Source organism: Corvus moneduloides, chromosome 9 (assembly GCF_009650955.1).
Source record: "Corvus moneduloides isolate bCorMon1 chromosome 9, bCorMon1.pri, whole genome shotgun sequence".
Classification (NCBI taxonomy): Eukaryota; Metazoa; Chordata; class Aves; order Passeriformes; family Corvidae; genus Corvus; species Corvus moneduloides.
Genome location: NC_045484.1, coordinates 20,558,100 through 20,679,995, shown reverse-complemented (window position 1 = coordinate 20,679,995; position 121,896 = coordinate 20,558,100). Strand labels below are relative to the sequence as shown.

At 38.4% G+C, this 121,896-nt stretch overlaps 4 protein-coding genes across 33 annotated transcripts; 3 read left to right on the top strand and 1 right to left on the bottom strand.

The window, feature by feature from the left end:
* Positions 1 to 205: 205 nt before the first annotated feature.
* NEXN (nexilin F-actin binding protein) lies at positions 206 to 23,292 on the top strand. Of its 15 annotated transcripts, none has more exons than XM_032118496.1 (14): positions 206 to 296; positions 7,550 to 7,631; positions 8,707 to 8,898; positions 9,040 to 9,121; positions 9,208 to 9,356; positions 10,736 to 10,777; positions 11,886 to 12,080; positions 12,160 to 12,333; positions 14,671 to 14,856; positions 18,767 to 18,967; positions 20,278 to 20,499; positions 21,584 to 21,769; positions 22,345 to 22,702; positions 22,811 to 23,292. In XM_032118496.1, the coding sequence occupies exons 2-14, from the start codon at positions 7,605 to 7,607 to the stop codon at positions 22,822 to 22,824; spliced, it is 2,028 nt and encodes a 675-aa protein (XP_031974387.1). In that variant the 5' UTR covers positions 206 to 296; positions 7,550 to 7,604; the 3' UTR covers positions 22,825 to 23,292. The 15 variants fall into 15 exon arrangements, with proteins under 15 accessions (XP_031974387.1, XP_031974394.1, XP_031974389.1 ...); XM_032118498.1 differs by lacking the exon at positions 206 to 296 and adding an exon at positions 316 to 388; XM_032118500.1 differs by lacking the exon at positions 206 to 296 and adding an exon at positions 370 to 388 and having other exon boundaries at positions 7,554 to 7,631.
* FUBP1 (far upstream element binding protein 1) lies at positions 8,030 to 47,498 on the bottom strand. 14 transcript variants are annotated; one of them, XR_004241865.1, is made up of 23 exons: positions 47,280 to 47,479; positions 46,213 to 46,303; positions 45,163 to 45,225; positions 44,287 to 44,325; positions 43,913 to 43,952; positions 43,060 to 43,109; positions 42,894 to 42,965; positions 42,544 to 42,601; positions 41,920 to 42,082; positions 41,742 to 41,840; positions 41,557 to 41,658; positions 40,770 to 40,872; positions 40,585 to 40,685; positions 39,853 to 39,994; positions 38,900 to 39,060; positions 37,956 to 38,110; positions 37,789 to 37,868; positions 34,852 to 34,980; positions 34,181 to 34,255; positions 29,175 to 29,320; positions 26,625 to 26,672; positions 13,912 to 14,142; positions 8,030 to 8,827 (listed from the first exon to the last, which is right to left on the bottom strand). XR_004241865.1 is itself a non-coding variant. In XM_032118507.1 (22 exons), the coding sequence occupies exons 1-22, from the start codon at positions 47,391 to 47,393 to the stop codon at positions 14,125 to 14,127; spliced, it is 2,049 nt and encodes a 682-aa protein (XP_031974398.1). In that variant the 5' UTR covers positions 47,394 to 47,479; the 3' UTR covers positions 12,425 to 14,124. The 14 variants fall into 14 exon arrangements, 9 of the variants coding, with proteins under 9 accessions (XP_031974398.1, XP_031974401.1, XP_031974405.1 ...); XR_004241867.1 differs by lacking the exon at positions 8,030 to 8,827 and adding an exon at positions 25,583 to 25,722 and having other exon boundaries at positions 13,196 to 14,142; XR_004241869.1 differs by lacking the exons at positions 8,030 to 8,827; positions 13,912 to 14,142 and adding exons at positions 24,091 to 25,722; positions 27,538 to 28,805 and having other exon boundaries at positions 47,280 to 47,477.
* A 225-nt stretch (positions 47,499 to 47,723) lies between these two features.
* On the top strand, positions 47,724 to 74,694 carry DNAJB4 (DnaJ heat shock protein family (Hsp40) member B4). Its single transcript, XM_032118520.1, has 4 exons — positions 47,724 to 47,881; positions 63,643 to 63,928; positions 66,279 to 66,853; positions 68,410 to 74,694. Exons 2-4 carry the CDS (start codon positions 63,718 to 63,720, stop codon positions 68,641 to 68,643), a joined length of 1,020 nt encoding a protein of 339 aa, XP_031974411.1. The 5' UTR covers positions 47,724 to 47,881; positions 63,643 to 63,717; the 3' UTR covers positions 68,644 to 74,694.
* A 1,476-nt stretch (positions 74,695 to 76,170) lies between these two features.
* On the top strand, positions 76,171 to 104,112 carry GIPC2 (GIPC PDZ domain containing family member 2). 3 transcript variants are annotated; one of them, XR_004241849.1, is made up of 7 exons: positions 76,171 to 76,498; positions 84,943 to 85,128; positions 88,562 to 88,742; positions 92,012 to 92,121; positions 92,829 to 92,910; positions 100,645 to 103,370; positions 103,405 to 104,112. XR_004241849.1 is itself a non-coding variant. In XM_032118380.1 (6 exons), the coding sequence occupies exons 1-6, from the start codon at positions 76,259 to 76,261 to the stop codon at positions 100,797 to 100,799; spliced, it is 954 nt and encodes a 317-aa protein (XP_031974271.1). In that variant the 5' UTR covers positions 76,171 to 76,258; the 3' UTR covers positions 100,800 to 104,112. The 3 variants fall into 3 exon arrangements, 2 of the variants coding, with proteins under 2 accessions (XP_031974271.1, XP_031974272.1); XM_032118380.1 differs by having other exon boundaries at positions 100,645 to 104,112; XM_032118381.1 differs by lacking the exon at positions 76,171 to 76,498 and adding an exon at positions 76,534 to 76,664 and having other exon boundaries at positions 100,645 to 104,112.
* Positions 104,113 to 121,896: the final 17,784 nt, after the last annotated feature.

Below are 121,896 nucleotides of genomic sequence, written 5' to 3'. Positions count from 1 at the left end.
CAATACAAGAGAGATAGGAAGAAAATTCTGCACTGGAAACCTTGCAACTGAACATGTAGGAAACAAGTCATCTTTAAGCAGGAAAAGGAATATATTCAGATGTAATAAAATCACGTTTCTGTCTCTGCTTTGTGAAGTTCCCAGCGACAGGCGCTGCTTTGAGCCACCGCGCTCTGCCTCTCGCCGTCTGGCACTAGGGAGATTCCTCCCCGCTCCATCAGCGAACTGTCACATTACTATTATTAGTTGATCGCTCTCCATGTGCCATTAACCGACCCGGCACCGGACCGCCGTAGGTATAAAACCCCGCGGGCCGGCAGAGCCAGCGCAGCGGAGCGCTCCCTGCGTGCGGGGCCGGGGGGAGCGACGCGCCGGGGCTGCGGCGGCGGTGAGTGGGGCTGACCCGCGGCTGCCGGGCCGGGGCAGCCCCGCCGGTACCGGGCCGGGGAGCTCCGGGCCGTGGCCGGGAAAAGCCGCGGTGATCGGGAGCAGCGCGGGCAGGGCGATGGCGGGCGGCGGCTGCGGGCGGTGGGTCTCGGTGTCCCCCGTGCGTCCCGCGGAGCCCCCGCCCGCCGCTCGCCCGCTGCCCTGCGGCAGGGCCGGCGCGGCCAGGGACGCGCAGCAAAACGGCGGCTTCGCCGGCCCGGTTATTTATAGCTCGGTGCTGCTTCCAGCCCAAAATTAGCCTGTTGGCCGGGCTGCTGCCCGCGGGGAGGGGGGCTGGCTGGCTGGCTGCCCCCCCCACGCGGCCAACGAGGGGCCGGGCACGGCGCGCTGAGCCGCAGGGCCGGGGACGAGCCGGGCCGGGCCGGGCCAGCTGCCGCGGCGCGGGGCTCGCCTGGAATGCGGGCGCCGGGCGCGCGTCGCGACTTTTATGGAAAGTTGCAGCGGCGGAGCGGCGGCCGCAGCCAAGGGGCGCTCGGCAGCGCAGCCCGCCCGCCGCCGGAGCGCCCCGAGCCGCAGCGCGGGCAGCGCACAGGTAAGAGCAGCTCCGCCGCCGAGGGGCACAACGGGGCTCGGCCCCCCCCGCCCCGCTCCCCTCCCCGCCGCCGGCCCCGCTGCCCCGGCGTGCGGCGGGGCTGGGGATGGGGCTGGGGCCGCCTGCCCGGCCCCGCTGCCCGCGGCGCCCCTCGGCCGGACCCTCGGCGGGAGCGCCGTGTCCTCTCTCCGCCGGGAGCCGGGCGGCGGCGGGGAGGGCCCGGGAGGGGCAGCGCCCGGGGGCGGTGTAGCCGCAGGCGAGCGGGAGCGGTGCCGGCAGGGGCCGGGGCCGGGCGCTTGAGCAGCGGTTTAACCGAAGCCGCCGCCGCCCCGCTGAGGCGGCCCCGGGGACGCGGAGCCCGGGAGGGCCGTCCCGCCCTGGCGTGAGGGACCCGCGGTGGGTGATGTGCGGCTCATAAAAATTAGTTTAAAATCCCATAAATCCCCGATTTTCGTAAACCGCGTGTCGACATGCGGAGGAGTTCAGTTTTGTTGGTGTGGTCTTCAGCAGCGAGGGCACGCTGAGTGCGTCCATTGGTTCTGCTTCACCCTGAAGTGATGGCGGTAAAACAGAGTGGCTTGGAAGAAAATATTCGGCTTCTGGGACAGCTTGCAAACTATTTATTATCACGTTTGTTTTCGGTAAATAAGGGCTTCTTTTTAGCCAACAAATGTCGAAAAAAGCGTGTTTAATGAAGCATGTCAGAATTTCAAAGATTAATCAGAAAGTATGGTAGAAAACATAGTACTCAACCTTAGATCTCAGGTCTTAAGAGACATTAGATCTCCTAGAAAATTGTGCACTGAAATGAAATTATGAATTATAATTAGTCATAGGAGGGCCAACTGCATCAATTAAGGAGCATGCAGAAGTATGTGAATATGACTGGTATATGTAGAAAGCACAGTCTGGTGAACTATGAAAGCTGTGTAGATGGTTTAAGACATTAGTAAGGAATACTTGTGGTCAGACTGGCTGTGGGGAGGCAGTGGGGAAAGCTCCTGGCATTGGGAGAGCAGTGCAGGAGGCAATGGAAGTGACCCCTGCACCAAAGGCACCCATACCTGCTCAGGTGAAGGTGGTACACATGATCCAGCTTTTACAGGCATCAGCACCACCAGCACGGTGGGGTTGCTCAAGGGGAAGCAGCAGCGTATCTCTAGGAAGCCCTGGAGACCTCTCCTTTGTGGTGGAGGCAGAGCTCGGGCCATGACCACTCTGGGTGACCACCCTGGCTTCAGTCTGGGTTGGCCAAGAGCATTTCTGAGAAGAGGCAGAAAGGCTGTGTCCTGTCAGCAGGGAAGATACAAATTGCAATAGCGCCTCATGTCCAGTATTTGGATTACCTTGATCTTTGAAGTCCTGTCAGTGAAGTCAACAAAGCAAATGGTTCATCTTCAGCTGCCGTGACACAGCAGGGAATGGAGGAACTGTGGTGTGGGGCAGAATATACTGATTTTTGTCCTGGAGACCTCAGTTCACAATTTAATGCCACTTGCAATTAGGATCAGCAGGTACCATGGAACATGAAATCATGGGCCAGAAGATCCCAGCAGGACTTCCCCATTACCAGAGCAGTCTCTGAACTCCCACCACATTTGCTCTGGAGCCTGTGTACCCCATAATAGCATGTGAAGAGAGTAAGGAATCAACAGACCATTTGTACAGAGAAGGGTGATTACATTCTTTTAACAGTCGGGCTGAATGGCACTGTTGCATTAGGAGTGTTTATAGCTATATAAAACTTAGGCATCCTTCATAAGAAGTGTGTTTTTATAAATGACACCCTACCTGCAAGGACTGCTCTACAACAAAATGGGACTCTCAATAAATATTGAAGTGTGATAAATTCAAAGATTGAGGAAAATATTGTGTTCGAAATTAAATTATCTGGGTCACTTGTTGGTAAGCATTCTGGTCTTTAATTGTAAAGACTTAATGAAGGAAATACTAGTGAGTGGAAGTAGTTTTGCATTTTGTATTTATACAAACTGTGAAGTTTAGACAGCTGGTATTGATTGTCATAACTCACTGGCTTCAGTGGAGCTGATGGTTGATGCCAGCTCAGGATCTTCCCCTATGCATGATAATTTTAGTATCTCCTTCAGGATCTGTAATTTGGTACAACAACTGGTAGTGTCATTCCAGACCAGTTACAGGGAGGACATAAATGATGCCCATTTCCCCTCCTCTTTCCAGTTCTGTTTAATATTTTGTTAACTATTTCAATGCTGTGGACTGTTTGCCTCTCCTTGGTGCTTTGGCTGCAAGTAGTGAGTTTCCAACTCTCACAGTATGGTTTTCTTGTATAATGGAGTCTTCCCTGCAAGTAGATCACAAAGAGGAGACAGATGGTAAATGTAACTTAGACTGTGCCATGAAGGGCTTATTTATAACTCACAGTACCCAGTAGGAGAGCAGGGGGCCTCCTGAAAGGAGAAATCACAGAGGAACAGGACCTTTTTCTAAAGTCCTGACTTCATACTCCTATTGTAAAGAGTGGTGTTCAGTTCAGGGAAGTGCTGGTATTTTTTGTGTCTCATGTGAGGATGTTTATCATGCCCCTGAAAAACAAGAATATTTTAAAAGAAAGGGAATTTTATTATTTATGGGAAGGTTTTTTTTTAATCTGGTTAAAGCTGCACAACTTTTTTTGATCAATTGAGGACTCTGACCTGCTTTCAGAAATGGAAATTAATTAAATTTAAGGAGATGGATTTTGGGACTTGTGAGCCATCAAACTTTCTGTGTCCCCTGAATGGTTTTCTTTTTTGACTTTTTTTTGCCTGAAATAAAATTTTAGGGAGGCTGCATGAAAAGTTGAAAAAGTGCTATGATTGTAACAGGCCAAGACATATCAGAAGTGATCGCTTGTCTATTTACTGTAAATGAGTAAGATGTTTGAAAACAGTAATTTATCTTTTTACAGAATATTTCTAATCTGCTGCCTAGTGTCCTATGCATTACTGGTTTGTATTAAATTTTCACTTGAACTTAGAGATCCCTCTCTGCATTACAGCCAGTCAAGTCTAATGGCATTTTCTCTTCATTCCAATTCCAGAGGTACAACCATCGATCACTGGATGCAAGTCAAATTTTTCTTGAGGAGTGGACCTTGCAAAGGGGCCCTGTAGTCTGGTACTTTCAGTATAAACATTTTAACACCAGACCAACATTATCAATGATGTGTCATTTAATTGTAGGAAAGGTAAAATGTGGAGAGAAAAGAAATTACACTACCGTCAGGTGAATGCTGGATGTCAGATGAGACTGGGTGTGCAAAGGGTAACAAGCTGAACTCATTTTTTGGTCATGGTCATGTTCAAAATTATAGTCTGGGGTTTTTTTTGAGTGGGAAGCCTCAGTGAAGAGCTCTTACAGCTTCTGCTGAGGTATGTTGATGGTGGGAAATAAAAGATGAGACTGAATATTAAGATTGGACAGCTTTGTAATAGGAGAAATAGTTTCTGAAGTAAGAAACTAAACAGGAAGACTTGTGTTGTCTCAAAAAATAAGAATTGCTTTTATTAGTTGAACTCTGGGAAAATACAAAACAAGAATACATACATATATAAATGCACAACTTAAAAATATAACTAGTTCATCTAAAAGAGAATTAGTAGGTCAAGGTTTCTTGGGTTGGAAAATCTATTACTGCGTACTTTTGCAAAGCTATTGGCAGATGAAGAAGGCACTGTTCTTCCACGATTTGTAGGTGTCAGGACTTCTGATGTAGCCACTTGGGTTTTCTCAGCACCAATTCATTGACTGTGCTCCTCTCCTGATGGTGAGGCAGATACAAAGGAGCTTCAGTCCACAATGGTTTTTCCCGAAGCTGTGGCCACTCCCTCACAGACCCAACCCAAAACTCAAGGAGTGCTTCTTTTTTTCTTAAAGATTTTGTATCGTCTTTATCGGAAATGACTCATCTGCCCTGAGGGGTGCCTGAGGCAGGGTCCAGCTGCTGGTCCTGCTCAAGGTTTAGCGGCCATGGAGAGGGATGAAAGTGAAACATGGGTGGTATCATGTTTAGCAATGCGCTGGTGCTTTGTATCAATATCTTTTAGCATCAGAGGTGGAGGTAGGATGACCTGTAGAGGCAAAATGCCTTAGAGCCAGCTGGCTAACCTTCAAACATATTAAGAGTTAGTGATGCCAATGAACTGGAAAGCAGCCTAAAGTAATAGCAGATATGGCAATATTCCAAATGGCAGAAATATATCTGCCATCTTGAAGGCCCACAACCTGTTGGACTGGCACTATTTTGGAAGTTCAGACAGCAGGAATTTGCAAAGAAAATTTCTTCCAACATTCACACTTTTAGGGAAAATTTGAGATTTGTTATCCCACTGTTAAGAGGTTCAGGTAATTGGAGCTATCAGAAAGGTTCAAGACAAAGTCTTGACTCATGAATATAATCTTCTTACAATTAATTGCACGTAATAAACCAGACTTTGGAATAGTCAGTTTTCAAATGACTTTAGGATGTAGCCCTGTCTATGGGGGTACACTGCTGTGGTCAAGATTAGTGGTAACCTTACCTTGAGGTGTTGAGGTGAAACAGAATTTCTTGTGACAGATTATCTTTGAGTCTTCCTTCTCTGCTCCAGCCCCATGTCAAGGGTAAAAGGTCTCTATGTCCCAGGCTACTTCAGAGCAAGGATTGCACCAGCTCATGACAATCCTTTGTTTTCTGATGGGTTCCTGCAGTAAACCTTTGAGTCAGCTGCTGTTTGTAAAGTACAAGGCTAAAGGTTGCCAGCCCCAAGTAGGGAAGGAGCCATTAAAAGAACGGAGTAGCAAAAGAAGAGATCAGAGAACTGTCTCTAAGACCTGCTTATGAAAATACAGAAGTCAAAAGATTTTAAGTAGTTTTAAGGTTATACTGATCACAGTGGAGATTTTACTTATATGCATAGAAATCAGCTAAAGCTTATAAAGATGTGCAAATCCTGCACAGTGTACAAGTGTATGGTAAAGCCTATAGGGACCCTGAGGCTACAGAATGCTGATGCAATTACTTGCCTTTCTAGACTCCACACAATTCTAACATGCTATTGCTGACCTGAAACAATCTCAATAGGAACTGCCACTTAGTGATTATATGTTCATGTGTTCACAAGTGAGAAACTGAGATGCCTTGGATTCCTATCAGTCTACAAATGAGGGAGTGGTGTGGGGGTGGTGTGACTTTCCATACTAACTTGTTGAAAGGGAACACCAAAGTGCTCTCCAGAACATCCCTGTTGAAGCCAAATTTGAAGAGTTTAGAATTTGTAAATCAGGGCAAGCGTTGGCAGCTAAATGCTCTTGCTTCATATGTTGTGACTGCTTTCATTGGGAAAAACATCCCAAGATATCTTAGAATCCCATTCTATCTGCGAAGCTATAGCAGTGCTGGTGACCATTGGTGATGTTGGTGTATTTTTGAAGAGTTTACATGAAAACAACTCTTAATATTAATTATTTTTAAAACCACATAAATGTTTCTGTGTTCATAATCTGTTTGCAATTAAGAATTAGAGAATTTGAAGAGTAAGAGTTTAGCTTTCCATATCATGAAAATCCCTGACTTCAGTTCCTCTAAACGACAAGTGAGAAGTCCCTTCCAGTGGTAAGCTACTTTTGCAGCATTTTTCCTTCGAATCTTTGAGCCCTTATTTTTACCATGTTTGGCACACTGAGTTTTTAGGCTTTCCTGGGACTCAGAGGATCGATACAATACGGACAGCAGTAGCACTGGAGTCATGTCATGATTTCCTTCCTCTCACAAGCTCTGATAGATCTGAAGTTTAAAAGAAAAGAAAAAAGAAGAAAAAGTGCCTTTCTGTTAGTTTCCTAGTAAAGAGTGTACTTTAAAATTTCTAACAATTTTCCTTTAAAAAATGCTATGCAATTTCCAGATCACAAATTATATAAATACTTTATCTGTATGTGGCTTACCTATCCCATTTCATAGTTTTTAGCACTACTTTTCCCCGGAGAACAGCCCTCGGGGAAGGGAAAGCATTACTTTGTAGCCGTGCGTTGGGTGAAGGGCAGAGCCTTGCCGCGGGCCGGAGATGCGGCTGCGGCAGTGACACGCAGGTGGCTCCCCCGGCCCATCTCTCCTCCTGCAGCCGCACAAGGGCGAAGCAGCAGCGCGGGGAGGCCGGGGGCTCCTGGCCTGAGCTCTGGCAAAGCTCCGGCAGTCGCAGCCCCGGCTCACAGCTCGGCCCGGAGCTGCGGGGACATTCCTTCTGCTGCCCTGAGCACCGGGAACAGCAGTTTTGCAACAACCAGCCAGGGCAGCCAGAGTTTGGCTCCAAGTTGTTAGTTTTTTTAAATAGAAATTAAAACCCAATACCTAGGACTATACAGAGGAGTTATGAGCATGAATAGTGAATCATAAGCTTGTTCTTTTAATTACTGTGGCATACTTAGAACCTATTCATGTCTTCAAAAGCCTCAGAGGACCAAGTGAAATTGTGATACATCAATTTCAGCCTATGCAAACTTATTTACAGGAAGATGGTTAAAGCATCATTTAAAAGGAAAAGAAAGGAATATAATGACAACTGTTTCTTTCAGGTAGAAACTGAAAGCCATCTTAAACACACCAGGTGCAGAGCACAATACAGTAACCATGAATGACATTGCACAGAAAACTGAGGTATGTACCAATTTTAAAGTAATCAAGGCAATGTAATAATTTACAACTGATGCTTGCAAAAATAAGAATTAGAAATAATTGTAATAGACAATTATTCTGGAAGTCTGCTGGTATTGCCACTATTTTTAGACAATGAAAGGGGACTTGTAAGTAGCGTAAGATTGATGGAATATGTGAATTATGTTCTTATTAGAAAAACATGGAGGAGGAGGGCAAAATAAAGGCAACGAAATATGAAGAAGCTTTAAATGTTGGTGGCGAAATTCTGGGTAACATTTGCATGATTCTAAAATGTAAATATACAAGGCTACTTTCTTCTTCTATATAGACTTACTGAGTAGCAGGAACAAAAACTTCTGGTGTAGGTGGAAAAATATGAAACATGGAACGTTTTTAGCCAGTTTTCTCAGTATTACTTTATTGAGAACATTCCCGTTGTCATCACTGTAAAAAGAGAAAACTTCACAGTAGTTCTGAAAGCGGGAACCTTTGGTGTTTGGACACCCACAGAGTAATCACTGGCAAAGCAGTGTCCATTTGTTATATCAGCATCAGAGCCCTGATAGTCCAGTGATCTTTGCACTTCGTAACATAAAATCACTGGGCTTCTGGTTTTCTCTAAATAGTAAAAAAGTAAGCATATAATGTATTGGAAGTTTTAACTTAAGAAATATTACTGCTTATTTAAAAACTACAGATGGCTGGTGACGTGTTGCAGAAAAACTCCCATACATATTGTATTATACATCTATGTCTTTATATCTCTTTTAAATGTTAGGGGCAGAGAATCTCTTTGGTGTTTGCTTAAGATTGAAAGCAACAATATAAATCTGTATCTAATTTAATAGTTTAATATAATGCTGAATATTGTTTTGGATATTTTAGTATTTATGACTGTTTATGAACAAATACAATGATGCTTAACTGATGATGGCTTGTGGCACAAAGTTCAAAATATCAATTGCATTTCTGGTTTATGTTCTTACATTCTTTCTAATCCAGCTATCAGATTATTTCTATCCATCTGTTTCAACTTTCTTTTTCTTATCTTCATTTCTTCTATATCTTCACCAAGATTCTGCTTTCTTCATCTAAACCCGTCCAAAAGTCCTATGTGCCCAAGCTTCACAAGGGTGATGTAAAGGATAAATTTGAAGCTATGCAGAAAGCAAGGGAAGAAAGAAATCAAAGGAGATCTAGAGATGAAAAGCAAAGAAGAAAAGAACAATATGTTAGAGAGAGAGAATGGAACAGGAGAAAGCAGGAGGTTATTTTCTTTGCTAATATTTTATGTTATTTTAATACTTAATATTATATCCGAAAATCTATTTACATTATTTTAAGACAGTAATATTGGGGTTTCATTTAAGTTATAAAGACGGTTTTCTTTCTGTGTTTCATCAACTAGATGAAAGAACTGCTTGGATCTGATGAAGACGATGACACCAAACTATCTAAAATAGAAAAGGGTTATGTTCCAAAGCTAATAGGTAAGAGAGGCCTGACTTTCAAGGCCACAGAGTTCACTGGGTAAGTATGAGATGGAACTGCTCAGCTGTGCATTTCATGTCCACAGGAACTGTTAAAGGCAAGTTTGAAGAAATGGAGAAGCAAAGGCAAGAAGAAGAAAGAAAAAGAACGGAAGAAGAAAGAAAGCGCAGAATTGAACAAGATATGATTGAGAAAAGAAAAATTCAAAGAGAATTAGCAAAAAAGGCACAGGAGGTACGTTCATCTGATCACAACAGGCAGGATGTAATTACAAAAAACGTGAAAAATGTTTTGTATTGATCAGAAAGATTAGACCTTAAGATTTCTGATAGTAGTGATTTCCATGATTTACATGGGAGATGCTCAGTGGGGTGGAAGTGAGCTATAATGTTCAGAGAGTCTTCATTTCTTTACAGTACCAAATTTCTTTTAAGCTCTAAAATTGAGTTACAGATGAAACTGGGCAGGCATAAACCTGGTAGGAACCAGGCACAAATTTTGTTGTCATATGCATGTGAGTTTACTAAATTAATTTGAAAATGTTTCTTGGATTTTATCAACTCTTACTTTAGACAACCTTTGCTTATAAATTAGTGAATACAGTTCAGTGATACATGAACTAAGGCAAGCAAGAAGTAGTAGAAAATGCCACTGGCAGGCAAAAATGAGAAGACACTAATGCAGTACTAATGCAGTAAAAATCATAAATCATGAAGATCCAGATCATGTTTTATTCCTTTGCCATTTTGTGAATCATCATTGCATATATATATATATATATATATATATATATGAACAGACTCCCAACTTTCATTGATGCCAGTAAAGCAAATTCTGTCTTTTGTAGAATTTTGTGAATGGATATCAAACTTAATTCCTTTTGCAAGTTTTCTTCAGTGCTGCAAATACTACAGTAAGAGTAAACATTTAAATGACAGACTAAATACACAGGCAAATTTCTATTTAACCAAATTATAGTAGTACTTCATTCAGGTGTGAATTTGTTGTAAGAAATGAAAAACAGTGCTATAGGAGAAGTCAGTTCTTGGACAGTGTTTTCTACTAGAATTTCTAACATTGTTAAAACTGTACTTTAATTGGCATTGCATCTAGCATGTATTTAACCTAACCTGCAAGGCAGAAGTACATACACATAGAATTTTTAAAACCGTGTGAGTTTTAGACCATAACATAGACACACCATAGGAAGTAAGCACAGCATTAGGCTTTTTTCAGAAGTTGAGGGGAAGACAATGTCACTTGAATCAGAAATAATCAATACCTTTGCTTTAGATTTTTTTAAAACATTTCTTTTTTTTACACAATTCTGCAATATTTAAATGAAGAATGGACAACTCAAGTACTGTTCTTGGTTCAACACTGTGTTGGGAATGCTTTAGCAGACTTTGTGTGGGATGTTTTATGTCTTGTTGCCTCCTCCTCGACAAGCTGACCTATCTGAAGTATTCCAACAGAGGTTCTGTCATTACCATCTCTGTGAATTTACGTGCTACATACATATCACTGATACAAAAAGCATTTCCAGTTCTATGCTTGCAACTCTAAGGCAAAGAGCCAAATTAATGTAATCCTATGAAATTCTCATTTAATAGATTGATGACTTTAACAATACGGGAACTGAATCAGCAGCTGAGGTAATCAGATTTTTTTAAAGAAATGTTCACCTACATTTTTATTCACTTTGTTTTATTATTGTAATTTGGGTTGGGAAAACTTAGAAAACAGCACATAAATACCTAATTAAAGTTCAACCAAGGAGCTAACAAATTTTTAATGTTTATGGAACTATATCTGTACTTGAAATCAGTATCTTGAAGTCTGAAACAGAGCCTGGACTATGAATACTTTGTGGTTAGTTAAAAACATCTAAAATGTAAATATTCAAAGCCACCAGAATTATTTGATATCTGTTGAGAATGATACTTTTAAGTCCTCTGGCTTTGCAAAGAATTATCTTAAAAGCTCTTTGCCTTAAACTTGAAATTAAAGGGGGATTCTGACAATATGCAGATGTTTAAACACCTCACTCAGTAACCTTTTTAATTTTTTTACTAATTTACCATATGGGTTTTAAGTCTTGCAAATAAATGTTCAATTTCAAAAGCTGGGACCAAAGGTCCTATTATCTTTCACTAACACAAGAAAATCACACTCCTACTACAGTTTTGGAAAGAAAAAACCTAAACCCCCAATTTCATCCAGTTTTAACAGTATGAAAAAATATGGGTAAAATATATTTTGGCAAATAAGTTGTAAAAATAGATGTGAAGCAGCAACATCCTTCAAAAAACAATTACTCTACCTGACAAATTGTATATTAGAAATTAAAAATTATATATTTCTCTATTGAAGTATTGGCTTATTCCAGCCGCAGTTTATTATCATTTACATAATAAATGTAAAGACTGGAAGTAGAGTGTGGTTACAATTGCTGTCTATTCAAAGTTGTTCTTTTCCAAACCTTGAGTTCTTATAGCTAACTGTTAATGAAAATCTATAAAGAAGTCAAGGAATTTGCCAGCAGTTATGTTTAAAATATAATTCAGTCTTGATACTCTTCAGCTATTAGAAGAAAACTAGTGACTGCCACAGGCAGATAGATTTATTCTTGTGGTTAATACTCAACACAAGTAAATCTTTTGGAAGCTTTGTGCACACAGGTTAAAACATCAATTTCATTAAGAAATGAGTTTATCTAGAAGTCAAGTTTCATGAAAATATAATAAATATCTTTTTGGACAGGAAGGGGATGATTCACTGCTAGTTACAGTAGTGCCTGTAAAAAGCACCAGGACACCTGGGAAGACGAAAATAAACTCTGAGAACACAGGGAAGGAGAGAGCAGAACAAAGACAGACACAGGATGAAGAGATGAAGCTAAAATATGAGGAACAAAACCAATTCCTTAAGGAATCCAAGTGCCTTTCATTTGTCAAGGTAAACCAGTCATCCACAACCACCTATATAATAGATATTTATTGGCTTAAGATACGACCATTTCATTTTTCTTACACAGGGTGAAAATGAAAACAGTGAAACTCAAGAGCCTCTGTCTCCTGGTAAGCTGAAAGTCACATTTGAAGAACTGGAAAGACAAAGACAGGAGCATCAAAGGCGGCAAGCAGAGGAAGAAGCAAGGCAGCGTTTGGAAGAGGAAAAACGGGCCTTTGAAGAAGCCAGACAGCGAATGGTAAGTCCAAGTTATGCTCATGTTGGTACAGAATTTGCACATAGGATATGCTTTTGCTTTCTTTCCTGTATGGGATTTTTCATTTTTCTTATTCCTTAACTTTATTTCCAACTGTTAAGAGTCCAAAAATGAATTGTTGAAAGACATTTTTGACCTGTGCTCTAACTCAGTAACCACACTGGCATAATACTTTAGAGATTCTTTCAGTAAACCCAAGAAATACAGGTGTTTTGATTTTGTCAGCAACGTAGTAGGTTTTCTATCTACACTCTCTAATATCTTAAGCTATAAGCCTTCAAGGAGATGAGTAGCTGGCTGTTTTGTTCTGAAGTAGTGCTGCAGGTGGTTCAGTAACCAGTTTTTGATGCAAATGTTCCATAGTAACAGAATGCTATTTCTTATCCCCATACTTATTTGTAAATGTGATAAAGATATACATCAATTACAACTCTCCTCTTATGAAGAAAGGCTAAAAAAGATCAGCTCTCTTGTATGTACTGACATAAACAACAACATACTATAAATTACTAGATAAAGTCCCCCCAGTTGTCAGAAATGCAGCTCACAGATCCTGTTTTATATTACTTGGAAAACTGCCTCCATATGTGTTCTTTATCATAAGTCAGAGCTGTATTAGATCAGCTATAAAAAGACCTCACTATAGTTTGTTCTTTGATCATACTGAAGGAATCATACACTTTGTATTAACCTAAGATAACCAGATAGTTTAGTTCTGTATTTCCTCACTTTACCATACTCCAGTTCCAATAGCGTTTTTGAAGTATTTGAATACTTTTCCCCTGTTCAGTCATGATCACTATGACTTTGTTAATTCACATACAAAATTCACATACAAACAAGATTAACAAGAAATGAGATTTTAATCTTACATAAAAACTTGGAAAATATTATTTATAGGAATTTGCTAGCTTCAACAGAGTATAATTATGCATGAACAGTCTTGGAAAAACAGCTCTAGATGACTGTTTTGATTATATTTCAAAAACATTCAAAACATTTATATTCTACAGAAACAAACCAAACCAACACCACAGAACTTCTAGAAAGCTGAAACAAACGAATTCCCAAGTGGTCCATATTGAGAGAGTTCTAGGTTTAGGCAGATGCCCAAATTGTTTACTTCTTCATCTCCACCTCCAATAAATCACTGTTGTTTCACACCAATAACTTTGCCATTATGTCAATAATGCACTTTTTTCCTTTTTGTTTGGGGTCGGGCAAAGGATTCTAGTGAAGTAGAAGAGGGAAGAAACTGAAGGAGAGTGAACTTCATGAAGTCACTTAGGTGTTCTAACTGAACATTAGTTCACATCTCTCTTCCTTATGTTAATGCATTTATTTATCAAGTAATGTGAAATAATGTACAAATTCTCCACATCAAAAGAAATTTTCTAACATGCAGCTGTACTTGTCGACCAGTGGCTGTCAAAATTTGAAGTAAACATTTTTCTTAAGAATTCAGCAGTTAATTTTCTTCAATTCTTTAATTTTTTTCCCTTATGAATTTCAAATAAAATAAAAGATTTCTCTAATTCCCTAATGGGCTACCCCACCTACCAGTCCCAGGGCTGCTGACAGTATAGAGATCTGGATTATCAGTACTCTGACAGTTCCCAGTCTACTTCCTCCACTAACAGATAAAGTACTCTGGGATGTCCTCTGAAAGGGGTTCTTGATTGCAGTTTGCAAACCACAGGCTTCTCTTAGCAGGTGAGTGTTCACTGGACAGAAGCTATAGTGAAGAGATCAGAGTATCTCAATTCCTTTCCTTCAGTGATGATTAAATGTCTAAAAGGAAAAGAAACAAAAATCTCAGTCTGGAATAACAGCAAAATACTAATTGATTCAGTTTTGCTATAAGACTCTACAGCATTTCTTTAACTGGTGCACTGATGAAAACAATTTCTATACAAACAAAAAGACTTGATGGTATAAATGTCTATGAAAGTGATGTAAATGAAGTGAATAGAGAGTGATTTACAGTAAATGATCCAACAATGAGACCATAAAGTATGTACTTAATTGTCCAGCCTCTTCCTGATAACACATTTTTCTTTGAATTACACACTCAACAGATTTTTTAAAATTATAAAAGCTGCATGTAGGACACTGAAAATTTCTTTTTTCCCCGCCCAGCTAAAACAAAGATTAAAATGTTTCTCATAGGAACCTAACTCTTGATACATTTTTTTTCCCCCAAGGAGAAAGCAGTATTTATAAAAGATCAGAAAGGAATAGAGTATTTATTTACTGTAAAGGATATCTTTTTGTTCGGGTAAATGCTTTTTATGTTTTCCTCTCCCTATTCTCCTTAAGATAAATGAAGGTGGTGATGAAGAATCTGAAAACGCTGTTAAAGAATTCCGCCCTGGTAAACTCAGACTCAGTTTTGAGGAGATAGAAAGACAGAGGAGAGAAGAGGAAAAGAGGAAAGCAGAAGAGGATGCACGACGACGCATAGAAGAGGAGAAAAGAGCATTTGCTGAAGCAAGGAAGAACATGGTATGGTATTTTGGTTTAGCACAAACTTTAATTTTTACCTAAATCGCAAACTGGAAAGAAGCTGGGAAAAAGCTTTAAATAAAGGTTAGGAATACATGCTTCCACTCCTTCATTAATTAGTTCACCTTACTATTTATTAGAAGGTAATAGGGTAAACTACCCAAAATCATCAGAGAACAATCCCTCCTCACAGAAAGCCTAGAGAGAATTTCAGATAATTTAGTCAAAACCAGGTATTATATCCAGTGAGTATTACTATGCTAGATGAAACAAACTTGGGAAGTGAAACGTTTTCACAAGAAGGGTTTGTTGGTTCGGATTTTTCTGGGAGAGCAAATTCTTTTATATCTCCATGTTTATCTCCCTACCTTTAGACAGTGTCCACCAATCATCTCTCACTGCTAAATCACAATTAATGGCATAGTAGAAAAATGCTCACTGCAAGTACAAATCTGCAAGTACAATGCTCACTGCAAGAGCCACAAATCTGTGGCTCTTTAGGGAGGAAAAATTAAGAAGGTTGAACCCAGCTCCTTGATGTTTTTAATGCTTGTTCAGAGAAAAACAAAAAATAACTTGTGGTGTTTACCATTAGAACACTTTGCAATACTATCTTCCCTTGACAAATACAGATTTCTGTCATATGCAAGGACTTCTAAAGTGTGAGTTAGGATTGTACTGGAGACAAATTTTCAGGGGCTTAGGACTCACATACACTACCTGAAAGCAGAGAAAGATGCCCAGTTTCAGAGGGTGGCAACTATTATTTATATTTAAAAAAAAAACAGCCACAGTGCTTTAAACTGTGGTCTTCATACTTACTCCAACCCCTCCAAGATTCAGCAGGCTTTTGGGTATAAGCCAGTTACTTCTTGGTGGACATCAGCAAATACAGTATTAAATGACACAAATATAAACTAGAACTAAGTAGTGCTTGTTTCAAAAGGCAAGGCAGGATGTGCCAATCTAGAACTGTGGAATAACCCAGTCATCTGGTAGCATCTCTCTCCATTGCCCTCTGTGATTGAATTGGGAAAGACCAACTGCATGCCCAATAACATTTTCTTAATCACTCAAAGCAATACTTGTGAGCGAGATGAAAACTTTGTATGAGTACTCATATTGCTGGCAGGGCTCCCTCTGCCTGGAAATTGGGCCAAAGATAAGACCTGTTTGCTGAAAGACTACCTAGAGAAGCTACAATATAAATTTAGTTTTATACTGTACAGAAAAATAGTGTCTGTCTGTATCTCCAAAGAAAGAAAATAGAACCTAAAAACATTTAAAAATACCCCCAAAACAAAAGAATACTACTGGAGACTTCTGCCACTACAATTTTTATGAAAAGGCAGTAGAGCACTAAAGGAAGCACAGAAAGTATGTGCTGCTTCTGTTTTTTCCTGCTTTCTTGAGAAAGTCTTTTTTGGCCTCAGTGTAGCAAGAAACTAAACTCAACTGTCCAGGAAAGAAACAGGGTTCAATCCATCAGATGCAGCACAGAGACTGTGACTACTCTACCTGCAGACAGTGAAAGTGGCTTGTAATTGAAAAAATTACTGAAATACATTTTCAGCATTTATGTACTTGAAAGTTCTCTGTTAAGTAGCATCCTGAATACAAATACTACATTTTCTACTACTTGTAACAGTTTTCCTTATTTTCCATGGCTACAAAATGTAGCAGCAATGCAGATATGTCCTAAAATGTTTAAAAATGTAATAGTCCTCTCTTTTAAAGACAGTAAAAAATGTACATTAAGCTGTTATTCTAGGAACTTTTTACTGTTCCTTCATTTTAATTTAGTTTTGGAAGTATACACACAGAGAAATGGTAGTATTGTGGCTGGAAAACACAAATGCCACCTCTTTTGGATCTCCCTATTTCACACTTCCTTGTGCTATTTCCATGCTCCCCAGGACTAGTGTGATCACTTTTACACTGATGCAATCATCTTTCGTCCCCAACAGTACTTTTCTAATAGAGACTGCAAAAACAACCTGTCTTAGCACAAATAAAAAAAATTATTTCCCCGTTTGCCCTCTGAATATTTGCTGACTGTGTTGCAAACCATGGTTGTTACAGGAATAGTTCTCACAACCAACCATTTCCACTTTGCAGGAAAAAAAAGCATGGCTAAAATATTTACCGACCTAATCACAGGGGTTTTGTACATCACACAACTCAGCTGAATCTTTGGGTTTTTAGCCAGGGAGAAGGTGGCTCACTGTCTTTTCATAACTAAGTCAGAAATACAGAGACAGCTGCTAGTGCTTGCTCACAAGCACAGCTTTCAAGCACTTATGGGCAAATTCTGAATTGATGCTTTTCCTGGTCACTCAGGTTCAGTATGTTCTTGAAGTGATGAGCTCATGAACTAATGCATCACCAGCAAGAGCCTTTCATGTTTCTTTGCTAACTTAGTGACAGGTAGCTTCTAAAAACCATGCAGCATCACTAAAGTTTTCACTTCAGGAAAGAGTTTACAGCTTTCTTTTTTGACTTCACTTCTCCACAACACAATTTCAACAAATATGCTCGTATTACACAAAACAGATGAAGAATGGAAGGAATGGTGGTGCTGAAGTCTAATTGTAAGCTTACTCAGAGGGAAAATCTGAGTTACAGCTGTAGTGAATAGAATTTGAGTGCAATTGGGCTAAAAAACTACTGAAAGAACTATGGCAAATAAAGATATGGGCCAAAGTAAGTCAAGAGGGTGGTATGAACCAAGATGACACCAATAGCACTAAAAAGTGTGGGTTACAATGGCAGTAAGTAGCAATAAATAAATAGTAGTGCCAAATGTCTATTTTCTGTCCCTTTATAGTCAGAACACTTTCTCAAATGGAAATGCTGCCCCTTTAATTACTTCAGCATTCAACTGATTACTGCTGTTGGAAATGCCTACAACTTAGGGCACATTGAGCTTTTCCAGGTTTGCCACAAGGCTTTTCAAACATGATTAAATAGTGCCATAAGCCGTATCACCCTCCTGATCAGTACACTTCACCTTTACCTACAGAACATTCCTGTTGAGACAATCTCTGTTAATAAGTTTATATAGTTACATGCACAAACATACATTAATTTAAGTTTTATCACAAACTTACTTTAAAAATTCCTGCATAACTCACTGTCACTACTGGCTGCTTTTGTAGTTTTGAGCTTCGTATTTTAGTACTTCAACACATTCCATCTGATAAAATACTAGTTCTTATACTTCCTGCTTTGGAAGTAATGAAAACTGCCTTTCCTAGGCCCTACTATCTTATGAATTACTCTAAAAGATAGGCCAGCTGCTCCTAATGCCAACCAAGCCTAACCCTGCTCTGAAGCCAGACAAGGATAGCGAAAGGAGGAAACCCTTGCAGGTGGGTGTATAAACCAATAAACTGACCACAAAACTTAGCATAACAATTTGTGCACAAAGAAGAGCTTCTTCTGAACGTTCTGTTCAGTTATCCTTAATGGGAATACTAATACTGCTTTAGAACAGGAATGTAATTCAGAATGCTTAAAAAAAGATTACAGATAAATGTACTTCAGCATTAAGAGCAATGACATTTTAACACAAACATTTTGTCTAATGATAGTCTGAAGTAAACAAGAATGAATTGCTTCAGGTCCTAAAGGTCCATTTAGAGGGCATCCTCCCACGCAGAGGGAAAATACCGCTTTTTAAAAAACCACCTTCATCTTCATTATAAAAGTTTAGCATTTAGTTAAAGTCAAACACAACCCCCCCCAAATCACTCCCTCCCACAACATTAGAGGAATACCCACATTGGCACAGTGCATCTTTCTGTACTGGAGCAGATGTAACAAAGCAGTCCCTTATCTTTAAGTACCAGAAGTGTCTGAATAGTGCTGTGATTTCATCACAGATATAATTAATGCTCTGAACTTCCAGCAGGTGCTGGATGATGAATCACCAGGAATGTTTAAAACCTTTTCTCAAGAATCTCTCATACCTGGTAAACTGGAAATTAATTTTGAGGAGTTGCTGAGACAAAAAATGGAAGAAGAAAAGAGGCGCACAGAAGAAGAGCGTAGGCAAAAGTTGGAAATGGAAAGGCAAGAATTTCAACAGCTGAGACAAGAAATGGGACAGGTTTGTACATCAAACGATACGTTAAGCATGCTCTGAATAAAAATAAAATAGATCAGTTTATTACTAAAATCTCAAAGTTTGAGACTGTAAATAAAAATTCCTTTAAAAGGAATTTTAAATTAATACAGTCAACATTATGAAAAAGGAAAAGAAAAATAGAAAGCCTTACTTTTAAAACATTGTATATAAGGATATTTTTATCACTAATCTACCAGGAAAATGTGTTTATCCCTTGCCACCTTAGAAGTAACTACAGTTACAAATGTGTAACTTGGTTTTGCAGTAATTTCTGAAAATTCTGGAGTATTACTAAAATGATTAGATAGTATTTATGATATTGGGATAACAGAAATACCTAGTTCCCAAAAGACAGTACAAAAATAAAAGTAGGAAAGTGAAAAATTCTTGCTTTTCTACAGGGAAATACTGTGCTATCTAATGAGAAAAGAAGTACAATGTGCTCAACTTTTTTATGATTGGTATCAAGGGTTTGAAGACTGTCACAGATGATTTTAAAAATCACACACAAAATCTGCTTTACATCCCCAATGTTCAAAACATCACATTCATGAACTCTACACTTCAGTTTGGCTGTGGGTGGCAATTCTTTATTATTCCCTTTTGAATGTTAAGGAACTGCATTAATTTATTATGTTTGTTGCAAAGCTTGAGCAAGTAATAAAGTCTCTAGCTTGTGATGTTCTCAAGTAATCCTGGGGAAGCAGGGACAGGGACATCCAGCTAAAATGCATGTACATCTTTACAATCAGTCAGAGGTCATAAAAGGAGGGAGAAAAATATCAGTAATTTTAACTTCAGATGTGGTTTGACTGCAGGACCCACAACTGCCCTTTCTTTTCCAGCCACGACATCCTGAAATGTCATTTACTTTTTATTGAATTAAAAAAAGATTTAAAAGGCAGTATTTTTTTATTTAACAAAACAGCTGTATTTTAGAGGATTACTTCATATTGCAAGTAAATAGAAGTGAATTCTGTATTCTGGGTAAGCAAGTTTTTTGTATTGGTCAGTGTCTGGTTTTCTGAGTCTGCGAAGGGCAGTTTATTGACAGCCACCCTTGAACAAAGGGCATATTCAAGCAAGATACTTTAAACTCTATCTAGTTATGATACAAACACATTCATCATGAGATAGCAAGGAAAAAATAAATTAGAGGGGAAAGGTCTCTGTACTGATTTCAAATAACTAAGAGAACTGTAATGTATTGAATTATACCATCTGTGGGGAGAACAGGTAATAAAAATAACGAGGGCATTTTCCATCTTAAACATTCTATAATTTCTTAACAGCTGGAAGAAGAGTCTGAAACTTTTGAGCTAAGCAAAGAATATGAAGAATTAATGAAGCTAAAAAGAAGCGGTTCTATTCAGGCAAAGAACTTAAAAAGCAAGTTTGAAAAAATAGGACAATTGTCTCAAGAAGAAATACAGAAGAAGATTGAAGAAGAGCGAGCAAAGAGAAGAGCAATGGATGAAGAAATAAGAGAAAGGGAAGCTGAAAAATTTCAAGAGGTAAGTTCCATTCTGTGTATGTTAATGATACACTTAACCAGCTCATTAATGATCCAGGACAGCACACTAATGATCCAGGAGTAGGCAATGCTGCTGCTTTCATCAAATTTTGCTGTTTCCAAAATTATGTTTTCCCTTCTTTCCTCTTCCCTCCTTTGGATGCTTAAGGATATCACACCTCAGCATCCCTAAAAGAAACAGCACCAGTTTATTATCAGTCACTGGTCAAGCAGAGATCTGCTTTTCTGCTCAAAGCCCTCAATTCAGCATCTTAATCTGAAACCTGCCAGTCTGAGGGTTTAAAACATCTGTATCTGAGAATTACCTATTAATCATCACTTGAATTGCTTCTCCTTCTGAAGTCCTAATTCATTCTCTACTGCATGAATTGAATAAAAAATTCAATTACCAAACTCAAACGATATCATTTGAAGATCAAGTCTCTGTCATGTATACTCATTCCCTACACTTCAGACGAGAACCTTGAGTTTTTCAGAGGGGAAACCCCAAGAAATGGAGCTGTCAGTGTAGCCCATCGACAAATTGGCCTGTGATCCACGAGCCCAGTGTGAACTTTTGTAGACGGAGCATAAAATTTTAACGGTACCAAGCCTGATCTGAGCCCCATTCTGGCTCTTTTCCACAACAGTCAGTTCAGCATCAGCTCAAAGCCTGTCCTATTTTTGAGCTTTTAACTTAGTGATTGACACGAATTGTTTTCATGAGGTCAACCATGTTAGGTGTTGAACCTATGCTCATATCAATGGCATAAAACTCCAGTCACTGAGGATTTACAATTGCCAGGAAGTGCTCAATTTCTAGATCAATAAAACTTTAGGAATATTTTTTTTACCTATGATTTGTGAAATTCTTTTGCCAAAATCTTGTCCTATCCCTGAGATGAACTATTACGAGACTTACCCTACACTCATTAAACAAACTTCTGAAAAAACCCCACGTTTCTGTGTAGCTTTGCTCAGTTAAAAAAACCTCTGGGAACACAAAACTAGTTTTATTATCATATATATGATAAAGGTAATAAGTAACAGTTAAGTCCTGTTTCTAATTATTTTTTTCCCCCAAGGATGATGACGTAGACGTGACACCAGCCAAGAAATCTGAGGCTCCATTTACTCACAAAGTAAACATGAAGGCTCGTTTTGAGCAAATGGCAAGAGCCAGAGAAGAAGAGGAGCAGAGGAGGATTGAGGAACAGAAATTACTACGCATGCAGTTTGAACAAAAAGAAATTGACGCAGCATTACAGAAGGTATAAATTGCAAAATAATATTCTCCAGTCGTAAGTGTCATTTAACTTAGCTTACCACTGTTGGCAACACTACCAGATACAAAAAGGAATGTTTTACTCCTTCTAGCAGGTGCTAGGAATTGTTGCAATAATATAAAATTGCTTTTGGTGTTTTCACATACTCCCCATAATAAGAAGGAATGGTTTGGGTTGAAGGAACCTTAAAGATCATCTACATCCCCTGATGTAGCCAGGGACACCTCCCATTAGATCAGGTTGCTCAAAGCTCCATCCAACCTGGCCTGAACACTTGCAGAAGAGTATGAGACACTGCGAAGAAAGGTCATGTCATCCCTTGAATAACGTGAAGATGGAATTGACATTCATGCCTGTATTCTACACTAACATTCCAGCCTCATTAAAATGCATTTTACTGTCTGTGGCATATCCAGATTGGGTGCATTGTTACATAGTGAGGACAGATGTGGAATTTCCCCTTCTCAGAAACACAGTAACTTGTAATCAAGTATGTTATCACTAGCAGTCATAGTGCTATTGCCACTTTATATGCTCTAAATCAACTTATTTTAAAACAGAAAAGGGAAGAGGAAGAAGAAGAAGAGGGAAGCATTCTTAATGGTTCTACTTGTGAAGATGAGGATCAAGCTCGATCTGGAGCTCCTTGGTTCAAGAAGTCACTGAAAAACACATCAGTAGTTGATGGCGAGCCAGTGAGATTTACAGTTAAAATTACTGGAGAACCAAAACCTGAAGTTACATGGTGGTTTGAAGGGGAAATGTTGCAGGACTCTGAGGACTATCAATACATTGAAAGAGGAGAAACCTACTGCCTTTACTTGCCAGAAACCTTCCCAGAAGATGAAGGAGAATATATGTGTAAAGCAGTCAACAACAGAGGCTCAGCTGCTAGCACCTGTATTCTCACCATTGAAAGTAAGAGCTAGCATTTTAATTTGCTTAATTCCCAAATAGTCTTCTTGCATCTTTCCTGTTATGAAAATCTAACTACCTGTCTCTCTTAACCCTTTTTCTGTCTCCTAGCTGATGACTACTAATGCTCTACTTTAGCTGGAATCTTTCTTCCCCTCAACTTTCTTACTGCATTATCTCTTTCTCTGATGGGGCCAACTAAAGAAAGCAAGGATGTGCATTGATTTGTCATTCCTGCATCAGATAAGAACACCCTTCAAATTGTGAGAGTTCCCTACTCAATGCAAAAATTAGTATCAAAGGCTAAAAAGAAGAAATCAATGTATGAAAGATCAACTAAAGGAAAAAGCTGAATTACCATAGTGCTCCAGCATTTGAAGACCAACTGTTGTGTAACAGAATAAAGCTGAATACATGATCTGGAAACTTGTGTAGTAGTGTCAATCTACTGGTGTATCTTGCATGAGCACTGAATATTTAAGCTGTTTTACTTTATCCCAGAGGCGCTGAACTGGCAAAGGAAATACTTATTGATGATTTTCAAAAACCCAAGTGTACTATTTTTGAAGAATAAAAGATGACATAACTGCTCATCACTGCTTCAAGGAGCATTACTTCTTTTGTTTTAAAATGGGCTTGCATTGAAACTGTTCTGCTCTGATAGACCTATGCAGCTGATCATCTCAAATAAAAACATATCTCCCTTAGGTTTGTAGTAGTCTTCAAAGTACCAACACTTGCTTGTAAAACTTGGGGTTTTTTCATTGATTAAATGGCATGGGAACAGGTGGTGACATCTATGATTGGCTCATACTTTAAGGTGGTAAAAAACAAGCTTTAAGAAAATTATTTTCATAAAGTGCCTGTTTTCTCAATCTTAACGCAGTAAATTTACTGCCACATCTCTAAACACTGTCTTCTTAAGGCTACTATTTTTCTCTAACACCTCCTGACATCAACATTCATGTCACTCTGCTAACACCATCTGAACCATTCAGATTAAGCTTCCGGAGGAGTAACTTTACAAAAAAATAGTCACATTTTAAATTAAAGTACATGTGTATAGGCCTTGACATAAAGGCAAGCTAAGCTGCAGTAAGTTAAATGTATGCAGTCTTTTCAGAAAGAAATCTTCCTGTGGTTAAATCTGCTGATTTTCTTTGTACTGTTACCTACTCAAAGTCACTCTTCTGCCTCAATAAAAAAATGGCAACAAGCTGCATGATGCTTTGAACTAGTATTTACCCTAATAACCATATAAATATTTTACTTAATTTCTTCTGGGTGATATTCATTCACAAAGTACAGGTTGCTACAATATTTTTCCTCTGAAGCTGTTATTTCAAAATAACAAAGGCAGGGATAGGAGCAAAAAAAGACAAAACCATTGCTATTATTATTCATCAGTTTACATTTATTGAGAAAAACCATACAAAAACCATTATACAGTTAATGTGTACCCATATTACATACAATGTCAATGCAAGCTCAAAACCACATTTTTGTAAAGCATTCAATTTACCTCAAGTCCAAGCTGCATCTCCCTAAGACACTGTTCCCATCACAGTTGCCTTTTAAAGCCAATCTTCTGTTTACACACGGGTAGTTTCTGCAGAGAACACTTTTCTCAGGACGAAAAGGCATTTCACATGCACGCAAGAGAAATATTTGTGCATACACAAGAGTTTCATAAGCTATTACTAGGGAAGAGGGAATCCTGTCAATTGTATGCTTTCTGAAAAGCCCAGTCCTCCCTTCCTCCCCCCACTTCCAGAAAAAAAAGCAAAATGGAAAAGCTTTTAGCATGCAATGGAAAACTTAAGAATTACTTCCGAAGAGAACAGGGGAGAAACAGTTTCTACCATCCAATAAAACACCACTAGTAAAAAGATGAAATACTTCAAGATAGGCTGTGCAAGTGAATCGTGATCCTGTCTGCCTGGACAAGTGAAACAGATGACTTACAATTTAGCTACACTAAAAAATATCCACCTGGTATTTTATTCCATGTCCTAGTGAAGTATAGCCTGCAGAAAGCATAAGAAAATGCTTTTCCTACTTGGAACATTATGCTTCCCTTCAAAACTTCTCTTACTCTTCACATTCCCTGTGGGACACTAAGGGGTGAGGGTGGGGTAAGCAGGAAGCATTTCAAGACACCTTTTGGAAAAGTTCACTGCATTTCTATGGAAGACCTGTTACCTTCTGGCTACTGGGGTAACTCCAATAATCTACTGTTGGCCCAGGATCTACGAGTTTGGAAACAGAGTTGGAAAATAAACACTATGCTCTGCACAAATCAGCATGCCTGTAAGCCCCGCAGTGAGAAAGCTGGAAGCCAATACACCTCAAGTGCTACACACACAAGAACATCTCACCTTCCACACACTAGCAACATCCCAATACACTGCTTTTTCTTCTCTTATCTCCTCCCACAGGCTAAATTAACAATTGAAAGACTGTTCAGGATATTTTAGGAGTAACAGTTGAAGGAAAAAGTACCATGTAAAAAGGAAGTGAACAAATGACTCACCCCCACACTAAATTCATAGTATCAAAATCCAAATGGCACAAACCTACCCTTTTCTCATGTCAAAAATGAAGTTACATGTTAAGCTACAGATGAAATACTAAGTGGCTTGAGAAACTGAAGCACAACTATTAATTCAGTTCAAAAATTAGCTTGGCTGTTTAGAAGAATATAAAGTAAAATATATGGTTTATATTATTAAATCACAGTTTAAAAAACTTAACAGATTATGGAACATTTATGGTCAAACAAAGAATACTTAAAAGAATGAAGAGTGATCAAAACAAAAATTATACCCTACATCATTATGTATGGGATACATTTCAAATCTGTTATGCTTTTGCCAATTTTACCTTCTACATGGAGCCCTTCTATGGTCCATGCTCATCGGCTCACCAATGGCATACACTCAAAGGATTCCTCTTTACTGGTAGTAACTATCTCAGGACCTGATTCTATGAGCTATGATTTGGTGCTTGCAGCATCTTCAGCACTGTGTGTGAAAATGAAGGCAGTATTTTTGAATATTTTTCTTTGATGTACAGATAAGCAGGACTTTTGAAAGAGGAGCAGCACATTTCAGAAACAGAATAATGAACAAAAAAACCAAATAGATGCTGCTTTATGTTAAGCTAAAAAAAACCAACAAGAAAAGCTCAGAACAAAAACCTGTACCAGATCATCTGTAAGACATTTAACATTTTATACTATCAAAATATTCAGCAATTCAGTTAAAAGTATCAAGAAACAGGACACACTGACTGCTATAGCGATAAAATATTATTTGCTGTACTGTTAAGATTTAACTGGTGCTCATGCTTTTTCAGTTAAAACATACTCATGTCAAACTCCAAAATCTCTTCTCCTACCATGTCAAGTATGAATAAGCAAACTAAGTTATCTAAAGATTCCACTAACACACTATAACTGTAAGACAAGTTATCAAGTTCAGTGATAACAACAAGAAGTCATTCTTTACATTTAGGTCTTATGGTTTAAGTGGGAATAGTGCCCTAGTATAAAAAAACATTTGTGAAGGCTGTTGACATTTCTAACCGAAGCAATTCCTGCATATTTGAAAGCGTTTGATTCTTTAATTGCAACAATTATCTATGTGAGGTAAAATAACAAAAATTACTTATTCTGATCAAGTTCAATTACTGCAATCTAATAATCTTCTCTTAAAAAAAAAGAAAAAGGAAAAATACATATTTACCTAGAAATAGAAACAGTTGTTTAAAAACTTATGATTTTCCACTCAAATGGAACCGTGAGTAACAATGCATTTGGGGAAGCAGCAGATTGCTTTTCAATACACAACCACAAAGATCTCACAGGGACAACATTAATGTACTGAAATATATTAATTTATATACTTCCTTAGGTTGTGCTTACCTGTTGCTTTTTTGCAGCAGAACCTAAGGTGGAAGGTCTGGGAAGGCACTGTGAAGTATAAATAATTGCACTGTTTGCAATTAATAAAGATTTTATACCTTAAAATGAATCAAAATCAACAGCCTCCATTTTGTGAATGATAAAGAATCCAGTGAATTTAATTTTGCTCAGTTTAGTACATAATAAATGCACCATTCTGTAAGGTTATCTACAAAATACCATGCAAAATACCTGAACTATTAAACTTAATACCCTACACTAAAGATAGCAAATACTGTCCTAGCCTTTTGCAAGCTACCAGCATAAGTCCTAATTTTAAAAGGGATAAAAATAATTCCTTCTATTTCTACAGCACAATACATACATTGCTGATTACCTGAAAAAACTACTTCAGTTTTCAAGCCTTAACTTTTACTTCTCTGTGCAGCCACCCTAAAAAAATTTGTTCTCAAAGCAACAACACGGTGTTCCAAAAATTAAAGCAATTAACAGTCATAGAATTATTTAAAACATACCTACATCACTACATATCCGCAAACTATCTGAAGACAAAGACAACTCTGTCTAACAAGTGGTTCCAAGGACTTCAATGTTACGATATGCATACTTTAAAACACTGAATGACAGCTGTCTCAGGAGTACTAATGAAAAAAACTCTTACTCAGATAAACAGAAACATGATTTTCTTTAGCTATTGCTAAAAGTTTCAGGAATACTTACCCACAAAACTCAGATTATGTGTATGTATATATAAGCAAACCTACGTTGCTGAATTAAGAAGCAATTACGATTTCCTAAGATACCAGCACTGTATTCCAACATAATATCACACAAGTACAGCATTTGCATTATGTGGAACATTGACAAAAAGATACTGTTGCAGTTCATCAATTTGTCATTCTGATGTACTTACAGTGCAATGCTCCTTGAAGGAACAATCAAGGATGATACACAGCACAGTCCTCCTCACCCCTATAGAGCTAGTTCTATACTGGCTGGATCAAACCTGCACTTCAACAGACAATGGCAAGACAGACTGTAGTGCATGTAGTCTAATATATGCAAAGAGCCAATAAATATGCAAAGAGCAAACACAGGATTTCAAGAGAATCAGCTTTTTAGTATGAGCATTAGAGCAATAAGAAGTTTCAAGTATATATAAAAAAATAATCAGTTGATTCAAATACTTGAATATTTACAAAAAGAGAAGATATCTGCTCTGCAGGAAGTTCTCAACCAGTCCCACCACTCAAACAAAACAGCGTTTTAAGGACAGATGCAATTTTTGTAACTACTATGCATTACCACATTTACTTTTCTACACTGAATTTTGAAGTGGACTACTTTAAACTGAAGGCTTAAGCACATTACACTTTCAAGTTTTATAACTAGTCTGAAAAAATCCATAAAATAATTATGCAGGAACAGTTTTGAAGTACTCAATTAAAAACAAAAGTTATCTGTTATAGCAGCTGCACAGGTCTGAAACAGTGGTCATGTATAAAAGGAAATTTCACTGTTAATGCAATGGAAGTATGCCAAAAGATCATCTTCTTAAACACATGCAGTTTTAATCAAGTAGAAAGAAAATTACGGTATCAAGATTACTGGTGCTAGGCAGCAAAATACAATGAATGAAAGAGATCCTCCTTCTACAGCTATTCTGCAAGAGGGGAAAAACATGCTAATCACAAGATTTTAAACTCAACAAAGTTTATGGGGGGGGGGGGGGAAAAAAACCCAACTCATTTGTGTACAGGTACCTTGATTCAGCGTTGCAAATCAATCCTATAATTCTGCATATACCCACATATCCAACTTACCGACACAGGAGGTTTCATATTATTTATTGTAAAGCACAAAACAGGCATTTTAAAAGTGATAAAGTATACATTGAAAAAGTACATTTATATCACAAAGCATTGACCACATAATTGCAAATACATTTGCTGGAATGTGTACATCTACACTAATACTAAAAACAAACCATTTTTTTCATTTCTACACAGAAATATTACCTCCTATCAGTAGTGATAGATATTTTGTACATTTTCAAAAACACTATTTTTTTAACCAAAATTAAGATCTTCATCAAGGCGTCTGCATCCATACATTTAACAAAGGTTTTTTTCCCCCACACAATGAAGCAAATACTGTATTGTCCACTTCTTATTATTGGCCCTGTGCAGAAGAGATACATAAGAGATACACAAAAAGTTAAAGAAAATCCTTTAAATTGAGCTAACTCAGGAGTGAAGCCTTTAAGAAAGAAAAATTGGTTAATGTAAATGGTGGTGGCTTCTTGCATGATTTTCAAAACCCTGGGAGGAGAAAGTTTTTCTTCTTTTTAAAAAAAAAAAAACAATCACCAAACATATGGATAGATACAGAACTCAAGTTATCAGGTAAACAGTCATCTACTAATTATTCTGATAGCTATTTTGCTAGAAAAAAAGATGCATACTCCAAAGGAACAAAGCAGGAGACATGCAAAAAAATATCTACAACCACTGAGACAGAAGCCAGGCAAAAACCACTTTAAGACTGTACCTGTGGTGCTGGAGGATGCTGTGGCATTCCCTGTGGACTTGTCTGAGCGTAGTATGCTGCCTGCTGCCTGTAGTACTCAGCCCACGCTGCGCTGTAATCTGGCTGACCGCCCGGAGGAGCCCCAGCAGGGGCAGGAACAGCTTGACCTGCAAGTAATTACAATTACACAGCTTTGTTGTTGCAATAGAAATGAGAAAACGTCAAGATCTCAGCACCTGACAAACATCACCTAGCAATATACCTCCAAGGCTTTTGAATAAACTTGTGGTGGGCTTTTTCAGCCTGAACACTCATTCTATTATTTTAATGTAGTGATTCCCATGTAAATCAAAACTGAGGAACAATGAAGACAGTTTTTTCTGCCTTTTGATTCATAATAACGAATCATGTTTAAAGCCTGCTGACCTAAACAGCAGGCTTTAAACATGATTAATACAGCAGTATTTGAATACACACCAAGAGGCAAAACACTTTGTAATCCACACCTAGACTAATTTTATCTTATTTCACAGACTGCATTCATTAGCTCAGCAGATGCCAGTTCATACACTTCCCCAATTCTGGCATCCTTTGTGCAATTACAAGGTTATTGCAGGTTATATTTTTCAAAAAGGCAGTAATTTTTGTAAACCTTTACTCCACCACAGTCCTAAAACCTGCTTCCACACCTCGCAGAAGTTCCAATCCTCTACAAACAAGAGCGTGTGCAAACACACTCTCTCAGACAGCTCAGAATTACTGCTCCTTTCAACAAAATCAACTGACAGACTAAAATCCCTAACAGTGACAGACTGATACACAAGGACTCTTCAGCTTATTAAAAAACCAAGCAAAACAATCAAAGAAAATTACCACCAACCGTTCAGTCATGCTGTTCTTCCACAGGAGATTTGTCACAGACATCTTTACTTCCTTTTCCCCCCCAACTTCAGAAACATCAAGTACAGCCCTCTTAGTACCACAACCTTCTTTATAATTTCTGAGAGGTGTTTTTGCAGTTACCACTACAAAATGTACAGGACTCTAAGCAAAGTAACACACTCTAAGCACTAAACATCGCAGGCACCCAGACAGAAGGGTTTTATACTTAGTGCTTCATTTGAAGTTTCCTGAACTTCCAAACCAGAACTTTTATTACTCTGCTATGACACTTTGATTTACATTCTTAATCCATTATTTTTCAAATCAAAAGTCAGAATTAGGATACTACTAAAAACCACCACCTCTGCAAGCTTTTTCTAAGATACTAGAAAAAAAAAAAAAACCCAAACCCAACAAAAACAAACCACCACATCCCATCACCCTGCAGGAAATAAACCCAAGCAAAATGCAAGTCTGCCCCCTGTACAATTCCTTGTGCACCCAACTGTCTCTTCTGCTATGAACAAAATGGGGCAGCTTCCACTGGATGAGGGCTGGAAGTTTTCAATCCTACCTGAAACCACCTCACCTTTTACTAGAATACAAAACCACTGAGCAACCTTCTGAGAAACACGAATATCAAAAATTCTAATGAAGTGTTTTCTAGGATGTCAGACAGAAGGTTGATTTTGTCTGGTTGGGTTTTTTGAAAATACTTTAACAAAGAAAACTCACATAAAGAATCCTAACTATTTCACACTACTCCTACACATGTATAGTCTTCTAATCCTCTCAAAAACATGACTTGTAAGCAGAGAATGTGAGTATTTGGCAAAGCACTAGCCTGGAAGCCATTGAAATACAACCTTCCATTTTCCAACTGCCTTTACAACTTAGTTTTTCTACTTACACTGTAGGTAAGCTCTGGAAGTCCATCCATCTTTATTTGAGCTTATACAGTAAAGGAATTTCTACAAAAACTTAAATTTCTTCAATGCTTTAGAGCTGTAATCACATTTTACAACTTTAAAAATGTGGTGAATTACAACTTACAATTTACACTTCTGATCAGTTATTTTAATAAAAATTATCTTTAATATGGTTACAAATTATCCAAGGATACTCTCTTCCCAAGTTCACCATTACTTTGAGATAATAACTGTACGTACAAATTATTGTCAACACAACTGAACGTCAAAGAAAAGGGATTTTTTTTGCACATTATGACCCAAGAACCTTTGGACATTTAGCCAACTATGTCAAGGCAGCACTGAAATTCAAGTAATAAATCAAATATAGAAAATTTAACATCTACTCAAAGATGTCAAACTGGACTTCTGTCCTGAAATGGGTATTTTAGGTGCACCATTTCCCTAATTGCAAGTAGTTCTGAACTTACACATGGAATTCAGCAATTTAGTCAAAGCTTCCCTTCAGTGTAGAAGCTGCACCTGCTTGTTAATATCAAAATTCAAAGGGAACACTTACGGATAAGACTGGTAAATATGAGAAACACAGAACACCTGTTTAAGGAGGGCTGAGAAAGGAAACACCAGCAGATTTTACCGTTCAACATTATCAAGAGTGATTCTAGTAAGAGCAAACTGTTTTGTTTCTTCTTTCCCACTACAATGCTGAGCAATCTTTTAAAAACACTTCCACTATTTTATTATGGAATCCTTTAACTGTATGTCAAGCCCACAGTATATGGGAATGACTTTTAAACAATAAATTTTCTAATTTCAATAGTGGCATACAGATCATTTACTAAAAAATGTCTTCATGTTTAAAGGGAACTGTTATCCATAAGAGACTTTTTGGAGTATTTGCTACTCAAAGGAGTAGCCCCTGAAACAAGGGTCTGAAAAAGGAGATGGACTTTGCCACTGTATTTCTGAGTCAGAAAACAGGTTCACTTTCAAGTCACTGTTCACTAAAAAATACAGTGAAGTGTTCTCTGTGATTAGCAGAGTCATATCACACCAGAAGGAAGCCACTTTGAAAACACTGTTTGGATGGGCATATTCAGGAGTGTTTTATCATTTTCAGATCACTCATACTTGACTAAGTGTGAGAAAATTCAAAACACCAATTGCAATATCACAGGAAACTTGTTCAGCTCAGTACTGTTTACCCTCAGAGGCTTGCCACAAGGATTATCAAAAGAGTTTTCAATAGCAAAATCAGCAAAACAGCAGAACTGGTTGGGCTCAACAACTCTGAATTTCAGTTCAGTTCTCTCTAACAAAGTTTAGTGAAATTATCTGTGCTGTGAAAAATCTCAGTCATCAAAGAGGACTTGTAATTCCCATCCTTTGGCACAAGTTAATGGGGACAGAAAATTACAGTACAAATGGTACTGGAGAGCCTGGAGAGCCCATGAACTTGCTGTTGGACAACCTTCCTGCCCATCAGATCTTCCACTGCTTCTTAACATAGTTACCGAGGTGGGGAAAATCACCACCATTTAGCATTACATCCAACTGAATTCCTCTTTTCTAAGAGAAATGCTATCTACCACATCAAGATTCTGCAGCAGAAAGTTCTCATGATTTACACAGTCAAGTTATATAGGTCCAGCCACAAGAACTCTCCTTCAGGCAAAGAACTCAATCCAAACTAGAAAAAGAAATTAAGATGAGAACTGACCTTGTGTTTTTCCTCTTAGTTGATTGTCTTGGCACTTTTTACATTTTGCATTTTAAGAGCAACTATTTTTATCTCCCAATGTATTTTTTTGGCTCACATTCCTCTTTGAAATTGTTCCCATAAACTCTATCCTAGCACCTTATAACTAGCTATTAGTTAATCTGAGCAAGTGCAAGACTAGTGCAAGCCAGACTTCCCTTTCCAAGATAGCAAATTAGAAAGATGGCTGAGCCCCTGCCAACAAATTACATTATTTAAAAAACAGTAAAAACCACCCACAACTTTGCATTTTAAAATGTGAGCAAAACTAACAGACAGTGAATTGAGAAGAAATAGCTAAATGAAGCAGGAAGAAGAAAAATGGAAAGGCCTATCATCTTAAAAATCTTATGTTTGGGAGTTGTAACTGTTTTAGTCTGATACACTATTATTGAACTAAATAATCATTATATATTTTCTGTTCAATTCATCACTTATGCTGTGCCAAAATAAAGAATAAAGGTAGTTATGTCTTGGCAACTAATTACCAATACAGTGGAAGGTTAGTAAGAGGAATTAAGCATGTTATTAATCTTAAATCTGACTGCTTTTAATATTCCATGAGAAAACTGAGTGCAGTTGGAAGATGGCAAAACAGCCACCAAACCCTCCCATGCAAACAAAGACGCATCCCTAACAGGATGTTGCTGTATTTCTGGTCAGAGATATCTGGGAAAGCACTGGCATTCCTAAGCCCACTGGGGCCCAGTATCCAGAGCTCCACCACCTACGGTGGTCCACAGCCGGACACCATGGACAGAACATGACCTACACGACATCACCATGATTTAAACAGTAATGGCACCTTCTGCCAGTACATAAAATTCACACACTCTTTCCTTATAAAGAAAACAATGAAATAATCAACTTAACCAGCCTATTCATTTCATTTTTATAAAAAAAGCTACCAACAACATGTAACCTGCAGTTTAAACACAGCTCAAGTGCTGCAAAGCAAATGCTATTTAAAAAAGGGCACAGTATAAATGGAAGCTAATTATGATACTTTAGTAACCTGAAACACAGAAAACAAGTTACAAGAAAAGAAAATTATATGTAATCTGAAGAGAATTGGGAAACAACTATCAAACTCTAAAAACAACAGCTACATAAAGGAGATCAAAGCTGAACTTCAAAACTTGGGAAATATACTTTTAAACACTCAGATTGAAATATTTAAAAGATGTTGCTTCCCAACAATCAAAGACATCTCCTTAAGTTTGAAGCATTTTTGTAAAGCTGATTACTACCCTCAGTACCATGAAATCCCTAAAAACAACACAAAATTGAAGTCTGTTTCTCAGCAGTATTTGATTCAGAACACATGTGACTGTGGATTTTTATTTTTTTGGGGTAAAAACCCCATCTCATCCAGCAAAATATGCAAGTCTCCTAAAACATTCCACTGTGAATATGGAAGAGAAAAAAAACAACAAAAAAACCCCCTGCACACTTACCCATTTTTTTGTAGTACTCCTCCCAGGCCTTGGTATAGTCAACCTGCCCTGCTGGTGCTGGATTTGGCTGATCTCCTGAATTATATTAAAAACAGTCAAACTAAACTACTGGGGTTTGTTTCATGTATAATCCAAATAATCAACAGAAATTTTCAGTAATGGTCCCACATGACATCACTCAAATCTGACACTATAAACCTTTGTGGTACAAGCACAAATATACTACTAGTGAAAAAGACATGTTTTCAAGATTCAGGAAGTGCATACCACTAGCAATACGAAACACCAAAATTCAAGTGGTAAGCCTCAGCCAGGCACAAAAATTAAAATAACACAACTAAATACCACAACTGTAATTGTCCTAAACCCACTGGAAGTAATGTGACCATTTAAGCAAATGGCAATCAACAGCTTAGCTCATTACATTTTTATTTATGACTGCTCTATGTAGTCGTTAAGTCAGCCCATGTTGCAGCAAAATTCTCTTAAATACATTACTCTCATTACTGCTGAAATTAATAAAAGCAATATTGAAGGCTATAAGCAATAGTTTCCCAAGAAAACCAGCTACCTAAAATAAGTTTACCCCATATATGAAGACAACAATAAAAAATAATGGGGTATTTACACCTCCAGCAACGAGAAATATGTCCATTTCACTCAATAGCTACCTTGTCCATTAGTTTGTGTTGTAGCTGGTCCACCAGGAGGGGCTGCAGGTGGTGGCTGTGCTTGCTGCTGATAATAGTGAGCATAATAAGCTGCCCACGCTGCTGAATTGGGATCTGTTCCTGGCTTACCTATGAAAACAGAATATAAACATTTATAATAGTACTACTATGAACAGAATGCTGTCCTCAATTAATCCTGTCCTAGGCATTCTTATTTTCCTCCAAAGAAAAATCCATCTCAACAAAATATCCATGTACATCCTTTAAGTATTCTTTCTTTCTAGCATAAACTTTTGATCAGGTTTCAGACTAATGTACTGTACAAAGTGTACTTTCATAAAGCTGGTGAGATAAAATAATTTTAGAACCCTTTCTATTACAACGCCACTTATTAATCTTACGTGTGATAAACAGAAACAGATTTTTCAAGTTTATTTAAACAGTCATGTTAATAAATGGAAACAGCAATGAATCATTCTAGCACCAAACAATTTCAGGGTTTTACTTTTGTTAGAACCTCACGCTAATGACACTGGCAACGGTGGAGGAGGCGTGCCAAATACATATTTCTGAAACAGAAGAATACAAGACTTACTAGGCATTTGCAATGCTTGTCAGTTTAACTTTAAGGTAACAGTAAAATAGAGAAACACACAGCATTTTAGGAACCTGAATCCCCATACATGGCTATTAAGCATCACTGTTTACTTACAGCTTTTTAGTATAAAAAAAAATAGAAACAGTTGCATCTTCTGCATCTATCTCCATGGTTCCTTATTTTTATCTACATCTAGGCAGGCCAATGATGCTGTTTCCTAGAGTTTTATTTCTCTGTTTTTCACATATAGCCTTTAGGAATGGATTATTCTTGCTGAGTCACAGATTGATTACATTACCAGATTGGCAATCCACAATACCTGAAAATCTATTATTAGAGAACATAGTATGTTTTACACAACCAGCATATATTTGCAAACAGTATTTGCAGTCTTAAAAGAGTAAAAGTATCTGCAAAGAAATGCAGCCAACTGAGGAGAGAATTTCACAAAAGGATATGAAGACAACTGATACTTTAGAATAACTGTACATGGGAACGGAAATATAATCCTCCCTAAACAGGAAACAGGTAGGGCAGTGAATAATGGAAGATGAAGAAATCCCTTGAAAAAGACATTCAAGAAGAAACCCACAACAACAAATTAATGCTAAATGAAATCCTGTGACAAGTCAGATGTAACCACTTCAAATGCACACAGTATCAGAATACAGAAAAAAATGTTAACACACTACTTCCTGTTTTAAATTACACTGCTTCCATCAATAATAGTGGATTTAAACTAACACAGACTATATTCTAAGGTTACCTGCAAATATCAAATAAGCCATTGCTCAATTCCCCATCTCCTTCCCCTTAGCTACTTCTCTAGAGTAGAAGAACACAGAGCTGGATTCATTAAATTTCCAAAGAAATCTGACTGTAGTAACTAGCTCCACTTTCATGTGACAAGGGCAAGCACAGGTCTGGAGAAAGCACCTCTGAAAAAAATACTAAAATAACCCATTTGTTACACTGGAGTGAGTAACTAAGAGAAAACTGTAGAAAATTAATCCAAAGAAATGCCAGTCAAAAGAAACACCAACTTCAACTGCATATATGACAACTTCATTAGATTTTTAAGAGAAGTATTTATCAAAAAAGCAGTTACAGAATCATCAGGATGACATCAAGGGAGTATTTGCCATTTTTTCTTACACAGCCTTTGTGTAGATAAGTAACTTCATAAAATAATAAAGAAGGTGGTGTGAAAAAGGCTGTAACATTTTAATAGTGGTTTTGCTATGCTGAGACCAAGTCACTTTGAATTATTCTACTTCTAAATAATGTCAGCAGGCATTTTTAAATACTGAACTGAATACATGCAGAACTACCTTGCATGGAAGTTTGGGAACTAAACCCAGCAATGGTTCTTTGCAAAGATACAACCTGACACATACATATAGTCCCCTTCTCCACTAATGGATCCTATGTCAGGATGAGTGACTATCAGAAAATATTTGTCATTTATAACAAAAATGATATTGAGATCTTTTGGCTCAAGTTCTGAGAAAACTCAACCTCAAACAAATGAGGTGCAACAGACTCAAGCATCTAGCCTTACCATGCCTTCTGTGGCTGATGTTCCATTTCCCCATATCCTCTAGTCCAACCAAAGGATGTAAACTTAAAGAAAAGCAGGATACTACAACTTTGGAAGTTGTAATTAAGTAAGAACTCCCAGTCTTGACAAAGATAAACAGAAATAGAAGAAACAGATTCTACAAAGACGGGTTTCAGAAGAATATACAAAACTATTAAAAGCAAAAGCTCAAAATACACAACCCTAACTAGTTTTACTGTATTAACAGCAAATTACCAAGGTTTTAGCCCTCAAAAAGGACTCAACAAAATACATTTGTGTATATCAGACTCTTAAAAGTAATTCTAATAGAACAAAACCTAGAAACATTATAGCATTAACTGTAAAAAGACAGAGCAGTGAAGACTGTTTAAAATCAGAAGTCATCTACTACTAGAGAAAAAAAAGACATCCTCAATAAAGAACTTTAGCAAAAACATCAATTGTAAGAAAACTGAACTGCACAAAATCAGTGAACCAAGACTTGCAAAAAGTATCATAAATAGGGATGCAGTATCAATAACACTTGTAAAAAAGCATATTCCAACTGTAACAATTAACTTTCAACATCTCACAAGCCACATAGGTAAAATGCAAAACATAAGTAAAATGACAATCAGTGAAGAAAAATCCAGAAAAATAGGAGTTTTTCAGCTTTATGAGTGTAACACAAGTGAACTGTATAATGCATATACTTGTAAGGACAGAATGGATGTACTTGAAACATACCCACCCTACAGTACAGCTGTGCATTTCTTACCTGGATCTGGTGGGTTAGGTGGCTGCCAGTGCGGATAAGCATTTCCCCATCCCTGTGGAGCATATGGAGCTGGAGGACCACTGCAAAAGACCAAGTCATACACACACAGTGAAAGCCGGTCCCAGGGTCACCTTACAAAGAAGGAAGTCAGCTGAAGCAATACTTACTGAGGCGCAGGACCAGGAGGGCCTGGATTATAAGGAGCTGGATTATATGGTCCCATGGGAGCACCAGGACCTGGTGGCCCAGGAGGTCCATGCGGGCCAGGAACAACACCATGGGGACCATGGGGAACAGGTGGACCCAATGGATTCACCGGACCCTGTAACAAAGGTAGCACAGACATAAAAATACACCTTGAGGTTCTCAATTTTTCAAAAATTTAAAAACATTTATCTGAACACTCTAAGTGAATCGTCTAACAGGTTTGATTGGTTTTAAATAAAGACAGTTACCTGCAGAAAACAGGCTTTTTAGAGTTTGATTAAGCTTAGGACTAGTTACAGTTAAAGGCAGCTGTGGCAGTAATAACAACTAAAAGACTGCATTTATTTCAGTCCCGTCTTGAGGAAGTGAAGGATTTTACAAAAAACCCATGGATTTTTCCACAAGTTGCACTAAAAGCCCCACACTAACAACATTATCGGTTATAAAATAAATCAATACACCTAAATCTGACTAACTAAAACTGCTTGTAAGACCAGGAACAAAAAGCCACTAGTGAATTTGATTACATGCCCACATATGCAAACGAAAGTGCAGTGGAACCGAAGGCGTAACTTGGATTAGAACTTTACCCAAATATACTGAGACTGAAAAGCAAAACACACAATTTAGTATCACTGATATCTAATATTCTGTGAATGTATCAAATTTCTCATATGCACAAAACTGGCATTATCAAGAACACACCATAGGATGTTGAAGAGATCAACTGTTTCCATTTCAAGATTTTGTTATGTTTATAGTACTTTAAATTCAGATAGCCATTATTATCAATTTATTATCTGATTATCTGGGAAGTGAAAGGATAGAGAAGCATCCACAAAGGAGACTTGCTTTCACCTCTATTTAGCTCCAATAGTAAACAAAAAAGCAGTTATACACTCACTCCAATCTTTTCTTCTATTAGTTGTCGTGCATAATCTATTTGCTGGGGTGTTCCACGGATAGTAAACATCTTCATGTTCGGATCCGCATTAGGTGGAGGATTTCTTTGAAGTTCTATTCTAGCACCAGACTGTTGGCTTATACTTTTAATAGTTTCACCACCTACAATGCAACATAGAGTTGTTATGACTTGCATTAAAGCAAAAAATACTGATTCGAATCAGAGAAAGTCAACTGCGCGGAAGCTGAAAAGACATGAAAAGGCACCTATTCTTAAAAGCCAATCAAGAACATTCTAGCAATTAAAAAAAAAACTCTTCAGTGTAATATAGAGATTTAATGGCAATAAATTAGTAAAACAAGTTATTTTTTTATTTTAAAGACCACAAAAATGTCACTCAGAAACAACAGCAAAGAATTCCGACAACCTTGTCTGTTTTTTTCCATTCATGTCAACATTTAATATCAGACATGAGTAACAACTGACACGCATGGTTATTAGTAAATACACTTAAAACCCAACCTCCCTATAAAGGGAAGGAAGCCCAAATGACAAAAAAGCCCCACAGAGGCTGACATGCTATTTAAGTCCACAATTTCTTGCAGTGCACCAAAACCAGAAAGTTAAATTCCCTGAACTGGCTCCTCCTCCTACAGGATCCAGAAAAGTTATATGTACCATTAGTATACCCAAAGTCTTCAAAACAGAGGTAATTTAGCAATTAAAAATTTTTTAAAAATGACAGAATCACAAAATACTCTGAGTTGGAAGGGACCCACAAAGATGATGGAGTCCAACTCTTATGTGAAAGGCCCATACAGGGATTGAACATACAACATCTGCATTATTAGCATCATGCTAATCACACGCCTCTGTAGCATGGCATTTGTCCAAACAGAAAAGCTGAGTGGTTTTAAAATAACATATAAATGTACATATATAAGATATATTGCCTTTTCCAATGATTAATCCAGTTTTGCCAGTAGGGACAATAAAATTGAACTCCTGTAATCCACCAGGAGGCCCCATGTTCCAGTTGCCTTGGCCTCTACCCCTTCCTCGACCACCAGGTCCTGGTCCACCAGGGTTACCAGCCTAAAAAGAAGCAGCAACAAATGAACATGTGCTATAAAATTACTGCAAACAAATAATGCAAACAGGTTACATGACATCGTTTGTTAAGAAAAAACTGATTCTCTACTCAGACAGTTTTGGTAGTTAAAGCAGTACCTTTTACAGAAGGCCTAAATTACATTTTAGAATATGTTCTGTATAATTCTGTGTATGAAAGATGAAGGAAGGATATAGAAGAAAGCAGAAAGTTTCACATGTACAGAGATGTAATTTTTGTCTGCCTTCTGTAAATGCAGCAGTGGGGCTCATCTAACAATGAGCTTTTAAACACTGATTACAACCAAAAGTCAGAGCATATTAGCTTTCAACACAAAAGACAAGCAGCAGCTCTAAAAACCAGCCATATAGAGAAATGCCAGGACTTTGAATCAGTACTGTCACTTGCAAAACTGTAACTGTAGAAGTAAACATTCATATTCCAGACCAAACTTTGAAGTAGATTCAAATGGCGTAACTAAATTATTTTCTTTAATTATACACACTTTTTGAAAATTTTGGGTCTTTCCAAAGCATGGGCAGGAGATTTTAAAAACTGAACGACGTTACCCAACCTGAACGCTGCGAAGGAGATCTGTAATAATTTCTGCAGCATGCTGACATCTGTCTGGAGGCCCTGTGATCTGGGCTATTCTATCGGGAGTTGTTCCATCATCTGGAATAAAAATGAACTATTCCAGTATACGCAATTCAGTAAATTTACACTTAATTCACAGAGAGTTATGAACGTTTTACAAACCTGGCTTAAATTGGATCCTAACACCAGCATCATTCTGGATCTTTTTTATCATCTCTCCATTTCTTCCAATTACAATACCTACAGCAAATCGTGGTATTGGAACCTGGGGAAAAAAAACCAAACCAAGATGCTGATGACACAGATATTCCCAAAAAATCCACACAATGGAAGGGTTAGAATTAATTATAATTGTAAACTAGGGCAAGATCAATGCCACTTCAGGCTTTTTTGAAATGGTATTTTTTAATATCAAGTCACAAGCCTAGCACATACTGGACCAAAGTATCAAACAGAAAGTGATTCTATGTTTTACAAGTTCTCATAGTGGTAGCAATTCCAGTGGATACTATACTTCTCAGAATAAAAAAAAAAAAAAAGAAAAAAAGAATTTATGAAGTGTCTAAAATTCTAAGAGATGAAACTTTAAGCCTCTCCCCTGATGAACAGTTACTAGGCTGTGACTTGCATTAACAGGTGGACTTGAACATCCTTCTGTAAAGGCCAAAGTCCAATTTCAGTAACATTATAGTATTATATACTCGGCCATAAAATTTACTTGCACATTTGATAAAAAACTCCAGCTACTTGACATTGTTTGTAACTGCTGGAAATGCGAAGTGAATGCCGCACATCATTTAGTGTTGCGAATTCAGAAATGATCGAGTAATACTTACATGCCATAATCACTTCTGAAATCTGGTTAAAAGCTTTCATTGGTATTACCCCACTTAACATTTTAAAGTTAACATCTCAAAATACAGTGAACAAGTTTTTCAACCATGCTTACGTCTATCCCTTCATTTCCTCCTATTCTTGACCCATATTCGTTGCGCACCTCTCTAAAGCCACCTTGATCACGAATTAACTCCAGCACCATTTCCTTGGCTTGCTAAAAGAAGAATGAAAGGTTGTTTAGGTACTGCAACATCAGAACAGATTAGAAAATGCTCTGAATTGTGAAGCACTCCTTACCTGAACTTTATAAGGGTCTCCAGTTATCCTAAGGGGCTTGTCTGCACCAGTGTTCTGTGGACCATCTTGAATCATGACCATTTTGACACCTGCCCGCTCCTATTTGACAAAAGGGAGGTCAATACCCACTCAAATCCAGATTCAGTACTATCATATTTAAAAGAAGATACAGATATACCTGTAATTGTTTAATTGTCTCTCCACCTTTCCCAATAACTAATCCTGCTTTACTTGCTGGAATCATAATTTCTTGGACTGCATTTCCAGGTCCATCACCATGATGAAATCCAGGTGCAGGTCTTCCCTTTTCAACTATCTGGTCAAGTAATCTTTTTGCTGACCTGTGAAAGAAAATACACGTTTATAAATACTTATTCCTCCAAGTATCACTTGCCCACACCTATCCCGCTTGGAAATAAGTCTTAATTTAAAAAGTTTCTGCAAAATAATTATGATTACTATCACTAAGAAATATGAAGCAAACTCAATCAATCTGCAAAAATAACTTAAGAAACTAACTGCAAAATAATAAAACCATCCCAATATTGGAATACAAAAGGTGGTCCTTTACCAAACACATTTAACAAAGTTACCTCCTCAAGGACCCTCACTATAGTTACACACAAAGCTTAACTCAGAACAAAAGCTGCTGCTTGATTCAGCATGCAAAGTAAGGACATTCGTACTTGGAACTACCACCACAACAGCGGACAAAAGCAAGTATATATTCACTATGCGTTATGTTAGCTGCCATCAGAATAAAATCATGATTACAGTCCTGACATCAGTTAAAAATACTTACTGAACAGACTCTGGTGTTCCAGTTAGCATACATGATCTTTCAGGCAGGCCTCCACTATCTGCAATCATAAAATTAAACCAATTTATCAGTAGTGTTAAGTCAGAAAGAGTTTATGAAATTAATCATAATACACAAACTACTGCAACTTCACATTCACTGAAGTAGAATAATCTATGTACCCCATTTTGCATTTCTTTCACTCATCATAGTTGAGATAAGTACAAAAAAATTAAACTACACCTTAAATGAAGGTTGAGGCAATTAGAAGCCATGAGCAATCTTCCGGACTTCCTACCAACCGCCCACTCCATTTCCCCAAACAGACAGGTTAACCCCCCCCCAGTAGTTACCGGGTGCAATCTGTATTTTACAGCCAGACTCCTGCTGTATGCGTGAGATCTGCTCTCCGCCTCTGCCAATTACTTGGAGAAAGAAAATATAGAAAGGTTATTTGTATTATCAGCATCTGCTACCATCCCTCACGGTACTACAAGACCACACACCCATACTACTTACTGAATCCAACCATCCCATCTGGAACTTTGTACTCCTCTGTCATCACAGACCTACAATGTTAAACAAAAGACAATGACCATCCAGAGACCAAACCAGCATTACATTTATACATATTGTCCCATTAAACTAAAGCAAGCTACTGCCCCCATCATCACCCTGGCTTACTTGCCTCCCACTACCTTTGGAAGTGATTATGCAAGCACAGTTCTACATAAGGTGACAATACACAGAAACAACACAAAAGGTTTATGTGTCATACAAATCAGTCAGAAGTTTTCCTTCACCCTCTTTATTAACAGATGTGCAATACAGAAAAGGCTACTGTAGCATTTTAAGTTTCATCTTTATATCCATCAAAGGATGCTGAAAATTTTGGTATCTCAGAACTGTCCAAAGCATATTAATAGTTGGATCTGACTGTTTAGGTAAGAAACAAGTGAAGAAAACCATGAAGTTGTAACAAACACAGGTGAGAAATTCTCTACATAAAGTTTGAATTATTTGGTCTTAGGTCATCCAGGTTTGCTTTTTGTTTACAAGATGGCATCACCCCCTTTCTCTTCAGATCTGCTTCGAACTTCTAGCTATGCTGCCTATGCTGAAGTAGTAAAAACCAGCCAACACATTTTCCTTTTATTAACCTTGATCCACAGCCTAGGCTGTGGAGAAAGGAAGAGACAGCAATGTAGGTACATTTTAAGTGTCTAACTTGGGACTTGCTGAAACTAAATTTCAACAGATCACACAAAGGCAGAATAAATGCTTCATGTGTTGATACCACTTTTTCAGAAAAATTGCTTGAAACCACTTTATTCCAATAAAAATCCTACATAAGATGTAATCTAACTCTTACCTTTGCTGCTGATGCATCGGTGGTAGCTGATTTCCAAAAGCTATAAACAAACATTGTTAAAATTAAATTCAAACAAGTGGTATAATTTACAATTAAGCTTCTCCCTTGACAACAAAACTCAATTGTATCAAATTTTTGTTCACTTTTAAAAGGTGTTATCAAAAGGTTAAAAAATGATAAAGACTCATCTGTTGCTACCACCCCTGTCAGTTTTACAAAGCTGACTCCCACTGCTTCAACAAGACATAAATCCCCAGCCATTTTTTTGGATCTCATTTATTGAAGTGTCACCTACCATAACACTTTCAAACTGTTGGTCTGACAATGTTACACTTGTTTAGGTTTTTTTTGGCAACAAAATAAAAATTACTTACAGTCATTCTGGGGAGCAACTTTCTTAGCATCTGGTTGATCTGCAAAATTAAGATTTTTAAAAATTTTTTTGCCAAGAAATTCAAGAAGTGCTTAAACCTTTTAGTGTGAATTGTAAATTTCCAGTGTATTTTAGCCCCCCCTTTTTTTTTTTCCCCTTTCTTTTTTCTCCTCCAATTTCAGGGAGTTGATCATCTGAATAAAAGAAAAAATCTCACGAACACTCAGCACTTGGTTAGTATAGCTGAAAAGATGTTAGATTTTTCCATGTATCTATTCAGTTTAACAAAAGGCAGCTTTCAGAACGCACTGTATGTAGATAGCTCACAGATACCCAGTCACTGAAACCCAACTAAGACAAGGAACAAAGTTGAGCTTTGTTGGCTGCTCAAGCTAATGATGCTTCTATAGTAAAAAAGAAAAAAAAAATCAAATCCATAAAAAAATCAACAATGACTTAAAAAAAAAAATTCTGACAATGACCACAAATCTAGACCAAACATCTGAAAATACAACAGTATCACATGGCAATGCAATCTCAATCTGAATGTTGATATGAAATCCCTATCCAAATATCAAGCATTTCATAGCATAAAACTTCACAAAAAAAAAAGCAGATTCAAAGCAACTACATCACTATCGTCCAAATCCTTTCTGTACAGTAGAGAAATAAAAGGCATCATTAACCTGTATCTGAAAAGATAAGACTTCAGATGCTTCCTTCCCACCCCAAAATAAACGCTATATGAACCACCATAATTTATGTGCAGCAAAAACTCAGACACATATTCCAAGAAATATTTGTGTCAATCCAGAAAGATCCACTAGTTTATGTCATGTTTACATACTAAACACAGGTAATAAATAAAAATTCCTGCCTTTAAAAGGAGAGGGCATTCCCTCCCAGTGTGTTGTACTGCTCGGACTTGTCCAAGAGCCATCTACACATAAAATAAAAAGAATACATTACATATATCATATGAAGCATCATTAGCTCATTTTTGTATATTAAAAACCTCACCTTTCATAGAAAAAAAAACTTTACTGTAGGACACAAGAGCTCCTGACATAAAGCCTTAGTTACATTCTGTAGACTGAGTTTCAATCCTTTTAAAGGAAAAAAAAGGCATTTCTCTTTTGTGAGACCTATAAGAACATTTCAGCAAGCTCAGAGATTTCTTCCTGTAATTTAGCTAGCACTTTGTGTGTATATTAAACATATCAAACCCTGTTAAGTTCGAAGTGGCTGCTCTGTAAGAGACAGAAGACGACACACACGTTTCAGGAGAAAACTTTACTGCAGTGTAAGGCAAATCCAAAAAGCTGCAACAAGTCGTAAGATTTAAGTATGATCTTATCAGGGCTCACACACGCTGTAGGCTGAAATATTAGACAACACAGAAGTGTCTTCAGGGTAGAAAATTTACTTTCCAGTGTTTTTTTAAAGTCCTATGCTTTTACAATGAAATGCATTAATACTTTTATTTGAAACAGTGCAGTAATAAAGTTAATGAAACAATCAAGCTCCTGGAGCACTTCCTGCTCTAATTGTAATTTACAAGCGGTAATCAATCCCACGCAACTATGAAAGACTTCAATGACACCTGCACAGTCATTTTGCAGCCTGAATGTTTCTGTCCCTTTCCCCAGCATACATTTTTCTATTTGCAGCATTTAAACTACATATAAAATATTGTAAAACAGGCTTACATTCACTTCAGGTTAGAGCACAAAGGTTTAAAACAAACTTTCCCACTAAACTGACGATGAGAAAGTATGTAATGATCTATGAAGGGAACGAAGTATTTTAATGCTGTGCTATGGAAAAAAAAAAAACCACGAATCCACAAACAAAAACACCACCTGCAGTCTTTCTGGCACAGTGGCCATACTCCACAAAAATAAATGCAGCAAGAACGAGTGCGTACCTCCATCCTCAAGAGGTCTTTTCTGCCCTCCATAACCGTAGTCGTTTGAATTCATTGACGTGCCAGCATCTCCTCCAATTTTCGCTGCAATCTAAACAAAAGGCAGATGTGAGCCGAGAAAAAAAAATTAATTCGGCCCATATTTATTCCACGTCCTCTAGAAGATTTCAGGGATTTAAATAATGCACATTAAAATGACCCTAAATAATTAAAAGCCAAAAGCACTTATGCTTTAAAACAGGTTTTCTGTTTTAAAGACTTGTGCTCATCCTTCAACAGTAGAGCCTCCCAAATTTTCCTCACCCATTAAAAAAAAAAAACCAACGAGAATTTGGCCTTTGAACACCAACACTTTTTCCTAAACGAGGATTTTCTTTCTCTACGCGTTCTACGCGAAACATTGTGGTGTCTCACAGCAGCGCCTCACCGACTAAACAACCTCAAAATCCGACTACACCGGGTTATAAAATACTGCCAAAACCGCCACCGCTTATTAAGAAGCGAGGCGAACATTTCGCCCAAGAAGCGATGAAAACATTGCCCGTGGTGCAGAAGCTACAAATAAAACTGCGGGATAAAGAGCTTCCGCAAGGGCCCTCGCTCCGCAGGCCGCGGCGCTGCCCAACCGGTCCGAGCAGGCTGCGGGCGCCGCGGGCACCACAACACGGCCCGCCCGCGGAGCCGCCGCCCTCCTGTCCCTCCGCCGGGCCGGGCCCGATAACGCGCCGCTACTCGCCCGCCGAGATTTCGCCTCCCCGCCGTCGGGAGGGAGCCCGCGTTGCCGCTCCTCTCACCGCCAAATCCCCTCGGGCCGAGCCCGGCGCTGCTCGCGGGCGATGGCGGAGCGGGGCCACAAATACCTCGCGGCCCAGAGCGGGCAGGTAGCGCAAAGAGGGCGTGTAGATAGGACGAAGCTCCCCCCAATACACACACACTTGCGGAGGGACCCCCACTCTCCACAGCCGAGCACGGTGAGGGCGCAGCCCGCTCCTTGTTCCACGGCTCTGATACGGCGGCCTCTAGGCCCCGGGACCCCATTGATTCGATAGAGCCCCACACACACACACCTGCCTAGCCCTCTGCAGCGCATCTTTAAAGGCATCGTTCACTCCTCCAGCCCCGCCGCCGCCTCCCCCGGGCGCGCCCGCAGCAGGAGGGGGCACGGTGGAATAGTCCGCCATGGCCACCCCAGCGCCGCTCCAGCCGCTGCCGCCGCCTGCCAAGAAAGAGAGAAAATGGCGGCGGGCGCGCGCCTTTCACATTCCTGCGCGGCATCGTGCTCGGGGGGAGCGCGCCGAAAGCTCGCGAGATCTCGGGCGGGATTTCATTGCGGGCGCCGAAGAACGTCGGAGAAGCCTCGCGGCGTTTCGCCCGGCCCCGCCCAGCCAGGCCCACGGGGTCTCCGGGGCCGCCCTGCAGGGGGCGGTGAGATCGCGATGTTTCTCCGTGCAGCGCGAGCAATTGGAGACGCCGCTGATAGGGCCGGGAGAGTCACGTGGGGCGGGGGGGGGGGGAGCGCGCGGGCCCGGGGGGGAGGCAGCGCGTAGCTCTCGCGTCATTTGGTTTGGAGCCGCGGGTGCGCGCGTGGGAGCGGCGGCTGCGCTGCGGGGGCTGTCGGGAGCGCGGTCGGGCCGGGCCGGGTCTGAGGCGGCGGCGGCGGCGGCGCTCGGTGAGTGCGGGAGGGGCGCGGGACGGGCCCGGGGCTGCGGCAGCTCTGCCTGCCCGCGCCGGACTGCGCTTTGGTGGTGCTCTGCCTTTCCGGCTGGTGCCCGGGCGGGCTGAGGAGCGGGCACTGGCGGTGGTAGCGACGCTGCCCTGAGCCGAGGGGGGCCTCTCTTTCTTCCCGCGTGAGCGCGACGGTGCTCTGGGGAGAGGCTCCCGCGGTGCGCGGCCGCCGGGCGTTGTCACAGACAATAAGGCGAGCGCCGTTTCTGGGGGAGCCTGGCGGGGCAGCCTGGTCCGCAGCGGGAGGCGCGAGGGGCGGCTCGCCGGCCGGTGCCGAGCCCGCGGAGCGGCAGAGCCGTTGGGCCGAGGTCAGAGCCGGCAGCCGGCCCGGCCCGGCCCGGCCCGGCCCGCCGCTGCTCGCGGCCCTCTGCCCGCTGCGATCTTGCGGGCGCGGCCGCTCGTTTCGAACGGATTTTTAGGTCGTTCCACAGCCCCGTGAAACGGGATCGTCTCTCTCTTCTTATGGAACTTCGCTTGCTTCCTCCTGCAGTGTCCATGGTTGTTTATTTCCTAGCTGAAGATGTTTATTGCTAATGTACGATTTTTACAGCTGGTGGATTTTTTTTCTTGGCTACGCAAGGACAAGCTTTAATGAAAAACTGGAGTCTGTAATGCTTTAATCTGGGCCATGTTAAGGTCCTGTGGCCTGGTGGGGATGAACTGTCATGCTGAATACGGATGACGGTGTTGTACGAGGCTTCACATCAGGATAAGGTCATAAAACACCTATTTAGGAATCATAGCGGTAGCGACTGGATAATACTAGAGGGCAACTACAGTACGACTGCGTTCTGTACCATTCTGAGGAGATACCTTGCAATTTTAAAAGAATATTTATATGCATTGAACTGTTTCTTGTTAAAGAGCTCCTGGTTTACATAAATGTCATACTTTTTTTTTTTTTTTAAACGTATATGCTTTTAAATTGAAGCGTGGCAAGTCTCTTCCAGCCTTGAGTGTGTTTCTTTGTTGTCAGTGGTTTTGCTTGAGAAACTGTTGTTTTGGACTTCGCCTGGTTTGGGGCTATGTGCAGGGACTCTTGGATTCGCATAAGAAAATGCCTCTCAGTGTTTTCCTTTCCCTGTCGTTCAGGGTAGTCTTGTAGTTCCATGCTGCCTTAAGACGATGGTAATTGGGGTCAGTTTAATAGACCACAAGTTACAGTGCTGTTGAGCTCAGATTATCCTGCGTTCTCCAGTACAGGTAACTTCACCAAAGGAAGCTAAAAAAATGCTAGATTTTTAGCTCCTGGAACACTTTTGAGGTAGTATAGCTAAGAAGGGTTATGAGAGTAATATATTCCACAAAGTTAAAATTCCTGTATGCTTCTAGACAGATGACAGTGTATTGCTACAGCCAGGTGAAACTTGCTGCTGTGGTACTTTTGCTGAGAAAGGCTGTTTATAACAATTAGCTTATACTTTCCATTAATGTAGCTGGAGGGGCTGGGGAAAGAAAGTGAAATTAGGCTGGGAGAGTTTAGTTCTTATGCTTGACTCTCTGCTGCTATTGCTAAACAATATTTTTCCATTCTCTTAGTTACTAAGAGTTTGAGTGTATAGCAGACATTGGCTTGTATAATACTACTTGAGCAGTAGTGGTTGACTGTGACGCATTGAAACCATTCCTGGCCACTGGCTGTGTTTTTTATGGCTCTCCACTTACTGGATGAAGGGGAGCGTCGGTGTGCTTTGGTTTTTATTGTTACACAATGTGCTGGTGTGTCCTTGCTAAGTTCTGTGAGACAAGCCAGTAGCCATGTAATGCTGATGATTTTTAAGCAGTCGTAATGCCTTGGGCTAATAACAACACTCTTGTCTGGTACTGTGTAAGTGTTCTAGTTGAATTCCTAAACAATTGATGATAAGTGAATGTTAATTTTGAGGGGTTTCTTATCAGCTTTTTACTGCTCTTTGAGGTGATGCTTTATTTGAAAGCTGAGAATGATATTTAGCATATCTATTATTCCTCAATCTGCACAGTTCTTGAAGTGACTGTAGGCTTTACAGTCAGAACATGAGATTTAGCAAATTGAAGAGGATAAAGATCTCACAGTATATAAATATTTTGCCTTTACTTTCACTATTCCTAAGTTGATCTAATGGACTTCATTAACAGTTGCTTCTCTCTGTATTTCCCATGATGGCACTTGGAACCTATCTGCTAGAAAACCACATCTCTTAAGCACTCTATCTTCATTTCCCTTTATTAAATTATATTTCTGTTAATAAAATTATCCCTATGGGATTAATTCCTTCTATTTAATCTGTTAAAGTAGTGGGGTGAGGATCTAACCCCTGAACCGTGCTAACTACAGTATTTGTTCAAGTACTTTGCTGACATTTTACAGCAGCATACACCAGGATGTCCTCCTTTCTCACATCCAAAAAGTTACCTGCACTGCCTGTTTTCTCAATCAAGTCTGCCTTCTATGAAATTAAATGTGCTTGATGTGAGTAGTTTACACTGGGCTGCTAGAGCAGAAGAACTTCGGATTTGTTGTGTAAAATAAGGTTCACTTCATACAGTAACTCATTCTTACTAAAGAAGGGTGAATAGTAGAGAAATGTACCACTTACCTTTCAGAATCTTAATAATTAGATAGTAGGCAATATAAGAAATAGCAGAATATGGAACTTTAAAAGGTCTCTTCACAGTTTCTTTTAGAGATTGGAGGAAGATGTCTCCCTTAACTGAATTTACTAGATTATGACATCTCTTGTGGTCTTCAGGCCATAATGGCTGTTTTTTGCAGTAGAGTATTCTACTAGATGTGTTTACTGAGAAACAGCTAGTGTAAATATCTGACAAGTCAGAAAACTTTTTATTTGTCTGGGTTGTCACAGAGTTAAGTAATGGATGGTTCTGAAGAAAAAAATATTAATCAAATACTGTGTATGAAAGAATCCTTACTTTTATCAAGAGGTCCTCAGGGTATTTCTATGTTAGTTAGTTCAGGTATTGTAAAAGCATCAGTGTAAAAGTGCAGAACTGGAACAAATCCTCTGCATAGCCAAAGCTACTTCAGTGCATGCATGCATTGAGTTCTGCTGGGTCGGTTGTGTGGGGTTTGTTTTCCATTTACAATTCACTTCAAGTTTGCTCTGTGGTGACCAGACCAAAAGGTAAGGCGCTCCTGAAAGAAGTTCTCTGGTAGAACTAAGGAGATGTCTCACAAGGTCAATAAGTAAAGGATTACATTTCTTATGAAGTTGCCTCTGCAACCCTCTGAGTAGCATGTTCTGTTTAGCTTTGCCTCAGTACACTGAACACCTGTATAGGAGAAGTGCTTATGTTCTCTATGAGAGAAGAATAGCCACTGTCACAGCTGTACCTGTACTTGCCATGCTTTCTGCAAGTCATTGCTGCTGTGCTGACATCTGCAATTGCTTTCTGATGATTTCATTACTTTGGGAGATGTAGATCAATTGATTCAGATCCTGTCAGCTGCTACTCCTGCACTAGCAAAGTGTGTTTGGGATCTGCAACATTATCGGTAGAAAACTCCTTTAGATAACTACTGAGAGAAGATTGAGCATGTGCTCCATCCAAACGACTGTTGATCTGTCATGAGTTTTCATATTAATTACATGTGCACTGAAGTAGTAATTAAAATTTCCAGATCCACAATTTGGATAGTATTTGGATAACTTTTATATAGCGAGTTTGAAAAAAAAGTAATGTCTGGTGGTTTTGGCTTACATTTAGTCATGCTGCCTTTCTTAGAAAAAAGTTTCAGTGTATTAAAACTTTAAAGAGAAGCTGTATAAATATAGAATCTTTAGAGCTCTTCCCTTGCATGTTTTATTCTTGTGAATCTCATTTCATAGGTATTTGATTTAAAATTTTGACTAGCTTGTAGGCGGCTATCAAATTGTATTAAGCCACCGTTGCATTGGGTGTGTCAGATATAGAAGGATAAGTCAGCGAGCACTCACTTCTTCCTTAGATACAGCTGCAGTGTGCAAAGAGACTGGATCACTGTATAGAAAGAATGTAGTGCAAAAGGCAGCTGGATAATATTAGTCAGCATGATTGCGTCATCAGCACTCAGCCACTGACTTGTTCGAGGGGGTTGGATGTTTTTGTGGCGATGTCATGGGAGGGAAAGCTTTGAGAGCACAGAGAATTTGCTGTTAGCATCTGCAAAATTCTTGTTGGGGGAGAAGAGTGAAAGGTCTTGCTTGAAATAAGTTGGGCAATGGAGTTAGGTGTGACAGTTGCCTATGAATAGGGATTAAGAAATGTGGAGATGGGCACTGAGAGACTGAAAGGAGAACAAATGATTATTGCAGTAGTATCTGTAGAGGATGGAAGTGTCTTAATACATCCCTCTATCAGCAATGCACTGAAGAATGTGCATTCAAGTCCTGTTAATTAGTGAGTAAATACTTCTCTTATTTAAGGCAGAATTAATATTCAGAATTCTTATCTTGAAGCGGGAAAAGCTGATTGGTCTAAAGGGATTGGTTTACTTCCCTATTACGTAGGCCTGATCTCTAGCAGTATTCTTTCTGATACTGTTTAATTAAGCTAACAATTATATTTGTTAATTTGTGAGTCAGAGGATCTTATTTTTAAACAAATATTGCATGTGCCATAGTGTAAATTTTAAGAAAAACCCAAACATAGAAAGGTAAATATTTTGTGAGTCTAAGGAAAGAAAAATGAAAGAGAGGGTTTAGAAGCTTTACATGTCTAATCCCTTCAGTCCATAAAACCATGATTATAACAAGCTTATCTGACCTGAGAATCCTCTTGAACTTTATTGTAAGGGACACCTACATATTTCATGAAAAATAAATGTTTGCAGTGAAGTTTGTGAATGTATCAGGATATTTCTTCTTTAATAAATCAATAGCAATGCTCCATAGACTTAGAAAGGGATGAATGTTGCATGCTTAATCTCAAATACCACTCAAAAAATCAGTGGATTCATGATTTGACTTGATGTAAAGTGCAAGAGAACAGGAGATTTTGTAAGTTAAGCTTAATGAAACAACAACAACAAAAAAGTACCTGTAAGTCTGTTCAGTATGGATTGGTATTTTCTGCAGAGAATATAAAGGAGATCCTTTACTTCCTTCTTACAGGTTGTCATCTGTTAGCATTACTCCCTGTGAGTGAACTGATTCTGTGTAATATTTTCATTAAACTTTATTGTTTTCATGACTATGTATTTGCATTTGTACTCTGATTCATTGCTGGTTTTTGTACTGATGTTTTTTGGAAGGGGCAGGGAAAAGCTAAGAAGAAAATATGTCATTTTTTATAGTGACATTTTTCTGTAGGACTTGCTCCCGTGCGAAGTTTGAACTTCTATTATGGATGAGGGAAAACTTTCATGGAACTGTAGATTTGTGATAGTTTCTTAGTAGAATAGATACTGAGATATGCTATCACTTCAGAACACCTAGATATTTTCTGCTGAGTTGTTTATCTTTCCAGGTTGTACCTTCTTTACCTCTTAGCCAGGTATGCACTATTTAATCTAGAGGAATAAAGTAATATACTAATTGCCAAGTAGATCTATTAAACTCCTGCCTTCTATCTTTTCTCAAAACTTCTAGGCTGACTAAGAAGGGAGAAACCAACTGTGAAACATAATTTAGCTATGGGATGTGGTTGAAACATTGGAAAGACTAATAAGCAACTATTTTGACTTCTGCTACAGCAGATTGTAGTAAATACAACTAGGACTGCCAGTCTTTCTGTCTCCTTAGGTGAAGTACATTTTACTGACATCTGTTCCCCTTTCAGGTTGAACGGCATTGTGCTGACATCTCCTTTTCAAGTTCCTGCCTTTGTATCACAGTTCAGTGCGTGTGTTTTCAGCCTTGCATGTAAAACTGGCTGCATGAATCAGAGCAGCTGGGTGGGCACACTCTGGAAAAAGCATCTCGTGTGACCACCTCCTTTTGCTTATGTAAGAACAGTGGGATCACGTCCACAGCAAAAATGTGGGCAGTTCCTTATTTGGTAGTGCATTAATAACCTTGATCTTGCGTGAGTGTAGTAGCAATTTAAACAATACAGTATAGTTGAGTTGCTTTTCCAAGTGGATTTGTTGTGTTTGCAGTTCTTCTCTTCATCAAGGCTGAAAAAATAGTTTATTTTCTGCTGGAAACTAGTAACTTCTGTCATTATTACAGGGGGAAAAAAACTCCAAGAAACGACAAGCAGAGTTTGGATAGGGGTTGTGCAAGCATCTTCCACCTATCCTTCACCCTCCCCCCTTTTGTGTGTGACCTGTAATGATGATTGCTATCATGTTTATTCAGTTGTGTCTCATTGACAGCTTCTTAATTATGTCAGGAAAAAAAATCTAACACTTTTGGAAGAAGAAAAACTAACTTGCAGACATGACTTCTGTCTGTTCCTTAGTTATGGAACATGATCGAAGTAGTGATAAAATCCTAGATGAGTCTGTCAGCCTTCAGTGTAAACCTGTAGAGTATATTCATCGTATTTCTATAATATGTTATGTTCCAGTAATGAATGTTCCAGACTGGCAGTGTGTTGGTGCAGCGTTTTTTTTTTTTTAAATAGAAGAAATCCAAATGCCTAATGATAGGTTGAGAACCATTGGAAAGACAGACTGCAGGTTCAGATCAGGTCACATCTGAGTTGTGTCAGTGCCAGCATCACAGAGATTTTTTTGCAAGAGCTAACCTGTGAGATATCTTCATTCTACAGGTGCCCTGATTCTGTGTTGCTAGATCTTTGCTAAGACAGCAGGTTGTTAATTCTATTGTTTGGTGGAAAAAACCCTATAGGGTTACTTTGTTATGGATGGAATTGCTACTGTGGTTAAGGTAAACAGCAGTAAATTGTTATAGGTGGTAGATACCCTCCTTTTTCTACAGATGAAAGGCTAAAAGAGGAGCTGCACTATACTGCAGTAATTAAAACAGATATGAAATAAAACATACTGCCCGTCCTGTTTTCTGGGTGGTCAGAATTTATGTAGGGTGTTGAAATAAATGCATTTAAAATGCCTTTAAAACACCTTCTTCAATTCCAGTTTCTTGAAGGGAAAGTCAGCAAGGGTTACTGTGGAAACTAGTGCTGAGTTTTCCATTGTCCTTTTCCTGTTAATCAGTACATAGCACTAGTATTAGGTCACAGAAGTTCTCCTACACCAGGATTCATTGGTGGAAGATCTGGTAGGGAGCCAATCACAGTTCTCAGGGCCTGAGCTGCCTGGCCTTGTGTCCGGTCTCAGCCAGCCCAGAGCAAATGTTACTTTGGTTTGTGCCAGCTGGCCCTGGTGTCTGGGGTGGGGAATGCTGGACTGCAGAAGGAGGTAGTCTATGAGCTGGCCATTCTGTCCTTATATTTTTAGAGAGATTTCTGCCCCTTTTGTGCTGCAGGAGTGGGCTGAATCCATTGTCTGTGAATGTCAAATTAAGCCTCACTTTTACTGAAAACAGGAATACTGGAAATATCTTTACACGTGTTACTAAATACCTGTTTCTAAAAAGTGTATTTGTTGTAAATAACACCCCTCTGTTTCACTTAGGTGGAAAACAGTACAGATACACTTAATGTTCATTGTTTATTTTCTAAAGTTTGTATAATAAACACATCTGCAGGACAAACAAGTAGAGGTCCACACATTTTTTCAGTATTTTTTTTTATTGTCTGATATTCCTGCTCTGGTTTCTTTGTTAAGAAACTTGCAGTGCATCTCTTCCATAGCATTTTTTCAGTGTCCCACTGACACCACTGTTGGGTTTCCAGTGTCCTTTGGCAGGGAATTCTATCACTTGTAAAACAGCTCCATTTTATTGTTTAAACTGGCTTCTGCTGATTACACTCTGGCTCTGGCTTGAATGGGCGTAGACTGTGAACGATTCATCTCCTCCTTTCTCCATCATTTGTAGACCTTGTAGACCTTTGGGATATCTGTGTTGTTTTTGGAGAGTGAAGAATTCAATCCTCTCCAGTTGTTTCTCATGTGGAAATATTTGTATTTTTTTAATTATCTGTTACGGTTCTCTGAACATTTTTGATTTTAAATAATACACATGGTTTGGGGGAGCTGAAGGAGGCAGAATAGCTGAGTGTTACTGTGTGGATGTACTATTGACGTTCACATGATACTAGAGTAATGTTTCCTGGGTTTTTTGTGTCCTAGTAGCTCCTAATACTTAATTCGCTTTTTTTTCTGGCTACCAAGCAGTCTTGTATTCTTTTTGACACTGATTAGAACTAATCAGTACTTTTTTAACCTTTTGTAAACAACGTATATTTTATTATGTGTACTCTTCACGCTGAGAAAACAGCGTAACATGGAAGCCCATCTATAAAGTATATGTACATCCAGTCAATTAGCCTTATATGACCTTATTGATAACATTCAGGGCCTGATTGTGTTGGCACTTGTGTTTGCTTAAAACAGGTACCAGAAGGGCTATAAAACTTTGCACAATCAGATAAAAAGCAGCTAGTCTTGGAGGGAAACTGAACATACACAAAGCATTAAGCTGTTCATCATATTAAATATCTTTACTTGTTATGTAACCAACACAAGGAGGTTGATGACATGTGAGTCAGAAACCTGACTAGTACAGTGGGATAAATATGTGATTAAGTCTAACTCTTCGTTTACATATGGGCTATTTCAGGACAGAATTTCTTGAGGAAGGGTAAATTCCTGAGTGATAACCATCAGAGCAGGAGGTGGTTAGGACAAAAATCCAGGCTTTTTATATGAAAAAATGAAAGAAAGAAGCTTGGCTACGGTGTTTTTCTGCTTTCTTTGCCCCAGACTGATAACTTAAGTAGTGAATTCTGCAGAACTTGTTAAAATCGAACATTTCCTTGGAGGAAACAGAACTTCAGCTTCATTGTGAATGTGGGGGTTTTTTTGGTAATAACAGGAGATACTTCTCCTTACCAAGGCAGTGTACTTTTCCATACAGATATTTACAAAAGTATGTATGACAACTACTTCTTAACTACTTGAAGTTCGTAGTAGTGTGTTAAATAGGCGTAGTCAGTAATGTGAGAGAACCTGTTAAATGTTTTGCATGATTGGCATTTTTTCTGGTCGACCACTCAAATTGAGTAAGAACCCCTTGGCAGAAATACGTGGGTGGAAATCGAAATGGACACAGAATCTAAGTAAGGAATTGAAAAGCACCTGTGGAATCTGTATTCTTTCAGAAGAGGGAAGACTTAATCTGTAGGTGAAAATACTTTGTGTTGCTTTGTGTGGCCATGCTTTGGATGTTTCCATTTGAGTTTGTAAGTGCTGTCTGGTACTTGGCTGAAGTAGTTAATCACGCTCCCAAGAGGGAGTTAGTTGCATTGTCATCAGTCAGTGCATCATTGCTGAATCTGACCTCTGCCTACTTTCAAATAGTTGTTCATTCCCTCTTAGTGGTGAAAAGTTAAAACGTGGAAGGTTATTCCAAGAGTATTTTTGTTTTTCAGCTATAGTAGGGATTGTGACTTAGTAGACAAGAATCAGGTATGAGATACAAGTTTGCTATGTTCTGATCAGCGTGTATGTGTTACTAGTGTCCTAGTCACGTTCTTGAAGATAGTTGTTCCTGTATGCAATAGGAAATCAACTTGAAATTAGTTTTTCTTTTTCTTTTTTCTAGTATTTTATGTAGTTCTGAATAGGTCATAATGCATATGTAATGGAAATAACTTCCTGAAGAGAAGAACCCAACCCATGAATTGGCATATGATAAACTACAGTAAGTTCTAAAGTATGATGAACATTTTCAGTTGTGCATTTAATTTTTAACTTTTGGTCTATTGTTACAAAAAGTAATAAGAAAATAAAAACTAATTTAAAAAATTGCTAACAGCCATCTTGTCATATAATCTTTTCCAAATAAAATTGAAGACTATGTGCATCACACTCTTAAAAATGCATTTTGGCGATTCAGAAGTTGGTAACAGTGTATCTCTGGTTTGAGATTTTACACTAGAGCTGTAAATTCTGAAATGTATATTTAAAGTAAGCTTTTCCACAAAATACCTTAAAAATATGTCCTTTGGCCTGTTGGCAGAATTTCATGTATGTTCCAGTAATCCTATAGACATAATAAAATACATATTGCCAATAAAAAATAGAAAACATTTTTGTTGATGCTAGGACTGGTATAACTTAAATATAATGAATTAATTTTAAGTTATGTGATATTTCACTTTGCTTTTATGATTATTCATTTAGATGTAAAATCAGTCCCAGAATCCTTATGTGCCGTTAACTTTTTACTTCTGTCACAGTAGTAGTTTCCACAGAGAAAAATTTGATAATTTTGGTGGTTACTGGGGTATGAGGTATGTGACTAAATAAAGCTTTTCTTTTAGGGCCATCAATTAGAAAAAACTTTTATGTTCTGCAGGTTTCACTTTGCATTTTCTGTTAGATATATGTTTTAAAAGTCAACTAATTGTTGCTTCTGTTGTTAACTCTGAAATTTATTTCTGTTACTGCTACTGAATAGTTCTGTGGTTAAACTCTTTTTAATAATAGAATTAATGAATAGGGTTTGCATGTACAGGTCTTATTCACAGTATAAAGTGTATATAAAGTACAAACATAGCTCAGTCAACAACTACATCCAGTTAAAGATGGTGGGGAGAAGAGTTGTCAAATTTTTTTTTCTGGGAAAACAATGGATGATGCTACAGGAATTTTTTTTTTTTTTAATATGGGTGTGCTTTCTTCAAATCATTGTAGAGAAGTATAAATTTATTCCATTCATTAATGTGGGTTTGCAAATATTATGATACTTAATTGTGAAAGCTTTTCCTGGGGAGGGATTTGGCTCCTCTGCCTTGACATTTATGTGCACATGTGTATTTATAGTTGTGATCTGTCTGGAATTTGCCTTTGTGGTTTTGTTTGCTCTTTAATTTGTTCTATGATCTAGTCCTGTCTTTCTCAGTTCTGTTTCTATGGTTTAATAAGTAAGGAGTACAGAAGAAACGGCTTAATTTAAAGGAAATAATGAGCATTTTTATTCAACTTCAGGGAATATTGACACTGTTCTGCTTAGAAGCTTTTCCTTAAAATAACATACTGGTGCTAATTTATGATTAATCTATAATTTGAGTTCAGTATGTTGTTATTATGAATGTTACCATAACTTATCTTTAGTTGTTGTGAAGGCTTCTTTAAAGAAAGCAACTGATTCAAAGCTAATATTGTCAGTGCAACTCTTCTAAGACCTGGAAGTGGTATGACCTTGCCCCCACTTTCTGCCAAACAGGATATATAGCTCTTGGCCATAGGTATGTGAGTTAAACTATGGTTGTTCTGAGACAATAATGGAAAAGACATTTTAAGCATCAATTCTTTACTGAAATACTAACTCAAGTGGAATGCAGTGGTCAGACTCTGTCTCCGAAGTAGAGCTGTTGAAGGAACAATTTTCAGCTTTCCAGTGTGTATTTTATACACGTTTTTAGATGAAAAAAGGAAGTCTGGTATTACAAAAGTGAACATAATTGTTTTTGATCAAAGAACATGGAAAATCCTCTAGGTGAGAGATTGCTTATATAAGGCAAGTTTTGGATGTGTTCAGAATTTTATTCGGTTTTCCTGACAGTAAAATTTTTTAGTAGTCTATTTGGCGTTTTAGTAATTTGTTACATTTGAAGATGTATCTTTTTTCCCCCCAGTCAACATTAAAAAGCTTGAACTGAAATTCCCCTTTTTTTTTTTTTTCAAATCTGTACTGTAGCAAGAATCAGTGATGTAAAGAAGCACTGGACAAATACAGGCTGTTAACTTTCTCAGTGCATTATAGGAGTACCATGACATTACGCTGAAGTAGCTTAAAAGAGCAGAAGGACACATCTGAGACTGCCTAGTTTGGCAGAAAATTGTTTTACAGAATTGACTGTAACCAAAAGCTTCATAAATATCACTTGATACTGGAATGATGATAACTTTTTTCTGTGTATACCTGAAATGGAATGTAGTTGTTGTATTTGAAGACTGTGTAAACAGAGAACTGATTATACAGATGGTTGAGTCATATTGTAATATATCAGTCAGAGAATTAACACGGTGGAGAGAGGAAGAAAGCTTACTGATGGTGAGGGGATTTTATCTGTTATATTTTTCAAGTGGCTCCCCAGCCAAGTACATTACTGGACTTACATGTCTGAGAATTTCCTTAGCTTTCTTTCATGAGCATGCTTAATCAAGTCTTAGATTATGGCCTTACTGATTTTATAGATATATGGTTTAGTGACTTGCTTCTGGAAGGCTTGAGTGAGTTGCAGGGCTCACTACTTCTGGCTTGTCACAGCTGAGGTCAGCCTTGGCTATGTAGGATCTCTTGGGCTGTGTGCTCTTAATGCTACCTAAACAAATCCAACCAAATCGCAGAACCACTCCTTCAGGCTTAAGGTGAAAGTCCACATAGAAGGTGAGCTCACATCTCAGTGTGCCACAGAACGGGGCGTGAGCAGGTGTGCAAACACTGCAGGTGCCCCTAGTACTGGACAGAGTGTCAGTTTCTGAAGTAAGAGGTGACTGAAATGCTAGAACTCTGGGAAATGGGCACACTGACAGAATGCCCTGTGATGTTTCCAGGTTCTGCTACAAAAGGGGAAGACATTAAGGTAGAAATGCAGAAACTTGTGAAGAACAAAATAATCCCATAAAGGAGTTCATGTGTCACGCAGTAGGTAATGACGTTATCTGTTTTTTTAGGGGACAATTACTCAGGTGTTTAAACAAAAGATACTGAAGCATATGGGAAGCAAAATCTCATAGTCTAGAAGAGTGTTTTTCAAGGTGTATTTGGTAACAGGGAAAATAGGACTGTAGCAGTAAAACAAAATATTTACTTGTGCTTTTTTAAGGCTATTTTGTTTTCTGTTTATCTGTGCTTGTGTGAAGGGACTGCAGGGCCAGAAGTCCTTGAGGAGAGTACATGAAGGATTTTCCTTTCTTTTCTTCTGATAATAATTCTGGAGAGGAATATGGGATAAAATAACAAAAAGCAGCAAAGAATTGCAAATATCAGGTACTGGAGTTCTGAAAATCTAGAAGCTCTACTACGACAAAATTGGAAGATATAAAAGCTTACCACACTTAGCAGATGGATTTCACTGTCTGAAGTAGTTCTGGTATGATTGGATGTACCCAAATTGTTATTAGCATGATTATCAGATGTCCATCTTACACACACTAGTCTTTTAATAATAATACTAAAAGTTCTCACTGCTTTTAAGAGAGTATCTCTGTCTGTTAGAAATGGTTTAAAGAGCTAAATAAGCATATGAGAGGAACTGTAGGCTATGTGTATTTTCGAAAGGATATGATGAAAGGAAGGTCTCAACATGGAGAAGAAGGGACACGCTTTCTGGAATCGACTCTTAAAAAATACGAGATTCCAGGCTATAAATTCATTCTGACATGAAGATCTCATACAGGGCAGGAAGTAGAAGTTATGTAGTCATTGCTGTACATCCCACTCAGAATCTTAAGTAATTTAATTTTTGGGGAGTAACTTACATAATTGGGGTATAACTTGGCACTTTGGCCAGAATAGCACGTCCCCCTCTGTAGGGAGAGAAAGGATGCTTGAACGCTTAGTCGCTGTGATATTGGGCAGAAAGTCTGAGTGTAACTTGGTTGTTACCAGAGTTTGTTCTGTAAGTTTTAATAGTTAAGGTGAAGAAACTTTTTATTTAATGAGAAGTCCTGATTATTGTGGCTTTTAATGAAATCCTTGAAATTAATTACTATGTTGTTACAAAAGGGCGGGGGGGGGGAAGATGGTGCAGAGAATCTATCACTAAGCCTTGTTAATTGCACTGCTTGAGTATTTTTGAGATACTTGAAAGGAGACATATGTGCTTAATGCAGTATTTGTAGTGGAGAAAATGTTGAATTTGGGATGTGGGTTTCAAACAATTTATTTGAAATACTAATCTTAACTAAAAGAGCACTTTTAAAAGAAAGATAAAAAGAAAAGGGCGATCTAGTAAAAAACTAGCTTTATTTCAGGTGGAGCTCAGCAACAACTTCTTGCTTCAGCTGTAAAGGTAATTCATTCTATAACCCTGTGACTTCCACTGTGCCAAAAATGCAAGTGAGTTCTGAGAGATTTGGTGGCAAAGGGAGCGAATTCCTTCTTTTGATACCCTTTGGCCTTTGAAATAATAACTACATATATGCTAAAAGTTCTCGCTCTCTAAAATACTCTGGTGAAATTTTGACTTTATTTGCTCTTTACCTTTTCCACACATATTCTAAGGAGAATGTAAAAAAACCCAGATAAATAATTAGGCAAATCCTGTATACACTCGAAGGAATCTAGTAAATTCTGTGGCAGAAATTGGGAAAGATAATGGTGTGAGGATTAGGACGATGACGCAAGTTAAGAAAGTGAAAGAAAAGTCCCAGATCTTTTTCTAGTACTTTCTGGTTAAGGAAGCATTTTCTGATCAGTCTCTTGCAAGTTTGAGCAGGTTCTAGAAAGCAGCTTCAAACATAATGCTCCGTGAGTCAGAGGATTAGTGGGTTTTATTGTTAGAAGGAAGGCAGCTGAGCTTAATTACCTCCATAATAGTAACTTGATAATTCAGCCTGGAATTGTCTTCATACAGACAACATTAGATATGATGAAAAGTGGTGTATTTTATTTAATACTTTGTTCCAGGGAGGAGTAATTTTTCAGTTGTGTTAATCTGTCTTGTAGTTCACTGCCGTACTGATAAGCATAGCTAATTTCTTGACCTATAGCTCTTGACAGAGGTACAAAAGAAATCTTGCAGGCTAAAACTTCGTAACATTTTCTCTATAGAGCATGAGAAATACTTCAGTAGTAGAATTTGTTTTATATATTTTAAAACAAATGTGTAAGAACCAAGTATTTTTCTGTTATTAGCATCTCATCAGATGAAAGCTATTTGCTTGGAATATTGTCATACTTGTATAATAATCTTGATATTTCCTATTTCATAGAAGAAGGCTGAGACAGGATTTACATTTTGGTCTGCTTTAATTTAGTGGCTTGAGTTGTGGTAAACAAAGTGGTATGTTTTGCTCGGATTCATTCCTACTGCTTAATAGTACATGGCTACGGTCAGCTGTGGAAATAATAAAAATTTTATTTTTAAAGAAATGAAGTTTTGCCTTCTGAAGCTTTGTAGTTGATTTGGGTGTAAAATTCTTCATAGCCTTTGCTGGAAAGGGTACAGATCTGTGTTGATATATTTGGAAAAGAGTTATGTACAGCTGTCTCTATAGAAACAGTGAAGTAAAATGCTATAATTACTCTAGATGGGCTTCTGCGTGTCTCTTGGGACAGATAAGCCTTCAGAGCTGACTGGATCCTGCCCTGTCGGTGAAAGGCACTGTTACCACGCTGTTTTAACCTTTAAACTTGAGTTGCTGGGGCAGGGACGCAGAGAAGTTGAGCGCTGGGTGCGCAGGCGCGTGAGAGCGAAAGCTGTGCGGGCTGGGGTGGCGGGGAAGTGACGTCCGCTGCTGTTCGGCGTTCTAGAAAGAGCGCAGACACGTCCTTCGGTGGGAGGGCTCTGCGGAGGGCTGTGGCGTGCCCCGTGTGTCATCGTTTATAAACGAACAACGGGGGCAGCAATGAAATACGGAGAAGCTGTCTAGTCTTTCTTTAATGTATCGTAGAGTTTGTTGTTTTGTAGCTGCTCTGTTTGTTTCAATTCAGAGTTTGATTTTTATTTTTCCTTCTCTAGCGTCTCCACCTTTCTGAGACACTGGACGCTGCTTTCTTTACAGCAAGGAAAATCTGAATTTCTCCAACACTTAGGATGGGGAAAGATTACTATTCTATCCTGGGAATTGAAAAAGGCGCTTCTGATGAGGATATCAAAAAGGCTTACAGAAAACAAGCACTGAAATGGCATCCAGATAAGAACAAATCTCCCCATGCAGAAGAAAAATTCAAAGAGGTTGCAGAAGCTTATGAAGTGCTGAGTGATCCCAAAAAGAGAGACATTTATGATCAGTTTGGGGAGGAAGGTATGTATGTCTCTTACACTTTGTTTGGTCACTTTCATTATGTTGAATGAAGCAAAAGAAACTTATGAAAACATGGTATGTGTTCATCTTCGGGCAATACGTTTGTTTGGCTCATCAGATTTTAAATAGAAAATGCATTGCTGGGCTTTAATGCTGGTAAAGTTTTAATTTCTTACTTTAACAGGGTTTTTTATAAACCCCAGATACTTGACAGGCAAAAAGTTACTGAACAGAAAAAGTTTCGATCACCCATAAATAGCTTTCTGTGATCTCTTTACTGCTGCCTTCCCTTGCCAGAGCAGTTTTTGAGATGCAGTTCAAAACGCATGTATTCTTTTCTTTAATTTTTGCTTAAGGGCAAACTGCTTGATCTAGGCAAGGCAGTTCTTCTGAGCAGGAGCCCAGGTGTCCAGCCTGTGGCTGTCTTTGGCTTCATGCCTGGAGAGGAAAGAATTTGGCTGATGTCATGAAATACCAGAACAATTTTTTAGCTTTAATTGTAAACAGTGATAACATGCCAAGAGAATGAGGCCTCAGAAATGTCACATTTATCCTAAAATGGTTATCTGGAGAGGATGAATTTTTTTTTTGTCTTCATTTTTGACCAACATGACTTTCAGTCTTATGGTTGAGCAACAGAGGAAGTCATTAACATCCCTTCCCATAAATGTATGGTACCAGGAATTCCATATGAAAGAATTACTTCCGTTGTGACAAGTAGGCCTGCTCATTGCTATTCGCTCGGGGCCGTGTTTTTTACTTTTATAAAGGAGGACATTTAAATAGCAGTATTTAGTATTTTGGGCAAAGATGTAAAGTATGAACTTTTAGAATGTTGAATCTGGGAATACCTCCTGATGCCTCAGTTGCTTTTTAAGCTCCTCTAAGAGTGTAATTAGATGTTGTAAGGCAAATGCAGAGGGTTGGGGTTTGTAGGAAGGAGGAAACTTCAGTGTTTTTACAGCCAGGAACTTGATGTACCTTCAGTAGCTTCTGGCTAGCTATTCCAGGAGGTGTCCTTCTGCTACCACAGATTGAATCCCCTGATCTTCTTGTTTGGCATTAACAGTAGTGTGACAAAAGGATGTACTATAGGTTGCTAAGTACTTTTTATCTGGTCTGGTGTTGAAATGGGGAAAGCATTCTAATGTCTTAGTTGGTTAGTGTCGGTACCCAACACTAAGCTTATGCATGAGAACACTGAGCTAAAACAACCCCCAACAAACCCCTCTTTGAAATTTACAGAATGCCTGCCTCATAATGTAAGCCTTCAATTTTTTATGGTTATAGAAGTATGATAGCAGCTGTGGCTCAGAATTGGTCTAAGACTGGAAAAAAAAAAAATTAAAAAAACAAGCACTCTAAGTTTGGACATAAAAGTCTCTTAAGAAGATTCTCAGTCTTTTAGTAGTTTGAGATAGTATCCTGAAATGGTCAGTGCAGAAAAGAACTATTACAAGGAACTACTTGATCACCTGTTGGGAAAGAGGCATTGAAGAAAATTGATTTTAACTTGGTTTGGAATGGGAGCACAGGAAGTACAAGGGAGTTTTCAGTGAGAATCGTAAGGGAAATCGTAGCAGGAGGAAATGAGATTTAGATCTCTTCATGTGAAAGGTAGAACAAAGCTATTGAGAACCTTCTGATTTTTTGCAGAGACAGTGATAGTGTATACAAGGTTTTTGTACCCAGATGGAGTAAGTTCCAAGGTATTTTTATTTGTGGCTGCATTGAAGAGAGTTCCCAGGATTTGTACCTGGTTTATATCATAGGAACACAAGCTGTGATACATTTGGAATGCTAAATTGAGTATTAAGGAAGCATATATGTGCTTGACTCTTGGCATGTTACCTTTTACTCTAAACAAATTGCAGGAAAATGGGTGAACTAATTAACAGAGTTACAGCTGAGCTGTAGAGACTATAGAATATGTTGCATATGATAGTGAATAATTTTCCCTAGAAGTGACATTGTAGAAGGATGCAATTCCCAAAAGACTTTGTAGAACAAGAAGAGATCAAGTCATTCAAACCTGTCTTCTGCTCTAAGATGCTAATTCATTGAAATAACTGGTTTCAGTCATATGAAATAAAATTGGCACTGTCAGAATAACCTGTTCTTTTGAAGTAAAAGTCATTCTAGAGCATCAGAAACTTTGTTGCTGTTCAAGCTATTGAATTGCTAGTCAGTACTGTGTGTTCTCCTGGTGAATCCTCCTTGAAAAGCAGACCTTTCACTCTACTGCAAATATGTTTTTGACTCATCAGTCCTGATACCATTACACTCTACAGTAGGAAAGCTTATACTAATACGCAATTTGTTTTTAACTTTGCTTATTTGTCTTATTTAGGTCTTAAGGGAGGAGCTGGAGGATCTGATGGCCAGGGTGGTACCTTCCGGTACTCCTTCCACGGTGACCCACATGCTACATTTGCAGCTTTCTTCGGTGGCACAAATCCTTTTGAGATCTTCTTTGGAAGGAGGATGCCTGGTGGCAGAGACACTGAAGACATGGAAGTGGATGGTGATCCCTTTGGATCCTTCACTAGTTTCAGTATGAATGGTTTTCCAAGGGAAAGGAATACAGTTGGCAGCCAATTACGTCGTAAACAAGACCCCCCTGTAATCCATGAACTTAAAGTGTCTCTGGAAGAGATCTACCACGGCTGCACAAAAAGAATGAGGATTTCACGTAAAAGGCTTAACCCAGATGGTAGAAGTGTCCGAACAGAGGACAAAATTCTTACTATTGAGATAAAAAGAGGATGGAAAGAAGGCACCAAGATCACTTTTCCGAAAGAAGGTGATGAAACACCCAACACAATTCCAGCTGATATTGTTTTTATCATTAAAGATAAACCTCACTCTCATTTCAAGAGAGATGGATCAAATATTGTCTATCCTGTTAAGATAAGCTTAAGGGAGGTAAGTTTCTCTTGTGGTAGAACTCTAAATGTTTGACATTATTACAATATGATACAATGGCATCGTGGCTGGTTTTTTTTAAATACTTCAACTTTTGTCAGTGTGTGGCTGAAGAGCAGAGTCATTTATAGTGGAAACAATAGCTGTTTTGATAAAAATGGAATATTATTTCTAGCTGTTTACTATAGAGGTGGAAGAGGATAAGGGTGGAAGGGTAAGAATAAGGGTTGAGATATCTTAAATCTTTGTACATAACCTTTCTAGCAAATGATGTATTAGACTGAAGTGACAAATGCAAACTAACAAATACATCCTATATAGTATGCTCCTTGCTGCTGTGATAAGGTAGCTACTTCTGTAGGACAAGGTAGAAATGTCCTAAGTATTTTCACTGCCAACAAATTATAAGTCTCCCTTTTTAGCTCATAAGTTACTGCGGTGTGATTTTAAGCTACATAGAGATTGATTTCATGAAGATAAATAATTGTGAGCAGGTGTAAGAGGAGCTATATATAACAAAAATGGTATAGCTTTTTAAAATTTCATTCCAAGTCAAAACATACTGACTTTCAGAAAGAAAAGTCAGAAAGACAACTTCCCAGAGTTCTTGAGAGTCTGAAGCCTCAACATAATCATCACTTAAAAGATAATGTAGCTGAGTGTGTGTAATGTATTTTTTCTTCCTAATTAATATCAGGTGGAGAAATAAACTCTTGCTGTAATTATAAGCTCTTTGTGTAAATTAAGCTACCTTAAAGGATTCTGAACTAAAATAAGTGTGAAGTGAGGTGAAGCACCTCAAGTGTAGTGAGGGAGGGAGAAAAGACAATGTTTAATGTTAATGTGGGTAATACAGTTCAGATAAAAGCCTATTTAGACTCGTTGCATTGTTATGTAAATTGGACATTATCAGTGTAGACTAAGTGTTCTGATTCAGGTGAAGTTGCAGGAATCAAAATCTTATTACCAGAGATCCTAGTAATGAAAATAAACTGGATAAAGCAGAAGGTCTGTAATGTTCTAATTTTGGTGCAACAAAATTATTGTTTGCTTTTCTTTAGGCACCACAAGTACTCACGTAAGACAGCTGTGAAATTTGATATGGCTCTGCTTATAGACACTTAAATGTTCTGAAATTCGATATAATACAGTTTGGTAATGTATTAGAATAAAGCTCCTGTGCAATGTAAACAAACAAAAAGTGAAATGGGATTTTAAATTTCCAGTGGAAACTTACAGACTGACATCTGTAGAGAAGTATGAGTGAGGAGTTCTGCTCAGCTCCCTTATTATTTGATAAAGTCTTTGAAGGACATAGCAGCTCAATTACCCTCCAGTGGCCATTTAATAAGATTCATAAATTCAGTGATATTCAATGACAAATTGAAGCTTTCTCTTTTTAAGAGAGGAACATTGTATCTAAATTTTGACATCTCAGTAGTGCACAGGAGAAATACTGTTTAGAATTCTAGTCACTTTTAAATAATCCAGATTCATTTGTAGGTACAGAAAAGTACTGACCAATTTCTTTTTCTCATATTGCAATCTTTCTTTAGGCTTTGTGTGGCAGCTCTTTCAATGTGCCAACGATAGAAGGAAGAACCATACCCATGACAGTAAATGAAGTGGTAAAGCCTGGGATGAGAAGAAGAATTATAGGATATGGTTTGCCATTTCCCAAAAATCCTGACCAACGTGGAGACTTAATTATAGAGTTTGAAGTAATTTTCCCAGATAACATTTCTCCAGCATCAAAGGAAGTACTTAGGCGAAATCTTCCAGTTTCATAAAACGGAAGACTGTGTATGTCAACAAATTAAAATAGGACACTGGAAATGCAGAAGACTAGCAAGTCTGTGCTTTAAAAGTGCAATCTGTAACACCTAGTGGAATCTTTGGGTTTTTTTTGTTTTGTGGGATGGGTGGGGGGAAAATACTGTAATGCTGCATGAAAAGAAAAGGGTTTAAGTAGAAGTCATACAGGTGAATTCTGCAGTAAAAATTACAGGGAAAACCACTCATTTTGTTTTACATATTCCTAATCAGCAAAATTTAGTCATTATTTTGCTTAATATAAAATGCAGTAATTTTTTTACAAAGTCAGTGCATATTTCTGATACAGTACTTGAGCCTCCAAGTACTTCTTTTGTTATATCCTTACCCTGTCTATAACATTACACATTTGTACAGAAATTTGAGACAGTAGTAGAAATACACAAAGGTATAAATATTTTAAAAAGCAAAACATGACAGAGATCATTTCAGTATGTTGCCTTCCACTGCGCAAAGCATAGGCTGGAAAAATCAGCTTGGACTCCTGAACTGCCCCCCTGTGCAATGAAAGCCTTCTCTTTATTGCCCCAGAAAGTGTCAGGACTGCATTGTGAGTCTGGCAAAGGGCACATGGCCTGAGTAGCCAGAGTACCCATTTGCTGTGGGATAGCTCCTCAGCCCTCAGGCAGAGCAACAAGAAGGGATTCCTGAAGGACATGAACAGCAAAGGGTGAGCCTGCTGTCAACTGGGGCAGGGAGGCTGGTGACCAATGACATGCAGAAGGCTGAGGTACTCTGTGCTGCCCTTGCATCAGACACTACCAGTAAAACCATGCAGGAATTCCAGGCCCCTGAGACTAGAGGGCAAATCTGGAACCTTGGTGGTGGAAGACTGGGTTAGGGTGCACTTTAACTGGAAGTCTGTGAGCCTGACAGATTGCACCCAAGTGTTGAGGGAGCTGGCTAATGCCATTGCAGGGCCACTCTTACTTATCTTTGAATGGTCAGGGAGATGGAGAGATGTTCCAGTAGACTGGAGAAAAGAAAATACCACTCTTGAAGAAAACCAAGAAGGAAGATTTGGGAATCTACAGGCTAATAGCTTCACCTAAGCCCTTGGTAATGTGATGGAAAAGAATCCTCCTGGAAAGCATTTCTAAAAGGTGATACAGGGTAGTCAACATAGATGTACAACAGGGAAATCTTGCTTGACCAATCTTACTGCCATCTACAGTGAGTTTTAGGGGTGTTGGGGAACAATCTGTGTTGTTTACCTTTTACATCAGTAGACAGACTGGTGAAGTACAGGTTAGATAACTAGAAAGTGAGATGGGTTAAAAGCTGGCTAAATGAGGGAGCACAGGAGGTTTAATCACTGGCACAAAGTCCAGCTGGAGGCAAGTCAATAGTGGTGTACCCTATGGCTCAGTACTGGGGCCAGTTCCAGTCAGCATCATTAATGACCTGAATTACGGGATGGAGTATAAACTGGGAGGAGTAGCTGGTGCCGCCAGCTGATGTACTGCCTTTCAAAGGGACCTCAACGGGCTGAAGAACTGGACAGAGGATTCTCACAAAGTTCAGTAAGAGGGAGTGCAAAGTCTTGCTCCGTTGGGGAGTAATTGACCAGCAAACTGTCAATAAACTGACTGTGAGCTGCCAGTGCAGCCTTGTGGCAACAGAGGCCAAAGCTTTGCTAGCAGATAAGGGGAGGTGATTCTTCCTCGTTACCCTCAGCACTGATGAGGATACATCTGGAGTACTGCACTCGCTGGTACTTGAAGGGTGTAAACTTAGTGGAACAGCTCCAACACAGGACCATGTATGAGAGGCTGAGAGGGCTGCAACTTGCCAGCCTGGGGAAGAAAAGACTTGGGGGAGATCTTGGCACCTGACAGGAGGGAATGAAAATGGAGGAGCCAGGCTCTTCTCAGTAGCTCTCAGTGACAGGACTAAATGGACACAAGTTAGACACTAGTTAGTTAGGGATTCCATCTGAACACAAGGAAACACCTTTTTACTGAGAGCATGATCAAAACACTGGAACAGGTTTCCTAGAGAGGTTGAAGAGTTGCTAGCCCTGGATACTCATAGCCTGACTGGACATTGTGCAGGGCAGCCTGCTCCAGCTGACCGTGTGTGAGCAGGGGTGTTGGACTTCATGATGCCAAGAGGTTTCTTGTAAGCAAAATGATTGTGTGAACTCGGACTTGGCACTTTTTGCTAGACAGTGCTATGGGCCCTGTTCTGTAAATGAGGCTTAGCCCAAAGATGGTGGTGCTCATGTGACAGCTCCCTAGGGAGCAGGTCTGTGCTGAGTTGGAAAGATGCACAAAGAGCCCTGTAAAAGCATTTGGCTAGGGCAGTTATCTAAAGATCATGCTGATCTCAAGTATTCATTATTTTCAAAGGCCAAACTTTACTCCCATGAAGAAGAAGGAAGAACCTAGGTCCTAGCTAAAGCAAAGTTCGCTTAAGACACAGTGTGGGATAGGGGTTGCCCAGAAACTTTCATATGCTTGAATTGAGTTGTTGTTGTTTTTTCTTTTTTAATTCAAATATGAGTTAGTTATCTTAAGAGTTAAAAGATGCATAGAGAGATGGAGAGCCCTCTATAATAGTCTAGTTTTATAATACAGTAATAGGGCTGGTTCCCTTGATTGCAGCATGGTATTGGTGAAAGAAATGCCTTGTGGGCATGCTTTATTACTTGAGTTTAAAACCATAATACAGTGCTTTAACAACACTTTAAAAGGGTTTGGGATTTTTTTTTGTTGTTGTTTTTCATAAGAAAAGATGTTAAGATTTGCTGTCAGGCTTTTGCCTGTGGAAATTTAGAAGTTACCTGCTCTGTTAGGTAGCCTAAGAAATAGCAGTGTTATATATGTGACTCTCTGCAGGAAAGTAAATCATATGGAAGTTGGGATTTAATTTACAATAATTTTTTAATGAGTGTAAGAAGAATCCCATTTCTGTTACTTAAAGAAAAAGAATTTCTGTGGGGTATTGTTCAAGTCAATTTTTCAGCTGCAGATCTCTTCACGCAGTATCAGTTAGTTGTAGTTCTAAATCTACAGGAAGTAAACAATTGCTGGAGCAGTATCACAAAGAAAAAAAAATTGCTGCTTCGTGCTTCTGCATATTGTTATTACTATATATTGTTTGTTGAAAAAATTTCCATTTCAGTATGTTCCGTATTGCATTTCTTATGTGGTTTTTAAGTAAAAAGTGTGAAGTTGGTTTTTAACTTTCTCTTATATTTTGTTATGATGGCAAATGCTACAAGCTACACAACTTTAAAGCATATCAACCTAAAATACCTATTTGTCAGTTTAAAAGCTAATGGAATCAAGCATTTTGTAATCCAGACTCTTGTAACCATATCCAACTTGTAAAAAAAAAAAAAAGTTACAGCAACTAGGACTATTTTTTTGTAACCATCTTCAGGTAAGAGGAGTAGTGTTAAATTGAGGAATCGCAGTATCTTGTGTATTTAGAAGTGTATATATATATATATAATGTGTATAGCAAACTAAACTTTTCCAACTGTTTTCAAGCTGAAAATATAAAACTTAAAGGACTGGTATGAAATAAATGCTTGTATTTCTTTTCTTATGGAGAGGTAACAAAGTATATGTTTCAGAAACCAGCATGTAGAATTACTTCAAAATATGAGGAAGCATTAATATCTATCTAATCCAGGATTCACCAAAAAATATTTTTCTAATCAAAAATGTGCTCCAAAGCTATGTTTTAAAACCCACTTGATTATTTAATAAAGTTACTTGGGAGAAGGAAGTAAATACTCAGTCAACTACTATATTTGTAACTACTGAAATACATGAAAATAAAATGGTCATTCATGAAATTGGGACGAGAAGGGTTTTTGATGTCTTGAAGGTTGCTTAGGTACCACAGAAAGTACAAGTCATTTAGTTGCTTTGGAATTCATCTAGCAAATCTGAAAACCTCTGCTTCTAGAGATCCTTTGTTAATCTCACCAACATCAAGCCTTAGGATAACCTCAAGCTGTTGGAAGAGTAATGGAGCTGCATTACAACCCTTTCTGCTTCCTGCCACGCAGTGGTGCTCTGCTTGCTGCACAGCTTTCTGCTGTCGTGAGGGGGTTAGCATTCCATTCTTTCACTCAGCTGTTTTTGTATTAGCTGTGCTGAAAGCTTCCTGAAGCCTGTGGTGCACTGGACAAATGCACTCCATTCTTTTCTAGTATGTGCATCTTACGTGCTAGTCTGACTCACTGGGAGCAGACTTTTTTTGGAGTCAAATAGGTTTTCCTTTAGCAGTGAAATTTGCTATAACTTAGGGTGAAATTCTGTGCCCTTGAATTCATGTACTAGACCCTAAAAAATATGGGTCATGAACATGCTATTGTAAATATAATCAAGAAACAATTTTACTTTTCCAGTCAGTAAATGCTAGTCCTCTTTTGCAGCTGGCATGAGTAGTTCTTCCTATATAACTTACTGAACATACCCTGTTAGAACCAGGGAATTTGTCATACAGCCACTTCCTGTTCAGCTCCCAATCTGAGCAAATAGCAAATAACTAATCTCATGAGGTGCAGAATCTCAACTCTTCATTTGTCAGTTTGCTCAGCAATGGACTATTGGATGCCATGATTTGTTTCCTTCAGGCTTCTCCAATTAATTGTCCTATTATTTAAACAGTGAAAATAGAGACCTGCTGTTGATCCCCTTGGGTGTAGAAGGTATAAGTGCCCTGTGCTTGTTGCCCTGGAGTTAGTGGCTTACCCAAGGGAGGAGGTATGTAACAACAATCTTGTTAGTCATGCCTGATTGCTTTATCAATAACAAATTGCCATGTTCACAGCCCTGCTGCCCTGCATTCAAAAACCCCCAAACCCCACCCAACCAGCACCTAAAATACCATATAGCATTTCCCTGAATAAGGACAGGTACCCCATGGGTAGTGAAACACTCACTGATAGTGGCATTTCGTATCCAGGTATGTGACTTTGTTCCACATACATTCCCCACAAACTTTATGGCTGTTACATGCCACAAGTCTTGAATTCCAAGTATTATGTGTGAGAAAGTGAAGAATGGGGTAGCCTGTAGTGTGCCATATACTTGGGATAAAATGATCAAACCCATTTTTCTTTTTTTTTTTTTTAAAACATAGTTTATTTTTCTTTCTAAAACCAAGGCTAATAGCAGTTTTATTTAAGTTGTTAACAACTTCAAAAAGTTAATTTGAAGTAATTTTTGGATCCTTATTGTCTTGAGTTGCTGGAGACTCATTTGTATTGATGATCTAGTTTTACTGTGTTGGCAGGTATTTCCCTAGAGGGTGCACGTTCAAGGGAGTCTGAAAACAGGATTTGTTGTAGTTGAAGAAAGTGTCTTCTGTCCATTACAGCCTTCTTTTCACTGAGCGTCTCAGCAGTCTGACTCATTCATTTACAGCTCTACAGATCGCCCAGTCTGCACTGTGCTATGCTGGTCAAATGTAAATCATTGAAACTGCTAATCCATGATCTTAGCCATATTAATAAATAGTACTTGTAGATTAGGAGAAAAGAAGTCCATGGTAATGTACCTCTTCAGTAACAGAGAGATGAAACTGGGTGTTGAATACTTCTTTACATTTCCTTCCAAAGCTGGGGACTACTAGGGCAGTTTCATGTAGATGCTTCTCTAGGTTTGGGTTTTGAAAATAATTTAGGATGTGTGCAATGTCATCTTCCTCCAATTTAAATGACACAAAAAAGGTTTCATTTCACTTGTTACATCATGTAACTAATGATGGCATATACATGCTCCATACTTTTTGTATCTTCAGTTTGTTGGTCAGCTGCACTGGCTATGTCATTTTTTCTTTCCATAGTTAAAAGTTGATGCTATTGCTCCAAACTGCAGGTAGGATCAGCATAGTTTTTGCCAACTTCAGCTGTTTTTCTCCATCCACCTCCCTATGAAACATGGAAACATTCACACTTCCACTGAAGAAAGTTTTGCAATGGATACAGAAATTAGGACTGTTAACGTCCTTGAGTTTTTTTAAAATAAATCTGCGCAACCTCTGTATATGTGGAAACTTGACTGTGTTCATTTAGTAAATCTCATTAACAAAATTATTAAAATCAGTATGACTGTAAACAATGTTTACTGGGTTTTAAGGTTCCATTATCTTTTCACAAGAAAAGGAATGAGTAGAGACAAGACGTGTCACCAATTCCTTTATAATACATTTTAGTAAATGGGAAAAGGCTTCTTTTAAAATAAGCTTTTTATTTAAAATTGAAAAACAGGAAAACCCCCTAAATATTAAGATGAACAGTTTGGTACTGTTAGTTAATCTCTGTTTCATCTCACTGCACTGTCATCCAGTGAATGCCAACATGCTGTCTGAATTGCATTGCAGTAATGGGAAAAGGTACATACAGTTCTGCAAGTTCAGAGAAACCTTCAGTTTAAGTTTTGTGTTTTAAAACTAAACTGGAAAGTCAGCTATTAAAGTCTGGGGGTAACTGCACTGTGGTGCAGTTTTGTTGGGTTTTTTATTGGTGGAAATTCCTACAAAATTAGTAACTATTGAATCCAATTGTCTCCTACTAGAATTAGATACAAGCCATTTTTGAGCATTCATTAAAATCTACCACATGCTATCTTGAAAAAGCTGAAGTCAAATTGGCTTCAAACCTTTTTTACCTCAGAGCATAAGCAGTTTAAAATCTGTATGTAATTTCATGTAATCAGAAATGCTCTGGTTAGATCTGCTGAGAACTTTGACTCTGGGCTGCCTCACCATAATTCATTGTCTCTGCCTGCCTGATCTGACTCCATGTGGCAGAATCCTTTTTCTCTGCAACGGTTTGTCTTTTTTATTCTGAAAGTTAGAAGATGTGGTAAGGCAGTGCTGCTTCTCTCTGCGGCTTTAGAGCAGTTTCCTTTAGAAGTGCTGAATGTTGCCTCATGAATTTTGCATTCTTCACATCTTGGGTGGATTCAGTACGCTACTGAAAATGGAGCAGTTCCACTGAGGTGAGTGTAGTTACTTTGGAGCCCAGATGTCTCCCGTAATGTGAACATCTAACTGTACAGTATGTAGCTCTATTTCACGGTAGAGAAGGAAACGTTTTGAATCCATTCAATGTTAAAAATAACTTGAAAAGTATTTCAAAGCTGTTGCCACTACAATAGGAAGGCTCTTAAACTTTGGTTATATGACTGTTGCCGTAGTAACCCTTAAAGATTTATAGTTGTGATAAATGAGAAAGAGTTGCCTGAAGTCCTTGTATACTCCAGGTTTTCTTTTATATACTGGATATAAATCTATACTGATCAGTATTCAGTACTTCGCTATTAGCAGAAATTCCTGAACTAGTGAGTGAGTGGAAAGCCGGCGAAGGACCCCGCGAAGGGTCTGAGCTCAGGCGGGGCAGCGCCGGCGGCCTCGGGCTGCCCGGGAGGGGGTAGGGGCGGGGGCGGCCGGGCGCTCCCCGGCCCTCGGCAGCCGCAGCGGGGCGGGGCGGGGTCGGGCCGCACCTGGCGGCGGCGATGGCCGCGGGGCCGGGGCGGTGCCGCGCCGGGGGCAGAGTCCGGCACGGGCGGCCGCGGCGGCCGCAGGAGCGTGGGGCCGGTGTGGAAGATGCCGCTGGGGCTGAGGAGCAAGAAGAAGGACAAGTCCAAGGAGACCTTCAAGCTGGTGGAGAGCGAGGCGGCGGCCCCGGCCCCCGCGGCGGCCCCGGCTCCGTCCGCCGGCGCGTCGCGGCTGCAGTTCCACACGCAGCTGGCTCACGGCAGCCCCACGGGCCGCGTGGAGGGCTTCGGCAGCGCCCGCGAGCTGTACGCCCGGATCGGCGAGGCCTTCGGCATCCACCCCGCCCAGGTAGGGCCGGCACCGCCGCGGGCGCGCCCCGCCGGGCCTGTTGCCGCCCGCCCTGCCCGTGGGCATCCTCTGTCGTGGGCTTGTGTGGACGTGCCTACTTTACACTGCTTGGGAGATAAAAACTCCCTTTTTTATTCTAAATGAGCGTTAGCATACGAGAAAAGATGTAAGTGTGACTGCGTTTAACTCTTCCATGCTAAAAGCAATGGTCCTCTTGACCAAAACTGCAGTGTCTCGGTTAACCTGTTGCCAGCTGCTGTTTGACACAGCTCTTAGGGACTGCTTCATTCCAGTTTAAAAAGGGACAACGAATCTATGAGGGTAAATACCCAGAATGAAGGCACTGGAAGGGGAGGGGATGTGGTATAAATGCCCTAAATCATACTACGTTTTAAATTTTCGGCCGAATGTGGTATTTGGAAAGTTTTCTGCTTTGTCAGGTAATTATTTTTAAAAGGCTCACTGTTCCGGTGGAGTTATTTAAGTCTGTAACAGGATTTTTTTTTAAACTCAGCTGCCTTTTTGATCTTTTTTTTTTTCCTGAGCCATGTTCTAAACATTTATTTGGATAATGACTCATTTGTGTTTTTAAAGGCATTGTTTTCTCTGAGTTAAAAGGTAGTGGCCATATCAAGTTCTTCCTATGTGGTGCTGTGAACCTTAACCTCTGAGTGGCAAATTGAAACAAAGGGCTAACGTTTCATTATGCCTACGTGTGGCTGTACAGCTTTACTTGTTTTGTTCTTTGTAGATGACTTTTTTAGAAGTTGTAAAGACTACTACTACAACAGGCTTTGTTCTGAGAGTTTGCTGTGGCCTGATGTAGCATTTCAAACAGTAAATTGTAAAGGGAAAGTGGCAGTAGTAGTGAATACAGTTTAACCAGTCACTGTTGCATTAAGTAATTAAGAGGCAATGCACCCATGTCCCAGACCTTCCCACCTGCTTTCTGACCTTCTGCTCCTTTGTTTTCTTTTCATCCTGAGCTGCTGTTCCCCTTTTGTTCTGTTCCATCTCAGGCATACCTTTTATTCTCAAATTCTCATAATTACCAGATTGTCTTCTATTTTAGTTTTCTTCTTTTCACTGTTGAACTTTTGGCTCCACTGACTTGAGAAAGAACAGCATTCACAGAGAAACTTAATTTTGTATGAATGGTGTGATCCTGTTTCTCCTGCTAGATGTATAATCTGACACCCTCAGAGGTTTTAGAGGAAGCACCACATATCATGGGCACATATTGCCAGCCTTGTGCCAGACTAGAGAAGTTTCTTATTTTCTTTTTCTCCCTAATGTTCCATTCCTTTTTTTAATTTTTATTTTTTTAATGTGGCTTATTGCTAAAAATGGATAGAGAATTATTGCTAGAGGCACTGAACTTAAAATCTTTTACTCTAGAAATTCAGTTGGCCTTAAAAAAATTGTGTGAAATTAAAGTAGTGATCAAAAATATTTCCTGGTGTGAAGGTGGCATAGCAGAGTGAAGAACATAGACCAGAGGGTCATGCAATAGAATTTTGGATAGACAAGAAAGATCAGTGAACAGCCAAGAAATGAATGAATTTAGAATTTATTTTAAATGGTATTATCTATTAATTAAAGCTGCTTTTGGACAGATAATCTGGTGTAAAGAATAATGCCAGAAGCTACATCGCAGCACACTGAAAGACGCTGAGGTACTCCAATGCCATTTGTAGGTGTTACCTGTCTAGGAAAGTTTCAGTGACCCAGCTCTGCTGAAGCCTGTGGGCAGCGTGATACCTGACTGCCTTTGGAAACAGCTCCTATCACAGCGATCTCTACCCTGTAGGGGCTGAGGTGGAAAATAGTTGGAGGGGAGTGGTGGGAAAGAGCTCCGTGTAGAGAGCATTCAGATAACTTTTGCAGAAGTGAATACATTTAATATGATATGTGAGTTTACCGCAGGGTAGGCAAGAGTATGGATTCTTGGATAAGTTCCTGCCCAAGTGTTTTAATAAGATTCTGAATGAGCTATACTTGTAATCTGTCACTTCTCCTTTTGACTCCACATGGTTACAGCACCTCGTTTCCTCCTTGGATTACATCTCACAGGACCAGCTGAGTTTAGCTTCTGCTAGAGAATCCTTTCCAGGTTCTGTGATTGACTGCCAACAGTGACAGGGAGAAGCTTATACAAAACACAGTATTTGTTGGACAGACATCAGCAGAAACTTCTGTACAGACCTGGATCATGAGTAGTGTAGGACGGGGACAGGACAAGATGGGTATAGCTTCAAAGGGGATGTTTGCTAGGTGTCTATGAAGGAGTGAGACATAACAGCAGCTTTCTGAGGCTTTTCCTGTGCTCATCGTTTCTTGTAGATATTTTTTTCTTCACCCATCTTCTGAAACATAGATTTAGAAGAAACATAAAGATTTTAGTTATAGGCTAGCTGTGTGGAATGGGTGGAATAGGAAAGAATTTGGGCCCCGTGAGAGTTAATTAAAGTAGTTAGGAGAGCTGGACCTGAAATAGGGTTTTAGATGTTAGTAACTGATTACCACATAACTGATGATCTGTCATTTGCATGTTTGCTTAGCTGTGCTTAGAATGAGGAGTAGAAACATGGATAAGTTGGTGTATGGAACAAGGACAATTACCAATTTCCTCCCTTTGTGGGAACCCATCCAAAAGTCATGCAAGAAGAAACTTAGAGGTCACTAAAGTAATTAGGATTGTTAAAACTCAGAAAGGCAAAAAGGTCAAAATGAGAAAGATGAGTTACTTCATCTTTTTTGGGACCACTGACCCAATTCGAGACCACCGACTCAATTCAGGACACACACTACTCATGCTTAATGACATTTAAACTCATTTCCATATGAAGCGGAGAATGGGAGGTGTTAATGTTATGAATATGCATTTGTATTTTGGATATTCATAATTTTTGGAAATAAAAGGTATTATGTTTGCTTGTATCGGGGCCTGCATCTTAGGGAGCTATCCCACGCAGAGCCTGGCGCCAAATAAACATGCACTTTCTAACTCTAAACTCTTAGAGAGTTTTTGTCCGTCTCAGTTGGATATCGATATTAGATTGATATTCATATCTTGGTAAATCACTTCCTCGATGAATATGTATCTGTTCCCCCTTTTGAAGCTGAGGGGTAGGCAGAAGCCTCCCTTTCTGCCTATCTCTCTGACTTTTACCATGGCCACCATTTCCTCTTTTACTGGTCCAACGTCACTGTTCTTTCCACAAGGAGGAGGAGTGAATATGGCTACTAGCAGTTGATTGTCATTGTCACTGAAATTCTGGGAAAAATAAAAACTCTCCAACAACATCTTTTTATGTTAGAGAATTAAGGCATTGCTTTATTCTGGCCAGGATGTGCAATAGAAATCATTTCATCTACACGTGTCCGGGTTGTGCAGTGAAAATCATTCTATCACACATAATCCTCTATCAGAACTTTTCACACATTTATACAGACAAAACCCAAACAAATTCTTCTTCATTGGTCTTAAATTACACAGTTCTTAGTATTCGATCTCCTACTGGTTATTGATCCGTTTGCATTCAATGCTAATTTGGTCCTCATTCTTCAGTTCTCTTATCAGTCTTTTCCCAGACCAGGTGTCTCTGACCGTGCCAGGGGGTGATGTTGGGGGATAATGTCCCTTAATGATCATTAATGTTCGCTTATCTCCTGTGTGTCTTTTGGTTACTCGCAATCTGTGGATGTTAAACTCATCGGGCCTCTCCTGGTGAAGAGTCTTGTTAAGAGAATCTTCAATTCCTCTCCACTTGGGCAAAGGAGAACAAACCCAGGGGTTTGTTCTGACTAAAGTTACATAAAAAATTTTAAAAGTTGGATCATTTCCAACATCGTTATTATGAGTGTTGTTTGAGGTAGATCACGTTGTTGACTTTTAATTTGCTTACTTCAACAGGCTTTCAACAAGAAGGCACAGAGCTAAAAAAAATATAGATAGATGCAACTCTTAACTAACAACACAACCCACGCACAGTTACGTGTGTGTTTCTCTTTGCATAAATAATAAAAATATCTACCCTTATTTTTTCTATGGAGGTTGAAGTAGGAAAAGTAGTTGGAAAAAGTATTTATCTGTAGCTTTGGCCATTTAGGATTACTACTCCTCTATGTTAAGAATGTAACAGGGAATGTTATGTTCCCTGTAAGGGTGAAAGTGCTGAGTGCAGCCTGTATGATAAATAAATGAGCACTGACTGAAGGACAATGTGGGTCTGTTAAAGCATTTGGTGGTGGTGTGCTCCTGTGAGAGCACATGGTAGGGCTTTAAAGTATTCAGGGTAGCTAATCAGGCGCTGAGAACGTGGATATTAAAGTCCAGCTGTAGCAGGGATATTTCTTCATCAGATGAGAAGGGAATGGTAACCCATAGAAGCTCTATGGACTTTTGGTTTGTCTACTCGTAATTTGCACTTTTGATTATTTTGTTTGCTTTGAGAGGTGACATATGGTGGGGCTGGTGAAGTAAACTTAATGCTCAGTGGGTGTATCTGTCCAGAGCCCTTGGAGGTTAGGGTTTCTTTCACAGTGGAAGGAATTTTGCATCACAAGGATAACTCAGGAAAAGAGATACCTTTCTGGCAGCAGTAAGGGCAGAAATGCAGCTCCCTCTTTCTCTTCCAGAAACAAGAGTTCAGCTGCTGAGCTTGTGTGTGGGCTGTTGTTCCACAGGCCTTGCCTCCTCATGCTTAGCAGTCAAGTATACCGTGAGGCTGTGCCACATTAAACTTTCATAGAAGTACTTGATTTAAACCTGTTCAATTTAAACTTTTATGGAAGACTGCTGACAAATAAGCCACTGCTGAAACTTGTGTTTCTGAACAAAACTGTCCTTTTAACAATAAAAAAATCTGAACTTAAAACTTGGGTTTTAGAGAAAAGGGTCAGCTTGTGAAATTGTCGTCACCAAAATGCTGGAAGTTTTGTTGTTATGCTTATCTGTTGAAACAAATTGCTCACAATCTCGCCTACAGATTGCATACTTTAAGTGAGCAAACTTAACACTCCCTACAAACCACCTCCTCCCAACCCTATGGCAAGAATTGTTTCCCTAAGCAGTGCTTAAATGTCACACCCGTATTGCATGTGATGCTTTCTGTGTCTTTTTCAAATACTTTAATTGAAAGCTGAAATTTGAAATATTAGTATGGAAATAATTACATGGAAGGACTTATGCTGTAATACTGGTGTACTTTCGGTTAAAAAAAGAAAAATCCAAAACAAACAGTAAAACACTGTTTATTTTATAAGACTTTGAATGTATTGACCAAGTTGCATACCTGACAGTACCAAAAGCACATTAGAACTTGGAGGAGCTGGTTATTCTTCCTTTTGCTGAAGCTGGTTAAGGCTCCCACACTTTCCTCGGAGAAGATAAAGTGAGTAAGTTACGTAGAAAATGCGTTGGTGATTTCTTGATATGATGACATCTACATATATAGGGAAATATGTCAGTGGGTGTTACATCTTGCTCAGAATTAAAATTCCGAGTTCCCTACCTCTTAAACAGAAAGGGATTATGATCTCCTCTGTAAAGTTACCTGAGATTTTTAATACATTTTCAATAGCTTCTGTGTATGTAATCTATCAATCAGCTTATTGTTGAGTCCTTCTCAAGGTGTGAGCTCAATATAGAAGATAAAGAGTATAATTAATATACATTAATATGCAATATGGTACTGCATATATACTTTATATAACACATAATGTAACCCACTTTTTCTTAGCTAATACCATTTCTTTATATAACACACAGTATAGCCCTGGTTTTGTTGGGTAGTGTGGTCTCTTCCAACTGAAAATATGGATGCAGGGAATAATCTGTTAGTAATCTTATTGGACAAATCTATTTCATACAGTTGTGCATAAGGCCCTAGTCTCCAGCCACATGGAACTCCCTTGTTCTGAGTGCTGTAGAAGATAACTCTTGGTGAAGGAGGTATCCTAGATACTTTGTGACTGATGTAACAGTTCTGATTTATAATATCTTGCTAAAGTTGGCATGAAATATCACAGCACTGGTATGCTGACTTAACGACCAAATGCCTATGAAGGTTTAGGGTAAGGACAGAAAAGACTTAACAATGAGAAATGCACATTGAATTTTTTTCTTGCTTCATTTTTGGATAAATTACTATTAAAAATATTCAAAAGTTTGAGTAAGTGGAAGCTGTTGTTTAAGTATTCAAGTGTATAATCTGTCATTAGGTGCCAATATTAAACTTATGTAAAATCTATGAAAAAATATAATTTTTGAATCAATAGGTCTCTGTTGTGTACAAATAAAGCTATGCTATAGATAAAAAAAAAGCTATGCTGGTAGATGGTGTAGTGGTATATCTTTCTGGGTAGATACATCTTTAGTACATTACTCTTTGCATATATCTGTTCTGAGAAAAAGCAGTTGTTCACTAAAGAGGATGAAGAATGATTTAAGTTTTATTTTTGACTGGCTGATGCTCTCAGAGCCTTGTGGTTAGCACAGAACTGACTCACAAAAAATCCTGCAGACTTATAGGCTGTAGTAGGAATGCCATCCAGATGAAGATCTATAAAGAGAAACTCTGGATCAAGTTTCTAAATATCACATTTCTGCTCTGTTGCCAATTTTATCTATTCAAAGGTGTGACAGTATTTATTAGATGATTGTCTGTTTGACAAGGTCAGATGAAGGATGCTAATGTCTAAAAGGTAAAGACAGTGCTTGTTATTCATCACAGGAACAAGGAACAGAGTTGCCATTTTAAACTGGCAAAGTTATGTAGCTTGAGAGAGCTGAAAATGTGTATGTGAACTTGATAACATCTGTTTTAATTTCTTGGTTTAAAAAAAGAGCTTGTCATTAGAGACTATTATTCTTATTTATAAAATAAAATTCAATTTTCTACTTAAAACCAGATTAATTTCTCTAGGTATTGTTACTGCTGGAATATTGTTTAACTGAAAACCTTTGCATTACCTGAGCAAATAAAACTAATGTCTGTTAAGGGTGTGCTGTTACGACTTTCATTGTTAAATAAGGTGTTAGATTGCAGTGGATGTTTGATGGATTAGATGAGATAAGCAAGTAGCCATTGAAGTAAGGCTGTTTGGTGGGGGGGGTTTGTATGTTTTGTTTTTAAAAACAACAACTAAACAAGACCTCTATCAAGAAACACAATTTCTGTATTAACTTTCAGTCTTTAAGATTAAAACCCCCATAGTTACAGAATCTAAGTTCTAGAAAGCTCTAGAAACTTGAATGCTCTCTGTGAAATAATTAGTAAAAGTATCCACCCTTTGTTTAGCTGGAATCAATTTAAACAGGTTGGTGACTTGCATTTCAATTTTTCTGCTTTCGTCCAGTGATGCCAGAAGGAAAGAGGAGGTGTGTGTGGTGTTGTGGTGTGGAAAACCTGAGTTGTTTCCTCAGTGAAGTAGATTCTAGGGATTCTCCAAGTTCTCTTGGAGCACAGAGTTTCTGTGGTTTGGCTGCTGCCCTGTTCTCTCGGGTGCTGCCCAGGAGGAAGCTGTGTGGTTCCCTTGGCCCTCACTCCTCTCCTGCTACAGCTTGGAAAGCCTAAGGGAAGTGTAGTTACTGTAGCTGGGACGGAGTGTGTTGGGCTTGGCCGAATTCCTCCGTGCAGCTCAAAGGTGGCAAAAGCAGCTCTGTGCCCAGGCAGTACAGCTGATAACTTTCATCCTGCCTATGCCCAGGATGACAAACCTCCCTGCCGAAGAGCTGGCATAAGTGTAGGGAGAAAAAGGAGTGTCTGATACCCAATGCTGAAGGGAAATCCCTCGGAAAAGCTGATTTATAAAGAAGCAATTTGATCTTTTTATTAAGCCTTGCTTTTACTAAGCTGGAACAGGCATGGCCCCAACTCATGCTGGGGAAGGGTAGGAACTAAGCAAGGCCATTGGAGACACTGTGCTCTGAGCTAATGGAGGAACACATGGAGCAATACAAAACATTTCATGCTCTCTCATGACTATTTTGTTTTGATAAGCTTTCTTTTTTTTCCCATTAAACTGCTTTCAACCAATCAAGTTCTAAAGTAGTCCCTAGTGATCTTTGAATCGTGTGGAATTTGAGGTGGGTGAGTGATGAAGCAAAAGATGGTGATGGCTCTTCAGTTTGCTTACTCTAACCTCTGGTGCAAGCTGTACCAGCTCAAGATGCCTCTCTCAGGGTTGGTGTGTTGAGATGAGGCTATTCACACAGGTAGGTCTCTTTCCTATGTTCCCTGCCAACTCTTATCTGCAGTTTGAGCTACTGATGCTTTCTGTTGTGTGTGGATGGAGAGTATCCCCTCTCCTGGAGAAGAAGAGGTATCATTTTGTCTATGGACCTGTCACGGATGCCTGAACTGTGCTCTCATTTTATCTTCCTATCAAGCTCACCAAACCTAATACACTGTTAATGTGTTTGCTTTCCTTCTGCACAGATCATGTTTTGCACTTTGAATACTCATAAAGTTGATATGGATAAGCTCTTAGGTGCACAAATTGGCCTTGAAGATTTCATATTTGCCCATGTGAAAGGACAGCGAAAAGAAGTGGAAGTTCTTAAAACTGATGATTTGCTGGGGCTTACCATTACAGACAATGGAACTGGCTGTGCCTTTATAAAGGTAAACTTAATTACCAGTGAAATACTTCATTCTATAGAAGCTCCTGTTTCTAGAATAGGTTAATTATTGCTTTAATGATCCTTTAGAACTATAAAATCCTTTATTATCATATATATGGTAACTAAAGAATAAAGTCTCTTTTCTTTAGGTATATAATTCAAAATTAGTTTAGCTATTCTGTACTGCATGCCATTCAAAATTAGTTCATTTGTTCATTGCTTCTGTAATGTGTATCAGCTTTACAATGCAACTATTGTATCTCCTGAGCTACTCTGAGGTGGTAGGTGTTAGATACTGCTTGCATCTGCCCCCTCCTGTTTTAAAGTGATTTTCTGATGTCATTTATTAAATGCTTATAAAACTTCTGTCACTCATGTGATAATGAGATCATGTTCTTTCAGTCTTTGGCTGTTCCCAGGGCAGAAGAGTAGGGGCAAATACAGTGGTTTTTCAGTTTTCCGGTATTGTTGCCTTAGATAGGGTGAATTACAAGGATATGGATTAACATAGTTTACCACAATTAACTTGAGTAGCAAGTATGGGCAGTAACATACACAATATATTAATCGTAATTGCTTTCCTTCTTCTCTTCTATATGACCTAGAGGTAGTATGTTTTGAGACAAGCAGAGGCTGAGGAAATGATGCTACTCTTCTTGCTAGACTAGGTATTAGGAACCTTAATCACATTTTCTGCCTTTTTTAGATTCTTTGCTCTGATATACTCCAATTACCCATTATTAGTGAGGCATTAGTAATTATCTTTGATTACTGCTGCCCCAATCACTGTTCTCATTGTAAACAGAGCTTCTTGTATGGAGAGGTTGTATTTTCTGTTCATTCCTTAGCTACCATGGGTATAAAGCAAGACATGATTTAGAAATCTATTTGCTTGTCTTTGTCATGAAAAAACGTGACTGAGGTCATGTTTGTGAAAGTCAAGATGCAGTGAAGGTTTCACTAAGCATTTTGGCAAAATCATAGCCTAACTTTTATGTTTGTAGACAACTGTGAACTTCCAGTGATGGCATCTATGCAGCCCATAACATTCAGTCATGCTGATGCTTATGTGGCATTTTAAAAGAAGGCATTGAAAGCAGTGCTTCAGTGACCAGCATCCACGAGTGCAGCACTGTGCAGTGACACTCCCTTTGTGCTTGGTTGGTAACAGGCAGAGAACAGCCATCACATAGACTACTGCACAATCGGAGCACACTGGAAAACCCTCACCACGTTAGCCAGACAAGCTGTAATTTCCAGTAAATAGGGTAAAACTCCTCTGAACAAAAAATATATTTTTCCTTGTACTGGTCTAATAATAAGCATTGTAATGAAAATGGTGTGATCTTCATGGGAATGCACCAATTTTAAGAAGTTTCTAAGAGCTTACTTTGTTTGTTGTTGTTGCTGCATATTTAGCTAATGAATCTTTTAAACTAGCATAGAAAACACATTTGCAAAAGTAAAAGCTGCATATTTTTTTACTGGTTGTCTAGGTAAATGGCTAAGCAGAGACTGTCTCTAAAGTTTTATAGAACTGTTTTTGCTTATATACCTGTATTTTCCTTGAAAAGTTGTAATTATGTCCCATTCCTAATTAAAAATTAATACTAAATTTACTGATTGGTGGGTTGTTGAAGGTTGCTATGGGTTGCAGTAATTTTACTGCATTTTGAATAACAGGGAGGTTTCTAGGCTTGATGTGGTAACCCAACCAATTTTAAACCTGATGCTGAACTGCAGGTTTTTTTCCTATGAAACTTAATCTTGTTTTGCCTTACCAAGAACAAAGTTTGGTGTCATTCTGCTTTCACAAATTTGTTTTTGGGGTACATGGGCAGGTGGGGAAAAAGAGTCAAATTAGTATTCAAAGAACAGCAGTAGAACTTGAAGTATGACTGAGTGGTGTACAAGGAGACATTATCAAAGGGGGTAGGCATTGTGTAGGAAATATAGATCCTCATAGCTTTTCAATGGACTGTAGAGCGCTTGAAATACAGGCAATTGCCTCTTAATTACTGTGACAATGTAGCTTGTCTGTCTCAGGCAGTTAACTTGGAGTGATGATAAAAAGTGACACAAGTAACAGTCAGCGAATATTATTTAAACAGTTTTAGTGTTGGGATCCAAGTGCAGAAGAAAAGCTAAATGAATATGAATTCAACATGAAGACTAAACATTAACTGAAGCCTGGTGGGACAGTTTCAAGTCCCAGTAACAGAAAACTCATTTGGCACCTGATTTCTGGTGTGCACGATACCCACATCTGCATTCACCACGAGGCTTCTGTTTGGTGCTGTAAAGAGTTAAACTCAGCCTGAAGCTTAAAATCATTGCAGTGCACTGTAGGACACTGAGCACTCTCACACTTCCCACTGACTCTCAGATGGAGGCACACGTGTGGGCTCAGACATGCGCGCAGGGGCTGGAAGCAGCTTCTGGGAGGCTTGCACAGCTAGGCTGGCTGTTACAGTAGGAGGTGGCAATATGTTTATCTGCCTTGTCTCACTGTTACCTCACTCAAAGTTAGCCTGAACAACGTCAGTCATTGTTGAAATGATTGTTAATCAGGAACACATTAGAAGGAAATTCGTATCTCTGCTAAATATAAGGTATTTTACTATGTCACAGCTTTTCTGTTTAATAGCCATATAATAATGGTTTATGTGATGTAAGCACATGATGAACAAATATGACAGTATGTAACAACAATAAGCAGAATCACTGAAATTGAAAGTGTGATAAATCATAGAGATATTTTAAAGGTTTTTCCCCATAATTTTTAAATTACACTTCACAAAAGCTGTAACTTCTTTTATGACATTTAGACTATTTGTATTTTCCATGATATGGCAGTTAGAAGATTTTCTTATTCTTTATTATTTCAGAGGAAATCCTTTAATATACAGCTGTATAGCTTGATGAGAAAAATAGTAGTTTCACCACTGGGGATGGGTCTTATTAAGATCAGCCCTTTACAGTATGTAATATTTTACTATATAACACATTTTTAAGTCCCTGGACCATACTTGAGAAGAGAAAAATTCTGCTCCTATGCTTGTCAAGCTATTAAATAAAAAAACCCCCAAAACTTGAATAAACATTCACATTACTGAGATGTCTGTGATCAGTTTTAAAGCACAAAAAATACTAGGTTATTCAGAACCTTAATTTCTGAAGTATGGTTGCATTCTTTTTTTCCCCCCGGCTGATTTTATATTCAATGCTTATTAAAATACTTTGTTTGAAAAATAATGCTTTCAAAATATGTTTTATGATAATCTTACAGACAAAACACATTGCTGGAGTAATAAGCTCAGTGGTATTGATATTGTTAACTGAGATTCATGAAACTCCGTGGTGTCACCTCTTAAAAACTATCACCTTTTAAAGAAATGTTTCTAATTCTGGTGGTGTTTTTTTTTAAACAATAGCGAATCAAAGAAGGCAGCCTTATGGACCAAACCAAAATGGTCTGCGTGGGTGATCACATAGAGACCATAAATGGAAAAAATGTGTCAGAGCGTCGCCATTATGAAGTTGCCAAAATGCTAAAAGATCTGGAGAAAGGTCAGAAGTTTAAGCTGGAGTTGGTAGAGCCTTTGAAAGCATTTGGTGAGTGACCTGACTCTCCACCTTGTTCAGTAAAACACCTTGATAGTAAAATCCCAACATTGCATTACATTGTAAGTTTGTTTTCAGAGTGCAGACAGGTGTCCACCTAAGGTAACATAATGACTACAAGGAAGTACATTTGGTTTTTTCCTTTGAAGTGGAAGATTTATGAATGGATTTTCTTCCATCTTGCTTTCTCCAGCATTCATCTGGGTGTGGGTTACCTCAGCCTGAGCCTTTGTCTCAGTCTCTTTTGCCACTACACAATGTTGCAAAATAAGTACAGGAATGGTTTCATAGGTACAGTTTTAAGGCATAGATTATTTCACTAATGTCCTGGTTCTTGAAACTCCTTTTTTCATCTATTGATTCATAATCCCTGTTGTTCTGTGTGTTAGACTTTTCTATTTCTGTGCCCTTTACTGGGGTCTGTGCTTTCTAATGCTGAAGGAGGCTGCAGAAAACACTGTCTGGGATTCCCCAGAGCACCTCCTTTGCTGCCTGCCTGCCTGTTCTCCCTCTCCCCAGCCTTTTTTTGGATCTCCAATCATGCAGCAGGTGTACTCAGAATTGGAAGAAAGCAGAATGGCAAAGCTCTGTCTTTACTTGCCACCTGCATGCTGTGAGCAAGTGCTGCTTAAATAGGATGAATGCATACCTACTGCGAATTCTTGTATATGTTAATTCTATCAATGTAGCAAGCAAACAAACAAGGTTGGTTTTGCTCAGGCAGTCAAAACAGAGACCGAGTTACAATTTTTATTGTCTCTATTTTTTGTATCTCCCCCAAACCATGTAGCATTATCCTGTAATAAAAACCTCAAAATAGTGCTAAATCATAAATTTGTATGAGTTCTTCTGCACATCTGCAATAACAGTCAATTCAATATCACTGTCTTCACGACAGCAGCAAAAATTCTAAATGTTTATTTTTCAAATGGTTTTTTATGTGTTGGTAGTTTACAGCTACTGTCATACACCAGTCTTGACACTTGGTGTCAGAATAGCAGCAGGAATTGAAAATGAGAGAAATGCAAAGATTTCTTTTTGCTTTTGGTGCTTCTGTGAAGAATAGGGTTATGAGCTGATCTCGAATGTGTTTGTGTATAAGCCAATACTCCTGTTAAGTAAACGTGTATGTTATACATTATGCTAAAGGATTGCATAAGTAGTCTATCAAAATTAGTAATGCAGCCATACCTTTTCTTTAATATGGGCCTATAATTTGTGTCCAATGCTTAAAGTGTTACACAGTCTGTTTGTAAAGAGCAGGGTAAATCAGCATTTGATTGATGACTTCAGCCATTATTTAGTAGTATTTACTTTAATCAGGTGACTAAGATACCTTTTAGTCTGCCTGAGATGTAGAGAAGAAAATGCACTAATTTCATGGCAATATCTTTTTTCTGATATTAAGAGGCAACCAGAGTTTTGTGAAATGATTTTTGGAAGATGCATGTTATTTTTTACCCTACAGAAATTACCTTGCAAGTTGCAGTCCTCAGTAGGTTAGAAGGTCCTGCCTATAGCCTTAGGTACAGTTGGGCTTTAGGCACAAATTTATTCAAGATAGTGCTTAAGCTGCAGCTTAAGCACTAAGAATAGCCCCAGAGGACATGACAAACAAGATCCTGCTGGACAAGTAGGTGCTGAATTCCTGTTAATTTCAGTGGAATTTGGTGAGGGTACAGAAATGAGACACAAGCCTCTGTGTGAAATTATTTTCATTTTTCATCCTCTCAACAGAATGTGAAAGAAGTGTAATTTAGTGATTGGATATCTTTCTACTATGGACATGCAGGCTCTCTCAGCTGCTCTAGGCAAGGCTTATGGCACAGAATTAAAGATTTGTACCAGTCACAAGCTGGCCCTCTATGAATTGTGAATAATTAATAGAAACAAAGTAAAGGCAGCATAACAGAAACTCTGCACTTTAATTATGTCAACATGAAAAATAGTTTCTGTGATAGCCAGAGTGCTTTGGTCTGAAGTACTGCAAATAAAGATTGTGTCAAATCATGACCTCTAAGGTGATAATGGTGACAGAATTTGAAAAATATGGGGTTTTTTATCAGGAATGACTTTTCGAAACAAATCTAGCAGAAATGATGACAATCTTAAGGATGTTTTAAACTGTCCTTGAAGCAATAAAAGGATTAAGAAAAAGTGTTGATCCTAAGAATATATATAAAGAGACTGTGACATACCTATTTGTAAAATAAAAGCTAATAAAATTTACTTTTCAAGACCTATTCAGCATAATAACCTAGATTTGTGACTGCTTATGCAAGAATGACGAGTTGAAATCTATCTGAGCAAAATTAATATAACATCTTAAAGCCTTGCCTTCAAGAAGAGCTTATTAGAAAGGCCTGCTATTAAGAGGAAGAATAATCTGTTAGAGAAAACAGGACAATTAAAAGCAGCTCTGCAAAATTATCAACTCTCTTCTAGCACTTTCCAGATTCACTATGTAACTCCCATGTCAGTGAGTAAATTAAAGCCTTGCCACTCTTGAATGTAAAATTGTGTCCTGGAACAAGAAACCCCAAACTTACATGATTCCACACTCCATTTACTAACTGGGGTGCCCTTGCCCAGGATTAAACAAGAAAGGCTGAATTCAGGTAAAAAACTCTGTGTAAACCCAGATACTCTTTGTAGAGATTTATCAGCTGTGAAATAATTTTGGTGAAGCCAGTGGAAAAACTCCTGCTGGTCTGCTTATGGACATTTCACCTCTGTGACTGCTGATAAGCAAATTGTTAGCTCAGCTCAGTGTGGCTCATCATCACCTGCTTAGCAGGAGTGTTTGCACCATTGCATCAGAGAAAGATGGAAATGTTGCAATGCTAAACCTGCTATGTGTTCTGCCTGTAAAGACCAGAATAAATCAGCAGTTGGCTGGTGACTTCAGCTGTTACCTAATACTAAGGTGTAAATACTTACACTTTTCTGTAGAATGAGGAAATAAAATTACACATGGTGCACATATGAAGTAAATGCCATAGGCCTGCTTAGATATATTGGTCAGTGGAAGTCCTAGCCTCAGTGCAGTTGAGCAGATATCAGAATTTAAAGACAACAAAATGTCAGCAAAGCTATACTTAGAAAACACTTAATTTATAGTTAAACTTTTACATAGTCTAGATCTTGATTAGAATAAAATGTGAAGATAATGTAATAACCAAAGCAGATACATCATATTCTGTTGTACTGTATACTTAGTTCTGTTTGGTATTTTACTTTTGTTATTTTTTTGTTTTTAGAAAAGCTGGAACCAAGGACCAAAGGTAGAACTCTGTCAGAGGCTAAGATCTCCAAAGGGAGAGAAACACTTCGCCTGAGAGCCAAAGGCCCTGCTACTGTGGAGGAAATGGTATGGTGTGGTGTATGCCCTTCAGTAGTTTAATCACCTAGCTTCTGATTTATTCTTCCCCAAGGCTGATAAGTAGGATGGAAAATCTGGATGTTACAAAGCTTGTGGGACAAAAGAGAGCAACTAAAGTTGATGACTAGCAGGGATAGGATGGGGCTGAGGAACCTGGAAGCAGAGAACCTATATTTAGATGTCGTGGATTACATGGATGAATTCAAGGTAGAGTAGACCAAGGAGGGCTGAAAAGAGGGAAGGGGATGAAAAAAGAGGTGGGATGGTTGAAGACTTGGTTCCGTTTCTGACACTGTGAAGTGTATGTGGTTGGTGTAAGGGTTGTTGTTAGGAGAGGCTAATTAGATACATTGATATGAATTTGTGCAAAACCAGGATTAGAGTTTGGTGAATAAATGTTATTTGTTCTGGGCTCTTCTAAAGCTGATGAGGATTTGATAAAGAACTGTATTAACAGGAGATATAAGGCCCCTGCTCAGTTTGAACATGTGAGCTGTGTGACTTGATATTAGGAGGAAAGCTCATGTTTGTGAGAGGAGGGAAAGAGAGCGGAATAGTGTGTTTTATTTGTAGATTTTGTAAGTCTTGGTGGCCAAGATGGGAGTAGGGATAATCACTGGCACATCGCTGATTATTTTGAAATCTGCATGGATATAATCATACTTCTGCACTTTTCTCCCTTTATTCCAACAAAGCCAACTGAAGTTGAAGAAAAAGCAATTAAAAAAGTGGATGAGCTTCTTGAAACATACATGGGCATAAGAGACGTTGAATTAGGTGAGTTTTTAGCAGATACATTACTACAAAACTAAATAATTTCTCATTTTCTCTAGTCTAAAATTTATTGAGTACTTAAGTCTCTGGATGTAAGTGAAACAAAATTTGTCCAGCATGCAGTCTCAAAAACTTGCCTGTATTTCTACAAATGTGTTTGTCTGATAAAAGAATCTCCCTCCCACTTCAATCCTTGTGATGTAATTAATTAATCAATCCTCTATTCTTCCTGCACATTATCTATACACTTTTGCATGAATTTTTTAGTTGTTTGCTGTAACTGTCACCACTGTATTCTTTCTGACTTATATTTTCTTAGTGGATCTCGTGTGTGCCATGATTAAGGATTCCTAAGGATGTTTATTTGCTTTTTTGCCTCTTGGCGTAGACACACCAAAGTTGATTGCTAAGGTTTGAACCTGAGATCTTCATCAGTGAACAAGCAACTATAATAGCAGGGGAACTGACAGAATAATTGCACAAATTGATCAAATTCTCTAAAACCTGTGTTCTGAAGAACATGAGAAAACTTGTAGAATATTTACTAGTTGTTAGAACCATTGATTTATAATGAAAGAAACTACTTAACCCCAGTGTCATAAGTTCCTTAAAGATGCACCAAACTTGTCCTTGTAGCTGTTGCTTTTTTTTGTTATTCTGACAACAACTAAATAGGAATTTCTGCCTGTGTGGGAAGAAGCTGCAGTCTAGCTGTTGTAGCCAGCTGTGGCTGTTGTAGTCCTCCTAGGATCTTGTGGAACTGCTCATACTGAGACAAAGAGGAAGGTATTTATTGTTATGGTAATATCTTTAAAAAAATATCAGCCAAGAATTAAGAAAGGATAAGCTAAATGTGATCTTGAAAAGAAAGCTTTCATGAGAGAGAAGTGGAGAAGGCAAAGCAGAAGAGAAAATAAGTCTGGCATGAAGCTCCAGAGAGCAAAGCAGCAGGGCTGGAGGGGCAGCAGTTAGCACAGAGGAATGAGAACAAAAGGTGGTTATTTGAATAGCCAAAAGGCTTTTGCTGGCTGCTCCTACCAGCAAGCATCTGATTGGCAGATTCTACTAGTTTTCTCAAAAGAAAAATGGTAGGTAAAACAGTATTTGTCCCTCAGTCTAAGGTAGAAGTGGGCTTCCTGGCATAGAAGAGAGGGTAGAGCTGCCGAAAACTTGAGTTCTGTTTTGTTGGTTCTATCTAAACTTTCCTGTTCCCAGCAAACTAGAAGTTCTCAAAAATTCTGTTCCCAGCAACTCTAATATGTGATGCTCTGCCATGTAATATGCTCCTGGGAGGCCTGCGTGGTGCTGATCCATGTTTAGGTTAGGGAGGATTCCGTGGCCTGTCTCACTCCTGTAACCTCTGTGCCTCAGTCCATCTCTGGCTCAGGCTTCAAAGCTCTGAGTCTCGTGCCATCTGTCCCTCTGGGAGCTGTTTTTGTCCTGCAGCTGTTGCAATCCTGGCTCAGGCTGGGCTTCTGGAAGCTGCTGTCCTTGCAGGTTACTTCCAAGGTCCCCAGGCTCCTTGCCCTACAGGAATAAGCAGCTAAGGTGGTCTGCTTTTGGTGTCCATGGGAGCAGTCCTGTGGGAACTGGTGTTCCCTGTGTTTTTGGCTCTCAGTACTGTAAACAGGATGGCTCTTGCACAGTAGACTGAGAAGTTCAGCTTTCAAGACATATGGCTGAGTTAATAGCCAAGCACCTGGTAGAGCTGTCCCATTAATTCCTTGAATTTCTGACCCCCCCCCCCCCCCCCCCCCCCCAAAAGATCTAACACCCTTCATCTTTCAGTATGTAGTTCGGAAATTTAAAAAATGCCTTAAAAGAATACTTAAAGAAGGAAGAGGTCTTTGTTCGTAGAGAGGCTCTCTTCTTCCCAGCTGGGTGGTTTTGTCCCTCACCTCTTTTTTTCCTCTCCAAAAGGTAGTGAAACCAAGAGAAGCTGTCAGAAATCACAGACTATAGGTTTCATAGTTTTAGTTTAGTAGCTTTAGTTTGCTCCTTTGAAGCAGTATCCTGAAGTTCAAATCTGAGAGTCAACAGCCAACGGTGATGACAAAACCCCCCCAACTTTATAATTTAAAAACAATTAAACAGCTCTAGGATTCTTTAGGAAAGGAGAGCTAATCACCTGTCACAAATCTGTTCAATTAACACATGTCAGTTTTTCACATACTGGATGTGATCAGTCACCCATGAAAATGAAATATAAGGAAAAGATTCATTCAGAGAATGCCAATCATCACTTAGCTTGAAATTTCACTCATTACTCAAGCCAGATTAGTTGAAAATGCAAGTCATCACAATGTGCAGCTGACAAGTGATTAAGATCTCAATCATTGCTCACTTCCATGCACTTCTGTTTGTCAGAATCTTTGGATGTCAGTTAATGTTGCTCTTTCATCTCGATTAAAATGACACTTCCACGGTGTGATTGAATTCTAAAACAGTGCCCCAGTTTTAAGACATAAGTTGGAAAGAAAGGAAAGAAAAACTGATGTTAAATTACAGACAGAATTAATTAAAGGTGAGATAAAGCCCTTAATTTTTGCATGGTTAAGTATCTTGACAGTTTCAAGAATGGCTGACTAAATCTACACACAAATCCCTGAGCTGGAGCAAAATACTTGGAAATTGTTAAAGAAAATGCATGGTCTTTTTTTCTGGCACAGTTTTTTATTTTGAGAGCTCTAAATGCTGTTGAGATTTACATACCTGCTTTTGGATGCATTTTTACCTTTTTACTTCCTTGCTCTTTTTTTACTGAAAACTGGACTTAATCCACAGAAGGGACAGTTGGCTCTGAAATTTATTCCTCAGCCATTTTATGGGCACATTAGAAACTGGGCCAAGGCTTGACTTCAGCATTCTTTAAAACATAAATGCACAGCTGAAAGATAATTCAGGTTATTTTAAATTCTATGGGTGCTTTCTGATAAAGGAATTTGAACAGCTGATTAATAGGAGTGACTCAGGAAACAGTGCTAGTGAAAAATATTGGCATTTATTTTTTTAAATCAGTAAGACTTGAATTGTTATGGACTGTATTTAATCCCAAAAGTTCTTGGTGGGAGGAAGCCTGGATCTAACCCTAGGATGCTACCAATTGTAAATGATGGCAAAAAGGGCTTCCTGTCCAAATATTTTTCAGCATCTTTTGGCTTCATCCACTGATACTTTGTTCTCCTTTGTTCTACTTTTCTACTTTTGGATGATTACTTCCTCTCTGTTGCTCCCTATAATATTATCAGACATGACATATCATAGAATCATTAGGGTTGGAAAAGACCTCTGATATCATCGAGTTCAGGCTTTGCCCAGACACCACCATGCCAACTAAACATAGACTAAGTGCCACACCCAGTCATTTCTTGAGCACTTGCAGCGATGGTGACTCCACCATTTCCCTGTGCAGCCCATTCCCATGCTTAACCACCCTTTCAGGGAAGAAGTTTTTCCTGATGTCCAACCTGAACATCCCCTGGTGCAGTCATGGGCTGCCAGCTTCTCCAGGAGAAAGCTGTGGGGGACAGTATCAGAGGCTTTACTGAGGTCCAGGTAGAAACATCCACAGCCTTTCCCTCATCCATGGGGGGGTCATCTGGTCATAAAAGGAGATCAGGTTGGTCAGGCAGGACCTGTCTTTCCTAAAGCCATGCTGGCTGAGCCTGATCCCCTGTTTGTCCTGTACATGCTGTGTGATGACACACAAGATAGTCTGTTTCATAACCTTCCATCACTGAGATCAGGCTGAAATATCCTTGCATATTCTGTCTTTGTTTAAAAATTTTAAAAGCTACTTTTCTACACTTTGGCTTCATTTTTCAAACTTACCATCTAGTCAAAATATCTTAACAGGTTTAAAACTGTTTTGTTACCGAAGCTGCTTCTCTTGGCTCACAAATCCAAACCATCAATATTCAGTAGATGTTTTTATCTCTAAATGCTTTAACTGAAGTGATACTCTCCCTGAATCTCCTCCTTTCACCAGACTTCCTTTCCCAAAGGATTTTATTGCATACATGCTGGGGTATATTGTTTATGGCTATTCATTTACTCTGAAAGAATAATGGGAGTTTTTTGAAAAAAGGAAGGACAGAAAGTCCAGTTAAACAAAAAAAACCCAAACTTCTCCACTTCAAGAAGAATTAGTACTTAAGAAAAAGGAGCAAGAAGAAATATTTCTAATAGTTCTTGAGTACCAGATCTGACAGTATTCAACATGAAACTTAAAACAATCTTAAATACTGGAAACTGCAATAGCATGCTTCATTTTCTGCTTTAGAGTGACAGGACTGGATAATAATATTTGTTACCTTTTGATGAAGGCAAAGCTTCTAATAGCATTACAGCTAAATAAATATGGAGGTTTCTGTCAAGACATCTGAAAAAGGCTTTTTCAGAAGTTACAGTGTAGGATATAGGTAGCAAAACCACTATGTAAGGTAGATAATAAGAATGGCAGGCAGAAAGTAGCTTTCATGGCTTGTGCCCCATGTGTCTATTAAAAGTGAAAATAAGGATTTTGTGAAAGATCTTTGAAGTTATTTTAAAGGATCTATATTTAAAAAGCCAACATACTACTTTGTTCATATTCTGGGAAGTCTGATATTGAGCTGCTCAGTTAAAGTTGACAAGACTTCTAATTCCTTTCATCACTTTTAAGATTGCTGAACTTTTCACATTTTATGCAAAAACTTATCAGATATTCACATTGCCTGAAGTGAAATGAATAAAGGAAAATCTAAAAACAATTGAGGCTCTTTTGACTGTGGAAAAATATTCTATTGGAATAAAATTCCTGTAATCACTTATTGTGCAGCTCTTACAAGAAGCAGTGGGGAAAGGGGAGGGGAGTGGAGACAATTTGGCACGAGGCTGTCACCCTCTGAAAACCAGTAAAGTTTTCTTCTAGCTGGCAAGTATCTGCTAAATGCCTTGGCAAATCAGTAGGCTTTGATTTGCCTTGGGAATTCCACGTTGCAGTGTGTCACTGTGTGAACACAGCTGTGCCGCCCTGGGGATGCCGTCCCGCGGCTGTGGCAGCTACCTGGGGAAACAGGAATGTGTTCACGGGTGGCAGAGAAGGCTGGCCAGCTTTAGCATTTCTGGATGGAAGTAGTGAAGCAGGGCTCGGCTTCGCGCTGTCGGACACGCGGGTGGCGCAGGTGCTGCGCGGAAATCCGCAGGGAAGGCCGGCGCCCGGTGCGCGGCAGTACAGCCGCGCTGGCACTGGAGGTCAGCACCGCGCTGCCGAAAGCGCCCGGTCCCTCCGGCTTTCCGAGAAGCCTGTTTCATTCCATCGGGTGGATCTGGGAATGCGAATGTGCCTTAATAAATACAGTACATTAAATGTGCCCTGGCAGTGCTGATTAGACTTACTCAATACAGATGAAGACAGTTTTTTTCGAGGCTGCTTTAGCACGACAGTGATGTTCTGATTCCTGATTGACTGGGTTGAAAGTTGATCAGCTAAGTTTAGTGGATTTTGTTTTCAAGTTTTGTAAATCTGTAATAAACTAGTTTTTAGATTCTATTTCATTATTTGGGAAGCTAAATCTTTAAAGAAAGTTGTGTTTGAAGTTACACCTTCTGTTAACGACAGTTTGTTACATGCAATTCTGAACCTTCAGCTAGGGCAGCTGGATTGTGATATGCTGTGTTGTCTTGTTTTATTGCTGCTGTCTGTGTCATATGGTTCTTCCATATCTCTTGGCCAATTTATCTCAAAAATAGCTAAATTCCTCACTCCCACACTGCTTGAACACTTGTGTAGATCCTTACTTTCTTGATGGCAGCTTTCTCTAAATATCTGGTATAACAATATCTTGACATATTTGCTCTTACATCACCTTACACAGCTCTTTTCTCTCCACCCTTCTCCCAGTGTCTGTAAAAAGTACATTCATACCCTGCTTCAAATCCAGAAATCTGTGAAGTGTCAATTATAGCCTTCACCTCTTTACCTCCAGGGTTCCACCCCTGTAAGTACCTTCTTATGCCACATTGACAGGGAATATAGAGTGGCACTGATAGGACAAATCCTTGTGTTCCACCTGTCAGGAAAGAGTCCCCTCTTTAATGCCCATTTCCCATCCAGACTTGTCTGAATCAGAGTCCCAGGAACTTCATGGGGGACACAGAGAGAATCAGTGCAACAGGGATAGGGTTTCTTCTGGCAGGAAACTGGTTTTGAGTGCCCTTGAGAACCACTAGTGGTGCCTGGAAAGCTTGGTTATCCTTGAACTGTCTCCATCACAGCAGTTATTTGTCAAGATTTGCATAAATTTTCCTTGGACAACTTTGTGTAGTTTGACACACTTTTATTGTGTTTGGAGCCTCACATCTGAACACAGTTAAAACCAAAACATCAAGTTTCCTCAAAATTACTGTTGTTGACGTTTACAATGTGGAATATGGCTCAAGCTTGCTTACAGCTTGTTACATGTTTGCACAACAGCAAGTACTGTTTGCCAGAAGTTCATAACTGTCAATAAATTTGAGCTGAGTTTTAGGTCAACAAAATAAAATTAAATAAATTTAGTAAAGGTTCAGAGTAGGGAAAATTTATTTTTGTTTTTATCAGAGAGATTTTGCCATGTTGATTCAATACAGTGCATGTGGTAGATGGCAGACTGCCCCAGTGAAGATGTTTTTCTGTGACTTTAAAACTTCCTTCCCTTTCTCAGGCACTGTATTATGTATTTTGCGTTTGGATATTCCTTTGAGAAAAGGCTAGAAGCTATCAAATCCTTCACTATGATGCTTGAATTTGATATGCTTAAGGAGAAAGTGGTGGTTATTTGATATTTAACAAAAGATGGAGGACATCTTGCAGTTTAAGGCAGGTGTGTAAAGTAATCACAAAATGAAGCAGATTTTGAGGTTTCATCTCATATAATACCATCATTTTCCTGTGAATTTGAACAGAGGCTGTGGAACAGAAATACGGGTCAGAAAATAAACTGTATTCAGCAGTGCTGTTTGTGCCGATTGTGTCTTGCAGAGCATTCTGCATCCTTCAAACCGCGGTAGCTTGCTGCCAGTGGTTCTCTGGGCCCAGCTTAACCAGGAGAAACCTGTACACCGACTCTTCACCCCTCATGGAGGTGCAGGTGTCGTGATCAAGAGAGGTTTGAGCCCTCACAGTTTTCATTTGCTCTAATATCCATGGGTTGCCAGCATCCAGTGTTGTTTGGGATAGACTTCTAAGTTGTCCTAGAATCTGAGAAACTGCAGTAGCAAAAGGTGAGGGATGAGCACAGCAGCCAAGGAGTGAGTATCAAGCAGCAGCCCCAGTGTAGCTGTTTCAAAGCAGATGTGACACTTGATAAATTCTGGTACTTGTTTGTTAAATAAAAGAAAATGCTGGACAGTATTGGTATAGAAGATACCAGAGTTTACTTCTGTTGTATCACACCTCTGCTTTTATTTTCCTGGATACCAAGATGTTCCTAGTGTTTGGTGGCTCCAGTTCATCGTGCACAGCAGCAAGGCCTTTCTCTTGCTTCTGCACAGTTTGAACCACCTGGCTGAGATTTTCAGAAATAACTTTTTCACTTTCATGAGGCATAAGCGCAAACTTTATCCTGTTGAATCCTAAATTCAGCTGGTAGATTTTGCATCTCCCTAAGCTGACCTTACCAGGTTTTGAAAATAGACATCCCAAAGCTGTCTTGGCCCTATGTGTTAGCTGTCACTTTCATGATAATTACATTATTTTGTTTTGTTGCTCTTTAGCTGCAACAATTGTGGAAGCTGGAAGAGACAAGAAAAACCCAGATGAATTTGCAGTGGCATTGGATGAAGCTCTTGGAGACTTTGCCTTTCCAGATGAGTTTGTATTTGATGTATGGGGAGCAATAGGTGATGCTAAGCAAGGACGACTGGAATGAGAACTGTGCAGTTTATCAATCCCTGTTTGAAAATACAAGATGATTTGCAAATATGTACATCAGAATTTTAATAACTTTATTGGTGTAATTTCAGGGTGCTCTGCACAAGTATTCTGACCTGAGACTTGCCTTTGCAAAGGAAGGTTTCTAATAGAAATGAAGATAAACCCAAACTTCTGACAAATGCAATTTAAAACAATTTACTTACAGAAATCACTGTAAGGAGAGTATATATGTAGAGAGAGGTGATATATTTATACAGAAATTTTATGAAAATTAGGTAATTTTTATTGTACATACACTTTGATACCAATATTCTGAAAAGTGTTAGACATATGCAACAAGAAGTTAGGATTATTTTGTTACTTTGGAGAGGTTTATAAAGTTGTTGAGAAACTACCTAGCTTCATGCAGCAGTTCCCTGGTTTTCTGCTGTCCCTATGTATTTACCTAAAGCCTTAGGTTTTCTTACAGTTTGGTCTGGACATTGTCTTTACTGTAGGCAAAGCTGGGAAGAAGCTACCCTGTTTCTTTAGAACCCAAATTCAGGAAAAGAATTCTGCTGAAACATGAGAACTAAGATCTTTGAATGAGAAAGACTTGCTTGCATTTGAGTCATAATATACTCTGTCTGGGTATTACTGAGGTAAGTAGAGTACAAATGCTTAAACCAGGAAGCTGCTGCTTTATTCAGATGCCATACTATTGCAATAGGAACTGAATAGGAAGAAATATATGTTAATTTTGATTACTATTAATGCATTTGAATAATATCTGTGATTTGGCACTGGAGACTACAGTGTATGACTAAGTGCTTAATTGATCTTTGCATATGCTAAACAACTTTTTGAGAGCCCGTGGAGTTCCCCTCTTGTCTGTGTTTTTTTTTTCAACACGGCAACACAAGATAGACATTGAAGGTGTTCAAATCCAAAAGATACTATGAAGTCACAAAGAATTGTAGTTTGGATGACAAAGCATGCCTAGACCCTGAAAAAAATGCTAAACTAATTTTAGATGTTAGGATTTTCAATTATATTGTACATAAATGTTTATTTTAAGTGCTAATTTTTTACTAAGAAATCTGAGAGTGTTGAGAAGGAAATTGAACAAGAATGTGGGTTCTGACCTGGGAAGGCGTCATAGCTCTTTAGTATTTTTATATTTGCATAAGAATATAAAATAATAATTATTACAAAAGTTTTTTTCTAAATCACTACCTGAAGAAAATGTCTTTCACTGTCTTGCAGTGATATCTTTAAAATAAAGACTATGCCAATAATTTTACATGTTCTATGCCAGTGATTTTTTTTTTGGTCTAAAACCATGACACTTTGAAGTATCATTGAGAGAATAGGTTCTTGTTCTCTTTACTCGGTTATTGAGGAAGGATTTGAAACTCCACTTCAGCAAATTTCTGTAAAACTTTAAAATAAAATTAAAGAAACTGTAAGGAGGTGGTAAAATTTTGTACATCTCTTTGCTCATTTGACCCTCAAGGATATATTACTTTGCAAAAGGAGTTTGACAGCGTTTCTTCTTTTTTAATAATTGCAGATCTGAGCCCACAACCTTCTGTTGCAGCTGAGCATGCTCTCTGTCTTGTACAGGATTACTTTAGCTGATTTACTTTCATTATGGTAATGAAGGGCTAAAGTGTTGTGGGCCATATAATTTGTTCTTTAAACTTCTAGGTGAAAAGCAAAAAGGAAATGCCAAGAATTCCTTGTTGGTTTCAAATCATAAAACTCAAATGTCAAATTTTGTGGAAGTGTTTATGTACACTAGTGTTAGTAACTAACATGCCACTGATTATAAAATATATTAAAATTTAGAGTTCCTTCTTTAAAAAAAAGAGAAAAAGTACTGTGGATAATGCATGAAATGTTGCCTGTAGCAGATAACCCCTTGTGTTTTGGCCATTCATTTTATTTTGAGAAATTAATGTTGTTCAGTCAATTTATACTCAGAGGATAATTTGTCTCATTCCACTGATAAAATAGTAAGATAAAAATAATCTCTGAAGCTCTAATTCTGCAGAGAGCTGCCTCTTGTCACAGTGGCCTGTTTTTGTGGAGTTTATCTCAGGCCTAAGATTTAAATAGGGATTGCAATTTTACTAGCATTTACTGCAATAAAGCATGTCAATATATCTTTTTCTGTTTTCTCAAAGCATACATGATTTCTAGCACCTGTGACATAATGGTGCCACTACCTAATTTAGCAGATTATTTGCATTTTCCAGCTATGCATGATTAAATTGTTACATGAAAATTGCACTGCCTTATAAAGCATGATAAATACTTCTCTCTCTTTGTAATGATTTGTGTAGTAAATTAATGTTGTCTTACTAATGACATACAGCCTTTAAAACCTCGTCAATAATGACACTAATGCCTTTAGATGCTGTGTACAGTGAAAATGTCATTAAATGTCACTACAAAAATCTCCCAAGTTACTTAGACATACTAGTTTTATTGAAGTGCTGATCAGAGTAGGACTATAAACACTTTGTTAGTGTGTGTTGCACATGGAGGTGAATGTTGGTGAACAGTCTGCTCAAAATCTGAGGTGGAATGACACAAAGCTTAACTCAAAATCTGAGGTGGAATGACACAAAGCTGTAACTCAGCCCGAATGCTATTCCAAAAGTGACTGATTCCTTACTTTTACAATTTGGTGCAGAGCCAGCAGAGAGCTGGCAGACAAATGCAATTTGTGTCTTTGCTTCCAGACTTACTGCTATGTTCAAGACAATGGAAAACACACCACTATTTTTTTTTTCTACTTTTTGCAGAGTCTTTAGGTGCAACAAGGGGATTTAATGAAATCTGGTGTTCATAAAGTTCTGAGCTCATAATCTTAAAAATGTGATGAGTGATGAATATTTTACGCTTTTAAAGGAACAAATTTTGCAAATTACAGATGTATCTTTTGTGACACCTTTAATATGCCAAATTATACTTCAGTTAAATCTGATTTTATGCAACCGTATTCATACAGCTGTTATTCAAAGAGCTATTAATATAATCAGTCTATTTAGGAAAATCTCATCTGTTACTCAGATTTGATTAGTGCATGTACTCTTATTTCTGTATATTATTTTCTTCACAATTTGTCTATTTTCCTTTTTTTTTTTTTTTTGAGATAAATGTTACATAAAGCTTTGAAAATCTTGGTTTTTGTGAATTTGAGAGTGCAATTTTAATGTTAAAATTAAGCTAATTTGTACTATTTTGTAAGATGTTTTTCTTCCTGCTTTTTAATGAGAAGTTCTGCTATTTTTCAAATTAAATATTGTTTTTGATAAAAACAGCTTTGAGAATGTGTTTTCCAAAGTCTGAGTATTGTGGTAAGATGATATATTGTGCTTTTTAGTTTTCCTTTATTTTTTCTTTTTTGCCAGGAGATATTTCAGAACAATTAGAAATCAGGGTGTTGACTCTTTCCCCTTTTGAAATCAAAGGCATCTTTGCTATGAATTTCAGAACTCAACTCTAGCAATAAGAGCTTCATCTGAAATTTATATTCAGTATTGTTTTCTTTTCCAATTCTCAGACTCAATATGTTTGTAAGGCATTTTGCACTTATATGTTATGCATTGAAAGATCTCTGATTCAATTTATGAAAATATGAACAAATTTACAGACTCGGAAGTCAAAGAGAAAATTCTCAACATTTCGTGAGGATACTTCTAAATAGTAACAACTTTTGGGTAAAAAGCATGCAGCCTGCAGCACAGATTTTGTCCTCAGAAAAGGTATGTTTAATGTGTGAGATTCAGACACTGACAACTAAAATAGACTGAGACTGCATAAATGTGCAGAAAATATCTTTTTTTTCCTATTGAAACATGCACTGCCATTAAATGGAACAACACAGAGTCTAAATACAACAACAAAGAGTCTGTAGATTGAACAAAACCAATCTCCTGATATATTCATATTGTCTTATCTCTCCTCTTTTGTTGCTTGTAAACAGAGAGGTTGTGAACAACTTTTTCAGTTTTCTTTAATGGCACTCCTTACCTAAATCTCTATTGCAATATCTGAGCTCTTTCAGAAAAAAACAGGTTTTGTACCTGAATCATTATTTTGTGGGGTTCTCCCAGTCCCCTGAGAACTAATGCAGATTTTCAAGTTGTCATAAACTAATTTTACTATAGTATTTGAAAGAGGGGAAAAATCAGGGAGAAAGAAACATCTGCTTTTCTTTGAAATGAAAAGGTACCTGGCAGGTCAGACTAGAGGTAGTTCAATGTAAATCCCTGACAGAGGGTTAGTGTGGATGTTGGGTACATGGCCCCAGTGGTTTTGGTCAGCAGAACAGCTGCTGTGGTTCTTTGGAAGTTTGCCAAGGAACTATTTTGCCCTGCTAATCTTTAATAGGAACGGGGGCTCATGAATGTAATCTAGAAATTATTGCCTAATGAGTTTTGTGAGCCTGTGTGTTTTATCTTGGAAATTAACTGTGATTTTTTTCTCCTTGGAGCGACATAGGTTTGTCCAAACCTAAAGGTTATGAACAATGGTCCCCAAAGCTTTTCTGTTGTGTTTCTCCATTCTGTTTTCTAACCATTGCATGTCTGAACTTTTCATGTAGGCAGAAAGAATGAAAATAAGATTCACTCTTAAATATAAGAATTTGATGACTAAATTGGCTTTATGTTGACTTGCTTTTTTCCTGTTTTCTTTTGGGATGAATAATAAAATACTTTATTGTAATTTTTTTTCTTTTTTTAACATGAACTGCATTAATTAACTATATGAAAGCAATAAGGTATTTGAATTTCAGATGAGCTCTAATTGGAGAAACATATTGCACCACAATATCTAATAACACAAGTTTCTCCTTACTAAAAAGATTAAGTTTTTATTATTAAGTTTTCCCAAATCTTTTCTTTGTGCTTTTAACAGGGAAATAATGGTGAATGGTCAGGGAGGAGAACTCTTAGTTTAGCGGAAAAAGCCTTCAATGATAGACTTGGAGTTACAAGTTGTGCTTGTAACACAGATGACCTGACAACGATTTGTGTAATCCTTTCACTTGACAGCTCTTCCAGTAAAGGCACAAATTTGTACTTTATATATATAAACCTTCTCTGGCTTGAAATGGGAAAAAGCATGGTAAATCTATTGCCAGTCACAGTCTCCAGGCATTCATATCATAGTAGTGAAATCTCTTTTAAAATCCTTCACACATACTTTCCAAACATTCTTGTTTTTACAATGTGGATTTTGTTTCCAATGAGTGTTTTAACAGATAATTTTATTTGCTGAGCTTAAGTTTTGAAATCAGTAAGCCTTTTTAGAAGTATCTCTAGGTAAGCTAAATTTTTAATTATCAGTTACAGAAACTGATCAACAGAATGACATAAATCTCAGCTCTGTTGGTAACAATAGCTGAAATGCCCAATGGATGTTAGCATGTACAAATTTGGTAGTGAAAAAATCCTAATTGCAGGACTACAGAAGTGGAGGTTAACCTTGTCCTTTCTATGTTAACAAACTAAAATTGCATGTTGTTTCATGGTTGATATGTTTTCATTATCTATAAAGCAAACCAGGAAAGAACAGACTTGGAAAAAAGGCCTTATAAAATGATCATGGGAATCTTTAAACATCAAACTGAAGATCCTGCATTCTTTGGGATAGCTAAAAAAAGTTTGTTATGATGGCAAAAATCTTGGAGAGGGGACTCCTTCAAGGTAACCAACTGCACTGCCAAGAATACAGGTGTGGCCACAAGCTGCCTTCAATCTGGAAACACTAAAGAGGATTTCTAACCCAAATGGAACAGTACAAGGGAAGAGTATGAGGACAAAAACTGGGCTGATTTTAGGGCAGAGCTTTAACCTTTATGAAGAGAGGCTGTATGATATGGTTGCTGGAGCATCAGCGAACAAGGTGTGATCCCCTAGTAGGTTCCTTTTGGTCCCAAGAATTGTTTTATCTGTGTTTAATTGCCAGGTGTTTTGAACTCTCACAGTTTGAATTTAAATGTGGACAGATTTGGAAAAGGCAGGTAGGATTGTAGGGAGTTTTTTTAAACTGGAATGAAGGAGCTTGCCTTTTTGACTGAAATGCAATACCAAAGCCCTCCTGAGGTCTCTCAACAGGGTAGGTGGTTTTGGATGTTGCTGCTCTAAAGGTGCAGAGGGACATGGCTTTTCTTTTGTGTGCTGAAAGTAGGGAAGCTGTGTCAGGGGAGGAGATGTCTCTGGGATGCTGAGCTTGCTACTGCTGCTGGAAGTCAAGAAGAAAATTTCCATCAACAGCTCCTGCACTTTTCCTTTGGTGTTACAAGATGCATCCTGGTTTTTGTGTGGGTTTGGTGCACTACACTAATTTTTCTATCCTTGAACTGTGTGTAAAGCCATCACTACAACTTTTGAGTGTGGGGAAGGAGGCTGCCAAGGTTTCGTCCTATCCCCAGGAACAGGTGAGAGAAGTTCTAGTCTTCATCTAGAATTAGGTGTAGGCACTGAATTGCCCAGGACATAGGAGGGGGCAGAGCTAAGTTCTGTTTATCTTCTAGCTATGCTCGAATGAAGAAAGACAAAATGGTGTCTGTGGGTTATGCTGGAGACTGTTGCTTGGGACGCTATTTTCTCCATTGTCTAGATTTCTAGTCCCTAGTAAATTAAAAAATGCCTGCAATTTGTACCCTGCTAAACTCACTACAATACTCTCTCTGCCCCTGTATTTCTGGCCGTTCAAATTTGTGGTTAGTCTCTTGAATGATCAGGGGAAAAGGGATTAGTAAATAGCTTTGGCATTAATCTGTATTCAGCTCTGTGTTGAACATCCATTATTTTTATGATTATAATAAAATGAGTAGCAGTGTAACAGCTGCCTTGGGTTTTCAATTAAATGCATTAATACATATGCAAGAAAATAGCCTGTCTCAATAGTATTTATAGGGAAGAGAATATTTTTCAAGATTTGTGGCAAATCATTATTATGCCTTTTTTTTATATGGCATTTGGAAATATGAGAGTGGAATTGCAGGCATGCTGCTTTATTACTTGCAAGTGGAATGTGTGATAATCAGCCCTTTGCAACACTTCTTAATGACGACAATTTTCATTGCATAAAAATCAGGCTTTATTACTTGATGAACAAGCCTGTAGTCAGTGCCTGGTTTAATAAGAAGATGGTTAATGCTTGCAAAAGGTCCTAAATGTGTATTTACAGCTTTGCAGAATTATGTGTAAAAGAATTTTTGGTGGCATGAGTGAAGCATGTTTTTTTCTGATGGTTTGAGAGTTGGGGGCAGTTGCTTCACCCATGGTTTCTAAACTGCTTTCTCCAATATGCTTTATTTTCATCTTTGCTCCATGTCAGAATGATGCCTTTGACAGTTTAGTCTGCTTACAGCTTTCATTCTTCTCCTTTGTGCCTGTAAGCTTTGCCAAACAACACTGAACAATAAGGGAGTCACTTTTCCACCCAGCTCAGCTTTTGTCAGACTTTGCACTCCAGCTCATTCTTCTATTCTTCCCAGCTGTATCTTGTATTTGGGTCCTCATGTTCCTGCCAATGAGTCTGAAAGAATGATCTTATCACATTCTTTTTACAGATCTTATTCCTTATGTGTGACTAATAGACTGCCTGGTGCTTATTAATATTTCCACCATAAAAAAATGCGATGGCAAAAATCACCTTGACTTTGTAGCATAGAAGTTGACTGATTAAAAAAAACCCCTAAAATTACCATCCTGCTGTGTTATTTACTTCAGCTCTAGAGCAAGTAGGAGTTTAAGAAGTTTTCTAAATCTTCATTCCCTTATCCAGAGCCAGTAATAAAGCCTAACACCTAAAACGCCCACTAGGATTAGTATGAGACAAGTAGTGTTATGTGCATATTCAGTCATTTTACTTGTAGCACTAAACTCATTTTATTGAATTGTTTCACTGCAGAAGGATTTTAATCTTCTATTACTAAGAACACCTGAGTAAAATAATGAATAACCTTGAACCAGTTGGACTGTGAACTTGCAGGATTGCAGTTTTCTTTCAATGCCACTCTATCTCCCATGATCTCATACCCAAGATTCCTGGGCTTTCCTGTTTACCAAATTGGTGTTTGCTAATTTACACAGAAACAGAGGTGGGTAACAGAAATTTCTGAGTGTTGAATTGTGGCAAGGGACCCTCATCTATCTTAAACAGTTCTCAAAACATTATCCTCAAAATCATCCCAGAAAGTTCTTTAGAACCCATGGCAACTGGCTCAAAAGCCTTAAAAAACAAACCAAAATTATTTATATCTGGTACTGTCATTGTATAGATAGAAAACAAGTCCTGTGATACATTTAAGTGGACAGTGCAGATCTCATGAATTTAAGAGGTTTATTTTCTACAGCCCATCACTGTGAATGATTTATAAGGGGGTCATGATTGATGAGAGGGTTAAGTAAGGAGAAAAATTATTTCTATTTACACACTTCAATTTATGAACAGGAATGTATTTCCTTTGTCTGGAAAAAGAATTCTTTATTGACTGCATGTAATAAACCTGCATTTTCATATCAGGTTTTCACTGTCTGAGGAAGTACATAAATCTACTCTCAAGCATCTGTCCTGAAAAGCATCTCATCTAGGCAAGGACTAGTTAAGCATAGACAAAGTCATGTGTATCATCAACTTAGTGGGATTTACAAGAAAAAAAGTTTTATATTTGTTTGCAAGCATGTGGGAACAAAGCCATGAGTTCTGCTTTGTCAGAGTTCAGGGAGAAGCGAGTAAGGATTTCTCCTGGAAAATGTGGAATGACACTTCTCTGTCAAGATTAAAACAAGCTTTCCAGCAGTTTCTGCTTCCTGCTCCTTCCCTTGGATTAATTCCAACCAGCTTCTTCCAATTATCTCCCCATTATGTTCGTGTGGGATGGGAGTTTAAAAGAGGACATCACTCAGACACATATTGTGATATGTGTGACTAATCAGTAGTTAACAATGCAACAATTAATTCCTCTGTGGCATTTTATTTGTCACTTAAAAATATTCCTTTGACTCACAGAGTAACTCATACCCTGCAGGAAAAGATCTCAGCTCATTAGAGCTGATCTGCAGTTATCACTTGGCTGGTCTCTCCACTGAGTCGCTGGGCCTCATTTACTCTAACCTTGATCTGAGATCTCACCTCTCTTTTTTATTTTTTGTGTCCTTTTATTTGCAGTGGAATGTCTGTCTTGCTTCGAGGCAGAGCAAAGGAATAAAAAAGTATTATTAAAAGGAAATAAAAAAATTGAAAAAAATAAAATTGGCCTTTCTTTTTTCTTCAGCAAGCCTGTGTGAAAAAGCACAAAAATAGCTAAAATAAGGTATGCCCCTGTGTGAATGTTTCCCCTGTGCTCTAGGCTCAGTGCAAGAAGCATTGGTATTTTCCACAGTGTCTTCATTTGCCCTTTTGTGCCTTTCTTGGGATCACTCCTACTTGTAGTTTCTCTGTGGATTTACTTATTCTTTGGGAGTTCATCCTCACAAGAATAAAACTTTTTTACCTCTTTGCCTGAACCTATTTTCAGCATGGCTTATGAAACTGAGAAGCCAATGACATCTGTTTTTCTGAAGAAAAAAAAAAGTCTTGAGTCTTCTCTACTAGGTTAATCTGCCCAGATCCTTTGGAATACTTTTTTATTCATAATGAGAGTTCCAAATGATGTGGTTTTGGCTGTCATGTGGCCTGAAAAGCATAATGTTACATTATAAGGTTTTGTTCCATAGGAAATCTTGTTATACACTCATTATTTTACACATGCAGCTGAGGCAGAGAAGGAGTGAATACTCTGTTAACAATCTTACAGAGGCAAAGCAACTTTTACTCTATGCAGGTAAAACATTAATTTTACTGCCAAATTATTAACATATTTCTAGAAATATGAAAGCAAAATAGATTATAAATAGATTATAAATGTGAAGGCAGCAGAATATTTAAAATGCATGCAGGTAACTACTGTGTACAGTCAGTAAAATTCCCTATATTCTTAAGAGACAATACCTATTTGGAAAGATATCTGAAACATATTTAAGTGCTGCAATGCACTCTGTCTGAAATGATAATAGTTGAGATGTTTAAAGGTAAGCTAGATTTATTCTTTTGAGAAATCTAGTCTAATAAATTGTACAGTTTTTCTTTAAGCTGAAAAATCTGATTTGTCCAAATTGAATCTTTTCTTAATGCATTTGATTCCGTTTGCTAGCTATTCTGTTATACAGGAAGTTGGGCACTCCTTCAGCCAGAGAACAGCAAACCACTTCACTGCAATACAGGTGCAGTCAGAGCAACATAATGACTTTCAGTCACTTTTGAAAGCTGGACAATTTTAACCCCTTGCATAACACCTTCATACTGGTCTGGTAATTTCCATATCAATATAATTTCCATCTGAGGTCCTAGCATATCTCTGAAATGTGTGGATAGGAATATAAAGGGCTACAGGAGATGCAGGGTCTGTTATGTTGGCAGGTAAAGTGCTCTAACGGGTGAATATTCTTAAGTAGAAAAAATGCCTCAAATAAGAGAAGTGCCATTTCTTGACCTAAACATGAGCTTTCAAGGAGCTCTTCCTGTTATGAGAAATATCTTCCCCTGTTTGATCTTCCCACATAAGCTGATATAAGTCTCATGATTTAAAGCTAATAGTGCTCCTACTATTTTGGTGCCTTACGTTTATGTATCTGTGTTCTTGTATCCCTGAAGTATAACTATAGCTCCTTTCAACAGAACATGTGAATGGAGTGTTTTTACCTACATCTGTGATGCTTCTACTACGCCTTTGTTCTTGGCCTTGTATAAGTAAAACAAGATAAGATGTATACTCCACACAGTCCAAATGTAAATAAAAGGAAAGGGAAAGGAAGAAAAACAGCAAAGTGATTCTTAGTGGAAGCTCTTAATTCTGATGTGGCAGTTGAATAACAGTTAATCTTGATTAAGTTCAGATCCCCTCTGTTTGCAGGCATTAGTCAATACCTTTCTCAGACACAATGGGGTTTATACCTTTTCGTGTGCTGGCTGTGCTACTCTACTTGGGAAAAGTGGCTGATGCTTGTTTTGAATGTTCCCCTCTATTCCTCCTGGCACTGAGGAATACAGGAGGGGCAGAAGGGTGCTCTGCCTTGGAGGGATGTGTGCTGGGGGAGTCGGGAGAGCTGGAGAGCAGCACGCTGTGTGCAGGGCTGCTCCTGGCGAGCTGGAGGCTGCTTTGTGGGAGGATGTATGTCCTGATGTACATTTTTGTGTGATCATGTCAAGGCCACAGCTGTTCTGTTTACTATAGATATCAACCCCTGCTCTGTCCTCAGAAGGAATACTCACAGATATGCGTATCCCTGTTATTTTTTTAGCACAAGAGTCTATATGTAAAATCTGCACAAATTTGAAAGACTAAGGATTTTAAATATTTTAAAATATTTAAAATATTTTCTCTCAGAAGCAATACTTAAAGAATTTAAAGAGCATTAACATTATTATTGGAGCTGTATTTCTGTTCTTTTCCATTACTCATGAAGAGTGGCTTAGGTCTCAGTGCTTGTCAGGTCTTAAAATCACGTTGTGGATATCTACAAAACAATGAATATATAAAAGCTAATTTAAATGGTAGTGGAGACTGAGAGTCTCTTCATGTTCCAGATATTTCATTCTGCAGAAATTTCCAATTACTTCTTAGGCTCATTTCATATATCCTTCCTAAATGTTTAAAGACCATAAATCTTGTGTTTTCTATTTTCAATCTTTTTTCTCTTCTTTTTTTAAAGAAATGTTAATACACCAAACTACATAGAAATACATTAACATGCAGTGCAGTTTTACCTATAATGACAAATACATTGGACATTAACTCAATGGAAGGGGACTGGGTATTCGGCTATTTCACAAATGTATCAGGACTATGTTCTTTGTGAGAATTCATTAATCAGAACACGCTTAGCTGGAGCTAAAACCATGCTGCTGGAAACTAAACAGGGAAGTGTTTTTCTGTGAGGGAAGGGTATTTTGGGAAGCAATGACTCGGAAAAGGACTCTGGGGATGAGGGAGTTCCCAGTGCAACATTATGAAGGTGATTCTTTCCCAGTCTGAACAAAGGAGTAGGAAGTTGTTCAAGCTGTAACAACTCATGGTACAATGGTTACTGGAATATCACATTCAGATCTGGAAGTTTGTTAGTCAGGGAGGTGTAAGAGAGGAACTCTGAGATTTGGAAGCCTTTCTTTGCAGCAGGGTTCAGCAAAGTTTATTAAAGAGAAGATAAAGGAGCAGCTTGCCCATATGTGATGCATAGATTTGATAACAGCGGCTCTCCTGTCTGGCTGGAAGAGGTAAAAAGAGAACCATGCAATTAAATTTGAGACTAGGCAGTTTAGATTCCAAGCAGGCATATCTTAAACACTGTGAGTGATTTACCAGTGGAATGATTTAATAAAGATTGTAATAAATTTCCCCTTATTGGACATTCTAAAATCAGAACTGGATGCTTTTCGGAAGGAAATGCTCCAGTTCAGACAAGATGAATACATAAGTCTTATAGTACAATTTATTCCAGGGGTCACACTGGAAGATTGTAACTATCTAGTCTATCCTTCTATTGTGCAAAAGAAATTGGTCAGTGGTCGGTCTGTGCACTTACATCATATGAAAGGATTATTTCTCTAGCAGACCCAAGCTATCTCAATTTAACAGAGAGCTCTCAAGTCCACTTTTGAGACTTTGGCTTTTGTCCTAGAAGGAATGGTGGCCATAATTCCTTTGGTTTTGTTGCCTTGAGTTAGTTAATCAGACTAACAGCTGCTAATGTGTTTAACGTTGCTCATGTATCTTGAGCCAGCATGAGGCAATAATGAAAAAGGCAATTACTAGTTTTATTTTCCAGTTTTAAAAATCTACAGCAGTGGGACTGTTGTGCTTTTGATTTGAGGCAGTATAAATCAGGCTTCATACAGCTGATTTGTGAATAAAAGTAATTGCTGGTCTGTGAGCTCTTTCTGACTGCAAAGTCATAGGGAAAGAACAGGTTGCTGCTGTGGCAGCAATGCAGATATACACAGTATTTCACCCTTCCTTAATCATTACTGCTCCTCTCTGCTTGGTTTCTCTTTTGGAATATAGAGACTAGGTGGCTAATAAAATAAAGCTGTGCTATTGCAGAGTTCAAATGGAGGTGATACTAGGGAAATGTCCTCAAAACAGAGGAAACTGTAGCAAATTTGGAAAAGAGATGGTTATGCTAAATAAATATTAAGGACAGTTTAACTGGAGAAATGTCATTTAGAATGGGCTAATTAGTGTTAAAAGTATATATAATTTAGTTACTTGAAATACATTTGATTTGATACTTCAAGCACAGTTAGTGAAATTCTGAAAGATCAACAACATTCCATGGTGCTTTAAGAGCTAATATTTAATATTACTGATCCTCACTCATTTGCATATTCCTAAATTTTCTGATTTAGATGCGTTTCAGTGAGTAGGATACATGGCTGCCAGGCATTTCACACCTAGAGGGAGTTCTTTATTTCTCTTCCAATAAAGCTGTTCCTTTCCTGCTCACTGTTCTGCAGCTCGGTACCAGAAGCCTGTGGTCTTTTCTATACCCCTGAATTCCTTCCAATGAAGATTGCTGTTCTCTGCAGATGCTGGGAACACTGCTGCTTTGTGTTCTATTGCAACCAGGTGCCCTGTTTCTCTATTCCTGACCACAGGCTTCATCCTTGATTTAGGTACTTGCTTTACCTGCCCCTTTCCTTTTGTAACATTTGTTTACACCTAAACATAGACATGTTGTAAAGAATACAGGAACAATTGCAGATGTGAATATAATACAGTCTAGCTCCTCCATGCCTGCTTATGGGATCATTGGTTTGATTGTCCAGCTGTGCACAGCTGATTTTGGGACACAAGCTTGTAGCCTTTGCTTCCTAAATAAAGAGGCAGAGTGCTAACCTTCCGTGCTGCCATACCTGGAGCAGATTGTGTGACCACAGTCTTCATTATTTTTTCATCCAACATCTCAAGTTTCATTTTCTTGAACTGGGTTCAGCGTTCAGTCCTATGGTGTTCAGTGAAGTCAGGTCCAGTAACACTGAGGCTGCCTTGTTCCTCTGGATGGCCTCTGCCAAAGCTGGAGTACCCACCTGCCCCTTAAAATTTGCTCGTCCTAATTAAGCAGCAGAAGCAATCTCACAAAATATGACATTGATCTAGTTGTTTCCATTTTAATGGATATGAAACGGACAGAGATTTCTTAGATCATTGTTACTTGTTAATTCGTGATCTATAAAGACTACAGAGTGTGAGTGCTTGAAAAGAGAAGTATGTTTTTCATGAGTTTATTATAATGCTGCCTCTTTTGATGTAACTGTTTGTGTTACATTAAATTCATAGGTTTTCTGAGAACCCCATGAGTGCACATGCTGTAAGTTTGCAGAATTTCCAATTGTTGGCAATAAAAATTTTTTCATTGAATACTTTATTTCTATTTAGATAATCTTTAGCTCCTTTGAAAAGAAATGTTAAATTATTCATGGACTATATGTTTACTTTTCTCGGTACTTTAGAGATTGTCAAATATCTGACAAGAGAATGTCTGTCTTCCATTACTCCATTCAAAAGGTTTAGGAATTCCTACTCAGCAGATCAAAGAGGAAGTGGAGACCCTTTAATTTGATCACAAAACCCCGAGATTTCCTAGCCTGGTTTGTATACATAAAAAAACTCAGTGAGAGAAGAATAAAGTTAATCAAAGTCAGTTCAGGTCCAAAGAAAATTGTATCTTGGCAGTTTTGAGGTTAATTAACACTAATGACATAAAAAAACTCCGTTAGTGGAATCTCCCTTCTACATTTAAAAATCAACACTGGACTTTAAAACCAATGTTTTAATAGAAATGTTCTGAGTCAAGCAAGAATTAGAGCAGAGGCATCTTCTTGTCCCTTTGTAGAGACTGCAACAAATCTGTCGTAGTTCTTATGAAGTAGTTTATTTAGCAGACATAAAGTATGTAGGTGTTAATATGGATCTTCTGAACCTTTTTCAGACTGTGACTCAAATTTTCATAATGAAAAGCAGCAGGAATCCTAACTTAGATTTCTAGAAATATATTGAGTTTGTTTTAATTGTGTGTCATGTGAATTAGTTACTAAATCCAATGGATTATAATGTGTTTTGATGTTGCACATAGATCTTAAAAGGCAACTACATGGCAATAAGAAAGAAAAAGCAATTCTTGAACTCTTTTAGCAAATTTTACTGTCAATGAAAATGATTGTATGCCTCCTCAGTGAGTTGAGGCAATGTGAAACATGGATTGAACATCACTGTGTTTAGAAAGCAAAAATGTTCTGGAGCTAGACTTGATCAGCATGTCTGAATCACTCTTTTAATAGCACTGTTTCAATGTGGGATTTACCACTTGGTCCTTTGCTCAGTAAGTCTGATTGTCATGCATGTGGTTTGGTTAGAAATAATGTTTGCTATTTCATTTAAGCTCGCTCCAAGTGAAAACAAATGCTGTCATGAAACACACACCAGTTAGAGGTGAATTTAACAAAAACTGTCGGACAGTAAAACAAACAAAAGGAAACATGGGAAGGTGAAAGAGTTCAGTAAAGTTGTTCCCAACACATTGTCAAGAAATCCTCTGTGATTTAGTGGTGACTCATCTGTGCTTTGCATCTTGGTCCCAGTGTCACTGAAATGAAACAACCTTGTTCGTTACTTTCACTGTAATTTGAGCAAGATGTGAGGGATTGTTATCTCTTCTGATTTCCATCCTGTCTTTTTTTACTCCCTATGTTCCTGTGCTCTTAGTAAATATCTGTTCTTTCTAGACCTTATTAAGACCCTTTTTAAACAGATAACTGACTTAAAGAAACATCTTTCATTTTGAGAAACCCAGATACTAGATGATAATGCCTTCTAATGTTTCACATAATGGCATATATAATGAATATAAAGGGTTTATGTAACAATACTCTAATACTAAAAATAGTATTTGTTATTTCTTATGAACTCTGCTGTTCTTGTTGTAGTTTTTTGGGGTTTTTTTCCCTTCTCTACCTGGTACAAGGTGAGTGGAAACTCTAATCTGCTCACAGTGACTACCTCATCTTCTGCCTATGCACTTGCAATCTGTGTAGAACTCCATAACATGCAAAATTAATTGGTAGAATTGTTAATATTGCATCAGATTGTGATTTTGGAGGCCTTTTGTTAGGAAAGTTTGTTCTAAGTGGCTGCAGCTGGCAGACTGCACCCTCCACACCTGTTTGAAATTTGGCTCAGGGTTAAATTCTGTGTTCCTGTGATTTGTCATGTCTTTGATTACCAATGCATTAGATGTTATGGAAAAAATGCCAGGAAACCACATGCCTCTATTTGTTTAGATTTTCCATTTTTTCCATATCAAGGTAAGTAGGAATTATGTTTTGAAATGGGTGATTCACAGCATAATCATTCCAATTTGGCAATGATATGGAACCATAGTGTCACATCCTTTAAATAGCACAAAATTTGCTATTCTAAAGAAAATGGCCCTGTTTATATCACTGAAACTTCCTTGGTCCTATCATAGCTCTTCTTTTAACAACTTTCTTAGTTTCCTCCTCTAATGGTGCTACTTCAGATAGCAATGAAGTCAATAAATCAGACCTTCCTATTTATTTAGGTGTGCAAATATACTTTATTTACCAGAAGAACAAAGAAAGGGACACAGTGGATGAGCTGACTCACTGCAGGAAGATTTCTTTTCATTTTCCCCATGCGTGCAGTACTGCAATGGCAAAACTACCTCTGATTTTATTCCTACAAAAGCAGAGCATAGCCACAAATTGTTGTATTCTATGCATCCAAGTTATTTTCCCAGTTACATTTTCTTGCTTTATTCCTTTCCATTGATTTATTAATAAGATATGAAGCTTTTAGAACTGAAAGCAAAACTGCAGATATAGTTACCATTGGAGCATCTACTGCGAAAGGCAAATGATTTGTTTACCTTCCAGGGAACACAAACTTCTTTCATTGCTTCACCCTCCATGACCAGTGAAAAGATCAGAACTCGGCAGGTGGCGTAACTTTCTGAAGAGTTATTTTTTTGCCATAAATGCTCAATATAATAGTATTTAATTGCTTCTGCTAAGCTTTTTTTAAGTGGAAAGCAAGATGGATCTCAAAATGATGGACGGAGACAGGGTCTAATGTGCATTTTCAGGAGACAAATGCCTTGCTGCTTCATGCTCACTCACTCTGGCTCAACTTCGTGGTGTTTGACCAGCTGGGCTGTTCTCAGCTGGAAACTCTGGATCAACAAATGCTAATATTGACTCTCTTCTTGCCTCATTGGGCTTTCTCTTGAAAGGCTACTGTGATTTACATGTTGAAGGTACAAAACTTTGTCCAAGATATGGCTACATTGAGCACTGGTAAAAAGAAAGACAATTCAAAATCCCAACTCAAAGGCAGAGTGGTTTTTATTTTGTCACAGGGCCATTTGGGCTGTGTGAAAAACACAGAATAAAACACCTTAAGTAACAGCATAATTCTTAACTTTAATTTTTTAAGTCCCCAAATACTCTGAAGTTGTTGTTGTTTAGTAAATAATTTCTTTATTTAAATTTGAGTTACTTACTTTACTTGCTTAAATTCCTATTTATTTAAATGAGCGAAACTGCTTTGCAGGTCTGGCTGTTGTTGTTTAACATTTCCTCTTTCTTAATGTGTCTGTCTTTGTAGAATGACATCTCTTTTTAGAGTCCAGTAAAGGTTGTTTTATGAAATATTTGAAGGCATTATAATTGAGTAAAGTCATGAGGCCAGATATTGGAAAAAAAAAAGTATAAAAAATAGTATTGAAGAAATTCTGACAGAAGGACTATCTGTGCTGTGATGTGCATGAGGTCTGGGGAAAAAAAAGCAATTGCATAGTTACAGCATGTATCACAATACAGAAGCTGTATTAGGCAACTTGAATCTGGCATTTCTTAACTTTTGAGAGTTTGCAACCTCTGTGTGTAGCTCACCTCCTGTTGTCACCTAACAAGGAGAAAATTATGATACAACAGATGTTTAATCTGAATGAAGTCCAGGGTTCCTTCCAGTAAAGCTGACTGAAGTAAAGAAAAGCTAAATTATGGTAATATCCAGCACAAAATGCCTGTGTCTGTATTGTCCTCTTTCTTACCTACACTGTTTGCTGATTTCCTTCCAATGCTCTCAGCTAACTTCTTTCTTGATATTTCTGTTAAAAACACATGTTCTGAAGACTGAATGGAAATTAACAAATTAAGCGTGAATTCTCTGCTGGATAAATTGCTATGTGTCCATTTTTAAGTAAAGCTTTCAATACTGTCTCTCACAGGATCTTTCTGGACTAAATGTCCAGCACACAGCTGGATAAACACCTCCTGTGATGGGTGAGCAGCTGGCTCAAAGGCTTAGGGTTCAGGGAGCACAAAACCCACAGCTACAGGGACACGGGCTGCAATAGGCTTGCCAAGGTGAGCACTGCACTGCAGTAACACTGCTCCCTCCACACCTTTCACATCTAGGCCACCAGTGTTTCAGAACTGTTTATTGCAGGACAGGAGAACAGCTGAAACAAAATAATTAAAAGAAAAACATGAGGGTAGAAATGGCTGAAACCTCCTCCTGGGCACATGAATGGTGGAAGTCAGATAATCAACAACAGGACATTTACTAAGATTTCCACAGCAGGAATATGAGGACCAAGTTGGTTAAAATAGATGGGAGGCTTTTGACCACAGTTTATATGCACTAGGACCAACTACCTTCATCATGAGAAAGCCAGTTAGGAAAAGGGGTACACAGTTAAAGGACATTTCACTTATTAAAAAAAAAAAAAGAGAAAAAACAAAGAACAAAAGAAAGAAAGAGAAAGAAAAGGTTTCTTGTTTTTGGCTGTCTAGGTTTGACCGGGGAGCTTATCCAAAAGGAATCGTGAAACATCTGGTCAGTTGAGTTGAGTGCCCACAGTTCTGAAATCTGAAAACATCCATCCTAGCCCAAGATGTCCTAACAGCAGAGGAGTGCTGGCATGGCTCTGTGGCTGTGTTACCATGATCTCATTTGCGGTAATTCTCCCTTCTCGGACCAGAAAAGGCCCCATTGTGATGACTGAGAGTGGAACACTGTGAGTGCAAGGGTGGAAACAGTCTGGGGAGGTCCTTGTGTGGGGTTGATAGAACTCTGCTGTGACAGTAGTGTCAGATCATGGGGGCCATGTAAGTAAATCACTAACAGAGCCAACTGGAGTGTGTGTGTTATACTTTCCAGTGCGAAGAACAACTGCCTCCCTGTTTTATATAAGAAAATAAATGATTTCCAAGACAAAAATTAGCAGCAGTTAATGGATTGCTCAGTAAATAGCCTGGAGGGTCCTGGATGAATCATAGCTGTCCAGCAGCATAACTAACACACAAACTTCTCTACCATTCTCATCTCTTCCACTTTTTTTTTATTTGGGTGTAATGTGAAGAATTCTTATAAACCAGTTATTTACTCTGTTTCCTACGTACTCTTCCTGTGGAAGAGATCAAGTGAATACAGTGTGTCCTTGCTTCTACAGTAAGATCTGTTTATAGATAACTGTAATATAGGTAACTGTTTTCTTTCATGACATAAGATTTGATATGTACCATTCTCTCTCCTTTTCTCTCCTCCTTGCATAGTCTTCAGAATTAAATCTGTTTTGTCAGCTGTTTCTAGGATGATCAGTATTTAGCTGACTCTTAGGTAGGTTTGTGACTAGCTCATTATAGTAAATTGGTGAAGCAGTATAGAAATTTCCAAGATGATGATGATGAGTGTCCTGCTTTATTCTTGCTTTTGTAGCAGTTGATGCAATAAATGTCAGCTGAGTTAATGAGTAAGGCAATGGTAAATAAAATTTCATTTGTATGAAAAGTAACTTCCCACACTGGATTCAACAATCCTGTGACAACAGTATTCTTGACTGGAATTGGAATATGCTACATTTGATTATTGATAATTTTCTTTCAAAACCCCCCAAATCAAACACAAACCAAAATAAAAAAACCCCAACCATTTGAATGGGAGTGTGGAGACTCTGCTGGGATCTTTAAGATGGCATTTTTTAGTGATGTCCTGAAGCTTGAATAGACTGAGAGTTTTACAGGAGTGGGCTGCTTGTTATGATTGTTACATTTTATAATTTGAAGTTATTATTTGCTGAACTAAGTTACATGCAGTTTTATTTTTTAAAATGGCCCTGTATGCATTTACACTGTCTTTCCATAGTATTACCAACAAAATGGATACTGGTCAACATTAATGAGAAGAGCTGATAAAAAAAAGCTTAGGTGTGAGGTTGGATCTGCTGATGCTGTTGCAGAGTATGATGGTGTAAGAGAACATTTTTCAGCAGGAGGATTTGGCTGCATTTACAAAAGATGGCCAATGCCCTTTGCCAGATTTATAATCTTAAATGATATAGTAATATGAAATATATTATATGGCATAGAAACAGTTATTTTGATAAATTAACATTCATGAAAATGAGTGGGTTTTAAAATTTATTTTCTATTTTTTTATTTATTTAACTTCTTCAGGAAGAGAGACAGTGAATCATTTAATTATTGCACAAAACCAGTCATCATATAGCATATAGAGGAACTGGCCTTACTGCAGTCTGTTGGTCCAAATAAGCAGCATCTTGGAAAAATTACCTCATTACTTCAAGTAACATTGTTTTATTATCCATGTGATCATGGTTACAGTAGGAAACAGAAACATGGCATAGTAGAATGGTTGTATTTAAGGTATGAGGGAGACAAAATTGCAGCTAGAGTGACTTTGTTTTCTCCTCTATATGCTCTTAGAAAATGCAATTTAAAAAAACTACATGAATTTTTTTTTTCCTTAAAAAAACTCTGGCCAGTGAGAGGTGTTATTAATTACATATACTTCAGATTAGCTTTTTTTAAAGCTGTAGGCAATCACAGCATTCCTCCTTTCTGTTCCAGGATTTTAGAATCATGTAAGTTTTGTTAGTCTGGAAGAAACAGTAACTGTTTTTTATACAACATATGTGCATTAATAAGTTGAATGAATGGTAGGA

Coding starts and splice junctions, on each gene's coding strand:
- DNAJB4 (XM_032118520.1), top strand. CDS start 63,718: ATGGGGAAAGATTACTATTCTATCCTGGGAATTGAAAAAGGCGCTTCT. Junction 63,929..66,278: donor TGATCAGTTTGGGGAGGAAG/GTATGTATGTCT, acceptor TGTCTTATTTAG/GTCTTAAGGGAGGAGCTGGA. Junction 66,854..68,409: donor TTAAGATAAGCTTAAGGGAG/GTAAGTTTCTCT, acceptor ATCTTTCTTTAG/GCTTTGTGTGGCAGCTCTTT.
- NEXN (XM_032118496.1), top strand. CDS start 7,605: ATGAATGACATTGCACAGAAAACTGAG. Junction 9,357..10,735: donor TAGCAAAAAAGGCACAGGAG/GTACGTTCATCT, acceptor CTCATTTAATAG/ATTGATGACTTTAACAATAC. Junction 12,081..12,159: donor AGTGCCTTTCATTTGTCAAG/GTAAACCAGTCA, acceptor TTTCTTACACAG/GGTGAAAATGAAAACAGTGA.
- FUBP1 (XM_032118507.1), bottom strand. CDS start 47,393: ATGGCGGACTATTCCACCGTGCCCCCTCCTGCTGCGGGCGCGCCCGGG. Junction 39,061..39,852: donor TGGATTAATCATTGGAAAAG/GCAATATATCTT, acceptor GTTGCATTGTAG/GTGGTGAAACTATTAAAAGT. Junction 38,111..38,899: donor TAATAGAAGAAAAGATTGGA/GTGAGTGTATAA, acceptor CCTTTGTTACAG/GGTCCGGTGAATCCATTGGG.
- GIPC2 (XM_032118380.1), top strand. CDS start 76,259: ATGCCGCTGGGGCTGAGGAGCAAGAAGAAGGACAAGTCCAAGGAGACC. Junction 88,743..92,011: donor AGAGCCTTTGAAAGCATTTG/GTGAGTGACCTG, acceptor TTTTGTTTTTAG/AAAAGCTGGAACCAAGGACC. Junction 92,122..92,828: donor CTGCTACTGTGGAGGAAATG/GTATGGTGTGGT, acceptor ATTCCAACAAAG/CCAACTGAAGTTGAAGAAAA.